This window comes from Lithobates pipiens, unplaced genomic scaffold, assembly GCF_037356315.1.
Source record: "Lithobates pipiens isolate NorthernLeopardFrog02 unplaced genomic scaffold, aLitPip1_a1.2 Scaffold_22, whole genome shotgun sequence".
NCBI classification, from domain to species: Eukaryota; Metazoa; Chordata; class Amphibia; order Anura; family Ranidae; genus Lithobates; species Lithobates pipiens.
In genome coordinates this window covers 39,496,516-39,640,694 of record NW_027507784.1, presented here as the reverse complement: position 1 = coordinate 39,640,694, position 144,179 = coordinate 39,496,516, and the positions used below count along the sequence as shown (strand labels likewise).

At 44.5% G+C, this 144,179-nt stretch overlaps 4 protein-coding genes across 8 annotated transcripts; all 4 read left to right on the top strand.

Moving 5' to 3' along the window:
* The first annotated feature begins 20,306 nt into the window (after nt 1-20,306).
* LOC143923615 (sulfotransferase 1 family member D1-like) lies at nt 20,307-42,365 on the top strand. Its single transcript, XM_077447410.1, has 8 exons — nt 20,307-20,415; nt 29,566-29,753; nt 31,320-31,445; nt 35,114-35,211; nt 36,146-36,272; nt 36,450-36,544; nt 36,638-36,812; nt 41,086-42,365. Exons 2-8 carry the CDS (start codon nt 29,585-29,587, stop codon nt 41,190-41,192), a joined length of 897 nt encoding a protein of 298 aa, XP_077303536.1. The 5' UTR covers nt 20,307-20,415; nt 29,566-29,584; the 3' UTR covers nt 41,193-42,365.
* A 5,578-nt stretch (nt 42,366-47,943) lies between these two features.
* Nucleotides 47,944-71,807, top strand: LOC143923616 (sulfotransferase 1 family member D1-like). Of its 4 annotated transcripts, none has more exons than XM_077447413.1 (8): nt 47,948-48,151; nt 52,572-52,703; nt 54,809-54,934; nt 56,650-56,747; nt 60,440-60,566; nt 63,155-63,249; nt 64,076-64,256; nt 71,662-71,807. In XM_077447413.1, the coding sequence occupies exons 2-8, from the start codon at nt 52,574-52,576 to the stop codon at nt 71,772-71,774; spliced, it is 870 nt and encodes a 289-aa protein (XP_077303539.1). In that variant the 5' UTR covers nt 47,948-48,151; nt 52,572-52,573; the 3' UTR covers nt 71,775-71,807. The 4 variants fall into 4 exon arrangements, with proteins under 4 accessions (XP_077303540.1, XP_077303539.1, XP_077303537.1 ...); XM_077447411.1 differs by having other exon boundaries at nt 47,955-48,151; nt 52,509-52,703; XM_077447412.1 differs by having other exon boundaries at nt 47,956-48,151; nt 52,560-52,703.
* Nucleotides 71,808-84,235: 12,428 nt separating this feature from the next.
* Nucleotides 84,236-110,037, top strand: LOC143923612 (sulfotransferase 1 family member D1-like). The gene is made up of 8 exons (XM_077447407.1): nt 84,236-84,397; nt 90,116-90,337; nt 93,680-93,805; nt 96,731-96,828; nt 97,757-97,883; nt 98,052-98,146; nt 99,241-99,415; nt 108,186-110,037. The coding sequence occupies exons 2-8, from the start codon at nt 90,154-90,156 to the stop codon at nt 108,290-108,292; spliced, it is 912 nt and encodes a 303-aa protein (XP_077303533.1). The 5' UTR covers nt 84,236-84,397; nt 90,116-90,153; the 3' UTR covers nt 108,293-110,037.
* Nucleotides 99,290-140,760, top strand: LOC143923613 (sulfotransferase 1A1-like). 2 transcript variants are annotated; one of them, XM_077447409.1, is made up of 8 exons: nt 99,290-99,415; nt 128,044-128,278; nt 131,389-131,514; nt 135,098-135,195; nt 137,497-137,623; nt 137,806-137,900; nt 137,995-138,169; nt 140,230-140,760. In XM_077447409.1, the coding sequence occupies exons 2-8, from the start codon at nt 128,110-128,112 to the stop codon at nt 140,334-140,336; spliced, it is 897 nt and encodes a 298-aa protein (XP_077303535.1). In that variant the 5' UTR covers nt 99,290-99,415; nt 128,044-128,109; the 3' UTR covers nt 140,337-140,760. The 2 variants fall into 2 exon arrangements, with proteins under 2 accessions (XP_077303535.1, XP_077303534.1); XM_077447408.1 differs by lacking the exon at nt 99,290-99,415 and adding an exon at nt 119,157-119,277.
* The last annotated feature ends 3,419 nt before the right edge of the window (nt 140,761-144,179 follow it).

The following is a 144,179-nucleotide window of genomic DNA, read 5'->3' as shown; positions in this document are numbered from 1 at the left end:
TAGATTTACTACTACATGTTCTGTTCAGAATCACGTATATATTTGATTCTGCAGTTCCAGGCGGGGGAGGGTTCCGGCAGGCCTAGTATGCATTAAGGTGAAAAAACACCTGTCAGTGACCGGCCCATCCCGTTTTACTTACCTGGACCCTCGAACTTGATCCACAGGGGATGCGCTGTCTCTCTGCCCGGGGTTCTCGGCTCTTGATTGGATAGATTGATAGCAGTGCAGCCATTGGCTCCCTCTGCTGTCAATCAAATCCAATAGCGTGAGCGCCGGTGGGGGGGGCCGAATCCTGCATTCAGCCTCTATGGACACCAGACTCGGGAGCGCACCCGCAAGGTAACCCCCTTGGGGAAATGCTTCTCCGAGGAGGTTATCAGATGTGGGGAGGAGCCACGAGAGCCACCGGGGGAACCCCAGAAGAGGAGGATCGGGGCCACTGTGTGCAAAACGAGCTGTACAGTGGAGGCAAGTATGATATGTTTGTTATTTTTTTATTTTTATTTTTTTTACCTTTACAATCACTTTAATTACCGGCTGACATGGTACTCTACCTGCAGATAACAAATTGTCCACAAGATGGCGGCAGGACTTAAAAAATCATTAGAAACACAGAGTCTGCTATAGAAGAATCCAGACCGCTGTCTTATGCGTGGCCAGCCTTTCTCATACTTTTTAATCTAGAGCAGGGATATGCAATTAGCGGACCTCCAGCAACTACAAGTCCCATGAGGCATAGCAAGACTCTGACAGCCACAAACATGACATCCAGAGGCAGAGGCATGATGGGACTTGCATGTCCCTGATCTAGAGGAACCCTTGAGATAATTTTCAGATTTTGGGGAAGCCCCACTAAGACTAATTTATTGGGGTCCATGTGAAATAATGTCCTCCTTACAGCAGTGGTCAGAATGCCATCCTTACAGACAGCTAAAAAGATCACTGGTGTCACGCCATTGGCTCTGCAGGCACAATCGACTGGGAGATCAATCAGCCACATCTCAAGGAACCTCTGGAGGAATCCTAGGGTAGCACAGAACCCTGGGCCGAGAATGGCTGATCTCCAAACTCTTGTCTAGAGTCACCCGATCACTTTTATGGGGGTATGAAAGTGTGCCCATCTTCCCCTGCCAGCGACATCCATAGTCATTCCTAGGCTTTTCCCCTTCCTCTTGCAAGCTCAGGACCACGGGAAACTGCTCCAACGCTTAGAGCAGGAGGTGATCAGGAAGCATGGTTGAATAAAGGCAAGAGATAAAAAAAAAGTGTAAAAAATAAAAAATAAAGGAATTATATAAAATAAATAAAAATAATTAAAACTTTTTTTAAAGCACCCCCAACACTTCCATACACACCCCACATCAATACGCAGCTGGGACTGTAAACATCAATTGCAGAACACATGTGAGGTATCGTTGCGAATGTCAAAGTCAGAACAATAATTCTAGGACCATAAATCATGGCTAACTCTAAACCTCTAATGACTTTTAACGTGTCGCCTATGGAGAATTTTAGGTACCGTAATTTATTTAATTTTTTCCAAGCAATTTCACAGCATGCACAATTTTAAAGCTTGACATGTTTGGTATCTATTGACTCTACGCAACCCCATGGTCCATATATTTTAACAAAAAAAAATAAAAACAGGTATAATATTGTGTATAAAACAAAATTGTATTTATTTTTATTACAGATATTTATATAGCACTGACAATTCAGGCAGAGCTTTACAAATGTAATAAAGAGATGGCCCCTGCACCCACCTATGACTGCACTTCACAGCAAGGAGCACATGGAAGGGCAAACGCATGACAGACAAAACCAACTAAAACAGGGGTTTAGTTAGCACACATAAGAGTGTTCAATGTGTCGCTGTGCATTTAAGGAGGATTGCGCTACCTCCTGGCCCATCTGCCCCTCATCTATTCGTGGGGGAAGCCCCGCTAAGACTAATTTATTATGTGCTTCCATTGTGGAGACTCTCATACATTTAGTAGTGTTAGGACTACGCATGCATTTGCAAATGTGTGCTAACTACATACCTCCCAACATTCTGAGATGGGAATGAAGGACACCTATTAGCATGGGCGTAGCATCAGGGGTCTCAGGGGTCGCAATTGTGACCCCGTCCCTAGCTCCATGGGGGGGGGGGGGTCACGGCTCTGCTCCCTGCTGTCATATTACATTTGATTTCCTCCACAAAATCATAGATCTGGAGTCCAGCTCCAATCTGCCTTATGTGCCCCAGTGCCCCAGCCAAGTTCTATAATCCAGTAATCAGCTTCCAGTTGTTTGCGATCTCCCCAGTGCACACCATTCCTCTGCTCTCATTGGCTGAGGACATGTCATTACTAGGATGGGAGGGAGGTCGTGTCATTACTAGGATGGTGGGAGAGACAAGGTCATGTCATTACTAGGATAGGGGAAAGGGGGCAGGGTCGTGTGATTAATAGGATGGTTTCTACAAAATATTTAGAATTACCCTCTCAATATGTACATACTGTAAATCTCTGAAATAACCCTTTAGCCACTTGGAGCATCTTGGTGCATAATCGGAGTATCTTGGTACGTATTTGGAGTATCTTGGTGCGTAATTGAAGTATCTTGGTACGTAATTGGAGTATCTTGGTGCGTAATTGAAGTATCTTGGTACGTAATTGGAGTATCTTGGTACGTAATTGTAGTATCTTGGTACGTAATTGGAGCATCTTGGTACGTAATTGGAGCATCTTGGTACGTAATTGGAGTATCTTGGTACGTAATTGGAGTATCTTGGTGCGTAATTCATAGCTGGTCCCTGCATGTGTTTGTATGAGTGGGGCCCTGTGGTTGGCCCCATATTGTGACAACGTTGTCATTTTTATCTGTATGTATTTTTACTATTGTGTGTACTGGGAGGGGGGGGGGGGTTCCACTGCTATGTTTATTTAACATTTTTAGTGGCCATATTTTACACTTGTAATCTCAATAAAGCTACTTTTCAATGTGATATTCCGTGGCTGATCGTCCTTATAGCTCCTCTTTGGGACATTCCGTTGTTCCATTGTTCTTTTCTTTATGGTTGGTGATTTGAGCTGCGAATTTCGTCTGGTTTTGTCTTTCAAGACTTTTCCATGCACTGCTTATTTTTCATTCACATCAGGCCCTGCCCTCAAGGAGCTCACTTACACATAGTAGGGCCAATTTAGACAGGAGCCAATTAACCTACCAGCATATCTCTAGAGTGTGGGAGGAAACCTTCACAGGAACAGGTAGAACACGCAAACTCCAGGTAGTGCCATGGTTGGGATTCAAACTGATGATCCTACTGTTGCCAGGCAGAAGTTCTAACCAACTTAGACATTTTAGGGTATTTTTCTTCTTCTACTTTCTGTAAGACTGAAAAAAATGTCATCAGTATTGAGCCATTGCTGGCTGAAGACACGAACTGCCCACCAGGCAATGAGCATTCAGTCTGATTGCTCCGTTGTGTCAGACATACATGATAGTACAATGAGCACTTAGTAGCATATAGCACCAAAGGAAGCCCCCCTCAGCCAAGCAGAGCCTCACCTGATCAGGACTAGTGATGGACGAACTTCCGACGGGACGTTTCGCGAACGCGAAATGCGAACGGACCCAAACGTTCGCGAAACCGACCGTTCGCCGCGGGCCCCATTGACTTCAATGGGAGGCGAACTTTGCAAACCTTCATGTCGAATTTGCGGCCACGTGGTAATTATTAGGGGGTAAAACGTAGTCCCACCATCTGGACAATGACATAATACATGTATGAGGTGAATTTGGGATCGATAACTACAAGCATTTTTATTTTATTTGGGAAATTGTTCTAACAATTCAGGACTATGGAGCTAATGAAGGCAATGGAGGAGAGGGAAGGTCAGGGACCAGGGTAGGCAAAGAAGAGGGTGCAGGAGATGATCACCAGCAGCGTGACATACCGGAATGACACATGCACCGTGATAGAGGCATCTGACAGCAGCACCGTAATACAGAGCACTGACAGCAGCACCGTGACATACAGCGCTGACAGCAGCACCGTGACATACAGCGCTGACAGCAGCACCGTGACATACAGCGCTGACAGCAGCACCGTGACATACAGCGCTGACAGCAGCACCGTGACATACAGCGCTGACAGCAGCACCGTGACATACAGCGCTGACAGCAGCACCGTGACATACAGCGCTGACAGCAGCACCGTGACATACAGCGCTGACAGCAGCACCGTGACATACAGCGCTGACAGCAGCACCGTGACATACAGCGCTGACAGCAGCACCGTGACATACAGCGCTGACAGCAGCACCGTGACATACAGCACTGACAGCAGCACCGTAAGCAGCCCCAGGAGGAAGTCAGCACAGCACAGGGATGGTGTGATCCCCTCATAATAAGAACCCCCAGGAGGAAGTCAGCACAGCACAGGGATAGTGTGATCCCTTCATAATAAGAACCCCCAGGAGGAAGTCAGCACAGCACAGGGATATCATAAGCAGCCCCAGTAGAAATATGACACCGCTCAACCTCTTCAAAGAGGAGGGTAGGGGCATATAGTACGGTGTGCTTTTTTGGGTCAAGGAAGTGAGCCAAATGAATTAAGAAGGTCTGTGTGCTTGATTAAAAAAATAGTTTATAGACATATACATGGTCTACTGGTCACATGTGTTGAATTCCTCCGAGATCCATGCCTCATTCATTTTTAGAAATGTGAGGTAGTTAACACTGTGGTGAGCTAGGCGAGTACGCTTATCGGTCACAATCCCCCCTGCTGCGCTGAACGTCCTTTCGGACAGGACACTGGATGAGGGGCAAGCCAACAGTTCGATTGCAAATTGGGCAAGCTCTGGCCAGAGGTCAAGCCTGCCCACCCAGTAGTCTAGGGGTTCATCACTCCTCAGAGCGTCCACATCGGCCGTTAACCCAATGTAGTCGGACACCTGACGGTCTAGGCGTTCCCTGATGCTGGATCCGGATGACACCTGTCGATGGGTCGGCTGAAAGAATGACCTCATATCCGAAGTCACCAACACATCTTCAAACCGGCCTCTTCTTGCAGGCGCTGTTGGATTGGTACCCGCAAATCCTTCTCTGGGAGTGGGAATTGCTCCTCTGCCAGCGCACGCAAAAGCAGAATGCAGCATTTCTCGAAGCAAGGCCTGGAAGTGCTGCATTCTGACAGCCCTCTGCGACGGCGGTAACATTTCCGCCATTTTGTGTTTGTACCGGGGGTCTAAGTACGTTGCCACCCAGTACTGGTCCTTGACCCTCATGCTTTTTATACGGGGGTCCCTATTAAAACACTGGAGCATGAAGGCCCCCATTTGCACTAAAGTGGAAGCGGTGTGGTGGCCTGGCTCCTGCTCATCATCCAGGATAATGTCGTCCTCTTCATTCTCCTCTCCCCATCCTCGCACAACAGGGATCCCAGAAAGGTTTAAAGCATGCTCTTCTTGCTCCTGCTCATCCGCCCCGGCACCATCCTCCTCTGACTCCTCATCAGACTCCTGTTGTTGACTTGTCTCAGATAGAGTAGCCCCCCCTGGGAATTCATCCAGCATTGCGACTTCCTCATCTTCCCGCTCCTGCTCCTCCACAGCCTGATCAATGACACGACGCAATGCACGCTCCAGAAAGAAGGCATAAGGTACCATGTCACTGATGGCGCCATGGCTGCGACTGACCAGTTTGGTGATCTCCTCAAATGGCCGCAGAAGTCTGCATGTGTCGCGCATGAGCAGCCACTGGCGCGGTGAAAAAAAACCCAGCTCCCCAGAACCGTTTCTTTCGCAGAGTTCATACAGGTAGACGTTAACTGCACGTTTCTGCTGGAGCAGCCTATCAAGCATATAGAAGGTTGAGTTCCATCGCGTCGGGCAATCGCAAATAAGACGTCTGACCGGCAGATGGTGTCGCCGCTGAATGTCAGCAAGGCGAGCCATGGCCGTGTAAGATCTTCTGAAATGGGCCGAGATTTTCCTTGCCTGCCGCAAGATGTCCTGGACCCCAGGGTATTTGACAAGGAATCGCTGCACGACCAAGTTTAAGACGTGTGCCATGCACGGCACGTGCGTGATTTTGCCCTGTTTCAATGCGCTAAGCAGATTGGCACCGTTGTCACACACCACTTTACCAACTGTCAAATTGAGCGGTGTTAGCCACTCATCTGCCTGTGAACGCAAAGCTGAAAGGAGTGCCGGGCCAGTGTGGCTCTTTGCTTCCAGGCACAACAGACGCAGCACGGCATGGCAACGTCTCACCTGGCATGTGGAATAGGTTCTGGGGAGCTTGGGCGGTGCAGTGGAAGAGACGCTAGCAGCGGAAAAGGAGGAGGCAGCTGAGGAGGAGAGGGAGGAGGATGGAGTAGGAGGAGGAGAAGAAGAGTCAGGCCTGCATGCAATCCGTGGCGGTAAAACCAAATCTACACGGGTGCCACGGGTTACATGCTTGACGGCCGTCAGAAGGTTCACCCAGTGGGCAGTAAAACTGATATACCTTCCCTGCCCGTGTTTGCTAGACCACGTGTCTGTGGTCAGATGTATCTTGGCACCGACACTGTGTGCCAGAGATACATTCACTTGCCGCTGAACATGGCCATATAGCTCTGGGATGCCCTTCTCTGAGAAATACTTCCTTCCTGGGACCTTCCATTGTGGTGTTCCAATGGCCACAAATTTGCGAAAGGCCTCCGAGTCCACCAGTTTATATGGCAGTAGTTGGCGGGCTATGAGTTCTGACAAGCCAGCCGCCAACCGTTGGGCAAGAGGGTTATCCGGCATCATCATTTTTTTACGCTCAAACATTAGGCCCACGGAAGCCTGCCTTTTTGCAGAAAAATGTGAGCTTGGCGTGATGGAAGGTGGAGTGGAGGACAATTGTGAGGAGAGAGGAGAAGGAGAAGTAGAAGACGAGGCTGGACGGTGAGAGCCTGCAGTGTGGCTTTGTGTGTTCCGTTGCTCCCACTGGGCTCGGTGATGGCTGCTCATGTGCCTTCTTAAGGCGGTCGTCCCTAGGTGAGTATTGGGCTTACCGCGACTAACGCGTTGACTGCAAAGATTGCAGATGGCAACGCTATTGTCAGCAGCGGACACGTTAAAAAAAGCCCACACTGCGGAGCCATGTGCCGGTGTCCTGGGAGCGCCAGATGTGACCGTACATGGTCGATGACTCGCTCCTGATACATTTGCAGTCTGCTTTGTCCCTGCTGTGCAATGTAAGTCATTGCTGCTTCTCCTCCCTATCTGCTGGTCCATATCTCCCTCTGAACTCCCCTCCTCTTCCTCTCTTGTGGGCACCCACGTGACATCACTAGACACGTCATCATCAACGTCACCTTCCCCACCGCTATAAGTAGAGATCTCGGAGTAGGCAGCAACACCGGGGACCAACCTCCTCCTTGGGCTGATCTGGGTACTGGCGTCAGACTGCTGAGTAGCGCTTGTTGCTACCTCCTCTTCCTGATCCAATACCAAGAGTGGCTGCGCATCAGAAATGTCCTCTTGATATGGATCGGAAAATAATTCCAGTGACTCAAGCGGAAGGTATGTGGTGGTGGTGGTGGTGGTCGTGTTGTTGGTGGTAGTGTCTTTGGGGGTGCACATAGCAGAGAGTGAAGAAGAGGGTGCAGATCGAGAGGATGAGGAGGGTGCAGAAGAGTAAGGCTGAGCGAGCCACTCAACCAAGTCTGGTGCATCCTTTAAAGTAATTGAACGCACCTTCTGCAACTTCCCACTTTGGCTCAAGCCTGTTGCTCCTGCCCTACCCCTACCACCCCTGCGGAAGGGCCTGCCTCTTCCTCTGCATGTCATTTTTTAAATGACCCTGTGACAAAACTCTTAGTCCCTATACCGCTGAAGGACTGCTGCAGTATAGGTGAGCGGTCAGCAGTGGTGCACGTCAACCCTATCTATTGTGGACCTATAGCGGTCCTTACAGAACAGCAGACTGTACCGCACTCAAGCCTATGTACCGTAGCACCCTATACCAAGTTACCAGTCCTTATAAGAACTTTTGTGGACCAAGCAGGTTGTGTATTAGTGTTTAGCAGACTGTACGTCAGTCCCTATACCGCTGAAGGACTGCTGCAGTATAGGGCAGCGGTCAGCAGTGGTGCACGTCAACCCTATCTATTGTGGACCGATAGCGGTCCTTACAGAACAGCAGACTGTACCGCACTCAAGCCTATGTACCGTAGCACCCTATACCAAGTTACCAGTCCTTATAAGAACTTTTGTGGACCAAGCAGGTTGTGTATTAGTGTTTAGCAGACTGTACGTCAGTCCCTATACCGCTGAAGGACTGCTGCAGTATAGGGCAGCGGTCAGCAGTGGTGCACGTCAACCCTATCTATTGTGGACCGATAGCGGTCCTTACAGAACAGCAGACTGTACCGCACTCAAGCCTATGTACCGTAGCACCCTATACCAAGTTACCAGTCCTTATAAGAACTTTTGTGGACCAAGCAGGTTGTGTATTAGTGTTTAGCAGACTGTACGTCAGTCCCTATACCGCTGAAGGACTGCTGCAGTATAGGGCAGCGGTCAGCAGTGGTGCACGTCAACCCTATCTATTGTGGACCGATAGCGGTCCTTACAGAACAGCAGACTGTACCGCACTCAAGCCTATGTACCGTAGCACCCTATACCAAGTTACCAGTCCTTATAAGAACTTTTGTGGAACAAGCAGGTTGTGTGTTAGTGATTAGCAGACTGTACGTCAGTCCCTATACCGCTGAAGGACTGCTGCAGTATAGGTGAGCGGTCAGCAGTGGTGCACGTCAACCCTATCTATTGTGGACCGATAGCGGTCCTTACAGAACAGCAGACTGTACCGCACTCAAGCCTATGTACCGTAGCACCCTATACCAAGTTACCAGTCCTTATAAGAACTTTTGTGGACCAAGCAGGTTGTGTATTAGTGTTTAGCAGACTGTACGTCAGTCCCTATACCGCTGAAGGACTGCTGCAGTATAGGGCAGCGGTCAGCAGTGGTGCACGTCAACCCTATCTATTGTGGACCGATAGCGGTCCTTACAGAACAGCAGACTGTACCGCACTCAAGCCTATGTACCGTAGCACCCTATACCAAGTTACCAGTCCTTATAAGAACTTTTGTGGAACAAGCAGGTTGTGTATTAGTGTTTAGCAGACTGTACGTCAGTCCCTATACCGCTGAAGGACTGCTGCAGTATAGGTGAGCGGTCAGCAGTGGTGCACGTCAACCCTATCTATTGTGGACCGATAGCGGTCCTTACAGAACAGCAGACTGTACCGCACTCAAGCCTATGTACCGTAGCACCCTATACCAAGTTACCAGTCCTTATAAGAACTTTTGTGGAACAAGCAGGTTGTGTGTTAGTGATTAGCAGACTGTACGTCAGTCCCTATACCGCTGAAGGACTGCTGCAGTATAGGTGAGCGGTCAGCAGTGGTGCACGTCAACCCTATCTATTGTGGACCGATAGCGGTCCTTACAGAACAGCAGACTGTACCGCACTCAAGCCTATGTACCGTAGCACCCTATACCAAGTTACCAGTCCTTATAAGAACTTTTGTGGAACAAGCAGGTTGTGTATTAGTGTTTAGCAGACTGTACGTCAGTCCCTATACCGCTGAAGGACTGCTGCAGTATAGGTGAGCGGTCAGCAGTGGTGCACGTCAACCCTATCTATTGTGGACCGATAGCGGTCCTTACAGAACAGCAGACTGTACCGCACTCAAGCCTATGTACCGTAGCACCCTATACCAAGTTACCAGTCCTTATAAGAACTTTTGTGGACCAAGCAGGTTGTGTATTAGTTTTTAGCAGACTGTACGTCAGTCCCTATACCGCTGAAGGACTGCTGCAGTATAGGGCAGCGGTCAGCAGTGGTGCACGTCAACCCTATCTATTGTGGACCGATAGCGGTCCTTACAGAACAGCAGACTGTACCGCACTCAAGCCTATGTACCGTAGCACCCTATACCAAGTTACCAGTCCTTATAAGAACTTTTGTGGAACAAGCAGGTTGTGTGTTAGTGATTAGCAGACTGTACGTCAGTCCCTATACCGCTGAAGGACTGCTGCAGTATAGGGCAGCGGTCAGCAGTGGTGCACGTCAACCCTATCTATTGTGGACCGATAGCGGTCCTTACAGAACAGCAGACTGTACCGCACTCAAGCCTATGTACCGTAGCACCCTATACCAAGTTACCAGTCCTTATAAGAACTTTTGTGGAACAAGTGAGTTGTGAATGTTTAGCAGACTGCAGCAGAAGGGCAGCAGTCAAGTATAATATCCTTTCTATATTTGGAAGAAAGAATATTATACATGTACAAGCCTATTACTGTACCACTGATACCAGTCCTGAAAAGAACCTTTGTGGAACTAATAATAACAGCAAGTCTTTAAAATTACCCTCACTGCCTGACAACACTGCTTCCTTCCTGTCCCTATACAAATTGGCAAAAAAAGAGAACGATTAGTGGTTACTGGAACAGCTCTTTTGTGGACCTTGATAGTAACAGCTAATGATGATGATGATGATGATGATGATGAAAGACTAATCTGGCTGTCCCTGTAGCATACACCGTCCTTTCCCTTTCTCTAAACTAACAAAAGACACTCAGGCTGCTGCAAGAATCAGCAGCACAGCAAACCTATCAACACCTAACACCTATACCAGTCCTGAAAAGAACTTTTGTGTACCAAATAGCTAGTGGTTTATCTCTCCCTACTCCACACAGGAACCTGTCCCTATCTTAACAGAAGAAAGAATGTAAAATGGCCACCGGATCGGGTGTATTTATAGGTTAGGGGGAATGTACAAGTGTCCATGTGCTGTCATGTCTCAATTGGCTGTCCTGTATCACATGATAAACGTGTCACCAAAGGTTAAAGTTCTTGTATACATTAAACACGTAAGTCCGCCGCGGCGAACGACGGAAAAAGGCGTTCGAACGTGCGGACCGCGAATGTCGGAAATTCGCCGCGAAACGACCGCCGGGCGAACCGTTCGGCCATCACTAATCAGGACCGTTTTTAAGGCAGGGAAAAAAGGGCAGATGCCCTGGGCTCCATCTTGTGGGGCCCAAAGCAGCTGCCTCATGCTTGCCAACTATTCCAGTTTAAATTCCCTTATCCCTTGCAGTTTTAGTCCCGTGCTGTGTCCCGATATCTCAGTGTAAAGTTCTGTTGCTGCTGCCCAGCTCTGCCCTTTTGCCATGTACAGATGGCTCACCTGCAGACCCTGTGTTTACATGCAAATAACCTGCATTAATATGTAAATAGTAGAGGACCACAGCATTGATATGTAAACAGAGGAGACATTCATATGTATATCGTGTCCCCCTGAGGTCATATCTACCATCACTTCTGTTGAATGCTGCCCACTGGGGAGGTAAAGGAGGATGCTTGAAAGTTCTGCCTACAACTATAGTCATTAAGCCGAACATCAGCCTGTTCTGCAAAGGTAAGCAAATTGGAGGTGGAGCCCTTCTTCAAAAAAGCATGGTGTCCCGGAACCTTGAATTTTGGTGCATGTCAACAGTCATTGCGCGGTAAGGATATGCAGTAACCTCTAGGAACCAATCAGTGAGTAGTAATAATGTGCAGTAACCTCTAGCAACCAAATAATGAGTGGTATAGATGTCCAGTAACCTCTAACAACCAAATAATGAGTGGTATAGATGTCCAGTAACCTCTAGCAACCAAATAATGAGTGGTATAGATGTTCAGTAACCTCTAGCAATCAATAAGTGAGCAGTAATAATGTGCAGTAACCTCTAGCAACCAAATAATGAGTGGTATAGATGTCCAGTAACCTCTAGCAACCAAATAATGAGTGGTATAGATGTCCAGTAACCTCTAGCAACCAAATAATGAGTGGTATAGATGTCCAGTATCCTCTAGCAATCAATAAGTGAGCAGTATTGATGTACAGTAATCTCTAGCAAACAATCAACAAGCAGAAGTCTATGTGCTGTAACCTCTAGAAAATAACAGTGAGCCATAATGTGTGTTGTAACCTCTAGCAGCCAGTCAGTGAGCAGTAATGATACACTGTAACCTCTGGCAACCAATCACAATCACTGCCTGATCTGATTCTGTAAACTGATTTTGATTCGAGCTGCTATTTATTGTATGTCTCAGAACATGTGGATAGCGAAATTGCATGGAAGAGGGTGGCCCAAGAAAATGTATGCCCAGGGTCCAATCAATAATAAAGAGGGCCCTGGCACCTGATACCTTGCTCACCACCATTATAGGTCTCCAGTCCTTTAGGCGTGAATCTGCCTGCGGCAGATGTGCAATGAACCATAGGAGGTCTATGCTAGTCACAGAAACCTGAGGGATATAATCATATTCCTAGGAAACAAACAGCTCTTATCTTTACTAACTCAATATAGTCTTACTTCTGACTGGAAAATTAGATAAAATATATAATTGCTGTTTATCTGTAGCTCCCAACTGTCCCAGATTTGGAGAAATGTCCCTCTGTCCCTCTTTCCTCCTCATTTGTCCCTCATTATATCTGCTCTATATAGTTCTATATAAAATGCACTTCTTGTCTTTCAAAAAGTGATTCTCAGCGCTAAACCTTTCATCTGATTTCTAAATTGCTGGATTTGTAAATTCTAAAAGCCAATATAAAGGAATAGTAGTGGTAAAAAAAAAACACTTGTGGGTTTCACCAATTTTTATTTTTTTTACAATTCTCCTTTAAGGGGGTGTGGCAGGGGTGTGTCCTATGCCTGCATACTTTTGCTGATAGGTGTCCCTCATTCCCATCTCAAAAAGTTGGGAGGTGTGGTTTATCTAGAAGCTACAAACACATTTTCATTAATTAATTTTTCATTAATGATCTTCCAAAATAAGACTTCCTTTGTTAACGTATATTAACATAAACTTTACTTTTCCTTTCATATAGGATAAGCATGCCACGGGTTAATATTTCTTTTAGGCCTAAGGCTTTTACTTTCCTTGCTTAAAGTAACCTCTGGTGTACAGAGATAAGACCAAGTTTATCTAAATGCTCTGATAAGGTCACTCCATCTAGTGGCCAAACACGGTATTTTCCATTTTGACTTACCTTCACAGCATAGCTTGTTAGTGCAAGTCACATAAACCTCTTACATGAATCCAAGAGATACAATAACCGAATTGATCAAAAATTTAAGTGCCCACAGTAAATATACATCATTTATAGTCAATTAAAAATGCCCTTTTAAAAGAAGAGTTTTAATACTTAAAGAAGTTGTAAAGGCAGAAGGATTTTTTTTTTATCTTAATGCACACCTTCTGTGTGTAGCAGCCACCCCAGCACCCCCTAATACTTACCTGAGCCCCATCTCTCTCCAGCTATCCAGGACACTCCTCCTGATTGGCTGAGACACAGCAGCAGGTGCCATTGACTCCCGCGGCTGTCAATCAAAGTCTGTCAGCCAATCAGGGGAGAGAGGGGATGGGGGCTGGGTCGGGGCTCTGTGTCTGAATGGACACACAGAGCTGTGACTCGGCTCCAGTGCCCCCATAGGAAGCTGCTGACTGTGGGGGCACTCGATAGGAGGGAGGGGCCAGGAGCAGCGAAGAGGGACCCCAGAAGAGGAGGACCTGGGCTGCTCTGTGCAAAACCAACTGCAATAGAAGGAGTAAGTATAACATGTTTGTTTTCTTCTTTTTTTTTTCTTTTTTTTAAACGAGACTTTACAATCACTTTAAACTGATTGTAAATGATTACTGTGTAAAACAGCCCATTCCATTTAAAATTGAAATGAAAGGCAAACATTTGTGTATAGGTATACAAAAAAAAAATTATAAATACAACTTTTCTCTTTTTTTTTATATGTGATCTCATTCCCACTGTTCTCAGCTGCATAAGAGCTGGGGGAGGAGGAGAAGCAGCACACTGATCTTCCCAGTAAAAGGCTGCGTGGGGAGGTGGCGGGGAGGGGAGGGGTGGTGCGTGCCAGGACAAGTATGATCATTGGAGAAGAGCAGGCTGAGTTTCCAGCACAGCTGGAGAATTGACCACGGTGAGCTCTCCTGCTTAGTGTGGTCAGTTTTTAACAGGAAAGCAGAGGGACTGGCAGGAACACCATGGATTTCACACAAAAAGGAACCAAAAAAAAAAAGAGAACAGAAGACTTTCTCATACAAGTACATGGTACAGCAGGCACATATCAGGAATATGAAATGATGGGGTAACAAACCTTTTTTTTTAGGGGAAGGGGACAGGACGGAATGTTAGTCAGTGCACCCACTAAGGACGATCAGCATACCACCCTGATATCAGCCGCTACAGCTTGTTTTTTATGCTATTTTTGAGTGGCGTCCTGACGCGCCATGCAAATGTGAGGACCCTGCAAGGGATTTTTTACTGTGTTGATATTAAAGGTTTTAATACACTACACTATGAAGTCCTCCTTTCTCTATTGGTATTACTGAGGCACAAAAGGGACTCCATTACCATATTGAAGCACAGAGTGAGGCCACCACAGGAATCCGGATTTACCACTGAACCATTTACAGTTTTCAATGCGTGTATTGACCAAGCCTAATCAGCAAGGTCACACGCTCTAAGGTGAGCGGCCAGGGCCGTCTTTCAAATTGATTGGACCCTGGGCAAAAAAAAAATATGCCCCCCCCCCCATGCAATTTCACTCTTCACCCCCTCTGAGACGTACAAGAAATAGCAGCTAGACTTAAAATCAGTTTACTGTATATGATCAGGCAGTGATTGCGATTGGTTGCAAGAGGTTACAGCATATCATTACCGCTTACTGACTGGTTGCTAGAGGTTACAGCACACATTAAGGCTCACTGACTAGTTGCTAGAGGTTACAGCACATGATTTCTGCTTATTGATTGGTTGCTAGAGATTACTGTACAGTAATACTGCTCACTGATTGGTTGCTATAGGTTACAGAACATCTTCACCACACTGCAGGGGAGCATGATATACATATGAATGCTGCCTTTAAGTAAATATCAATGCCGTCGTCCTCGGCTATTTACATATGAATGCTGCCATTATGTACATATGAATGCTGGTTATTTACATGTAAACACAGGGTCTGCAGGTGAGTCATCTGTACACAACAATAGGACAGAGCTGGGCAGCATTAGTAGCAGCACTTCACACTGAGATATCAGGACACAGCACAGGACTAAAACTTCAAGGGACGAGGGGATTTAAACCAGGGTAGTTGGCAAGTATGAGGCAGCTACTTTGGGCCCCACAACAATGACAGGGCCCAGGGGAGCTGCCCCTTTTGCCCTGCCTTAAAGACGGCCCTGTGGGAACACCTGAGTGCACACGCAGCACCTTAATATTGGATTGATATCACAGCAACCACTGAATCGCATGGATTACATTGGAGCACTTTTGAACTTTTTTTGATTGCACAGCACGTTGTAGCACTTTTTTCTCATATCTATATATATATATATATATATATATATATATATATATATATATATATATATATATATATATTTTTTTTTTTTATAAGGATTTTTATAGTTTGGTTCACCATTATATTGGTTTAAGGATTTTATTGATTGCTTTTTCTCACCATATGGACGTTTTATCATATCCTGCATGAAAACACTTTATTTGGAATATTGTATATATTTTAGCACGTTATCACTTTATTGCTGTTGTTATATAGCACATTTTTTTGTTTCACTATTTGGATTTTAAGTTTGAAATCGCAGCGTACTTTAGAATATTAAACACTTTACTGTGTTTCTCGGCTGTTAAAAATTAAACTGTTCCGCAACTGCCCATATATGACCAAACGGACGGGGAACAATTCATCTTTCAAAATTCAGTCATTACTTGATGGCGCTATCGTTTGCTCTCACGACCAAGCGTTCATTTTGCAAACATGAGTTTGAATGATTTTTCATATAGTTTATGGCTAGCATAAGTTGGGGCTGATTTATAAAGAATTTGCCCAGCCATTCACCTGCTGAAAGTGCAGGTACATTTGTTGTGCAAATGGGGGGTGGGGGGGGACTGAAAATAAAAAATGGGACTATATATCCTTGAGTCTTTTGGAATGTAAATCGCTGATTTAAACAGAAAATGCCACTCTTGACCATTAGATGGAGCTAAGTGTTATAGGAAATTCCTATGATACATAGCTCCATCTAGTGTCCAGACACGGTATTTTCCATTTTAACTTCAAGTAATTGTACAGACTTGTTTTTTTCCCCTATAAAAATAACAAACATGTTATACTTACCTGCTCTGTTGCAGTGGATTTGCACACCCTCCTCTTCTCTGGTCTCTCTTCTGTGCTCCTGGCCCCTCCCTCCTGTTCAGTGCCACCCACAGCACGCAGCTTGCTATGGGGGCCCCCGAGCTGAGACACAGCTCCCTGTGTCTATTCAGACCCAGAGCCCTCGACCTGGTCCCGCCCCCTCTTTCCCCTGATTGGCTAGCTGACTTTGATTGACAGCGGCAGGAGCCAACTGCACCACTGCTGCGTCTCAGCCAATCAGGAAGGAGAATCTCTGAGACATTCATGGCCATCGCCGGAGCTAGATGGACCTCAGGTAAATGTTAGGGGAGGCTGCTACACACAGAAGGCTTTTAATCTTAATGCATTAAGATAAGAAAAACTTTCTGCCTTTACAACCCCTTCAATGATTTACATTCACAGCATTCAGAGCAGCTAAAACCTCACATAAATATCTTACTGTGAGAGTTGGGCTCAGCCCTTCCTTCTCTGAGCTGACCGCTCAGCTGTCGGCTAATTGCCAGCTCCTATTTCTCCACAGTGACTCAGCTGTTGATGATATCCTGCTCGTCAGTCCTGCCTATTTAAACTGTCCAGTCCAGAGGTGTTCTGCCTGCACCTTGGTCAACATCACAGAGACTATCTCCTGCGATCCTGTTCAAGACTTGCTTTGCTGACATCCCTTCTGGCTCCAGATCCTGCTTGCTGTTCCACTACATTGATCTCTGACTTCTGGCTTGGCTGACTATCCGTTCCGGTTCCTGAACTTTGGCTATGTTTTGACTACGTCCGTTCTTTTTACTTTTATTATTACACAAGTGTGATTTAACTGTACTTCTGTCTCGGCCTGATTTCATTGTTTTTGACACTTACATGAAACCAAGACCTACAATAACAGAATCGATCAAAACTTTAAGTGTCCACAGTATATATACATCATTTATGGCCACTTTAACTGCTTGCCGACCAGCCGCCACAGTTTTACTGCAGCAGAATGGCTCGGCTGGGCGAAATGACATTACCTTACATCACTTCGCCTGTTTGGCCACTAGGGGCACGCATGTGCAGCCGCAGTGTGAGCCCGGAGCCAATGCGAGTGCCCGACGGGCACGATGACCGCCTGGCACCCGCGATCGCTCATGACAGTGCGAGAACTGGGATCTGGGTGTGTAAACACACAAATCACGGTTCTTTCAGGGGAGTAGAGACCGTCGTGTGTTCATACTAAGTAGACAGTCCTAGACAGTCCCCTCCCCCTACAGTTTAAACACAGAGAGGGAACACAGTTAACTCCTTGATCGCTCCCTAGTGTTAACCCGTTCCCTGCCAGTGACATTTATACAGTAATCAGTGCATTTTTATAGCTCTGGTCGCTGTATAATTGTCAATGGTCCCAAAAATGTGTCAAAAGTGTCCAATTTGTTCCGCCGCAATATTGCAGTCCCAATAAAAATTACAGTTTGCCGCCATTACTAGTAAAAAAAAAATAATAATAAAAATGGCATAAATATATCCCCTATTTTGTAGATGCTATAACTTTTTGCGCAAACCAATCAATATATGCTTATTGCGATTTTTTTTACCAAAAATATGTAGAAAAATACATATTGGCCTAAACTGATGAAGAAATTTGTTTTTTTTTTGTTTTGTTTTTTACAAAATTTGGGTTATTTATTATAGCAAAAAGTTAAAAATCTTGTTTGTTTTTTTCAAAATTGTTGCTCTTTTTTGTTTATAGCACAAAAATTAAAAACAGCAGAGGTGATCAAATACCACCAAAAGAAATCTCTATTTGGGGGGGGGGTGTTGATTATGTTTGGGTATAGCGTCGCAACGACCGAGCAATTGTCAGTTAAAGCCACACAGTGCCGTATGGCAAAAAATGGCCCGGCCATTAAGGGGGAAAATCTTCCGGTCCTTAAGTGGTTAAATCAATAAGAGACATTGAAACAGCACAGGAAATAGCCTAGTGACAACCGTTGTTTGTGCTCCATTCACACGGAAAATATACTTTCACTTGGCAAATTGCTACCTGAATTTTAACCACTTAATTACCGCCTCCTGCACATGTACGTCGGCAGACTGGCACGGCTGGGCACAAGCACGCACCTGTACTTTGCTTTTTAAGTGCCCAGCCGTGGGTCGGGAGCGCGCTGCCGACGGGGAGCTCCCAATCCGGTCCTGAGCTCCGTGGCCGCGGGACCAGCGAACCCGATCACCGATGGTGTCCCGCGATCGGGTCACAGAGCTGAAGAACGAGGAGAGGTCTGTGTAAACAAACCTCTCCCCGTGCTTCCTAGTGTGGCTGTCACCGATCGCCTGTTCCCTTTTATAGGGAAGGACGATCAGTGACATCAAAAGTCAGGCCACGCCCCCCAACAATAAAAAAAAACACATAACGTCATACATAACACCTACACTGCCGCCTAGTGGTTAACTCCTTCACTGCCAGTGTCATTTACACAGGAATCAGTGCATTAAAATAGCACTGATTGCTGTATAAATGACAGTGGTCCCAAAAATGTGTCAAAAATGTGTCCGCCATAATGTCGCAGTCACAATAAGAATCGCTGATCGCCGCCATTATTAGTAAAAAAATATATATATATTAATAAAAATGCTATAAAACGATCCCCTATTTTGTAAACGCTATAACTTTTGCGCAAACCAATCAATAATCGCAAATTTCGTTTTTTTTTTACCAAAAATATGTAGAAAAATACGTATCAGCCTAAACAAAGGAAAAATAAATATTTTTTATATATTTTTTGGGGATATTTATTATAGCAAAAAGTAAAAAAAAAATGAATTTTTTTCTAAATTGTCGCTCTATTTTTGTTTATAGCGCAAAAACTAAAAACCGCAGAGGTGATCAAATACCACCAAAAGAAAGCTCTATTTGTGGGGAAAAAAGGACGGCAATTTTGTTTGGGAGTCATGTCGCACAACCGCGCAATTGTCAGTTAAAGCGCTGCAAAAAATCGCAAAAAAGGGGCTTGGCCCTTTGGCTGCAAATTGGTCCGGGGCTTAAAGCGGGAGTCCGCCGGGACTCCGCGTTTTTTTTTTAAAAGCCAGCAGCTACAAATACTGCAGCTGCTGACTTTTAAAATAGTGACACTTACCTGTCCAGCGCGCCCGCGATGTGGGCACCCGAAGCCGATCTCTAGATCGTCTCTCGAGTGCTGCCGCCGCCATCTTGGGTATGGGAATCAGGAAATGGAGCCTTTCGGCTTCATTTCCCGGTTCCCTACTGCGCATGCGCAAGTCGCGTTGTGCAATAAGGACGGTCCCCGCTGTCTCTGGGATCCGTGTGTTTCCCAGCAGGCAGCGGGGCACTTGCGGAAAGAGGCGGGCACTTGCGGAAAGGGGCGTAATCTACGCCCCTTTCCGCAGAGAGTTATCCCGGAAGTGGGTGCAGATATCTGTACTGTACAGGTATCTGCACCCCCCTCCCCCCTGAAAGGTGCCAATTGTGGCGCCGGAGGGGGGGGGGGGGTTCCGATGAGCGGAAGGTCCACTTTAGGGTGGACCTCCGCTTTAAGTGGTTAAAATATGGAATATTGCTGATACCTGAATTAATAATAACAGAGCTGCAATGAGTTTTATATGGTATATGTGCCTGGAATTCAACTTTTAAAGTATTTTTTGGCATACTGTTATAACTTCTGTTTTGTGTTTGTGATCACTAAACCTCATCTGATAACCTGTACAATTAGATTATAAAATAACCTGTTCCAATTGTTCTTTGGATCTGTTCTTTTTTTTTTTTTTTTAACAACAATAATGGAAGGGCTCTTAACTAGATACAATTAAATGCTGCAGGCAGAATACACCGAATATTATTAGATGAGGCAAAGCATTTTCACTCTGCATCAAATGTGCACGTACAGCCAGTAATCCCATCATCCCAATATGCAGTTTAGTACATCCCATTAAATGTTAAGACGTCATTAGATTTTTACTAGGCATATAAAGTGTCTTGCGCTTTAGGCAGGGCTCGGCAGGGTGAATGGGTTGAGATATACGGTAACCTGTGTACACCCCCCCCCCCCCCCCCGCCCTCTGCGTGTCAGTCTCTGGTGCTACTGTTGGGTCAATAATCGCACATTGCCCGCAAACCTGAGCAAAGGTAAACCCGCCACTCCGAGTGTCTCTCTTCTGTCCCACAGATCCGACCCCTGGAAGGTAAGTCTATCATCATGGCTGGGACTGCTAATCTGCTGTGGTCTGCGGATTGTACCGTAATCCATTTCTATTTAGAGGATCATATTATGGGGACACGGGGAGGGTTAAAAAGTTATGAGACGTTAACCCTACATGGACCCAGCAAACTTCTACATGAGCCTCTTTGTATCCGGGCCAGTTCTAAAATCTTTGCTCCTACATTTAAAAATCAACTAGAGAATGACTTAAAACTCCCAAACCTTATATACAGTATTTATCGGCGTATAACACGCACTTTTTCCCCCCTGTAAAATCAGGGGGAAATTGTGGGTGCGTGTTATACGCCAATCCTCCGCCAATTGTGAGCCTCTTGGCCACTCTCGGAGCCGCCGAGAAGGGCCGAAAGCCGTCGAGAATGGCCGAGAGCTACTGAGTGCTGCCGAGATACACAGGACATCCGGCTCTGTATCTCGGCTGCGCCTTTTTTAAACGGCAAGGCTGCAAACGACACTGACAAGGCTGCAAATGACACTGACAAAGCTGCAGGACAAGGCTGCAAACGACACTGACAAGGCTGCAGGACAAGGCTGCAAACGACACTGACAAGGCTGCAGGACAAGGCTGCAAACGACACTGACAAGGCTGCAGGACAAGGCTGCAAACTACACTGACAAGGCTGCAGGACAAGGCTGCAAACGACACTGACAAGGCTGCAGGAAAAGGCTGCAAGCGACACTGACAAGGCTGCAAATTACACTGACAAGGCTGCAGGACAAGGCTGCAAACGACACTGACAAGGCTGCAAACGACACTGACAAGGCTGCAAGACAAGGCTGCAAACGACACTGACAAGGCTGCAGGACAAGGCTGCAAACGACACTGACAAGGCTGCAGAACAAGGCTGCAAACGACACTGACAAGGCTGCAGGACAAGGTTGCAAACGAAACTGACAAGGCTGCAGGACAAGGCTGCAAAATGACACTGACAAGGCTGCAGGACAAGGCTGCAAGCGACACTGACAAGGCTGCAAACTACACTGACAAGGCTGCAGGACAAGGCTGCAAACGACACTGACAAGGCTGCAAACGACACTGACAAGGCTGCAAGACAAGGCTGCAAACGACACTGACAAGGCTGCAAACGACACTGACAAGGCTGCAGGACAAGGCTGCAAATGACACTGACAAGGCTGCAGGACAAGGCTGCAAACGACACTGACAAGGCTGCAAACGACACTGACAAGGCTGCAAGACAAGGCTGCAAACGACACTGACAAGGCTGCAAACGACACTGACAAGGCTGCAAGACAAGGCTGCAAACGACACTGACAAGGCTGCAGGACAAGGCTGCAAACAACACTGACAAGGCTGCAGAACAAGGCTGCAAACGACACTGACAAGGCTGCAGGACAAGGTTGCAAACGACACTGACAAGGCTGCAGAACAAGGCTGCAAACGACACTGACAAGGCTGCAGAACAAGGCTGCAAACGACACTGACAAGGCTGCAGGACAAGGTTGCAAACGAAACTGACAAGGCTGCAGGACAAGGCTGCAAAATGACACTGACAAGGCTGCAGGACAAGGCTGCAAGCGACACTGACAAGGCTGCAAACTACACTGACAAGGCTGCAGGACAAGGCTGCAAACGACACTGACAAGGCTGCAAACGACACTGACAAGGCTGCAAGACAAGGCTGCAAACGACACTGACAAGGCTGCAAACGACACTGACAAGGCTGCAGGACAAGGCTGCAAACGACACTGACAAGGCTGCAGGACAAGGCTGCAAACGACACTGACAAGGCTGCATTGATGGGCATTTAAATAAAATAAAAGTTTTTTTCCTTAAAATTCCCTCCTAAAGTTGGGGTGCGTGTTATATGCCAATAAATACGGTATATATATATATATATATATATATATATATATATATATATATATGTATGTGTATATATATATATATATATATATATATACAAGAAAAGAAAAAAAATATTATTAATATATAATATAATATAAATTATTTTTTATTTTCTACTATAAAACATATCCAGTTAAAAAAAAAAAAATATATATATATATATATATATATATATATATATATATATATATATATATATATATATATATATATATATCTTTCATATACTGTAATATAATAAAATAAATCAAACTTCTTCATAAATTTAGACCAAAAATGTATTCTGCTAAATGTCTTTAGTAACAAACAAACAAAATCCCAATAAGTGTATATCGATTGGTTTGTGTGAAACTTATAGCATCTACAAGCATTGGGGGTTATTTACTAAAGGAAAATCCACTTTGCAGTGCCAGTGCACTTGGAAGTAAAGTCGCTGTAGATCTGAGGGGGATATGCAAGGAAAATAAAAAACAACATTTTAGCTTGCACATGATTGGATGACAAAATCAGCAGAGCTTCTACTCATTTCAGATCTACCCCTTACATTTAGAGCGACTGCACCTCCAAGTGCACTTTCAGTGCAAAGTGGATTTGCCTTTCGTAATTAACCCCTATTGGTACTCAGGATCTCACAAAAGTGAGTACACCCCTCACATTTTTGTAAATATTTTATTCTATCTTTTCATGTGACAACACTGAAGAAATGACACTTGTCTACAATGTAAAGTAGTGAGTGTACAGCTTGTATAACAGTGTAAATTTGCTGTCCCCTCAAAATAACTCAACACACAGCCATTAATGTCTAAACTGTCTGAGTGTACACCTGCTGTGCCCATTATGAGGGGTTCCCACCATCCCTGTTCTGAGTTCCCGGGGCTGAGTGTACACCTGCTGTGCCCATTATGAGGGGTTCCCACCATCCCTGTGCTGAGTTCCCGGGTCTGAGTGTACACCCGCTGTGCCCATTATGAGGGGTTCCCACCATCCCTGTGCTGGCTTCCTCTGATTGGTGAACAAAGCGCCAGTCAAATTTCTGTTAATTTGGATCCAAAATTCCAAAATTCGTTACCGAAATTTCATATTTCATATGAAATTCGTAAGCATAGAAATTCCCACAGGGTTTCCTGTGCTGACTTCCTGGGGTTTTAAATTTTAGGTTCATTAACTTTTCGGAGCAATTACGAATTTTCGTTATGATGAATTTATCATTATGAGGGGTTCCCACCATCCTGTGCTGTGCTGACTTCCCGGGGTTTTTAACTTTTAGGTTCGTTAACTTTTTAGTTAATTACGAATTTTCATTATGAATGTGGAATGCGAAATTTGTAAACAAAATTTCGTATTTCGCACGGAATTCGCATGTATAAAAATTTGTATTTCGGATTCGTACGAATTTCCGTTTCGTATGAAACTAATCGCACGTGTCTATTGGTTACAAAAGTGACAGCCAGTCATGGCATAATGCCAGGAGCTGGGTGTGGGCTGGGCACTATAATCAAAATGATGATTACATTAACAAAGTCCAGAAATATACATAGCCCCCAACTGTCCCTGATTTGGAGGGACTGTCCCTGATTTGGAGCAATGTCCCTCTGTCCCTTTATCCTCCTCATTTGTCCCTCATTTTGGTCTGATCTATATAGTTGTATATAAAATGCACTTTTTATCTTTCAAAAAGTGTTTCCCAGCGCTAAACCTTTCATCTGATTTCTAAATTGCTGAATTGTACATTTTAAAAGCCAATATAAAGGAATAGTAGTGGTAAAAAAAGTCCTTGTGGATTTAATTAACCTTTTTTTTTTTTTGGTCAATTCTCTTTTGAGAGGGTGTGGCAGGGGGCGTGTCCTATGCCTACATACATTTGTTAGTAGGTATCCTTCATTGTAGGGCTGGGGAAAAAATCAATTTAAATCTTGAATCGAGTTGAGAGGTCAAATCGATTCAAAATTTAAGAAAATTGTTTTTTTTTTATTTATTTTTTTCACCACCTCGCCGGTCCTGAGGTGTTTATAGGCAAGGCCGTGGCTGGACGCCGCGGACTAGGCCGAAGCCGTGGCCTCGCCTAAAAACACCTGCCCGCAGCTTCTCAAGACCGGCACGGTGTCCATCAAAAAAAAAAAAACTCGATTCGAATTGCGAATCAAGTTTTTTTTTTTTTTTTAAATCGCAGATTTTTTTTTTTTTAAGAAAATCGCCCAGCTCTACCTCATTGCCATCTCAAAATGTTGGGAGGTGTGTATATAATAGATCACTATAATCCTAAATCTTGTCTGTTCAGAAAATACAGATTTTTTGCTATTTGTGAGTATTCACTTTTACACGCCTTTCAAGTTTCCAGCGGTGCATTGATTATTTTATTTCTGTACACACCCGTCTGTACTGGTCGTACACGAGGGAAGGTGGTTAGCATCTCTCTTTAACCACTTGCCTACTGGGCACTTAAACCCCCGTCCTGCCCAGACCAATTTTGAGCTTTCGGTGCTCTCACACTTTGAATGACAATTACTCAGTCATGCAACACTGTACCCATATGAATTTTTTGTCCTTTTTTTCCCACAAATTTTTCTTTTGGTGGTATTTGATCACCTCTGGGTTTTTTATTTTTTGCGCTATAAATGAAAAAAGACCAAAAATTTTGAAAAAAAAATAAAAAAATTTCTTTGTTTCTGTGATAAAATTATGCAAATTATACATTTTTTCTTCATATATTTTGGCCACAATTTATACTGCTACATATCTTTGGTAAAAAGAACACAAATTAGTGGATATTATTTGGTCTTTGTGAAAGTTAGAGAGTCTACAAGCTGTGGTGCGAATCATACAAAATTGATCACATCTGATGTACTGGTGGCCGATCTTATTTCTTGTGACCCGAACAAGTCAGGAAAGTACAAATACCCCCCAAATGACCCCTTTTTTGAAAGTAGACATTCCAAGGTATTTAGTAAGAGGCATGGTGAGGCGTTTGATGTTGTCATTTTTTCCCACAATTCTTTGCAAAATTAAGATTTTTTTTTCTCCCCACAAAATTGTCACTGTAATAGGTTATTTCTCTAACAGGGCATGTGTATACCACAGATGATGCCCCAAAATAAATTCTGCTACTCCTCCTGAGTATTACAATACCACATGTGTGGGACTTTTTCACAGCCTGGACACTTAGAGAAGCTCAACATGCAGGGAGCGCCGTCACATGTTCTAGGAGCATAAATTACACATCTAACTTGTTGACTACCTATTACACTTTTGAAGGCCCTGGAGCACCAGGACAGTGACACGTGGCACTGATGTGGCACTGATGACAGATGGCACTGATACGTGGCACTGATGACGCATGACACTGATGTGGCACTGATGACAGATGCCACTAATACGGGGCACTGATGACACGTGACACTGATGACAGATGGCACTTATACGTGGCACTGATGACATGTGGCACTAATATGTGGCACTGATGACAGATGGCACTAATACGTGACACTGATGACACGTGACACTGATGACAGATGGCACTAATACGTGGCACTGATGACACGTGACACTGATGACAGATGGCACTGATACGTGGCATTGATGACACGTGACACTGATAACAGATGGCACGTGACACTGACAGGTGGCAATGATGACAAATGGCACTGATACGTGCCACTGATGACAGATGACACTAATATGTGGCACTGATGACACGTGACACTGATATGGCACTGATGACAGATGGCACTATGTGGCACTGATGACACGTGGCACTGATGTGGCACTGATGACAGATGCACTTATACGTGGCACTGATGACAGATGGCACTTATACATGGCACTGGGGACAGATGGCACTGGGGACAGGTGGCACTGGGGGCAGGTGGCACTGGGGACAGATGGCAGTTTATTTTACTTTTTTTTTGTAACTTACGGCCGCTGCATCCGTTCATCTCTCCCTCCTCACACGCTGTCTCTGTGTGAGGAGGGAGAGCGGCGCTGAAAGATGATCTCATCTCTCATTGGACACGCAGATCGCGCTGTAAACGGCCGCTGATTGCCCATTTACAGTGATCTGTGACTGGCTGTGTCCAGGGGACACACCCAGCAAAGAACTTCCCCGATGCGTGCTCTCAGGAGCGAGCATTGCGGAAGTAAATAGGAGGACGTCCAGGGACGCCCGCCCGGAAGGTAGCGTCCGCGCTGTAGCCGTCTTTTGGCTATAGCGCGGGCGCGAAGTGGTTGACATCTATCATGGTGCCATTGCATCCTTCTTCTGAAAATGCTAGCTGCCTGGTTGCCTATGGCGTCCATACACCACCGACTCAGAATTTCGATGCAGTAATTGAAGGACAGCAAAAAGCTAGAATTTTTATCCTAGCTAGAATAGAAAGCCTGGCAGCTAGGCTTTTTCAGAGCAGGAGGACATTATGTTGAAGGCCTAAAGAGGTAGGAACCATGGCACCAACAGGGGGACATGATATCCGACACAACAGGAAGTGTCGTATACCAGCAGCACCTGAAGCGCTTCAAGTGCAAAGGCTTAAAGCGGACCTTCAGGCATTTTTTTCAACTTTCCATCCATTAAATCTTCTGCCCTTGTTGTTTTATCTTTGGATAATACAGTGGAACCTTGGATTACGAGTGTAATCCATTCCAGGAGAATGCTTGTGATCCAAAGCACTTGCATATGAAAGCGAATTTCCCCATAGAAGCCAATGGAAACTAAGATAATTCGTTCCACATTGACTTCTATTGCATGCAATACTACATGTGGCCAGAGGTGGGGGGTGCCAGAGAGCTTTTGGAAATACTTGGTGACGGCTCAGCTAAACTCGCAAAGCCTCGGAAACACTCGGGAACTGAGTATTTCAGAACGGCTCCGAACCGTTCCGAGTGTCACCAGCGCCCCCGCACCTCTGGTCAAATGCAGTACTGCACACCCCATTAGCTTGAAATCTGCTAGTTTTGTGAGCAGACTGCAGTTCCTCTTTAAATCTGATCTCCAACCTTTTACATCAGTCTTGCACAGTTGCAGCGGCTCCTCTCCTGGACTGAAATGGCTTCCTCTGATCTCACTGCACACTGTGAGCTTCTCACAATGTGTATTAGAAGCTGCAGAAAGTTAAAGCCTGCCCTATTTCCTGGCAGGAGGATATTCAACATCTCTTATTGCTTTCCTTCTCAGCATGGCTGTCTCTTTCCTGCTCCTTTCATTTGTTGGATTTCAGTTCTTTCAATCATTGAGGCTCACCCTCACATTGTGTTATATGCATAACCCCTCCCTCCAAGAGCCAACCCACTGCTTGCATCAGGACTGGGGGCTCCTGATAGGAGTACTAAGGCTGGGTGATGTGATGTTTTCAGGACCTTGCTGGCCCCTCCCATCAGCCATGATCTGCCTGCATTGCATAGAAAAGCACAGAGACCCAGTGATATAGAAGAACCGATGCCCTCCATGTTTCTCCTGCAGCTGCTGCTGAATGCCTACTTCTCCTCCTCTGCCTTCAGCGGCTGCAGGAGGGACATAGAGGGCATCAGCACACCTCCCAACTGTCCCTGATTTTGAGGGACTGTCTCTGATTTGGAGCAATGTCCAATTCTCCAGTCCCTGTACTCTCTCCCACCTTCTCTTCTCCAGTCCCTCTACTCTCTCCCCCCTCTCTTCTCCAGTCCCTGTACTCTCCCCCTTCTCTTCTCCAGTCGCTGTACTCCCCCCTCTCTCTCTCTCTCTTCTCCAGTCCCTGTACTCTCCTCCTTCTCTTCTCCAGTCCCTGTACTCTCTCCCCCCCTCTCTTCTCCAGTCCCTGTACTCTCTCCCCCCCTCTTCTCCAGTCCCTCTACTCTCCCCCCTTCTCTTCTCCAGTCCCTCTACTCTCTCCCCCCTCTCTTCTCCAGTTCCTGTACTCTCCCCCTTCTCTTCTCCAGTCGCTGTACCCCCCCTCTCTCTCTTCTCCAGTCCCTGTACTCTCCCCCCTTCTCTTCTCCAGTCCCTGTACTCTCTCCCCCCCCTCTCTTCTCCAGTCCCTGTACTCTCCCCCCTTCTCTTCTCCAGTCCCTGTACTCTCTCCCCCCCCTCTTCTCCAGTCCCTGTACTCTACCACCTTCTCTTCTCCAGTCCCTGTACTCTCTCCTCCCTCTCTTCTCCAGTCCCCGTACTCCCCCTTCTCTTCTCCAGTCCCTGTACTCTCTCCCCCCTCTCTTCTCCAGTCCCTGCACTCTCTCCCCCCCTCTCTTCTCCAGTCTCTACACTCTCTCTTCTCCAGTCCCTGTACTCTCCCCCCCTTCTACAGCCCATGTACTCTCTCCCCCCTCTCTTCTCCAGTCCCTGTACTCCCCCCCCCCCCCGCTCTTCTCCAATCCTCATGCTCTACTCCAGTCCCTCCTGTACTGTCTCCTGCCCCCCTCCCCCCCCCCACAGTGCTTCCCTCTCCCCTCTTCTGTCAGGATGGAGAGTGGGGAAGGGACAGCGGCTTCTTAAAAATTGTAAATAAAATATTAAACAATATTGTAAAAAAAAAAATACTGACACCAGTGGCAGAACTACCAGAGTCACAAAGGTAACGGCCCCAGGGCTTGGAGGTAAGGGCCCGGGCTTGGAGGGAAGGGCCCCAGGCCTCGGAGGTAAGGGCCCCAGGCTTGGAGGTAAGGGCCCGGGCTCGGAGGTAAGGGCCCCCGGCTTGGAGGGAAGGGCCCCAGGACTCGGAGGGAAGGGCCCCAGGGCTCGGAGGTAAGGGCCCCAGGCTCAGAAGTAAGGGCCCTGGCTTGAAGGTAAGGGCCCTGGGCTCAGAGGTAAGGGCCCCAGGACTCGGCGGTAAGGGCCCCAGGGCTTGGAGGTAAGGGCCCCAGGGTTTGGAAGTAAGGGCCCCTGGGCTCGAAGGGAAGGGCCCTGGGCTTGGAGGTAAGGGCCTTGGGCTTGCAGGTAAGGGCCTTGGGCTTGGAGGTAAGGGCCCGAGCTCAGAGGGAAGGGCCTTGGGCTCGGAGGGAAGGGCCCCTGGCCAAGGGTCAGACAGCCCTTAATAGTTTCTTGCACCTAGGCCCTGAAGGCTGTAGTCACGCCTGTCGGCTGGCCCCATATACATATAGAATTATATATCAAAACAAGCAATTTAGAAAATGAACATACATGAACAAAATTGTTTGCATTAAGCCTATATCATTCTCTTATATCTCAATAAATAATTTTTTTTTTAAATTATCGTTCCCCTTTTAAACTTTCTAGGCATTGGCGACATCTGACAGCGACTTTCACTGTGTTTTATTGGACAGGTAAACGGTGCAGCACACAATGCTTCTTCCCGACGTTCCCCCAGAAGAAGTTGAGTCCCTTAAGCGCCCCCCACTCGTATGGGTGGATGGGATGCCCATCATCGGTCCTTTTGCAGCCAACTGGGACAACGTTGTGAAGTTCCAGGCCCGAGAAGATGATCTGCTGATAGCCACCTATCCGAAATCCGGTGAGGACAGAAATCAATAGTGCGTCCGTACCAGGCCACCTTTGAAAAATAAATTAAAATGTAAAACATTTAAGAGACAAAAGATGAAAACATGAATTTATACTTTAAATAATATTCCAGCTCTGGACTACCAGCATTGTGGTAAATGTATACACATATGGGGTCTATTTATTTAAAAAAAATGTCATAGCCATTCATCCAGTGAATCTGTAGGTACATTCATCCTGTGCAAACTGGGCAAAAAATAAAATAAAAAAATCAATGTTCTTTATGCAATTTATTTTTATTTTTATGAACAAATGTTCTTTTATTCTGGGCAGTAAGAGATGGCCACTAGATGGTGCTGAGGAGCATAGGAAATACATACCTCTGTGTAACAAGATGCAATGGGGTTGATTTACTAAAACTGGAGAGTACCCAATCTGGTGTAGCTGTGCATGGTAGCCAATCAGCTTCTGACTGCAGCTTGTTCAGTTAAGTTTTGACAAACAAACCTGGAAGCTGATTGGTTTCTTTGCAAAGCTGCACCAGATTTTGCACTTGCCAGTTTTAGTAAATCATGTAACAATTCTGTTGGTCACATTCATTTGCTAACTCCCTTTAGTGATCTAGTGACCATCGGGATCTAGATCCATCATTTGGCCATAATTCAGTATTTTACTTTTAGTGCAAACTGGGCAAAATGGAACGATTGTTAGTCTACTTTCATTTCAGAACAACGGTTCTATTATTATTGGCAGTAGTAAAATGGCACATTATGGCCAACAGCTGGATCTAGATCGAGATGGCCACTAGATCGCTAGAAAGTAAATGTACAAACAGAATTGTTACATTGTATCTCTTGTTACAATGATGTATGTATTTCCTATGCTTCTCAGCTCCATCTAGTGGCCATAATGTGGTATTTTACTAATGCCCAAAATAGAAGTACTAAGCCCAATGAACTTTTTTGCCCAGTTTGCACAGAATGAGTATACAGTAGAGCTGCATGATCGCGATCTCGATTCAACCCCCCCTCACGATCTTAATCCAGTATTTCCACAATTTAAGTGCAGAGCCATTCTCTGCTCACAGCCGCAAAGTTTATCATGACATTGCTCAGTGCTGAGAGAAAAAAAGAAACAATGTGTCATTTGGTTCTTTTAGATTAAAGGGATGAACTTCGGTTTGAAAATGAGGTCAGCTTAACCACTTAAAGACCAAGCCTTTTTCTGACACTTGCTGCTTACAATTTAACCGGTTCCTGACCAGAACACACAGATGTATGTCAGCAGAATGGCACGGCTGGGCGTACCTGTATGTCCCTTTAAATTTGGCGCGCCGGCCGGGACCTCCATGATTCAGGTCGCAATCGCCTCACGGAGAGGAAGAATGGGGAGATGCGAATGTAAACAAGCATCTCCCTGTTCTGTCTAGTGACGGTGTTACTGATCACAGCTCCCTGTGATCGGAGCAGAGATCAGTGATGAGTCACAACGTAGCCACGCCCATGCAGCTTTGACAGAGGGATGGCCATGCAAATTTTGTTTTTAGAAGTGGACCCCTTGATATGTTTAATATTTTCAGGGACCACATGGGTGAGCAAGATCGTAGATCTCATCATGAATGGGGGAGACACGGAGAAGAGTCAGAAAGGAGCCATATTTGAGCGCGTGCCTTTCCTGGAGAGCGGTGGACCTGGATTTCCTTCAGGTATATTTCCATACCAAGTTAACACAACAAAGTGTAAAATCTCTTCATATGCTGTAGAATTAGGAGTTATCTTTCTTTTTTAACCACATGACATCCGTGCTACAGCCGAATGACGGCCACAGCGTGGATCTGAATTCCCGGGAGGCCATCATATGACGGCCTCCCCTGTGCACGATCCCTGCGTGTGCACAGAGCGCTCTGTGATTACCGAGTCACTGAGACTCAGGTGAGCACCGATCCGAGTAAGGGGCTGGTCCTGGCCCCTTACCATGTGATCAGCTGTCAGCCAATGACAGCTGATCACATGATCAAAACAAAAGCCCAGTGATCGTTTTTTTTTTTTTTCTCCCCACGCTGTGAGCGGAGGAGAAAAAAAAAGCCGCTTACCGGCTCATCTTAAAGGCAATTATCGGTCCCGAAAAGGAAGAGGCAATTATGCCTCATTATGCCACCTATCAATGCCCACACAATGACCATTGTCATTTATACAGCAATCAGTGCTATACAAATGCACTAATTCCTGTGTAAATGACACTGGCAGTGAAGGGGTTAACCACTAGGGGCAGTGTATGGGTTAAGTATGTCCTGGGAAGTGATTCTAACTGTGGGGGGGCATGGCTACGCCCACAAGTGTCACCTATCAACGCCCACAAGTGTCACCTATCAATGCCCACCAGTGGTCCCAATCAGTGCCACCTAGTGCTGCCCATCAGAGTAACCAATCAGTGCCCATCACTGCCACCCATCAGTGCCCATCAGTGCCACCTCAACACCATACATCGATGGACAAAAATTACCCGTTTTTAAATTTTATAACAAAAGAAAAATTTTTTTTTTTTAAATTCGGTCTTTTTTTAAACAAAAAATAAAAATCGCACAGTTGATCAAATACCACCAAAAGAAAGCTCTATTTGTGGGAAAAAAAATTATAAAAATTTCAATTGGGTGCAGTGTTGTATGACCGCGCAATTGTCATTCAAAGTGCATCAGCGCTGAAAGCTGAAAATTGGTCTGGATAGGAGGGGGGTTTAAGTGCTCAGTAAGCAAGTGGTTAAACTTACATTGGTCCAGTTTGCTTACATTTGATTCAAATCCAGTGAGCTGCTGGACTGGTCTCTTCCAGGTGTTGCCCAGTGACTTGTCTTCTGCATCCTCCGGCTGACCATCAGCGGCACATTTACAGCTGGCAGGTGACAGCCCCAACGGATTTTGTGCCAAACTTGTCTTGCCTACACACGGTCGGACAAAGTTGTCGGAAAATCCGATCATTCTTAACGAGGTGACGTACGACACGTACGTCGGGACTGTAAACGGGCCAGTAGCCAATAGCTGTGGTCTCTTAATTTATTCTGAGCATGCGTGGGACTGTCCTGATTGATTTGAGTCCCTCTGCCCCTTTATCCTCCTTGTTTTGGTCTGACCTATATAGTTGTATATAAAATGCATTATTTATCTTTCAAAAAAGTGTTTTCCTAGTACTAAAACTTTAATCCAACTTATAAATGGCTGCATTTGTAAATTTCAAAAGCCAATATAAAGAAATAGTAATGGTTAAATAAAAAGCCCTTGTGGGTTTAACTACCCTGTTTCCCCCGAAAATAAGACCTAGCGTGATTGTCGGTGATGGCTGCAATATAAGCCCTACCCCCCAAAAAGTCCTTGTAGGTCTTATTTTCAGGGTAGGGCTTATTTTTGGGGAAACAGAGTAGGGCTTATTTGGGGGTAGGGCTTATATTGCAGCCATCACCGACAATCACGCTAGGTCTTATTTTCTGGGAAACAGGTTAATCTTTTTCTTGTATAATTCTTCTTTAAGGGGGTGTGGCAGGGGGTGTGTCCTACGCCTACATACTTTTGCTGATAGGTGTCCCTGGTTCCCATCTCAAGGGAGGTTCAGGGTACAGTATTATCACTGATCACTGTATTGGGTGTCACCAGCCTATGTCAGTTAGTGCCAGACTGTCCACCACACTATCACAGTCACACTATAAATGCCATTACTAGTATAGTGTCTGTAGGGATCAGTATCTTGATTGTGATCACAACTATACCACAACTATCACAACTATACCAGTGTCCCCAATCACTGCCAGCACTTGCCAGCACTTGCGACATGTAGCAGAATACATTTTGGTCTAAATTAATGAAGACATTTGAATGCATCGGATATGTTTTATAACAGAACATAGAAAATATATATATTTTTTTTGTTTTTTGTTTTTTGTTTTTTTAAAATTTTCAGTAATTTTTTATTTATAAATAAATGTAAATAATAGATAAAAAATTTAGTAATGATCAAATACCACCAAAAAAAACCTCTACTTGCAAGAAAAAAATTATATAAATCTAATTTGGGTAGAGTGTTGCATGACTGAGTAATTACCAGTTAAATTGGAACTGTGGTCTGCTCACATAATTTGTAATAAAAATATATTTTGCCATTCTGAAGCTTCCCTCCAACCACTTTACATATTATTTTATATATACTGTGATTCTGTACTTGTGTGTATATATGTATATATATATATATATATATATATATATATATATATATATATACACACACAGTATATATACTGCAATTCTGTACATATATATATATATATATATATATATATACTGTGATTCTGTACATATATATATATATATATATATTGCGGTATATATATATATATATATATATATATATATATATATATATACAGTATATATACTGCGATTCTGTAAATATATATATTTATATATATATATATATATATATATATATATATACTGCAATTCTGTACTTGCCAAATATGTTGCTGAGATCTCCCTCCACCGAGTCTGGCTGCATCCATTTTAACTGTGGGCAGCTGAAGCTGCTGCCTGTTCCCTTCCTGGATTTACACAGAAGTGCACCTCCAGCTCTGCAGCCCTGCAGCTCTCATTGGCCCTCTTATGACTCACGCCCCCCCCCCCCCTCTTCCTGACAAACTTTCACTAGAGTGAGAGAGAGAGCTGTGTATGCTGTCATAGGCCTAGGCTAATGACCAGCCAAGAAACAGGAAGTGGGCTGTGTAAGGGATTTAATGGCAGAAAAAAAAAATGTCTGAAGTTAAAACAACAACAAGGGCAGAAGATTTAATAGATGAAAAGTTGAAAAATGACTGAAGGTCCGCTTAGCAAAAAAAAATGCCCTGGTCGTGAAGGGGGTAAAACATTTCCGGAGCTCAAGTGAGCTTATTGAACACCTGGGGGAATACAAAGCCTTCTCCGATTGAAAGAGGTGAAAAGGAGGGGTGGATGACGTCGCCGTCTCCACCTCGTCCAATCAGAGAATGCACAAGGGAAGCCCCAGCAAAATCAAGAATAGAATTGAAAAATAGTTTGCATATTTCTTTTTTTTTTTTTTTTTTACAAGCGTCTCCACCATTGTAATTACTAATAAAATGAAGTAAAGTAATATTTTTATGTGACTGCCCTGTAGGGTCAGAGAGGAAAGTTGTTCTCTTTGGGTGGTTGAGTCAGCCATAGTCACCCAGAGCTATTATTATGTTTTGTCCTCCCTTAGATAAACCTTTCTGGAGCTGGTGAGAGTTGGAACTTCATGGAATAAATTTGCAATCACGAGATTCTTTTGCTTTTCCTATTACTACTTATTTTCCCTCTAATCTTTTTTGTTCCTCCAGCAACTGACATACTGAACAAATTGGACTCCCCACGTGTGATTAAGACGCACCTTCAGGCAGACGTTCTTCCGAAGAGCTTCTGGGAAAAGAACTGCAAGGTGTCCTTGTTTTATTTCAGTATCTGTTGTATTTTGTATTTTGAATTTGTTTGAATTTGAGTTAGTTAATAGTCAATATGTAGAGTTCACCCCTATAGGGGCCGCTGGATTTTGGCCAAGGTTTTTTTTTTTTCTGTTCAGTGCGGAGGCAGCCAGGCACACAAGAGCAGTCACTCTTTCAGGCTAAATGAGCATTCTAGGGCAGTGATCTCCAAACTGCGGCCCAGGGGGCCGAATGTGGCCCTTTGCTTGCCTTCGTCCTTCATAGTCAGTAGGGCAACCCTAAATTGCATTTTGACAATATGGTAACCATAGGTTCCCCCATTGCAAGATCTGAATTCCAAAACACCAGACTGGCTCTGATGGGTAGTCATAGGCTTCAAGAAAGCTCTCCAGATTAGCATTTAAAGTGCAATACTAAGCAAAGCAATGCAATACTAAGCAAGTGTGGGGCTTTACCAAGTTATTTGTCTTCCTAAGCCCTTGTACACACGGTCGGAGATTCCGACGGAATGTGTCCGATCGGACCGTTTTTGTCGGATATTCTGACTGTGTGTGGTCTCCATCAGACTGTTTCCATCGGAGTATCCGACGGACCAAGTTTTCCAACTTGTTGGTAATGCTCCGATCGGATATACTCCGATCATGTGTAGAGAATTCCGATCGGACAAAGTGCCACGCATGCTCAGATTAAATTCCTACACCAAAGCTATTGGCTACTAGCGTGAACGTAGTCCCGTCGTAACGAAATAAGGTAATCACGTCGGATTTTCCCACAACTTTGTCCGACCGTGTGTCGGACAAAATCCGTCGGACAAAATCCGATGGATTTGGTTGTCGGAATCTCCGACCGTGTGTGCAAGGGCTTAGTCTCAAGAGTGACATTTCTTGCATTGAAAACAAAGGTATAAAAGGTTTCACCATCTTTTTCTAGATGATCTACGTGGCTAGAAATGCAAAGGACGTAGCGGTATCGTACTATCACTTCTACAGAATGGCCTATCCACATCCAGAACCTGGGACGTGGGATGAATATCTAAATACCTACATGGAGGGTAATGGTACGTGAGTCAGTAGCTGGGCTCTTAGAAAACTGATAGTTCCAATGAAATGTCCATGTTGTGTATTGTGGAATGGACAGACTGGAAAACGTGCTTAGGCATTTTGAAGACTTTTTTAATGTTCTCTTACTTTTCTTTCATGGTCAATTCTCTCAAACATTTTGCTTTGTCCGGCAGTTGCTTCTGGATCATGGGCCAAACATGTGAAGGGCTGGTGGGAGATGAGGAAAAAACACAAGATCTTGTACTTGTTCTATGAGGACATGTTGGAGGTAACTTGACTTTGTCTTGCCATCATCTGGAGAACTCTTGACCTATAACAAAAAATTGAATCTTATTGACTCTCCCCGAATCTCTTTGGTTAGGACCCAAAACGTGAAATCAGAAAGGTGATGAAGTTCATTAATCAGGAACTTCCTGAAGAAATTGTAGAAAAAATACACAAGAACACTTCCTTCCAGGCTATGAAGGACAACCCCATGGCCAACTATAGTACCTTCCCATTGATGGATCACTCAATATCCCCATTTATGAGGAAAGGTAAGACTTAGCAATCTTCCTTACGTGTTTTTTTCCTTAAAGCGGGATTCTACCCTAAAGTGGAACCTCCGCTGATCGGATCCCTCCCCCCCTCCGGTGTCACAATTGACACCTTTCAGGGGGGAGGGGGGTGGAGATACCTGTCAAAGACAGGTATTTTCACCCACTTCCGGGCATAGACTCCCGTGGGAGTCTACGCCATTTCCTGCCCTGCCGCGCTGTCTGCTGGGACACACACGGGTCCCAGTGACAGCGCGGAGATTTCCTATTGCGCGGCGCGGCTCGCGCATGCGCAGTAGGGAACCGGGAAGTGAAGCCGATTCGCTTCACTTCCTGATTCCCTCACCTAGAATGGTGACTGCAGCAGCCGAGAGCCGAGCGATCGATCGGCCTCGGCTGCCGGCATCGCTGGAACCCGGGACAGGTGAGTGTCCATTTATTAAAAGTCAGCAGCTGCAGTATTTATAGCTGCTGGCTTTTAATATTTTTTTTTTTGGTGGAATCCCTCTTTAATTCTTAATTAACCCTTTAACGTTCTGCTCCACCATTTTGGTGGAGCACATTTTGAGCCACGCTAACTCATTGAAAAATGTGGACTTCAAAGGGTAAAACAAGTATTGGCAAAATCAATAAAAAATTATGTTAATTAATTTCAGAGACATACATGGCCAATTATATTCAAAAGAAAGTCAATCAAATAATCAGCATGCAAGTTTGGCTGGAGTAGAAAATCTAAGCACAAGATTATTACAATTATTATTATTATTATACCTCCTAGATCGTAAGCTCTAACAAGCAGAGCCCTCTGATTTCTCCTGTATTGAATTGTACTGTCTGTCTTCATGTTGTAAAGCGCTGCGCACACTGTTGGCGCTATATAAATCCTGTATAATAATAATAAAAATAATGTGGTCATTGTGCTACTTCTTTGCTCCCCACACTTTCTTGATTGGTTAATACATTGTGTATATGGATAGTTATGTTCAATTTAAAATAATTGGCCTCAATTAAAAAATTAAAGCAGAAAATACAAAGATAACAACAAACAAAATCAATAAATAAATAGCCCTTCTTTTTATTAAAAGGTAACTTCCTCCCATAACAACATTAACCCCACCTGTGCAGAGATTTTCCTGTTCTGGGAGAACAACCTAAGCACCAGCAGACTGTTACATAGTTAGTAAGGTTGAATAAAGACACCAGTCCATCCAGTTCAACCTGAGTGAGTGTCTACAATTATCCCTGTACATTGCACCCTACCCTCAAGGAGCCCACAATCCAAGGTCACCATTCATATACTAGGGTCAATTTTGGACAGAAGCCAATTAACCTACCTGCATGTCTTTGGAGTGTGGGAGGAAACCGGAGTACCTGGAGGAAACCCACGCAAGCACAGGGAGAACATACAAACTCCAGGCAGGCAGTGTTGTGGTTGGGATTTGAACCAGCAACCCTTCTAACTGCTAGGTGAGAGTGCTAACCACTACACCACTGTGCTGCCTGTAAGTGGTTGTCACTGGAGCAGATTAACTGAGTCTATATTATTGCACACGGTAGCCTCCTTCTCATGTTTTAATGGAAACATGTACTGCATCTGCTGTCGTAATGCTGACTTTTAAAGAAAATGTCTGTATCACTCGCTGCCACATCCAGACAGGGATGTAACTGAGCTTAAACTATGATAGCTCATTACAGGGGCGACATTCTGTAAGTTCTTTAAATAATTAGAGCCTCCAGAAATTCATTTTCACCATTTTGAAAATATAGTTTTAATTAAAAAAAAGAAAAATGGTGCAGGAAAAATTTACAAGAAAAACATCACAAGATAGACATAAGGAACAGCAAAAATAAAAGGGATTTAAAGTGAAAAAATAATAAGAAAATTTTGTCTGGTCTTTGGTTATGTGCAGAATCCCATCTGCTTGCCGGGTAAAGCCCCATACACACTATTAGATTTTCTACAGATTTTTGTCTTCAGATTTAGCAAAACCCTATAATATGGAGTCAAACCTTAATGCCCCATACACACGGTCGGAATTCTGATGGAAAAAGTCCGATCGGATTATGTTGTCGGAAAATCCGATCGTGTGTGGGCTCTATCGGACTTTTTCTGTCGGGATTTCCGACGGAAAAAGTTTGAGAGCTGGATCCAAAATTTTCCGACAACAAAATCCTTTCGGACTTTTTCCGATCGCGCATAGAGAATTCCGACGCATAAAGTGCCATGCATGCTCAGAAAATTTTTGGAGATGAAACCTATTGGCTACTGGCCTCTACGTAGTCCTGTCGTACGTTTTGTACGCCACCTCGTTCCAAACGATCGGATTTTCCGACAACTGTATGCAAGACAAGTTTCGGACAAAATCCGTCTGAAAAAATCAGGCGGATTTTGTGGTCGGAATGTCCGACCGTGTGTATGGGGCATAAGAGTTTCAATTTGTATGGAATCAGGCAGGCCCTTGAGCTACATGGTTTTGGTAAATCTGAAGACGAAAATCAAATAGTGTGTTTGGGTCAAAGTCTAGCCTGATGTTTGCAAGAGTCAATGGGCGTTAGAAAAGGTGACTCCTAATACCCTTGGAAGTTTTGATGTAAAAAGAGAGCCAAATACAATCATCTTCTCTTGTCCATGGAGAGGTTGTCGCAAAGCCAGCTCTACCCAATCAAAGGGTCCAAGGGGGTGTTGTAGTGGCCTGGAGAGTATTACATTATATTCGAGGGAGCAAAGACCCTTAATGTCAACTATCCAAAATAGATTTATATTTCCATCTGACAAGGTTTCAGAATCAATATGCTGTTTAGCAGAATAAAATGAACATATTGTTTAGCAGAATAAAATTACAATTTGTTAGATACCAAATATGATGTAGATATTATATAGGATTCTGTTAGGAGGTCTAATATTCCCCATTTGTCTTTTGATTCTTGGAACATATGTGTGCATGTTGTCTACCTAATTGACATTTTACTATACGTTAGTGTAACTACTTTTTATGAAGAGAACTCCATTGTAGCATGATTTATGGATTATGTATAGAGTTTTGGCTTTGGAAGTTCAGTTTAGTATAAATTAGAAACATACTCAAAGATGAGTAATGCAGTAGAGATTTATGACACGTCTGCTTTTTTGTCTAAAGTGTCTAAAGATGGATTGTGTGTCCTCAAAATTTTGTTACCAACTTGTAAATTCTGTGGAAAATTAGGGTGGCACTAGGTTCAGTATGACACCCCCATTCTCTCCACACAGTTTGGGGTTCGTCAGATCTCTCTATCGTAACACCCATTCTTTTTGTTAATAGATATCCTTATCCTAAAACAACATCAAACTTAAAATGTATGTAACCCTCCAATAATGCACTTCACCTATGTGCTCCCTTTTGGTCTGTTTAATATACAACAAAAAGAGCTTTGATAAGTAGAAAAATACCTGTTTATCCTGCTAGAAACCCAGTGCCATTCTATGCACACTGCAGTTTTATCTCAAGCAGTGAACAGGAGAAGGTGTGCTGTAATTGTAACACACTTCCTGTTCTAGAGTGACAACCTCTCCTCCATGAATACAGTACAGTGACTGAGCGTTGTCACCCTAGGACAGGAAGTGTGTTACTGAGAGGATCACCAGGTGGATAGAAGGGGGGGAAAAAAATAGACAACAAATGCAGCTACCACATCTAAGGACTGGTAAATTGCATTATATTCCACTTTTGTTCTTGAGTTTAGATACGCTTTACATTATTAAAGTTTTTCCTCACAGTTCTTTTTATCACAGTTTGTGTAAGGAAAAAAGAACTGCGATACACTGAAACATTTTCTTGAGTGTCCACACAAAGAAAAAACATCAAAAATATTTTGAAACCAACTATTATTTGCATCAAAACCTAAACAAATGATAATATCGGTGTAGAGATGCCAACTGTCCTGGATTTGCTGGGACAGTCCTGCATCTTGGTTCTTTGTCACGCCAATGTTGTGTCTCGGCTCATGTCTCTGGATCATAGCATCAACCTTATTTAAGTTGCTATACATGTGCAGTAACTCAAAAAGAGAATAACTGCGGGGCTTGGGGACACCAGTAGGATGGATCTATGTGGGACCAACCAACCATCAAAGTGGGCATGGTCAGTAATCTCCCACACCCACCCAGAAAGTCGGTGGGCAAACTGCATACTGTGTGTGGGGGTGAGTTTTCTGGAATTGCAAGACCACAATGTCTGTAAGTATGAGTGTGCTGTCCTCCATGATACCTCATGTGACATCTCTCTCCTTCCTCTAGGAATTTGGGGTGACTGGAAGAACCAATTCACCGTAGCCCAGAACGAGAGATTTGATGAATATTACCAGAAGGAAATGTCTGACACAGATCTCACCTTCCGTATGTAACAAGGACCCAGTTGAAGCTACAACCCAGGACCAAAACCACCATCTACACACTCAGGACCAGAACCACCATCTACAAACTCAGGACCAGAACCACCATCTACAAACTCAGGACCAGAACCACCATCTACACCATCTACAAACTGAGGACCATAACCACCATCTACAAACTGAGGACCATAACCACCATCTACAAACTGAGGACCATAACCACCATCTACAAACTGAGGACCATAACCACCATCTACAAACGCAGGACCAGAACCACCATCTACACCATCTACAAACTGAGGACCAGAACCACCATCTACAAACTCAGGACCAGAACCACCATCTACACCATCTACAAACTGAGGACCATAACCACCATCTACAAACGCAGGACCAGAACCACCATCTACACCATCTACAAACTGAGGACCATAACCACCATCTACAAACTGAGGACCATAACCACCATCTACAAACTGAGGACCATAACCACCATCTACAAACGCAGGACCAGAACCACCATCTACACCATCTACAAACTGAGGACCATAACCACTATCTACAAACTGAGGACCATAACCACCATCTACACCATCTACAAACTGAGGACCAGAACCACCATCTACAAACGCAGGACCAGAACCACCATCTACAAACTGAGGACCAGAACCACCATCTACAAACGCAGGACCAGAACCACCATCTACAAACGCAGGACCAGAACCACCATCTACAAACGCAGGACCAGAACCACCATCTACAAACGCAGGACCAGAACCACCATCTACAAACTCAGGACCAGAACCACCATCTACAAACCCAGGAATAAATTTGCACGGAGCTTCCCATTCATTCACAAATTGAAGCATTGTAAACACAGTTACTATGCTTCAGTTATGAATGGACACAGTGAGTGCAGTACCGAACACTCACTGTGTCCATTCAGACAAGGAAGGGGTTGGAAGGGAGGGAGCACAGTTGAAAGTCAAATGGCTTTGTGTGCTATTGAGAAAGTGATTCACTACACCTGATTGAGTTTACAAGTCATTTTTAGGAAGGGATGATGCTTTTTCCAACTCAGTCATCCTGTTTTGTTTTTTTGTTTTTTATTGTTTTCTGACATGTTGGTGTTATATCCTTCACTTGGATGTTGTAAGTTGCAAATAAAGCTGGATTAAACAAAAACTGTGTCTGTCTTTATTTCAGGCTGCAAAGCGACACAATGCTATTATTTTAACCACTTAAGGACCAGGCCTCTTTTTCGGACTTGGTGTTTCCATGTTTAAAACAGTTTTTTTTGCTAGAAAATTACTTAGAACCCCCAAACATTTTATATTGTTTTTTTTCTAACACCCTAGAGAATAAAATGGCGGTCATTGAAATACTTTTTTTCACACCGTATTTGCGCAGCGGTCTTAGAAGCGCACTTTTTTTTGAAAAAAATTCACTTTTTTGAATAAAAAAATAAGACAACAGTAAAATTAGCCCAATTTTTTTTATACTGTGAAAGATAATGGTATGCCGAGTAAATTGATACCCAACATGTCACGCTTCAAAATTGCGCCCGCTCGTGGAATGGCGTCAAACTTTTAGCCTCAAAAATCTCCATAAGCGACATTTAAAAAATTCTACAGGTTGCATTTTTTGCGTTACAGAGGAGGTCTAGGGCTAGAATTATTGCTCTCGCTCTACCGATCGCGGCGATACCTCACATATGTGGTTTGACCACCGTTTTCATATGCGGGCGCTACTCACGTATGCGCTCGCTTCTGTGCGCAAGCTCGTCGTAACGGGGTGTTTTTAAAAAAATTTTTTTTCTTCTTATTTATTTTAATTTATTTTATTTATTTTTACACTTTAAAAAAAAAAAAAAAAAATTGATCACTTTTATTCCTATTACAAGGAATGTAAACATCCCTTGTAATAGAAAAAAGCATGACAGGTCCTCTTAAATATGAGATCTGGGGTCAAAAGGTCCTCAGATCTCATATTTGGGCTAAAATGCAACAAAAAAAAAAAAGAAAATCTGACATTTAAAAAAAAAATATACCTTTAAGAGGTATGGGCGGAAGTGACGTTTTGACGTCGCTTCCGCCCTCCTATAGTATAGAGACGAGTGGGGGCCATCTTAGCCTCACTTGTCTCTATGCCCAGCCGACAGAAGGACCCGATCGCCTCCGCCGCTACCGACGGCTCCGGTAAGCGGCGGAAGGTGCGGGAGGGCGGCGGGAGGGGGGGTGGCACCTCTCCCGCCGCCGATAGCGGTGATCTCGCGGCGAATCCGCCACGGAGACCACCGTTATTGTACAGCCGACCGCCGCCTGAAGAGATGGATATCTCGGTTGTGGCAGCAGCTGCTGCCGTTACCGAGATATCCCTCTTCAAAAAATGGACGTACATCGTCGTGCGGCGGTCGGCAAGTGGTTAAAGGAGGTGATTCTTTTCTATACCCACTGTATGAATGCTTTTTATTTCACTGCTTTTCATGGCTTGTAATATTGTTTTCCTATGAAGTGACAGATTCTGTATTTTTCCTATTGTGAAGAGGATTGGAGTAGGAGACACGGTTCACAATAGCTTTAAAAGTAAGTATACAATACAACAGGTTTCTAACTCACATTCATATACTAGGGCCAATTTAGACAAAAGCCACTTAGCCTACTGGCATGTCTTTGGAGTGTGGGAGGAAACCCACACAGGCACAGGGACAACATGCAAACTCCAGGCAGGTAATGTCGTGGTTGGGATTTGGACCAGTGACCCTTTTTACTGCTAGGTGAGAGTGCTAACCACTACACCACTGTGCCACATATTTATACAAACTTCATTAAAATTGTAATAAAACCAATGACCATATCGTTCTCATGTCCCATTCTCCGGTAGTGAGTTGAATGAACATTATCCAAGCTACATTGAAGTTACATTCTCATCAATGCTACACTGATGTTACATTCTCAACATGTTTCACTAAATATGTGGCTTCTTCAGGAGTTATTGTAGCATAAAACACTGTGCATGAAACAATGACAATCCAATATGAATATACAGTATCTCACAAAAGTGAGTACACCCCTCACATTTTTGTAAATATTTATTCTATCTTTTCATGTGACAACACTGAAGAAATGACACTTGTCTATAATGTAAAGTAGTGAGTGTACAGCTTGTAAATTTGCTGTCCCCTCAAAACAACTCAACACACAGCCATTAATGTCTAAACCGCTGGCAACAAAATTGAGTACACCCCTAACTGAAAACGTCCAAATTGGGCCTTATTAGACATTTTCCCTCCCCGATGTCATGTGACTCGTTAGTCTTACTGGGGAGCAGGTGTGTTAAATTTGGTGTTATCGCTCTCACTCTCTCATACTGGTCACTGGAAGTTCAACATGGCAACTCATGGCAAAGAACTCTCTGAGGATCTGAAAAAAAAGAATTGTTGTTCTACATAAAGATGGCCTAGGCCAGTGATGGCGAACCTTGGCACCCCTGATGTTTTGGAACTACATTTCCCATGATGCTCATTCACGCTGCAGTGCAGTTGAGCATCATGGGAAATGTAGTTCTAAAACATCTGGAGTGCCAAGGTTCGCCATCACTGGCCTAGGCTATAAGAAGATTGCCAAGACCCTGAAACTGAGCTGCAGCATGGTGGCCAAGACCATACAGCGGTTTAACAGGACAGGTTCCACTCAGAACAGGCCTCGCCATGGTCGACCAAAGAAGTTGAGGTCACGTGCTCAGCGTCATATCCAGAGATTGTCTTTGGGAAATAGACATATGACTGCTGCCAGCATTGCTGCAGAGGTAGAACATATGGGGGTCAGCCTGTCAGTGCTCAGACCATACGCCGCACACTGCATCAAATTGGTCTGCATGGCTGTGGTCCCAGAAGGAAGTCTCTTCTAAAGATGATGCACAAGAAAGCCCGCAAACAGTTTGCTGAAGACAAGCAGACTAAGGACATGGATTACTGGAACCATGTCCTGTGGTCTGATGAGACCAAGATAAACTTATTTGGTTCAGATGGTGTCAAGCGTCCAAGCCAGTTTCTTGCCACTCATAATCAGGGCCACAGATAGGGAGGACAACCAGTCCTCCTGTAGGGGGCCCGGGCACATAGGGGGGCCCAAACAGCAGAGGGAATTGGTGCAGTCAGGCAGTGGGGCAATTACAGAAGGCTCTCTGCACCAGCTGAAAGACGGTTTCACCCTCCGCTGACTTTCAACTGCTACAGGGAGAGACACAGACACAGGGCATCATTCCTGTAATTACTTCCCCAGCCCCCTCCCTGTTCTGCCTGCTTCTGATGCCCCCGTGTGACTCTGCCGCCCCCGTGGAGCTGCCGGCTTCCCTGTCCTCTAAAAAGATAACAAATTGTAAAGAAAAGATTTGTTAAACATCGCAATAAATAATAAAAAAAAATCGTAAAATAAACTAATTTTAAAAATGTAAAAAGCAATTAAAAGAAACAGGTTCTCTGTTATGTTTGTGTCCCCTAATAATGATTATACTGTATTTTAAATGAAAATATAATTTTTAAACATTTGGGGGGCTTGCCAGGTAGGATGTACAGAGACCCGAGATTTCTATCAGCAGCCCTGCTCATAATTAAAGGAATAGTTTCAAAGATAACATTCCTTCCACACTTGAAACAAGTAATTGAAAATGCACTTTACCTGACTGAGTGCCAAACCATAATGACAAGAGTTTCTGCTATATCTTCACGTATGGTAATGTGTTAGTAATTAGGGACAAACTTTCCACTTTCACACTTTCCCTCGTAAGTGTGTCCAACTTACCACTGACGCAAACACCAATTTACACATTCATACGCATAGGTGGATAAACACTGATTACCAAAAGTATTGGGACACCTGCCTTTACACGCACATGAACTTTAATGGCATCCCAGTCTTAGTCTGTGTGGTCCAATATAACAACTTCATCTCTTCTGAGAAGACCGTCCTTATGTTTGTAAACTTAGCCGAAAGAGGACGATAGCACAGACCAATAGGTGCACTTAGATATCATACAAGAAGGCTGCAGACATCCTTCAATATGTGGTGGGTTGTGAGGCATAGTGGGTGCAAAGATGGTGCGCCAGACACTTCTTTGATGCAAAAAGGTTTTATTTCTTTTAACAGTGCTTTTTATATTTTGAAGGGTAAGAGGGTTAGGGCCAGGATACCTTTAAGTGGTTGCAATTTCAATAGGCAGACTCTGAAGCCCCGTACACACGAGCGGACTTTTCAACATCCAAAGTCCGACGGACTGAGTCCGTCAGACTATTCGATCGTGTGTGGGCTGCAACGGACTTTTGACTCGCCAAAGTCCGAAGGACTTTAGAATATGGAACATGCTTCAAATTTTTCCGAAGGAACTCCGCCGGACCCGGTCCCTTCGAAAAATTCGCTCGTGTGTATGCTATTCCGACGGACTAAAACCGACGCTAGGGCAGCTATTGGCTACTGGCTATGAACTTCCTTATTCGAATCCAGTCGTACGTCCTCACGTTCGAATCCGTCGGGGGTTTAGTGTGATTGTGTGTGGCCAAGTCCGCTCAGCCGAAAAGTCTGTCAGAACTCCGTCGGAATTCCAGCAGAACTCCGACGGAACTCCTTCGGAAGTCTGTCGGACATAAGTCCTCTCGTGTGTACGGGGCTTGAGACTTCAATAGGAGGACAGCCATACAGGGAATGGCCCCAGCAAGGTGCCACTTCTGCACATGCAGGATTGCTGTCTCCTATGGCAACAGTGTTCAACACTTCCTAACACAAAGTTCAACAGTTCTCTCAGCTTCACTACAGCGTCTACTTGTAGTTCTTCAGCCCCTTGAGCTCCCAGTCTCTTACTGGACCCTACGATTCACTGACTATGAGTCCCTTGAGTGCCTTAAGACTTTGCGGTAGTATCTCCCTCAAGTGTCACCCACGCTTCCCTGCTGGGTCCCTAGCTTGGGACTCCAGATACTTCTCAAGCTTCACCCCTGATAACCGACTCGGTCCTTGGTTTGACACACAAGGCTGCTCTGCAAGCGTCACCTCCGCTGGCTGGGTCCCTGACTTGGTCACCGCCTGTAGTCTCCTGATTCTCCACCGTACCCGTTCAGTGAGAATGTTGCTCCGGTACTTGCTTCAGCTATTCACTGCGGTCCCTGGGAAAGGTGGTCGGCGCCTTAGTGGCTTCCTTTCTACCTCCGACCATGACAGGTTCTCTGGCCGAAGTGACGGCAGAACCGTCACTTCTGGTTGGACTGCAAGTCGAAGTCCCAACCCTACGCTGCCCTCTTACTTCTGGATAGGCCCTCACACAGCCTGGCAGCCAGATGCCCCCGGGATAGGCCCAATCTCCGGCCTAGCAGCCTGGAGCATACGACACACGTCCACCCAGACAGCCGTCCAGGTGTCACAGAACATCGATCACCTGACTCCACCTGAATATATAGGCTCTCCCAGCAGGCCAAGGGATTTAAGAAAACCCCTGCCCATTCGCTGAGATACCCCATATACTCATAACTTGACCTTGAAATGTCCTTCTCACATCTAATGTCACTAAGTGCCCGGCCACCTAGAGGCAGAAGAGAAAAGTACAACAAGGCCCAACTTAGGGAGAAATCAGCAGATCTCTAACAAATATCTACAGTAGCTACTCCTGACAGGGAATTGGGTGAGGAGCTCCCTGACTAAACCCCACAATTGTGTCCCGATTGCGTCACTATTTATGATCCTTTGGTAATTTTCGGCTTATGTATAATTGCAAGCTTAGGGAGCCTGTATTTGGCACAGAGCCATCTGGCGTAGTAGGCACATTTCTTTTTTCTTTTGGCAGCAATACAGTGACCGCCCTTTCACTCTCAGTCTGGGCCTCTCTTCCTCCCTCCTGGTCTCAGAACTGATTCTGCATCTCCCGTCCGCACACAGAAACTGCTCGGCAACCCCTCCCGGCTCTGTCCAGTTCATCAAGATCAGGTAATAGACACTTTTCTGACTTGTACGCGGCACAAATGCTGGAGATCTGCCCAGTCTTACAGTGTATGTACAGCCAAAGCATTTTATTTTTAACTAATCTTCAGGCCTCAAATGATTTTTTAAAAACAAAAAAATAGTTCTGGCAGAGAAAGGGTTAAGATTAGTTTCCGTCGCATTGGTGTCTTCAGGGAGCACATGGCTGTTAATGTGTAGCAGTCTTTTGGGACACGTTTGCACTTTCGCAGAACGAGGACTGCTGTGCAAAATGTAAGCACGTTGATTCCCTGAAAGCCCAGGTTCTGAATCTAGGGAAGCAACTGTCAACACGGAAAAGAATCTCCATACTAAAGGAGAGCCAGGAACGCACCCGGCAGGTGCCGGCACAGAGGCAGGTGGAGACAAAGGTGTGCAGGCACCAAAGCAGAGTAAATGGGTGACAGTTAGGAAGGGTAGAGTGGAAAGAGTCAGGGAGGCCGGTCCTGGGCTGGAACATCCCAATAAGCACGCCCATTGCTTGACATTGGTGAAACCAGTCAGGGACCAGCACTGCTGGAGCAGAGTGACGCCCCTAGCTGCCAGGGGAAGAACTCCTCAAGTGAGGTTGGGAGTAAAACCAAGGGAAAGGATAGACAGATTCTGGTGGTTGGGGACTCAATTCTCAGAAGGACAGAGAGGGCAATCTGTCACAAAGACCTGAAGCTCCAAACTGTATGTTGTCTACCGGGCGCTCGTATTCGGCACATCACGGATCTGGTGGACAGATTACTGGGAGGGGCTGGGGAAGACCTGGCTGTCTTGGTGCACGTTGGCACGAAAGACAAAGCCAGAAGAAGATGGAGTGTCCTAAAAAACTATTTTAGAGACCTAGGAGCTAAATTAAGGAATAGAACCGCCAAGGTAGTATTATCAGAAATGCTACCGGTACCTCGATCCACACCTGATAGGCAGTGGGAGATTAGGGAAGTAAACAAGTGGCTGAGGATCTGGTGTAGAAAGGAGGGGTTCAGGTTCCCTTCTCAGTCAGTTACCAGCTCTTTAGCTGGGACAGACTGCACCTAAATGGGGAGGGTGCAGCTCGGCTGGGAGAGAAAATGGCCGATAAGTTAGAGGGGCTTTTAAACTAGGCTATGGGGGGAATGGTCCAGATGTAGAGATAAACAGCGTGGAATTTTTTTTTCAAGAGGATAGTATTGGGGGCATTAGTAGTAGGTTCACTAAAGCACCTAAACCCGAGGTAAGTATAGTAACAAATCCTATTTGCAACCTCAGAACACCCAATAATGAGATAGTATGTGACCAAAAAAACTATGTGGCTTGTTCACCAATGCCAGGAGTTTTGCAGAGAAGATGGGAGAACTAGAGATACTGTTGTACAAGGAGGATTTAGATTTTGTGGGAATTTTCAGAGACTTGGTTCAACAGCTCTCATGATTGGCTGGCAACCATTCAAGGGTGTTCCCTATATCACAGAGATAGGGAGGGTAAAAAAAAAAAAGAAAAAAAAGGGGGGGAGGGGTATTCCTGTATATCAGAAATGATGTAAAAATGAATGTGAGGGACGACATCACTAATGGAGGTATTGGGAATAGACGTAAGAAAGTAATACGTTTGTAATGAGATAATAAGACATGGGCATTGCGAGCGCGTACTCTCGATCTGAGTCGACACAGCTGGACCGCACGGCGTCAGTTGTGGGCAGGTTCTATACTGCCCTAGCTGGGGCTCCGCCCCATGCACTGCTTGGCCAGCGTGACGCTGGTGGTAGTTGTCCAGATGTGCAGGACTCCTATAAGGCGTCTCCCCAGACACACAGCTCGTTGCCATACACCTGCAGATGCCATAGCTCTGTGAAGCTCTGGCTTTTAAACATACCACCAAGGTAATGTCTTATTATCTCATTACAAAGTTGTTAATTTTTTAATGCTATTCCCAATACCTTGGGTTTATCTTGCTGGACTTACCTATCCATTACAGATGTCCATATATAATCATTATCAACTACCTGGTTCCATGATTGAAATGGTAACTTGCTTTCTGGGGTTAATGCCTGTGCTGCCTGTCTTCTGTCGGATTCTCTGCCATCTCAGTTTCCAGGACAGACATCCTTTGGGCCTAGCTCTCACATATACTGCAGCTCGGTATATCCTGTAAGTACCCAGAATGCACATTTTGTCTCTTCTGGTTGCACTGAGTCAATTATCTGATTTGACTATACTCTGTTGTTACAATTACCCTATAGCATCCGCCCCTGAGGAAGTGTTTTTACACGAAACACGTCGGACATCAAGGATGTAGCTACACACTGCAATAGGACTATATTTAGATATACCCAATCACTTTATGACTTATACAATTGTATACCCATGTTACATCATGTCGTTGTGCTGCTCAGTTCATTGTGTTTTTACACATTTTATGCCGTTTTTGATCACATTAATTTATTGCTATGTTTTATTATGTTGACATTATTTATATGGACCGATATTGGTTATGCTATGTGTTTTTGCACATGTTACCTGTATATATGTGCTTCATTATTACAATACACTTTTGCAATACCAATCTGTTCGGTTTTTCCTAACCCCAACCAGTCAGCTGCTTCATTCAAAGTCCCAAATGCCCCCCTTTTTGATACATGAATTCGGGATAGAGGCACGTCTTTTGGTGTGCTTCATTTAAAGTCCCAAAATGCCCCCCTTTTTTCTTCATCTTATATATCAATGACTTATGCCTCGTACACACGATACGATTGTTGGCAGGGTATTGTCTGTTGACAGACTGTTGTCCTAAAATCTTACCGTTAGTACGCTCCTATTGACAATTGTTGTCCAATTTTCCACCAACAAATGTTGGATTGCAGGCTAGTAAATTTTCGGTGGACGACGGTTTGATGTCACACAAAAGTACAAAAGCGCATGCTTGGAATCATGCTCACCAAACACAAAGTTAGCAGAAGGGGCCCAAAGGGTGGTGCTCAAGAGATGAAATTCCTCGTAGTATGTCACCACGTTCGTGTTTGTGGCATGACAATTGTGTACCCTTTCATTTGCAAGACAAGATCCTGGCACACGCCCTTTTGACAAAAATCAGAAGCTCGGTTGGCCAACAATCATACCGTGTGCACGAGGCTTAACCACTTGCCGATCGGCTCCTGTAGATATACGTCGGCACTTTGAAGATGGATATCTTGGTTGTGGCAGCAGCTGCTGCCTCAACTGAGATATCCATCTTTTCAGGAGCCAGTCATGTTTATGATAATGGTGGTCTCTGCGGCAGATTCGCCGTTATCGGCGGCGGGAGAGGGCCCCCCGCTGATCTCCCATGCCCTCCGCAGCTTACCGGAGCCGTCGGTAGCGGCGGAGGCGATCGGGTCCTCTCAGTGCCTGGGTATGGAGGCGAGTGAGGCTAAGATGGCTCCCACCCGTCTCCATACCATAGCAGGGCGGAAGCGACGTCAAAACATCACTTCCGCCCATACCTCTTAAAGGCACATTTTTTCAAAATAATTTTTTCAAATGTCAACAAGAGAACCTGCCATGCTTTTTTCTATTAGAAGGGATGTTTACATTCCTTGTAATAGGAATAAAAGTGACCCAATTTAAAAAAAAATTTAAAACGGTGAAAAAATTTATAAAATTAAGTAAAATAAATAAGAAAACCATTTTTTTTTTTTAAAGCGATCCATCACAACGAGCTCGCGTGCAGAAGTGAACGCATACGTGAGTAGTGCCCGCATATGAAAACGGTGGTCGAACCACACATGTGAGGCTTCGCCGCGATCGGTAGAGTGAGAGAAATAATTCTAGCCCTAGACCTCTTCTGTAACTCAAAACATGCAACCTGTAGAATTTTTTAAACGTCGCCTATGGAGATTTTTAAAGGTAAAAGTTTGACTTCATTCCACAAGTGCGCGCAATTTTAAAGCCTGACATGTTGGGCATCAATCTACTTGGCGTAACATTATCTTTCACAATATAAAAAAAAATTGGCTAACTTTACTGATGTCTTATTTTTTTATTCAAAAAAGTGAATTTTTTTCCAAAAAAATTGCGCTTGTAAGACCGCTGCGCAAATACGGTGTGAAAAAAAAGTATTGCAATGACCGCCATTTTATTCTCTGGGGGGGTTAGAAAAAAAAAACAATATGTAATGTTTGGGGGTTCTAAGTAATTTTCCAGCAAAAAAAAAATGGTTTAAACTTGTAAACACCAAAATCTCAAAACGAGGCTGGTCTTTACGTGGTTAAGAGAAAACAAAATCCTTGTTGTGCTATTGTGCATCGTGATCTCCTTGTTGTGCTATTGTGCATCGTGATCTTTAAATTTCATCACATATTGTTCTGTGTTTTATGGTGTAGGTTATTGCATCTAAATTGTCAAGAAGTTTTCTACAATAACTTTTGCATCAGACCGTTCTGCAGACATGAGCCGCCCTCCGATAAAAATTGTCAGCGGGATGCCGATCCTGGGACCCTTTGCTGAAAACTGGGCGAATGTTCAGGTCTTCCAGGCCAGAGAAGATGATATCATGATTAATACGTACCCAAAGTCAGGTGAGAGAAATTCCTCTAGGTGAAATCTCCCACATTAAGGCTTAATGTATGTTTTACAACCTCTCCTGAACGATTTAACATGACAGATAGTTAATTGACGTTTAAAAAATGTCAGTTTTGCCGCCATAACATGCAGCGTTTGTGTTTATAAGCGTTTTTTTCAAATAGGAAAAAATAAAACTGTTTCTGTAAATGGAACGTAGCTGAATGCGAGCTACTGCGTTTACACGCGTTTACAAGTTGTTACAGGCAAACTGCTCCTAAATGTCCGTGTAGCGGATGACGTTTTGGATGAAATGTCACACGCATGTAAATTTAGTTTTTGCCTCAAACCAATAGGGGTTCTGAGGGTTAGTTGTGTAGGTTGGCCTTAACACCAGTCTGGCCGGGCTGTGTTTGGAAGTTCTGCCTGGTCATGTGAACGGTGAGGTGCACATGACAGGCCAGAACCGGGTCTGGTTGGATGTTTGGGTATTGGCCTTCTCGGAGCCAATCAGTGGGAGTGCCGGGGCCCGCTGAGGAGTCTGGGAAGGGGTACTTAATGGGTGTGGATCACGTGAGGAGGTGAGGTGTTCGTGAGACCCGTGTGGTCTGTTCTGGTTCCAGCAACGGGGTAGCCCCGTGAGGGGTCCCGGTCATGGGGTGTTCGACATCCCGCAACATGTTCCTGTCGGTGGTCCCTGATAGACCTGCCTAGTCTGGGGTGGGGATCTGTCTGTTCCCGAGTCTCAGAACTGGCTGATCCGAGGCGCAGTAACTGAGGGAGGATTCAAGGTGTCCGGGTGTGCTCTCAGCTTGGAGGGACACCGCAGCTCGTGGAAGTGACCGGAGGAGGACTCTTCAGAGGAGGGCCGATAAGCTGGCATCCTGAGAAGTGCCTGGTTACTGAGTTGGGAAGGACATTGACGAATTCACACTTTTCTGGTACCATTGAGGAGACGGTAAATGTTCCAGGTACGGAGGAAAAAGGTTCCTGGCCACCCTCAGTTGATTAATCAAGTTTTGAGTCAACGTGCTGACTGCCATGATCTCTGGCTAGAGATCTGCTCAGCCTTGAAGTACCCAGCTGCGAGTGGCTACTCTCTGCGTGGAAATAGAGACTTTGCTAGACTTGCAGTTCAAGGTGCCTGAGTTCTTCACCCATGCCCTCTGTTCCCTAAGAGTCAGTTCACACAGGGGCGACCCGTCAGGCGACTTAGCCGCCTGACAAGTCGCGTCCCACTCTATGCAATGGAACCGTTCTCCGACTTAGAAAAAGGTTCCTGTACGACTTTTGGGGCGACTTGCATTGACTTCTATACAGAAGTAATTTCGCAAGCCGCCGCTAAAGTCGGGTTCCCGGTCGCTGAGGCAGTCGCGCTGCAAGTCGTGCTGCCTCAGTGTGAACGGGCTCTAAGAGACTGTGTTATTGAAAGTTGTTGCTGCAAAATAAACCCTTTTAAAAAGGACTTCATCTGTGTCAGTGTACAAGTTGTTGGGTATCAACCCTGGGAACCCCTAGACATGGAAGAGCAGGCCGAGAGAAGGTAACTGGTAAGCCCAGTAAGTCAAGGCCGCCCTGCAACGGGTTATGGCCGCTACATGCGTTTACCAGCAGCAGTGAACATGAGGCCTAATAAATGTGAAACTTCTTAGCGGAACCATGCACCCCAAAAAAACTTACAGGGATTGTTATTCTAACCCTTCCACACTCTGTCCAAAATGTAAAAAATGTTGGCTTTAGATTTACATTAAAGCGGTTGTATATCCGCAGAACAAAAAAAAAATGTAAAAAAAAGCCTGTAAGACAAAGGCATAATGAGCTAGTATGCACCACATACTAGCTCATTATAAAATACTTACTTTAGAACGAGGCGTCGGTATCTAATCCCGGTCCGCACTGAGGGAGCGGACATTGTGCCCTCTGCGTGTCTTCCAGGTATGACGACACGCGCTCGGGAGTCTTCTCAGGGTTTGCTTCCTCTTTACGTTGGTAACTGATATGACCACTGTATAGTAAACTTTTGACTGGGGGCTCTGGATTTTTGCATGTAGTTCAAGTAAGCGGAAACAAGTAGTTCCCCATGAATGGAATAAGGGTTTACGGTCACTTTGTTCTTTCCCAGGAACCACTTGGATGAGTGAGATCTTGGATCTGATCCTCAATAATGGAGACACAAAAAAGACGGCCAGAGGTGCAATATATGATCGGGTGCCCTTCCTAGAGTTTGCAGTACCCAATGTGGCCAAAGGTAAGTCAGAACAAAGGACAATTTTTTATTTTCCTGAGCCAAGAGTAAAACAAGCTTTGCAAAGGTCTGGGGGAAACAATTGAAAGGCTGGTGAAACAGCAAAGCATAGCACATCATTGCATTCTATCTGTCATGCCCACCCCTAGCGTAGTTATAGCTGGCTTCTGTGTTCTTCACCTATAGCAGCCCCCTTTCCTATAAAGCAAGTAAACCTACCGCTACTCGGTTGCCATCCAGGACTCATACACAATGTAGAGCTGCACGATTCTGGCCAAAATGAGAATCATGATTTTTTTTTTTTTGCTTATAATAAAGATCGTGATTCTCGTGGCATAACATCAACCCTCACATTATAAAAAAAAAAATTGGGCTAACTTTACGGTTTCGTTTTTTATTAATATATTAAAGTGTATTTTTTCCCGAAAAATTGCGTTTAAAAAAACGCTGCGCAAATACAGTGTGACATAAAACATTGCAACAACCGCCATTTTATTCTCTAGGGTCTCTGCTAAAAAGAAATATATATATATATATATATATATATATATATATATATATATAATGTTTGGGGGGCTCAAAGTAATTTTCTAGCAAAAAATACTGATTTTAACTTGTAAGAAACAAGTGTCAGAAAAAGGTTTAGTCTTTAAAGCGGAACTTCAGTCATTTGTTCTTCTTTCCAAAGAGCTGCAGAGCTGGAGATGTGCCTCTGTGTAAATCCAGGAAGTGAACAGGCAGCAGCAAGCCCTCCTCAGATCATCATTAGTACAGCTGAGCCTGGAGACCCTAAAGCTGATAACTCCCACAGAAACAGGAAGAGGACAGGGCAATCCTGCAGTGAAGAGTTCTACATAATCTAGATAATCCAGCTATTTTCACATCATGGGACATACTCAGGGGCGGACTGACAACTCATGGGGCCCCCGGGCAATAGGAGATTATGGGACCCCCAGGCAATCAGAAATTATGGGGCCACACAGTATACAATCACACAGTATACACAGACATGTTTCTATTGGCTGAGAAGGTACTGGAGAGGTGGGGCAGCTATAATCTTAGGATTTTTAGACCAAAAGGATGTCGGTAAGGAACATTTCAGAGACAGATATAAAAAAAAAAAACATACTGTCCCTGGTTTTACTGAGGCTGGCAACCCTGATGGGGCCCCTGGGCAGTGCCCGAGTGGCCGAATGATCAGTCCGCCCCTGGACATACTTTATTACAGGTAAGCAATGTAAATAAAACTGTAGAGAAACGAAATGTGTTTTTAGTTAAACTTCAGCTATAAAGAAGAATTTCAGGTATGGATATTTTATGTTAGTACTAGCTTGGACCAATGTAACTATGTATATACCACGTGTGGCCGATCCACCAGTTTTCAGAATACCCTAGGCCAGCAGTTCACCATGGGACCTAGAATGGAGATGTCTAGAGTAGGATCACTGTTTACTTCAGTGATTTCCAGGGACATCGGCCAGGAATAGTATATACATAGTTACATTGGTTCAAGCAGTAACTATATAAAAATATACAATGCCTGCAATTCTTCTTTAATGGTAAATAGCGATAGTATACAGTATTTGGATAGTGAATTGAAACACCAAGAAACAGCAGATGATTGAAAGGTAGGAAGTGAAGGGGGGGTGGGAAAGAAGTGTACACCAATATGGAATTCTAAAGAAAAAACTTACATTTGGTTGCTTCTTCACCCCCAGGAACGGAAATCCTGGATTCAATGGAGACTCAGCGCGTGATCAAATCTCACCTACCTATGGAACTTGTCCCACAGAGCTTTTGGGAAAAGAACTGCAAGGTGCAAGGCTTTGGTGTGATCTACATTGTATTGGAGAGCTGGCCAAGCCCTGTTTCTGGAGATACTGATCTATAAAACTTAAAAAAGTAAAAAAAAAAAGGTGTCTCTTATTCCGACTCCTACATACTGAATAGAAATGTGGAGGGGTGGAGCTCCCGGTGTAAAGAGTACCAACATAATAAAAGCAACACACACCCGATTTTGGGCTCAACGGACCTCCCAGACCTTCTTACCCCTGTTTTATGAACATCCAGGTCTATCCCTCATTCTGGATAATCACTTCTATCCCTCTTTCCGGAGATCCTGTTTATACTTTGTTTCTTGAGAGCCCAGTCTAGCCTTCACTCTGCAGAGCTTGTCCTATCTATGTTTCTGGAGAATCTGGTCTACCCCTCATTCTGGGGAGCCTGCTCGATCTATGTTTCTAGAAAGCCTGGTCTATGCCTTATTCTGGAGATCCCAAATTATATCTCATTCTGGAGAACCTGCTCTGTCTCTCTTTCTACTATATATTTCCTCTGTACATTTTGGTCTTCCTCTCACATCCTTGAGCCTGCCCTGTCTATGCTTCCTGAGAGTTTGGTCTATCGACTATTGGACTATTGGAAAGTCATCTCTACCGCTTCTTCTTAAAAGACCAATACACTATTCTATAAAGTAGGGATATGCAATTAGTGGACCTCCAGCTGTTGCAAAACTACAAGTGCCATCATGCCTCTGCCTCTGGGTGTCATGCTTGTGGCTGTGAGAGTCTTGCTATGCCTCATGGGACTTGTAGTTATGCAACAGCTGGAGGTCCGCTAATTGCATATCCCTGCTCTAGAGGAACCCTTGGCATTCATGGAACCCTGGTTGAGAAACCCTGTTCTACACGATTTTGGACCTGTGAGTGTTCCCGGTTGGGCTGACTGCAACAGCTGGAAGTCCGCAAATGACATATCCCTGCTTTTAAGCCTAACGCATATTAATACAGAAATCCTGAAATATCTTTCTGGAGAATTAAAGTGGAGTTCCAGCCATATAAAAGTCAGCAGCTACAAAAAGTGTAGCTGCTGACTTTTAATAATCGGACACTCACCTGTCCCACGGTCCAGTGATGCGGGCGAACGAAGCCCCGCTCCTCTCCTCCTCTTCTGCACGGCGCCGGCATTCTGACTGTGGGCATCTGGATGTGGCTTCACAGCCGGGCATTCACTGTGCATGTGCGAGTCGCGCTGCATGGTTTGATTGGCCGGGCAATCTTCTGGGACCTGTGACATGTCCCAGAAGATTGCACGGAGGGAGGGGAGAGGTGAACTTCCTTCCGGTTCTACAGAGCCACAAGAGGAAGTGGGAGCTGGGTACCTCTAAAAACAGGGTATTCGCTTAGGGGGATCACCTTCACTTAAATCTGCCTGAAGAGCCTGGTGTAGCCCTCTGTTTTGCTTTTCATCTATTAAGGTCACTTTGCATTAGAAGCAAGAAAGCTTAGACCTCTGTAGCTTAACCACTACAATACAGGGCACTTTCGCCCCCTTCCTTCCCAGCCCAATTTTCAGCTTTCATCGCTCTAGCGCTTTCAGTGACAATTGCGCGGTCATGCTACACTGTACCCAAATTAAATTTTTATCATTTTGTTCGCACAAATAGAGATTTATTTTGGTGGTATTTATTCACGACTCCGTTTTTTATTTTTTGCGATATAAGCGCAAAAAAGCGGAAATTTGGAAAAAAAACAATATTTTCTTTTTTCTATTTTAAAAGAAATCCAATAAAATCAAATTTTGTCATAAATTTAAGCCAAAATGTATTCTGCTACATGTTTTTGGTAAAAAAAATTCTGTTAAGTGTATAATAATTGGTTTGTGTGATCACGGACATATGTACGCAAATGATCATGTACATATGTGTGCAGGTGATCACGTACATATGTGTGCACATAATCATTGGGACAAGTGATTTTAGTGGGACATATGTGGGGGACATGTTTTTATTATTAGGGACATGTGTTTTTATTTTTTGGGGACATGTATGTTTTGGGGACATGTGTGTTATGGGGACATATGTGGGGACTGTGTTTACACTGTGTGGTGTGTTGTGTGTTTACACTAGACTGAAGATCAGTGAGTAAAAAGCTGTAAAAAACAGCTCATACTCACTGATCATCAGCCGGCTGCAGCAATCTGCTCTCCTCTCCTCAGCGATGACTTCTGTGTGAGGAGAGGAGGAGCCGATTGCCTAGCAACCGGCTGTTTGTTTACATCACATGACGGCCGTGATTGGACACGGCCGTCATGTGATCAGGAGGGCCAAACACAGAGCCCTCCTGCCGATCTGAGATGCGCCATGTCCCGGTGACACGGGCACATCGGGATCGCGCCGCTGCGCGGGATCCCGCTCCTCCTGATGGACGTTCCTGAACGTCCTATCAGGAGTAGACGGCTCCCACCCGGCCGTATATGTGCATTGGCCGGGTGGGAAGTGGTTAATAATGTGCTTTTACTAAACAAAAATGCTGCACATACAAAATATTACAATTATAGGAAAACAATACAAGACTGACAGATATACATACAACAAGCAAAATGCCACCTACTTCCTAGCAAATAAATATGAACTATAGTCTGTATACAATAGGGCTACACAAAAAGGTTACTTAGCTCAGGTTATAGCGGCTTCGCGATTGTCAGATGAAGTTTCTTCTGACATAGACCTTCTTTGGTGTCATTATAGGGTCCTCCTGTCAGCTTAGGCTGTCGACCTTTTATTTGGAAAGTTTAGTTAGACAATCCCCCATGGGTGTACTTTTATATGGGAGAACATTTCCCAACCTCTAGATGACACTATTGTATCATACATGCCATAGGTCATATATGTCAAAAGGTCAAGCTAGGTTGACCTTTGGTTACCTAACTTCTTGAGTTCAGTTACATAATTAATGTAAAACACTAGAAACATTTAACTGCCAACTGACTTTAGCCCAACATACAACAATAGTTCCTTTTTTTAGAGGACAGCTTGTGTAAATGTTTCCACTCAAACACTCAAATAAACCTAATGTCTCCTTCTTCCTTCTAAGGTAAACAAACAAACAAACACATTCTTCTGGTACACACGGTATTGGCTGGTTCAACAGAAACCGGTTGACATTCGGCCCCTGTATACAACAGCCTGTTTGGCTTTTGTCAAAAGGGGCATAAAAGGGGTCCCCAGAAAAACATCTGCCGAACGGCATCCGATGGCTGAGAATGCTGACTGGAGTGTTATGGCGGGGGGCATCCCCCTGTCAGAACACCATAGCTCAGATCGCTGTACTAACATCAGATTTTTGTTAAAGCGGCTCCCTATCGCCTCTTTTTTTTATTCAAAGAATATATGTATATCTATCTATCTATCTATCTATCTATCTATATATATATATATATATATATATATATGCTAGTTGTTTCCTTTTTTCTAAGAATTTCAAATTTTTTTAGTCTGCATTTACACATGTACATACCAATATCCTATGACAAGAAAGAGGCCAGTGATGGTGGATCCATTTGGTCTGCTCAGCTCATCTACTGCAAAGAGTGTTCAAGCTCTCAGAGTACACTGTGTGGAGCCTCTTATTATAGAATTCAGGTGCTTGCTGCCACTAAACAGCTGGAATATCTCACAGGTTTCACAGATCTGTTGTAATTTACAGATTCTTTTCCATCTCTGTGCAGGTGATCTATGTGGCACGCAATCCTAAAGATGTGTTGGTATCATATTATCATTTCTATCAAATGGCCATTGTCCACCCGGATCCTGGGACATTCGAGGAATTTTTTCAAGGTTTTATGGATGGGACAAGTATGTATTCCTTTTTTATACCTATCTTGGTCTTATGAAGTGCTTAAAATGGTGTTCATTGTTCATGAAATCCTCCTGAGGAAGACACATGACCCTGTGTCGACACACGTAGGGGAGGGGCAAGGATGAGCACAATATCAGGAACTAGCGTGCAGCTGGTTTAATTTAGATGTGTCAGCGGGGCTTGTGTGGAACGGGAGAGGTAGATTCCAAACATGGATTGTTTTTTGGCTGTTTATAGACTGGTGCACTTGTAGCACCAGAAAAATGTGAGTAACCTGTTATCGCCTTTTATGCAATAAACACCTATTTTAAAATGATATAAGAACTATTAGCCGTTCTCTACATTTTTTCACTGGCCACTACTGAGTACCTGGGAGCAAGGTGTGGAGAGGAGTTCTGGAGTTGCCATGGTGTAGCCCTAGAGAGGCTAAAAAAGCTGTTTCTGACCCTACTTAGCTGTAGTGGTCCCACCGTTTCAGGTGAGATTACTCCTGGAGAGGGGAGAGCACCTGTGTTGATACACATCTTGAATTTTTTTATCTGATATATGTATTCATTGTTCGTTGTTTGGTGGATTCTGGAGATCTAGAGTCTAAAGCACCTACTGCGCCCTTTGTGTTCATTGTTCGGTGGATTCTGGAGATCTAGAGTCTAAAGCACCTGCTGTGCCCATTATGAGGGGTTTCCACCATCCTTGTGCTGAGTTCCCAGTCTGTACACCTGCCGTGTCCATTATGAGGGGTTCCCACCATCCCTGTGCTATATTCCTGGGTCTGTACATCTGCTGTGCCCAATATAGTTCTCACCATCCCTATTATGTGTTCCTGGGTCTGTACACCTGCTGTGCCCATTATGAGCTGTTCTCACTATCCCTGTGCTGAGTTCCCGGGTCTGTACACCTGCTGTGCCCATTATGAGCTGTTCTCACTATCCATGTGCTGAGTTCCCGGGTCTGTACACCTGCTGTGACCATTATGAGGGGTTTCCATCCTCCTTGTGCTGAATTCCCAGGTCTGTATACCTGCTGTGCCCATTATAGAGAGTTCTCACCATCCCCATGCTGAGTTCCTGGGTCTATACACCTGCTGTGTCCATTATGAGGTGTTCCCACCATCCCTGTGCTAAGTTCTCAGGTCTGTTTACCTTCTGTGGCCATTATGAGATGTTCCCACCATCCCTGTGCTGGGTTCCTGGTCTGTACACTTGCTGTGCCAGCTCTGAGTTCCCAGATCTGCACACCTTCCACCATCCCTGTTTTTGTTTATTTTATTTTATGTAGAATGTAACAGGGGGAGAAGAAATACCAAATGTGAGTGAGAACACCCAAAGCACCTAAGTGGACATGAGCAGAGTCAGGAATTATGGTGGTATGCTCTTGCTGTCGAAGCATTCAAAATCCATAAGAACACAGGGGCTGGCTAAGCTTACTAAACCCTATTTACTGTATATCTACAAAAATTACTTTTGGGGCGAGCTGGTCCTTTAATTAAAAAATGTAAGTACTGTGTATTTTTAGATAGTACTAGAGGCCCCTTTCTCAGGCAAATGCCTAAGAAAGGGGCCCTGTGTGGCTCTGAAACATTGCTGTTTGTGTACCATGTGACCATGTGAATAAAGCTTTGGATCCTTCTGAGGAATCCCTGGTGTGCTGATGACATTTCTCACCTTATAATTTGGACCCCTGTAAGGATACAGGTCTACTGCATATAAACCTTTTTTATGGGGGGAGATGATGGGCTTGGAGACACTTCCACAGATCAAGGGTTGGGTTCCATCAAATCAGCAATAAATGTTTTCCCTTTAGGAGGCTGGGCATTCCTTCTGTCCACTAATTCAGTTTTCAGCTAGAATGTACTCAAAAAGAATAAAGAGCCACCATAGTGTAGTACTTTAAATCAGAAGAGTAATTTATTAAAACACTCACATATGTCAGTGCACATCTACTGGTGCACTGCAGGAGAATCATCACAGTTATCCAGCATGCACAAGCAAATTGCAAGCGCTGCTCAGAACCGCACTTCTGGTTTCCTGGTGTGAAGCCACCCAGCTCTGCCCAATATGTTGTGTCATCAATCACATGACTTCATCATGGAATCCCCACATGGAAGTAATTTATTTTACATAATAATTGTTGTATATATGTGGTTTGATGTATTGTTAGGGGCACTGGGGCACTGTAACGGTGATGGATTTGTTTTGAAGGTTTATGGATTTATGAATTAATGTGAGCATCTTGGCATTAATATTGATTTTATATTAAGTATAGACGTGGGTACACATATAAGGTATCTGTAGCAAGTTATCGGTTGGTAATTGATTATTTTGTTTGATTCATAATATCTAGGTGGCAGCGCAGGATTATTTTATATAAATAAAACATGGCACCCAACAAAAAAAAAAAAGTGAAGATGCACACCATGTTTAAAAAACAATACAACATTTGAATAAATTGGGGTCACCTCAAAACTCGATTCCCTAAGGGATATAAGAAGCAAGTATAGGATTCAGCTTTCCAGCATCCACATAAATCTGAAACACGGATTCTAGCTGTAAGCAATCTGAAATTGTCCTATTCTTTCTTGCAGTTGCCTTTGGCTCCTGGAGCCAGCATGTGAAGGGCTGGTGGAAGATCAGACAGCAGAAAAATGTGCTTTATATATTCTACGAGGATATGCTGGAGGTGAGGCAGTCTCCTAAACTGCTAGAAGAGGATAGGTGAAATGGTTATTTCACTTGGTCCTTTTAAAGGACAGGTAAACGTTCATATACCTGTCACCAAAATGCCCCCTGGTCCTCCAATGGAGCCCTGTGTATAACAACCCTTACCTCCAATCAGTTGGTCCAAGGTCTTGGTACTATAGCTGGGGGTGTGTTAGAGACCTGGTCACACCTGGTCCCACCCACTGCTTTCTGGATTAACACCACTGCCTCTACTGCTGAATCTCTTCCACTGGAAGCTGCAGTGTCCAGGAGGGGGAGCGTGTGAGGCACAAGTCAAGGAGTACTTGGCTCAGTCAGGAGAGGTAAAGGAAGTTTTTCTTTTACTTTATGAGGATTGTGCATTACATAGTACCTGGATTTGGTACATGTTTAGACTGTCATCCAGGAGTATTTAGTTGTACTCTCAAATAACCTTTATTGGTACTTTGAGAAATGAATCTCCCTATTGTAAGACACAAAGTCCATAACTTTAAAAAACAATAATGAATAGGACAAACGTACATTTTTCAAGTGATAGCCATGGGCCCCTACTGAGCACTGGATCAGATAGCTCAATAAAAGCAGTATAAATACCATTGGTTGAAAAGTTTAATATTGAATTTTGAAAACCTGATAGCTTCAAATTTCGTTTTTGCGGCCACAACTGATCCTTGTGATGTCTTCTCAGTCGCAGATTTTAGGTCTTTTAGGTCTAGTTCAGGGATCAGAGAAGTGCTTTATGAATGTATCTGTCCTTTCCGCTAAGACCAGGCTCATTGTCTTCATCTTCTTCTCTCTGGGTGAAGGATCCAAAGCGTGAAATCAAGAAGGTTTTGAAGTTCATAGAGAAAGACCTTCCTGACGATGTTCTGGAGAAGATCCACCAGCACACCACGTTCAAGGCTATGAAGGAAAACAAAATGTCCAATTATTCTACCATACCCTCATTTGTCATGGACCACAACATCTCCCCTTTTATGCGGAAAGGTAAAGACCCTCAACCCCACTCCATTCCAAATTATAAAATACACAGATCTATACCTGCTAGTAGAAAGTCATTTTTGTTTTAAGAGTTTACAGGAACTAAATATGTATTTTTAGGTAAACAGAACAATTCATCTTGATGAGTTTCAATACATAGTTTGTAATTGTGTACATACATGGGGTACAGTTATACCACTATATTACCTGTCCTACTGTATGTAACACTATTACAGGTTTATGTGGACCACTAGGTGTACACTCTGAAAGTCCTAGAGCGGTTAATTGCGTAACTGGATCCTTGGTGTGCAGTCGGTAAGACACCAAAGGTGTGATGGTCACTTTAGTTGGGTTTGTACTGACCATTTAAGAAGTAGAGGGTGAGGGAAGAGTATACCCAAAAACACAATAGCAGTACTTCAGCAGCCCCTTGGCTTTTTACCCATGCAACAACTTCAGAAAGCTTTAGAAAGCTTTTGTATCACCCAATGCACCAAGGAAGAATCGAAGCCAAGGTTATTGTGTCTGCTTGGTTACTCCATAAGTAACTGCAGGTCAGCCAGAAGGTTCTTGTGCTTGCCTCCCCATCTAACTGGTTCAGTTCTGCTTACTCTTTGCAGTCAGTCACAAGTGATTCCTCAGGTTGCAGTACATCTCCTTCAATATTTTAGTCACATCTTCCTCTGGACAGAATTCCAGAAAGTTAATTTATTTCGGGAAGCTGCTAAACAGGGCCAAGAGTAGCACAAAACTCTTAGCACAGGCTCTCTCCGTGTGGAACGCAGAGGAACAATTAACTTCCTCTAGCATAGCTCCATCTGGGGCAGAGCCCAGAAAAGGACAGAGCACTCTGGAACGATATGCCAAGGATTAATTTCCTATCCTAAGCTTACTATATTATGAAAAACAGATTTTCTCCTCTAGGGAAAGGACTTTATCATGGGCAGGTGGCCACACAAAATGTACAAAAGTAAGTCAAAATAAAAAGATTTTTATCCCCTTCCCGCCGAGCGTACGCAGATGTGCGTACTCGGCTTCCGGGGGGTATACCGGGATGATGCCCGCACCTGCAGGCATCATCCCGGTACCGTTTTTTTCAACGGGCGATTGGCTTTCCAGCCATAACAAGCGAAGCGGCTAAAAGCCGCTCGGCTGTTATGCCGGAGGAGCGGGAGGGGACGCCCCCCCTCCCGTCGCCTCCCACCGCTGTTACCGGTGCTCCCGCTCGATCGGGAGCACCGATTCACGCTGCCTTCGGCTGCTGGGGAGGAACTGGAACGAAGCTGTAAGCAGCTTCGTTCCAGTCTCCTCATAGTAAACACGGAAGCGACGTCATGACGTCACTTCCCGTTTACTCGGCTGCCAATGGCACCGGTTTTAAAAAGATATATGGTATTCTGAATCGCCGTTTTCAGCGATCTGAATACATTGAAGTGTAAAGGAGGGATGGGGGGTCTTTTAGACCTCCGATCCCTCCATAAAGAGTACCTGTCACCACCTATTACTGTCACAAGGGATGTTTACATTCCTTGTGACAGCAATAAAAGTGATCAAATTTTATTTATTTTTTTTAAAACAATTTATTCATTTTCAAATAAATAAAAAAATAAAAAAAATAAAAAAAATTTTTAAAGCGCCCACCGTCCCCGTGAGCTCGCGAAGCAAAGAAAACGCATACGGAAGTCGCGCCCGCATATGTAAACGGTGTTCTAATCACACATGTGAGGTATCGCCGCGATCGTCAGAGCGAGAGCAATAATTCTAGCACTAGACCTCCTCTGTAACGCTAACCTGGTAACCGTAAAAAAATATTAAAGCGCCACCTATTGAGATTTTTTAGGTACCGTACTTTGTCGTCAATCCACGAGTGCATGCAATTATAAAGTGTGACATGTTTGGTATCTATTTACTCGGCGTAACATTATCTTTCACATTACGCAAAAAAATTGGGCTAATTTTACTGTTTCGTTTTTTTTTAATTCATGAAAGTGTCCCTTTTCCCAAAAAGTTGCGTTTAAAACACCGCTGCGCAAATACCGTGTGACATAAAATATTGCAACAATCGCTGTTTTATTCTCTAGAGTCTCTGCTAAATATATATATATATATATATATATATATATATATATATATATATATATATATATAAAATGTTTGGGGGTTCCAAGTAATTTTCTAGCAAAAAATATGGATTTTAACTTGTAAACACCAAATGCCAAAAATAGGCTTAGTCGTGAAAGGGTTAATAATAATAATTAAAATTGATGATACCAAATACAATGCACATTTCATATATTTACAAGCAATAGAAAACATACAAACATGATAAACATGACTTATCCTGTTTTACTGTATTTTTCCTAAGTCCAACTGTATTACAATATACTACAGTGGACGAAGGCAGCAAACCCAACGCGTTTTGAGATCTTAAATAAATTCTCTTCATCAGGGGTATGTATAATTCACATAAGACAGAAAACAGGAAATCTAAAATTAAAGCAAAATCACATTAAACTTAATTATTTATGTCATCAAAAAACAAGCTTACTATATTGGACCAACTCTGTGATTGGCTAAGAAGGACACTTGAGGTGATTGTAGCCGTATTAGTGCAATAGAACAATTGAGTAGTGTCTACGATACTTTTTTATTACTAACATGCACATTTTCAGGACAAGCTTTCAGGGTATACCTCCTTCTTCAAGGTTCAAGCAATACTTAGAGTAAAACTAAAGGCAACAGTTTTTTGTTTTTTTTGATAGAGTGCTGAGGTATTAGAACCCCTGTCAGTTTTTATTGCTGTCTGTGCCCCCCATTATGGAGATTCACCCTCTCTAGTTGCCCTGATTACCATTATCATTGAAAGGAAAAGCAAAAGAAAATCACAAGTTTTGGGTTGTCCCCAGAAAAGTAATAGAGAGGAAATTTTCCAATGGGGACACTAAGTGCTGGTGACAAGGGGGTCCCCAAGGAATTACCCTAATATGCAGGGATTTCTTCTTACTTCCTGTTTGGCTATGGGACAGGAAGTGAAATCTCCCCAATGGGACATAGATGGCGGAAAAGGGGTTATAACCCTCCCTTGCTCTATCCAAAATGAAAAAAAAAATGAAAAAAAAGTTGTGGCTATAGTTCTTTTAAAACCTTGTGTATTAGTACTGCTTGGACCCTGAAGAAGGAGGTACACAAAAGCTTGTCCTGAAATTAGACATGTGCAATTCATTTTGTTTCATATTCTATTTTTAATGAATTTTGACCAATTAGTTAATTCGGAAATTTCACAATTTCAGAATTTTCGAATATTCGAATTTGGAATTGAAAATTTCGCTAAAATTGAAAGTCTGAAAATAAGAATAAAAATCTGAAAATTCAAAAGAATGAAAATGCGAAAATTCGAAAACCCCAAAATGTGAAATAATAACTAACTAATAATAACTTAACTATAACTAACTATTAAATTATAGTTATTGGAATTTCCTTGCAAATTTGGCTGTTAATGAACATAACAAATACGAATTCATCCAAAGTTACCAATTATCTGATATAACGAATGCCGTACGAATGGAACGTAACGATCTATTAACAATAATAATAATACATTTTTTTATTATTATTTATTATAAATTTGTTCCATTCCATTTGTTTAAATACGGCATTCATTATTTCGGATAATTCGTAACTTCAGATAAATTTGTATTCGTTATGTTCACAAACAGCCAAATTTGAAAGGAAATTCCAATACCTATAATTTAAAGCGGAGGTCCGGCCGTTTAAAAAAAAAAAGTCAGCAACTACAAACACTGCTGACTTTTAATAAGGACATTTACCTGTCCATGGAGCCCATGATGTCGGCCCCCCCCCGAAGACGATCCATCCATCGGATCAGTTGCCGGTGCTGCCATCTTAATGAAGGGAGCCTTGCGGCTTCACTGTCCGTTTCCTACTGCGCATGCGCGAGTCGCACGGCACTTTGTGAATGGCTCTCTTGTTTTCTGGGACACACACATGCCCCAGAAGACAACGGGGCAGCTCGCCAAAGAGGAGGAACTGAAGGAACAGCGCCGCGGAAAAGGAAGTGGCAGATTAGGAAGACTGCCTAGCAACAGAGTTTAAAACAGGTTATAACAGAGGTCATAGTACCTGTGTAGTGTGAGTACCTGAGTGTTGTCTGAGTAGTGTGTGTGTGGATTGTTAGTACTTGTGTATTGTGTACTGTATACTTGTGTGTTGTGAGTGCACATAGGTCTGTGAGTGCACGTAGTTCTGCGAGTGCATGTAGGTCTGCGAGTGGTCTGCGAGTGAGCATAGTTCTGCAAGTGCATGTAGGTCTGTGAGTGGTCTGCGAGTGCACGTAGGTCTGCGAGTGGTCTGCGAGTGCACGTAGGTCTGCGAGTGGTCTGCGAGTGCACGTAGGTCTGCGAGTGCACGTAGTTCTGCGAGTGCACGTAGTTCTGCGAGTGGTCTGCAAGTGGTCTGCAAGTGCAGGTAGGTCTGCAAGTGGTCTGCGAGTGCACGTAGGTCTGCGAGTGGTCTGCGAGTGCACGTAGGTCTGCGAGTGGTCTGCGAGTGCACGTAGGTCTGCGAGTGGTCTGCGAGTTCACGTAGGTCTGCGAGTGCACGTAGTTCTGCGAGTGGTCTGCAAGTGGTCTGCAAGTGCAGGTAGGTCTGCAAGTGGTCTGCGAGTGCACGTAGGTCTGCGAGTGGTCTGCGAGTGCACGTAGGTCTGCGAGTGGTCTGCGAGTGCACGTAGGTCTGCGAGTGGTCTGCGAGTGCACGTAGGTCTGCGAGTGGTCTGCGAGTGCACGTAGGTCTGCGAGTGGTCTGCAAGTGGTCTGCAAGTGCAGGTAGGTCTGCAAGTGGTCTGCGAGTGCACGTAGTTCTGTGAGTGCAGGTAGGTCTGCAAGTGGTCTGCGAGTGCACGTAGTTCTGTGAGTGCAGGTAGGTCTGCGAGTGGTCTGCAAGTGCACATCGGTCTGTGAGTGCACGTAGGTCTGCTAGTGGTCTGTGAATGCACGTAGTTCTGCGCGTGCACGTAGTTCTGCGAGTGGTCTGCGAGTACCTGTGTATTGTTTTGTTGAGTAGCTGTGTATTGTTTTGTTGAGTAGCTGTGTATTGTCTTGTTGATTAGTGTCAGGAATCTAGTTGTTAGGTAATTTGGACGGTATAATCCCCAATCCTCATTAAATGAATAGGTACGATGCCCGGCGGGTGTGGAGAGGTGACTTGTTGTACATCTTGCGGCATGTATGTGTTCCTTGATCATCCGATCGAGGGTGAATACTGCTGTACAAAATGTAAGCGCATTGTTTCCTTGGAAGCCCAGGTTCTGAATCTGGGGAAACAACTGTCAACACTGAGAAGTCCCTCCATACTAAAGGAGAGCCAGGAACGTACACGGCAGGTGCCGGCACAGAGGCAGGTGGAGACAAAGAGGTGCAGGCACTAGGAAATAGTAGATGGGTGACAGTCAGGAAGGGTAGAGGGGGAAGTGCCAGGGAGGCCGATCCAGGGCTGGAGCATCCCAATAAGTACGCTCCATTGAGTGACATTGGTGAAACCAGTCAGGGACCAGCACTGCTGGAGCTGAGGGACTCTCCTAGCTGCCGGGGGAAGAACTCCTCCAGTGAGAGTGGGAAGTGAAGGGAAAGGAAAGACAGATTCTGGTGGTAGGGAACTCAATTCTTAGAAGGACAGAGAGGCCAATCTGTAACAAAGACCTGAAGCGCCGAACAGTATGTTGTCTACCGGGCGCTCGGGTTCGGCAAATCGCGGATCTTGTGGACAGATTACTGGGAGGGGCTGGGGAAGACCCGGCTGTCCTGGTGAACGTTGGCATCAATGATAAAGTCAGAGGCAGATGGAGTGTCCTAAAGAATGATTTTAGGGACTTAAGAGTTAAATTGAGGAAAGGGACCTTCAAGGTAGCATTCTCTGTAGATCGAGACACACCAGAAAGGCAGAGGGAGATTAGGGAAGTAAACAAGTGGCTGAAGAGCGGGTTTAGTAAGGAGGGGTTTGGGTTCCTGGAGGACTGGGTCGACTTCTCAGTCGATAACCGGTACTATAGAAGGGACGGACTGCACCTAAATGAGGAGGGTGCAGATCAGCTGGGAATGGTATCGCCTGATAGGCGTCCAATCACAGTGCCTGTCGTTTCAGCCAGGTGACAGGTAACCCAGACCTGATTGGCTGAGATGGGGTTCAGTGTTGGCAAAGCGAATTCCTTCGCTTTGGTAACACACAGCTGAGTGAATAGCAAACGCATAGCGTTGCGCCCGCTATTCACATTTTTGGGCGTCTATTAGAGCCTATGGCTCTAATCAGGTGCTTCAAAAACACCCCCGCTGCTGTAATTTAGGCACCCGGCACTCAAAAAGGGGCCGGACACCTGAATAGGGGGTTCAGCAGCGACCATAGAGAGGGGGCAGCGCTCCTGCGCCCTTTATGAACACACCGCCAGGGGTCAATGGAAAGTTATCAGAGAGGCAGAAATGACTCATTGCTCAAGGAACCCCTAACAACCTCTAGAGCAGGGATATGCAATTAGCACATGCAAAACTACAAGTCCCATCATGCCTCTGCCTCTGGGTGTCATGCTTGTGGCTGTCAGAGTCTTGCTATGCCTCATGGGACTTTTAGTTATGCAACAGCTGGAGGTCCGCTAATTGCATATCCCAGCTCTAGAGGAACCCTTGGCATTCATGGAACCCTGGTTGAGAAACCCTGCTCTACACGATTTTGAACCTGTGAGTGTTCCCGGTTGGGCTGACTTCCCACAGGGTTATTTGTGAACTAATATTTCAATAAAGGGTTCTTTCATTGCACTCAGACTGTATGTGTTATTGCCACCACACTGCACTGCACCCACCCACAAGAACAGGGTTGCCACCTCATCCCTTTAAACCCGGACACAGATGAATTCTGTGGCTGATTAAGGTGATAATTAAACTCTCTTGATGCCTTATCTGCATCAAATTAGAACCCGTGTAATTCATATGTGTTCTGGTTTAATGGGATGAGGTGGCAACTCTACACAAGAACCCTCTACTGCCTGCATGCCTGAGCTAAGGGCAGATGGATTTCAGGAAGTAAATGGTACATGCATGCCAGCATAGTTAAGATGAACGAGCTGTCTTAATGAATGAGCTGTCCTAATGCATGATCTGTCCTAATGCATGAGCTGTCATCTTGAGTAAGGGCAGATTGCCTTTACTCTAGATGGCCACAGTTAGAAGTGGTAGAGGGTATTTTTCAAATTGATTTCTCGACAAAATAAATCATGAAGACGTGGATGGGTGGGTGAGTTTGCTTTCAATATCAATACTTAATTAAATAGTGTTTTGATCTGTGGTGCTCAGATACCATTTTGTTCCGCTTTAATGGATCAGCCTCTGCATGTCTCTGTCTCCAGGTGTCTGCGGGGACTGGAAGAATCATCTCACAGTGGCACAGAATGAAATCCTTGATGCATATTTGGAGCGGGAGATGACCGACAAAGATCTAACTTTCCGATTCCAAGACTGATGCTGCATTGGAATAAATCTCCTATTTCCCTTATCCCTTTTATTACAGGGACATTTTATGACTAAAGTCATTTTGGTCAGAAGACTTGTATTGCTATCCATTTACAAAAAAAAAAATATAGGTATAAAATGTTCTGGTACAGTCTAGAGCAGTGATGGTGAACCTTGGCACCCCAGATGTTTTAGAACTACATTTCCCATGATGCTCATCCCCTCCGCAGTGTCGTTGAGCACCATGGAAAATGTAGTTCCAAAACATCTGGGGTGCCAAGGTTCCCCATCACTGGTCTAGCGGCTCATCTCATTCGGCTTCTTAACTGCAAGGGGCTGAGCGAAACATAAAGCTAAAGCTGGTTAAAACTAAAGCTGGCCCCGTACCTGATTATACAATTTCCTCTAGCTTTACCTACAACCATGTAGTGTGTTGGTCTACTTATGTAGACCCCCAAAAGGGTTGCTGATGACTGATTTCCCCATTCCTGCACAGCCAAGCAGCAAGCATTTTCCAATCTCATCCGGACACAAGGAACAGTCTTTGAGGTTGGTATTTGTTGTTTTATTAGGGGTAATAACATGAACGGGAATAGGAATTATAGGATGTTCAGCTTAGCTGAAATAATAACCAGGGACAACTTCCTCTCTATGTACAAGATCTTGAACTGTCCACCTTCCCGGACAGTCTCTGAAGATGGAATGCAAAAACCCCTTGAGGACTAGAACTGAGTCCATTAGAAAGTAGCACATTGTGTTTTAAGCAGCATATAGGAGTATCTCCCACTCCAATGTAGACACTGATCCCATCTTTACTGCCTGCAGGAACTACCAGCCCTCCTGGTTTCTTCTTCACCAGCCCTCCTGGCTGCTCCGAAGATCTCCCAGGGCAAGCGATGGAAAGGGTTAAGCACAACACTGTCCTCCAGAAAAGCTGACTACATATGGCAGTCTCTTCCCTTGCGAATCCCTGGGGTGAGCTGATGTACTCACACTGTCCTCCTTGCTCCCGCTGCCTCTTAGGCAAGATTTATTTCAAACTTCACTGCTCTCAGGATTTTCCCAAGCCAGCCCGAGCACCACCTAGAGGCAAAGCCCCTCCTAGGCCACCGGCAGTCTCCTCAGCACTCCATCTCCGCCTGACTCTTCTGCTGTCATGACTCATCCAAATCTGACCAACTCAATCACCTTGCCAGGATCTCTGGCTGGGGAATGGCTAAGCTCCCCCAAGTATGCAGATCAATCCTCCTGGCCTCTACCCACTAACTTCGAGAAGTTTCTCCAAACTTCCAGAACCAGGGAGAGGCACTAGAGACCAGCCTCTGTGAGTAAACCCTGACCCAGATTCCTAACCATGAGTCATGCAAATAAATTTGCCTGCACTAACCCAGTAGCACACTAGAGGGTGCCACACCTAGTTAGATGTAAATTAAATAGTTTATCCAAGTAATAGCAGGTCAGTACTCGAGTGGTTCAATACACATACAATCTTCTTTATTACATACCTATAGAGGGATTTAATACACAAACCGATGCTGACGTGTTTCTGCACTTAGTCATGGCTACAAGCCTATGTGGCTACGACTAAGGCCCGTAAGGATGGAAATACGTTAGCATCAATTTGTGTATTGAATCCCTAAGGGTATGTAATAAGGAAGATTTTTTTTGTGTATCACACACAGCTGAGTGCCGACCTTCTATTCCTTGGATGTTCGTATTGACAGATTGCCCAGCTGGGGTTTTGACACAGTGGAGTTTGCTACATTCAGTGTGGAATATAGAGCTTGTAGCACCACACCTTCATGTTATAAATTAAATAGATTGTTTAGGTCATACAACATAGCTGGTAATTAATTTACAAAAAATTGCTAAGGGGGAGTACAAATCACATTTTAGTGTATGTGACCAGGTTTAGGCCCTTTTCACATTACGCGTTCCATTACCATGTGTTATTGTACCGGATAGCTCATTTATTAGGACAGCTCATTTATTAGGCCAGCCCATTTATTAAGGATGAATTCACATATATGTGAATCAGATGCAGGTTTCCCCACATTCAATTTGCATGACAGACAAGTGTGACTGACTCTCTATGGAGCCGGTTCACACTAGACATGTGCATTCGTTATCATCCGAATGCATTTTCGTCCAAATTTCGGGGATTTTCGTGTTCGTTTTAACAAAACTATAATGAACATGCAAGAACCTGAAATACGAAAGAGCCGGAAAAAAAATGCTTTATTTAATGCTTCGTATCCATTAAATTTTCGTATCGTTGCGACAATAGTTCGATATAGATAGATAGAAGATTCAATATTACAGTTACAATAGTGATCTGTGTCTATCTAACCTGCGGTCAAATGTGCCTAACTCTATTAGTCCAAGATTATTCAACACAGAGAGAAAAGATTTATCATTGTAGAGACAATGGAAAGATTTGTATTTGAGGCTAATGGACTTTAATGGTACCGTAAGCTTTATTGAATTAACATCAACATATTTAAAACATACAGATTCAAGAAAACAGCTCTTGGGGCATGACCAAGATGGCGACCAGGCCAATCGCATAGGCACAGAGTTCTGCTGCAAAACGGGGCTAAATCCTGTTTAATATACTTTTGCAAGGGGCAGACTCGGTGGCCCTTATTGTCCTAGGCCAGGAGAATCCACGCATCCTCTGTTTCCTGTCCCATTGGCAGCATCTCTAATATGTGCCTGAAGAACTTAGTGCCTGGATAAGTTCTCGTCCTCTTGACATGAGGACCAATGCCTTGCTCTGTTTGGGGATACAAGTACATCTTAGTTTGCAGGGATGTACAGGGTGGGGGTTGGGGAGGGGGATTGTTTTTGGTCTCTTCCGTAAAAACTACCGCCCAGATGTCTGTATTAACCAGGAAACCCACTTGGTGGGGAGTAGGGTGCTTGGCCTTAGGAAGCCTTGGGTGGGTCATTACTACCACACCACGTATTCTACCCATGCCAGGGGGATTAGTATCCTTGTTAGGAAGTCCCTGCCATTCGATCTCCTGGACCTGCATCTGGACCCAGAGGGTAAATTTGAAATTGTACATACTATAATTGATGCTTTGCCCATGGTATTGGTGAGATTGTATATACCTCCCCCGGCCACTGTTGCTCTCCTCTCCAGGGTGGTGAAGCTGATCATCCTGGCTGGGGATTTCAACATGGTCCCCTGTCCCAGGGTGGATAAATTGACCCCAGGTGTGGTTATAGATTCGCCACTGTCGAAGTGGGCCTCCTCCTTTGGCTTTACAGAAGTCTGGAGATTGAAACACCCCCAGACCCACGGATATACATGCAATTCTGCTACTTACTCGACTGTGTCACGTATTGATCTAATTTATGTCAGCAGCCCTGTTCTGGCTAGAGTACGGGAGATATCAATCCTTCCTAGGGGTATTTCAGATCATGCCCCTGTGCTTTTTTTACGCTTGCAGACAAAAGTGGCCCCACATGCATCCCTGTGGCGTCTCTCGAGGTGCTGGGTCTCTGACGAATGAGTGGAGCCGGTGGTGGAGTCTGCCATACAATCGTATTGGTCCCCCCCCTCCAGAGCCCTCGGCACACACATGGGAAGGGTTTAAACCTCATATTAGGGGACAATACCAAACTGCCATAGGCTCCGCCCGTGACTCCTCCAGACTTGCGCTGACTCAGGCGGAGACGAATGCCCAATTACTGGCGGCTCAGTACACACTACATGGGGATGAGAGTAGGCGACAGGATTTATTGATGGCGCTGAGGAAGGTTCAGCTTCTCAGGGTCTCGGAGGCTAAAAAGCAGCTACTATATCAGTCACAGAGGGTGTTTAAACAGGGTGAGCGAATGGGTCGGTTGTTTGCCTGGCTCTCTAGGAAGCAGACCTTGTCGACACACGTGGCAAATATCAGGAGACTGCGTTCGGATCCTGGAGAAATCAGTTCTGGTTTTGCTTCCTACTATGCAGACTTATATTCCTCCAGGGTCCGATACTCCCTGGCTGGAGGTGGTGTGGGAGGGACTGAAAGAGATCCAGACTGCTATAGCCTCCGTGTAGATGGGCAAAACCCCTGGTGAGTATGGTCTACTGGCCGAATTCTTCAAAACACACTGCGTCCCTGGCTGCTAAATTACACAAGATACTTACGAGATCCTTTATAGGGGCTCTTCTCTGCCCCCCTCGATGTCCCGGGCGGTGGTTGTGGTCATACCTAAGCCGGGAAAGGACCCGGAGCTTTGCTCCTCCTACAGGCCTGTATCCCTTTTAAACGTTGATGCTAAGATTCTCACAAAAGTATTAGCAATCAGACTGAATAAAGTGATACTCTCATTAGTACATGGAGACCAGACAGGCTTCATGCCTGGTAATGAACCATTCTTTTTTCTCACTACCACTATTGGGGAGGCATATGGACTCCGAGACTCTCGGATAACTCCTGTTCTCTTCAGCTCGGCCAGCTGTTCTCGCAGGTCTTCTAAGTTCCCCAGAGTAATCCGTCTGACTCTTTCTCGGAAAGGCTTGTCTTCCTCCAGGCGGATCCGGTGTTGGGCACTTTTTGCGCGCCCAACATCAAACTCACTCTTCGAGAAAGCAGCTCACCATCTTAGGAGCTGAGTCTTGACCCTTTCCATCTAGGCAGGTGTGAGAGGAGTGTTCTTTGGGTAAAACTCCTCTACAGGTATTTCATCACTTCTATCACACCCCAAATCCCGTGGGGACACTGGGGTGGCTGAGTTTACTTGCCCCAGTAACATCCTAGCTGGCATCTTCACAGGTGAGGCTGTTGTGTTGTGAACACTACCTGAGACCTTTCCGTGACTAGTTTGTAGTGCCCGGGTCGAGATTGATTACCTCTGGCACCCTCCGTATTCCTTTTGACTGTCCTCTTCTAGGACAATGAAAGTGCCTGGCTGTTTCCAATTCAGCTTGATGGATGCTCTCAAACAAACTACCTCACCGGATTGTAGTGTCTTCTCACTCTGGTCCAACTGCCATATTTTCCCACTCCTTCTGCTGGGGCCTTTTCTTCTTGCACCAGGCGCTGATAGACTTGTCTCAGCATAGGGTACACATTGGGTTTGAAGTGCTCTGCACTTGAATAAGCGGTACCAGCAGCCTTCTCACGAGATCAGTATTAGTCCCTATGATGATGGAGCTTTTCTCAGCTCCTGGATGACGAGGACAGACCACCGCCAATGTGTCAAAGGTCTCTGCCTTTCCTGCTACGGAGGGGTCAAAAGCCAGCTTGATTGGTAGGTAACCATCATAGGGGAGGTTCTGAGTCCCTAGGCCCCAAATCTCCAGTTTTTCTAACTTCTGTAGAGGCAAGTGTTTGAGGTGCTTGTCGTAGAAGTCCCTGTAGAGAAGAGTGGGAATACCTCTGGACAAAGTTGCGCAAATGTGGTTTGGGGCCGGGTTTTATTTCATGGCCACAACTGTTATACCAGAATCCAACGGCTCGGGTCCGGCCTGCTTTCTGTGTCTTTCCCGCTCCACCGAGGCACCAGACAGGGTTGCTCGCGCTCCCCTTTCATGTTTGCCCTGGCCATCGAGCCCCTGGCAGTGATGCTCAGGGCCTCATCTGAGGTCATTGGCATATCTGTGCCCCCTCTGATGGAGAGGGTCTTTATGTATGCTGATGACACCCTTCTGTATCTGGGAGATGCCCACCAGTCCTTAACAGCTGCCCTGGAAATTATCAATACATTTGGTAGATTCTCAGGCATTAAAATTAATTGGGATAAATTGGTGCTATTCTCCCTGACTAAGATGCCTCCCCCTGCCGCCTTGCCTGCCCCTCTACAGTGGGTAGATAAATTAAAGTATCTTGGCATCCTCACTCAGAAAGACCTGTCTAAATATATATCGGACAATGTCAGCCCGGTTCTTCAGAGCCTCTTACAGAGGTGCGCAATCTGAAAAAACCTGCCGCTCACGCCAGTGGGCAGAGTCAATTTCGTTAAAATGTCCTACTTGTCTAAATTTTTATACATGTTTAGACATACTCTGATTTGTATCCCTAATTCTTTTTTTACCAAGTTAGATCAGGCTATTGGCTCATTTGTCTGGAGGGGTTCGGTGCCCAGGAAAGCAAGAGCCACGTTGCAACTCCCTCTGTCGGGGGTTGACTGGCATTGCCTCACTTTAGGACCAGTCCAACCCTGCGGTTAACTTGGAAGCCACACTCCTGGGTTCCTACTCCGAGCTCAGCAACTTAGTTTATAGAGGCCCCAAATCTCACCCTTACGTTACCACTCCTATGAGGACCACGGCTGTGGTTTGGAGGAAGGTCTCCATGTCAGGGCCTGGAGTGCTCTCTCTTTATACCCCCTTATGGGGTAACCCGTGCTTGCCTCACCTGCGCACTATCCTCGACCCACAGTTATGGGCCATACATGGGGTCAGGATGCTGCGGGATGTTTTGCCTGATGGTCAGCTTCTCACCTTTGTGAAGATGAAGGTGAGATTTTCCCACCTGGATGTACTTCAGGTACCTACAACTCAGGCATTCTATCCAAGCGCAGTCTCCTTGCCCTGTTGCTCTTGAGCTCCACTTGGTGGAACGTCTCCTCATTGCCAGCATTATAGATAGAACACTCTCCTCCATTTACTTCCGACTCACCTGTATGGGGGATGGCAGGGTGGATAGGGCTATCCGGGCCTGGCGGCGTGACATACCCACCCTTACTGACGAAGACTGGACTGAAGCCCTTCAACAGTTTAACCCCTTATGATCTCTGCCAGAGACAAGTTTGTCCAGTTAAAATTCATCCACAGGGCATATTACACACCCCAGAGGCTGTCAGTTATCTACCCCACGGTTGATGCTACCTGCCCCGAGATGTCGGGGGGAGGTGGGCAATTTTGTGTACGTGGTATGGTTGGTTGTGCCCGTCAATCCAGGGCTTCTAGCAGGCAGGGGTTGCTGACATTCAGAGGATCAGCGAGGTTCCCCTTATTATGGATCCCCTGATCTTTCTCTTAAGTATCACAGACAATCTGCCCACAAAGACGCACCGGAAGTTGTTTATCTTTTATGCAGCATACTATGCCCGGAAGACAATCTTACTTGGATGGAAGACGCCTGAGCCCCGCCCCCATGATTTCCACCTGGAAAAAAAATCATAAATGAGACTTTGCCATTGTATAAACTGACATATATGGGCCGCAATTGCCCAAAAAAGTTCCAGAAAATATGGTTAGCATGGGTGTAAACTAGAAACCTTACACTTTAGTCCCTTTATATGATCTCCTCCCCCCTCCCTCCCCCTTCCTTCTTTTTCCCCTCTCCACTGGGGTCATCTTCTGTCCCAGGGGAGGGGGATGTCCCCCCCCCAGGGAAAACCCTTCAGGTAGGGCACTACATCGCAGGATACTCTACTGTACACAGATGGTTACACAAATGTTTGATCGTTTAAATTTTTTTTTTTTTGGGTATTCATGTTTATTTCTCATTGTCTCTTGGGATGATGTACAATATGATTGCATCGTATAAATTTTGCTTATATTCCACGTGTACAATGTTGTTTCATTACCTTAATAAACATTCCTTCTGTTAAAAAAAAAAAAGAATAAAACAGCTCTGTCTATCTAAACATAAAAGGTGCAACTAAAAAAAAGGTGGTAATGCCAGTTCACAAAGTCTCAGTTATGCTGGCATGCTCGACATGATTTGCGCAAATTCACTGCTTCTTCAGGAGCTTTTGTTTGCATAATAATGTATTAAAGGAACAGAGACAGTATATAATACCAGAGCAGCGACGTACAGTATGTCGCGGTCCAAAAGTGTAGACCCACAGGGAGAGGACTCGGGTGAACACTTCGGGACTGAACTGACACAAAAGAAGTTCTTAAGGTCAGTGAGTACTGGACTGAGAAGTGATTACATCAAGTTTCAATTAAGGCAGTACTTGGACGTTTCCTCCATTTCGGATGAAGTACTCATAGAGGAAACGAATGAAGCAGCCAACATGGAGATGGAAAGGGAGAAAAAGAGGAATAAAGTTCTGCCCACAGAACGGGAATGAATGTCAGTCCAATATCTCCCAGTGTCTTCAAGAACCCAGTGTCCTGACGGTGACCACCGACCCAATGGTGTGGTCCCCATGCACCCAACATTCTTCAAGGAGCGTTTCCGAATTGGAGAACCTAATGCTTCAAATACAAAGGGAGATGTTAGAGATGATGGCCCTGGTGACTGCTAAACTAACTATTGCACAGAGTGATGAAATTTCAGTACCCAAGAAACCGTTAAACCCAACAGTTGCTTGGGTTAAAAAGCCAGATAACCAAGGGATCCGTTTCAAGTGTGGAGAAGTTGGACATTATCGCAAAGTGTGCCCAAGCCCAGTGAAATCTGAAGCACAATGCCAAAGGTCGGCAGTAAACTCCAGAGGGCCTCAGTGAAGGAGTCAACTGGGTGCCCTGTTACATCACCAAGCTCCAAAAAACCCAACGATACTCATAAACTGCAGTGAGAATCCAAACACTCACAGGAATCTCTCGTTGTTGCCTCTGATCGACTGAGTAACTCATTGCCTACTAATTAAGGACGCCCGGCATCAGGAAGTCAGTGCATACCAGACTCCAAAAGCTCAAACTAGGCCCAAACCGGACCAGAATCTTCACAAGAGAGGAGCCAAGATACGACTCACCAAACAGGTCCAACCTGCAACTTCCCACAAGTTCCCTCACAAGCTACTGGGACATTCTCCAGTTGTCTCCATCCAGGTAGAGGGAATCTATGCCAAGGCCCTCTTTGATACCAGAGCTCAAGTGACTCTTCTCTACAGGAACTTCTATCGACAAGCACCTCAAATACTTGCCGCTACAGAAGTTAGAAGAACTGGAGATTTGGGGCCTCGAGCCTCCCCTATGATGGTTCAAAGCAGGGGGAGTATGTATCGCAGGGATTTTTGCCTCCTAATTTACCATAGGAATAATGTGATATTCTTTGAACAGAGTTTGGCTCCCTTTAGTGTCCTTTCTGTTAGTATTTGTGCTGTAAAGACTTTTGTTTGGCTATAGCAATAGCCACGCTCCAATGCATTGTGAGTGATATAGTGAATGAGGAAGTGACTCATATGTCCGATCCAAGCAAGGAACTACCTACCCACAATGCCCCTATTACCTACCCACAAGGCAAAGTTACAGAATTGCCTGCTGGGTAGAGATATAAAAGGCACGGCGCGGCCATGCTTCGCTCTATCCTTCCTGGGACACCATTAAAGACCTAAAAAAATAAAAATAAAACAATATCGCGCTAGGACAAGGAAGAAGCTGCAACAAAATCACCATCAAATATCATTATGGAAAAAAGTCAAAAAATATATAATGTTGCGCTAAGTATACGTAAAAAAAGTGATGCAATCAAAGATTATGAAAATTAATTCAAATACAAAGCTATACATAAATCATATAAACAAAATTAAAACTATCCCATATAAAGGTCACCCTAAATTTTAAAACTCATATTCGGTTCAAAAGTCCTCAAAGGTGAAAAGGCACAAGAAACTACAATTATGGATCTAGTCCCAAAAAAAACAAAGAAATCGATCTTTCTCTCAAAGTTTGGTAGAGCTTCCAAATCTTGCAATTGTCTCTTCCTGGTATTGAAAAGAAAAGTTGGACTCTTACCACAACAGATGGACTCCAAACAAAGGGAGTCGTTGGCGCTAGCAGAAAAGACACTCTGCAGGAATTGCGGATACACGCTCCGCTACGATCTTGCAAGCCGGCGGAGCGTCAACACGTATGAACCTCCCGAAGATTTCCGACAGGTACTCCGGTTTCCTCCCACACTCCAAAGACATGCAGGTAGGTTAATTGGCTTCTGTCCCAAATTGGCCCTAGTATATGAATGGGTACCTTGGATTGTGGGCTCCTTGAGGGTAGGGACCGATGTGAGCGTGCAATGTACAGGGATAGGGACAATTGTAGACACTCACTCAGGTTGAACTGGATGGACTGGTGTCTTTATTCAACCTTACTAACTATGTAACTATATATTAATTCTTCCATTATCCTAGTTCTATCTATTTCTCTAAAACAATCCTTTATCATTGGTATTTCCTTTTCTTTCCATTGTTTCAGGATTAATGCTTTCGCTGCATTCAACAGAAATGGAGTGAGTGCTGCTCTGTACTTCTTCCTAGAACTCCCGGTCGCGTGAAACAGGCTTGTCCAGGTGTGTAATTCTATTTCCGTCCCGTCGATCTTTTAAATTAAATCCAATACTTCCACCCAATATGGCTGGATCGAGCTACATTGCCACCATATGTGTGCATGGGTTCCTTCCTCCCCACATTCCCTCCAACATAGATGATAGATCATGATTCATTTTATGCATTTTACATGGAACAGATGGTACCACTTAGTTAACAATTTATAATTCATTTCTTTTATCCTTGTGTCCATTGAGGTGGAGTTAACATAGTTCAGAACCTTTCCTTTAAGCGTCTCCAGTACTGATTGGTTCAGTTCTATTTCCCAACTCCCCAAGGGACACCACGACCCATCGTCCATAGAGGTTATCAACATCCTGTATATTCTAGAAATCCCCTGTTTGTACCCCCTTGGTCAATTAATCTTTCCCATGGATTTATCCTACCGGCCGAACGAAGGGGTTTTGGTAGGGATTCTATAAAATCTATAAGGAGGACATCTTTTAATCTCAATCGGTCCAAGTGGGTCCATTTTAGATACAATTTATTATCTTTCCCTGGAGGAAAATAATTATTATCCATCAAGTGCATCAAAGGGCTATTGTACTGCCCTGATATACCCTTGAGTACCATATCCCATATTTTTAATGTTTCTGTTGTAAGTGGGGCCGTTTCTCTAGGGAGACCTCTGTATTCCCTTGGGATCCAGATAATCTGGCCTAGGGCGACTTTACTCATATTTTCCTTCAATGCTACCCATTTTTTATGTGGAACATTATGAACCCAGTCTATAATTCTCCTCACTACTGCTGCTGAATGGTATTTCTCAATATCTGGGAGGAACACCCCCCCCCCCCCCCACCCCATTATCTTTAGATCTACTCATTCTTTTATAAGAAATGCAGCTTCCTCTTCTATTCCATACAAATTTCTGCAGTAAGGATCTAATGGTTTTAAAATAGGCCTCTGGAATATTAATCGGGAGGTTTTGAAAGATGTACAGGGCTTTCGGGAGAATCATCATTTTAATTACACTTGTCCTACCAAACCAAGACAAACTATGTGCAGGGTATCCTTTTAGGTCTTGTTTAATTTTATTCAAAAGAGGTAAATAATTATCCTGGTATAAATCTTCTATTGATACTGATAAAAATACTCCCAAATATTTTAGTCCTTTTTCCTTCCACACAAAAGGAAAAAGAGCTCTAAGTTCTCTTCTCTCCCTTGGGGGGACACAGATATTTAGTGTAGGGATCAAATGTCAAACGCATTGTAAATTAAATTTTTGCCACAGGACCCTACGGTACTGAGGGTTAATTGTGTAGGTAGGCCTTAACACCAGTCTGGCCAGGCCATGTTTGAAGTTCTGCCTGGTTATGTGAACGGTGAGGTGCACATGACAGGCTAGAACCAGGCCTGGTTGGATGTTTGGCTATGGCCCTCTTGGAGCCAATCAGCGGGAGTGCCAGGCCCGCTGAGGAGTCTGGGAGGGGGTACTTAAACAGGTGTGGGTCACATGTTCGGGGGTTCCGGAGTTGTTTGTGAGACCTGTGTGGTCTGGTCTGGTTCTAGGAGCTCCATGAGGGGTCCTGGTCATGGGGTGCTCGACATCCCGCAGCATGTTCCTGTCAGAGGCCCCTGACAGACCCGTCTGGTCTGGGGTAGGGATTCGTCTGTTCCCGAGTCTCGAAAACCTGCTGGTCCGAGGCGCTGTAACTGAGGGAGGATTCAAAGTGTCCGGGTGTGCTCTCGGCTTGGAGGGACACCACAGCTCGTGGAAGTGACTGGGGGAGGACTCTTCGGAGGAGGGCCGGCAAGTGGAATCCTGAGAAGTGTCTGGTTACTGAGTTGGGAAGGACATTGACGAGTCCACACTTTTTCCGTACCTCAAAGGATGTGGGAAACGTTCCAGGTACGGTTGGAAAAAGGTTCCTGTTCATCTTCAGTTGATTGTTCAAGTTTTGAGTCAACGTGCTGACTGCCATGATCTCTGGCTAGAGGTCTGTTCAGCTTTGAAGTACCCAGCTGCGAGTGGCTACTCTCTGGGTGGAAGTAGAGACTTTGTTAAACCTGAAGTTATAAAATAACCTGTTTCCAATTGTTCTTTGGATGTGTTTTTTTTTTTTTTTCTAACAACAGTCATGGAAGGGCTCTTATATACAATTAAATGCTGGAGGCGGAATATACAGAATTTTATTAGATGAGGCAAAACATTTTAATTTTGCATCGAATATTAAGACTTCATTAGATTTTTACCAGGCATATAAAGTGTCTTATGTTCTAGGCAGGGCTTGGCAGAGTGAATGGGTTGAGATATAATCTGTGTACGCCCCCAACCCCCGCCCTCTGCGTGTCAGTCTCTGGTGCTACTGTTGGCTCACCAATCGCACATTACCTGCAAACCTGAGCAAAGGTAAACCTGCCACTCCGAGTGTCTCTCTTCTGTCCCACAGATCAGACCCCTGGAAGGTAAGTCTATCATCATGGCTGGGACTGCTAATCTGCTGTGGTCTGCGGATTGTACCGTAATCCATTTATAATTAGAAGATCGTGATATGGTGACACGGGGCGGGCTGAGAAGTTATGAGAAGTTAACCCTACATGAGGCTAGTAATCATTCACATTAATCACAAAGTCATAAGTAAAAGTTGCTATGCCTGTTTATTACTTCAGATGTCTAGAGCAGACTTTCTCAACCTTTTCGACACGGAGGAACCCTTGAAATAACCTTTCAGTCTCAGGGATCACCTGTTAAAAATGGCTATATCTACAACTCATGATACATTGGTGTGATGGTCAGTGGAAGAGTGTTCCTTACATCTATTGTCTTGGTAAAGAATTTCCCCCTTAGGCCGCGTACACACGCGGGGACTGTTCGCCCAACTTTGTCCGTGAAACAGTTTCGGCAAACAGTCCGCTCAAAATTAGCATGGACGGACATGGCCACACACGACGGACGAACAGTTTGCTGAAACCGTGCGCGATGACGTGAACGGCACGTACGACGGGACGAAAAATACGACGTCCTATACACTGCATTATAACTTTCGGCGTGTAAATCCTTTCTGAGCATGCGCGGAACTTAGTTTGACGAACAAGCCTACACACGAGGGGACTGTTCGCTGAAACAAGGTTTCAGCGGACAGTTTTTCGGAATTTCCGAAAAACCTTGTTCAGCGGACTGTTCGCTGAAACTGTCCGCTGAAGCCCACACACGAGCGGACTGTTTGCCGAAACACTGTTCAGCGGACAAAGTTGGACGAACAGTCCCCGCGTGTGTACGCGGCCTTACAGATAAAAAGATCATTGGTGTCAGTGGGTACTTAATTTAGAGGCAAAAATTGGTCATTGCTCAAGGAACTCTTAGCAACAATTGGAGGAACCCTAGTTGAGAAACCCTGGTCTAGAGTTTACAAGCTGAAGACCCTTTTAGTATCCTTTGTATCTCTTTCCTCTCCATGTGTTTTATATCGGTCCTTTACTGCTCTTCTATTTCTTACTTCCTACTTCTTATTCCTATACTGTGCCATCCTTCACCAAAAATATTATTCCTGCATAGTGCTTTTTTCAGCAAATAAGCTGCACAATATGCCCCTCGACCTGTTTCACCACTTATGTAACTTTATCAGGGGACAAGGGGCTGTGGGGAAGTGTCATTGTGACATAATCGATTGATAGAACACCTAACAGATCCTTTGCTAGAATTTATCCCAGGTATAGTCATTTTTAGTCATTGTTGTCAGCCAGCATCTCAAACCCCTTAATTTACATTTAACTGCCAGCCAGGGAGCTGTCAGTTGTGGCGAGAGTCCTGGTGTTTGAGTCATCAGGATCACCATTCATCTAGATCAGGGGTCTTCAAACTACGGCCCTCCAGTTGTTCAGGAACTACAATTCCCATCATGACCAGTCATATCTGTGAATGTCACAGTTTTACAATGCCTCATGGGATGTGTAGTTCTACAACAGCTGGAGGGCCGTAGTTTGAAGATGCCTGATCTAGATTGATGCTGGACCTGCATTGCTGGACGATGTGACTGATGATGGATTTACATTGTGAGTCTTTTTTTATACTGTTTTTTTTTTATACTATTACTGCTATAGTGCTGTTATTTTTTTATACTATTTAAATTTACATTTCTTTTTTGGTGAATGAGTGACCAGGGGTACACTTTATCTCCTACTCATTCATGTAGGGAAGCTGGATAGCTATTCTAGAGGGGGCTTTTAGATCACTCCCCCAGTGACGGATCCTATCCCACACTCCGATTGAGTGCTTCCATCAGTAATACCGCTTCCTCCAGTCAGACCAGCACAGGTATATATTATTATAGCTGCACTGAATACAAGTCTAGCCTAAAATAGCTTGTAGAATCTTGAATCCTTTATTGGATAGAATACAGACTTTGTATACACTTTTAACACAAGGGGTTAGATAATGAAGTAGGGCTCCTCATGGATACCCCCCCCCCCCCATAGCAACAATTACATAATTAACATGTTAATTAAGACAGAACTCAAGGCAGCCTGGGTGACCAGACAGTCGGTCTCCGGAGGTCAATGTGATCAGTTCTGTCAATGACCATCTACTGTTCATAATTAACAACCAAGAAGAGTCTCTGGGCAAATCCAAGAAAACCTTCTCACAAAGAGCACCGTTCCCCCAAATGCCAGGGCCCATGATCAGTGGGAAAGAGGCTAACATTTAGTCCTCTCCAAAAGCCTCTGTCCTGGCTAGGTCTGTCACACACCCCCTCCCCCAAGACCCCCACCAGACCAGCATTGTGGGGATGAGGCCCTTATTCCAATTAACACGGTTCTGTTTCGGCAGTCCTCCCGGGGAAAGGAGGTCTCCCGGTTTTGTCTGGGAGACCACTTGTTGAGTCTGGTACCTCAGTCCCTGTCTGGAGCCTAACGCCCCGGGGGATCAGGGTATGGTCCTTCTTTTGGAGGACATCAGGCACCCGTCTGCACTTTTTAGTGTTTCACTCTTTATGTGTGTGCACTTTTTTTATGCACCGGGTGGAAGTTTTTTGGGTGTGTTTTGCACGCCATGGGCTTTTTCAATAGAAAAAAAAACACATTACTATTATGAAATGGTGCCTTCAAGACACCGTCCTGATGTTGAGGTCATTTGGCCTTGTATGACTCAAGGTAAAGGGGAAGGGTTTGAATGCTCACTTACCCTCCCTTTTTTGGCCCGGCACTTGGATTTGTGTCTGGTATGCATTTTAGGGGGAACCTAAGCTGTTTTTTGGTTTTGTTAACTTTTTTGTTTTTTTAGGACATTATTGAGCATAATAGGTCTATAGCCATATGTGATAACCATATGTGGTCAACCAGTAAGCTTTCCATAAAAATTAGGAAAAACAGACTATAACCACGCCAAGTTCTTTGAGGACTCTTGGGTGTAAGCCATCTGGTCCTGGAGATTGATTTGCGTTTATTTGGACACTGGCTTCTGGGTCCAGCTCCCCATGCCATTTGTTTGACTATCTCTTGCCTATTAACTTTGAAAATGGCTAGAATTGATTTTCAACATTCACCTCCCATTGCCTTCAATGGTGTTTGCAATAAAGTTTGCACTTTGCCACATTTAATGATGAGTTCACCAAATCACCAGTGAATCAAATCCAAGCACATTTGGTCATTGGTTACAAAGGTCACAGACAGTCATGGCATAATGCCAGAAGCTGGGTGTGGGCTGGGCACTCTGATCAAAATGATAATTACATGAGCAAAGTCTAGAAATTTGAATATAATAGATCACTATAATCCTACATTTTGTCTGTTTGGTAAATTAAGATTTTGAGCTATTTTTTAGCATTGACCTGTAGTACACCTTTATACACCTTTCAAATTTCCAGAGGTTTGTATTGATTATTTTATTTCTGTACACACCCATCTCTACTGGTTGTGCATGAGGGCATGTGATTTTCACCTCTTTTTAATAGACATCTATCATGGAGTCAGTGCATCCTTCTTGCCGGTAAATCCCTTATACAGCCCACTTCCTGTTTCTTGTCTGGTCATTAGCCTAGGCTTATGACATCATGTACAGCTCTCTCTTGTGAGAGTTTGCCAGGAAGGGGGGGGGGGGGGGTGGGTGAGTCATAAGAGGGCCAATGAGAGCTGCAGAGTGTCTGTCTGTGTCTATGTGAATCCAGGAAGTGAACAGACAGCAGATTCAGTTGCCCACAGTTAAAATGGCTGCAGCCAGTCTCAGTGGTTACTCTGATTTCACTGCACACTTTGAGCTTCTCACGATGTGCATTAGAAGTTGCAGAAAGTTAAAGCCTGCCCTATTTCCTGACAGGAGGACATTCAACATCACTTATTGCTTTTCTTCCCAGCATGGCTGTCTCTTTCCTGCTCCTTTCATTTGTTGGATGTCAGTTCTTTCAATCAGTGAGGCTCAGCCTCACACTTGGGCATTACCTAGGGTGGCCCGTGTGCAAATGTAGCCTGCCCAGGAACACCCACTCAGATTGACATCCACCCAGCAAGGCATTTTAATATATGCATAACCCCTCCCAAGAGCTAACCCATTGCTTGCATCAGGACTGGGGGCTCCTGGGAGGAGTACTGAGACAGGGTGATGGGATGTTTTCAGGGGTCTGTGTACAGCACCTTGCTGGCCCCTCCCACCAGCCATGATCTGCCTGCATTGCATAGAAAAGCACAGAGACCCAGTCATATAGAAGAACCAATGCCCTCCATGTTTCTCCTGCAGACGCTGAATGCCTACTTCTCCTCCTCTGCCTCTTGCAGGAATTCAGCAGCTGCAGGAGGAACATAGAGGGCATCAGCATTCCTATATTCTGCCCCTCCTGTCCAGCTTCCTTCTGTTGCCCGCGTCCCCTCTGCTCTCTCCTGGTTCCCCTGTAATTTTCCACTGCAAATTCTGTGCCCTCTCCATGCCCCCCTTCCCCAGTCTTTGTGCTCTTCCCTGGTCCCCTCGTAACTGTTCTCTGGTCCCCATGCTCTCCACCCTGCCCCCTCCCCAGCACCTATCCAGTCCCAGGCCCTCTCCCGCCCCCTGCTCTTCTCCAGTTCCTGTGCTATCTCCCTACCCCTTTCCACTCTTTTCCAGCCCCCGTGCTCATTCCTGGTCCCCTGTTAACTGTTCTCCGGTCCCCATGCTCTCCACCCCCCCCCCCTCCAGCACCTATCCAGTCCCTGGCCCTCTCCCACCCCCCTCTCTTTTCCAGTCCCTGTGATATCTCCCCCCCCCACTCTTCTCCAGTCCCCGTGCTCCTCCCTGGTCCCCTGTTAACTGTTCTCAGGTCCCCATGCTCTCCACAACCCCCCAAAGCCCCCCCCCCCCCAGGCAACTCTGCAGTCCCTGTGCTCTCTTCCGCCCTCCCCCCCCCCACTCTTCTCCAATATTCATGCTCTACTCAGGTCCCTCCTGTACCTTTTCCTGCCCCCCCCCCCCCTTCTGTCAGGATGCAGAGTGGGGAATGGCCCAGTACATATCTCATTTACCGGCATCTTCCTTGTCTAAAATGTCCAATTGGTACCAATCACTGATTTTGTTCATTCATAACCGAAGTGTAGTAAACTGTGTTTACTATGCTTCAGTTTATGAATTGACAGGAAGCTCTGTACAGAGCTATTCCTGTCCATTCATTATGTACAGCTGAGCCTACAGAGATGGAGATTGGGGGCTGTGTCCTCAATCTCCTGTCTCTGTTTCAAAGGAGAAATATCAGAGGTCTGTTTAGACCCCAGATATCTCACCAAAGCTACCCAACGGGGCTTCTTAGAAATTGTAAATAAAATAGTAAAGAATAATATTGTAAAAAAAAAATCAAATAATAATAAAATGATAAAAAATAAAAAACTACTGACACTAGAGTGGCGGAACTACCAGGGTCGCAAAGGTCGCACTTACGACTGGGCCCTGGTGTTCTGCCACTGGGTTCGGAGGTAAGGGCCCTGGACTCAAAGAGAAGGGCCCCCTGCTGAGGGTCAGGAGGCCCTTAATGGTTTCTTGCACTCAGGCCTTGAAGGCTCTTGTCACACCTCTGGCTGGCCCCATATACATATAGAGTTTTATATCAAAACAAGCAATTTAGAAAATTAACATATATTGATAACATTTTTGCATTAAGCCTATATTATTCTCATATATCTCAATAATAATTTTTTTTTTAATTATCATTACCCGTTTCAAATTTCTAGGCATTGACGACTTTCAAGGTGTTTTATTGGACAAGTAAATGGCACAGCACACAATGACTCTTTCCAACATTTCCCCAGAAGACTTGGAGTCACTTATGCGCCCCCCACTCATATGGGTGGATGGGATGCCCACCCTCGGTCCTTTTGCAGCCAACTGGGACAACGTTGTGAAGTTCCAGGCCCGAGAAGATGATCTGCTGATAGCCACCTATCCAAAATCCGGTCAGGCCAATTTTTATAAATAAATAAAAAATGTAATACATTTAAGAGACAAAAAGGTGCAAACATTAACTTACACTTTATATAATATTCCAGCTCTGGTCTACCAGCATTGTGGTAAATGTATACACATATGGGTTCTATTTATTTCAAAAAATTGCATAGCCATTCCTCCAGTGAATCTGTAGGTATATTCATCCTGTGCAAATTGGACAAAAAAATAAAAAAATCAATGTTCTTTAGACTATTTTTTTTTATGAACAAATGTTCTTTTATTTTGGGCAGTAGTAAAATATTGTATCATGGCCACTAGGTGGTGCTGAGGAATATAGGAAATACATACGTCTTTGTTACTAAAACTGGAGAGTACAAAATCTGGTGTAGCTGCGCATGGTGGCCAATCAGCTTCTAACTTCATCTTGTTCAATTATTATTGTAGAGCTGCACCATCGCGATCTCGATTTAATCCCACTCACGATCCTAATCCAGCATTTCCACGATTCATGTAACAAGTGCAGAGCCATTCTCTACTCACTCACAGCTGTCAAAAAAAAAAAAAAAGAGCAGCCGGCAAAGTTTATCACAACATTGCTCAGTGCTGAGAGATAAAAAGAAACAATGTATCATTTTGTACTTTAAGATCAAAAGGATGAACTTCAGTCTGCAAATGAGGTCAGTTTAACGGTAACTACTTATGGACCACCTGCTGTCGTTATACGTTGGCTGTTTGAAGAGGAATACCGTTGTTATGGCAGCAGCTGGCTGCCATAACCCCGGTATCCTCTTCTTCAGTGGGCGATCCGCTTTCAGATAAAAGCAGTCTCTGTGGCGGATTCGCTGCGAGATCACTTTTTTCGGGGGCTCCGGTGGTCGCCGCCGCTTATCGGAGCCGTCGGTAGCGGCAGAGGCAATCGCGTCTTCTCCCCTATTTGGCTGGCTGCCGAGGGGAAGATGGACCCCACTCGGCTCCATAGGATTGACTGGTGGAAGCCATGTCAAACGTGACTTCCGCCCAATGTTCTTATATGAGAATTTATTTTATTTTTATTTTTTTATTACAGTTTTTTTTCTTTATTGCATTTTAGTATAAATATGAGATGTGAGGTCTTTTTGACCCAAGATCTCATATTTAAGAGGTCCTGTCATGCTTTTTTTCTATTAAAATGGATGTTTACACTCCTTGTAATAGAAATAAAAGTGACATTAATTTATGTAAAAAAATTATGTAAAAAAAAAAAAAAAACTTAAATAAATAAGAAAAGTTAGACGTCCTGTCCCCCCGAGTTCGCGTTCAGAAGTGAACGCATACGCTAGTAGCTCCCGCACATGAAAACGGTGTTCAAACCACACATGTAAGGTATCACCGTGATCTTTAATGCGAGAGCAATAATTCCAGTCCTGGAACTCCTCTGTAACTCAAAACTGGTAACCTGTAGGCATTTTTAAATGTTGACTATGGAGATTTTTAAGGGTAAAAGTGTGTCGCCATTCCACGAGCGGGCACAATTTTGAAGCGTGACATGTTGGGTATCAATTTACTCGGCCTCACATTATCTTTAACAATATAAAATAAAATTGGGCTAACTTTACTATTATCTTATTTTTTAATTAAAAAAGGTGTATTTTTTTTTTTAAAGTGTGCTTGTAAGACTGCTGAGCAAATTATTAAAAGTATTGTAACGACCACCATTTTATTCTCTAGGGTGTTAGAAAAAAAAAAATATATATATATAATGTTTGGGGGTTCCAAGTAGTTTTCTAGCAAAAAAAATATGATTTTAGCTTGCAAACATCGAGACCTAAAAATAAACCCGGTCCTTACATGGTTAAAGACTATGGACCCTTTCACACGACAAGCCCAGATCTGTCTGAAAAATGGACAGGTGGACCTGAGCAGGCCACCCACTGACTTCTATGGGCAGGCAGATGTCAGCTGACACCCACCTTCCATCCGATCCGCTCAAACAGGCGTATGGCGAGACGTTCACCATCCGTCTGGGGGATCGGATGGGATCTAATAAAAACGGACATGCTGTCTGTTCTCGTCCGATCTCCCCATAGAAATCAGCAGGGGGCTCTGACAGGTTATGACTAAGGCCTTAAAGGCCGAAACGCGTCAACCTTTTGTATTTGCGTTTGGTCACTGTGGCTTGTTAATAAATACTGTATTTATCGGCGTATAACACACACTTTTTCCCTTTTTAAAAGCAGGGGAAAATCGTGGGTGCGTGTTATACGCCAATCCCCCGCAGTTCTGAGCCTCTGTGTGGCTTTCGGCCGCCTTCGGCTCTTCTCTACGGCTTTCGGCTGCCTTCGGCCATTCTCGACGGCTTTCGGCTACCTTCGGCCATTCTCGACGGCTTTCGGCTACCTTCGTCCATTCTCGGCGGCTTTCGGCGGCCGAAAGCTGCCAAGAACGGCTGAAAGCTGCCAAGAAGAGCCGAAGGTGGCCGGAGGCTGCCGAGAAGAGCCAAAGGCGGCCGGAGTCCGCCGAGAACTACCGCGCACCGCCGAGATACACAGGACATCCAGCTCTGTATCTCGTCGGCGGCATTTAAAAAAAAAAAAGAGGCAAATAAAACTGACAAGGCTGCAATGGTGGACAAGGCTGCATGACAAAGCTGCAAATGACACTGACAAGGCTGCAATGGTGGTCAAGGCTGCAGATGGACAATGATAAGGCTGCATTGATGGGCATTTAAACGTAAGTTTTTTTTTTCCTTAAACTTCCCTCCAAAAATATTTTTTTCCTTAAAATTCCCTCCTAAACTTGGGGTGCGTGTTATAAGCCGATGCGTGTTATACACTGATAAATACAGTACAACATTTTTTAAGAGCAATCACCGGAGTGCGGATCATCTTTTCTTCAGCTCTGACAGGCTCCTCCCCGCTCAGTGAGCAGAGACGGGCCTGTCATCTGCCGGCTCAGCGGAGATCAATGGAGTGATCTCCCACTGAACTAGCACAGTCCGCTGAGTGGATCCGCCCCGTGTGAAAGGGGCCTAAGTCTTTTTTGTTAAAATCAGTATTTTTTGCTAGAAAATTACTTAGAACCCCCAAACATTAAATATATATATTTTTTTTAATCAGAGACCCTATTAAATAAAATGGTGGTCGTCAATATTTTATGTCACACTGTATTTGCGCAGCGGTCTTGGAATCGCATTTTTGGGGGGGAAAAATGCACTTTATAAAAAAAAAAAGTAAAGTTAGCCCAATTTTTTGGTATAATGTGAAAGATGATGTTACGCCAGGAATTGCGAGGGAATCGCAGATTTGACAGATGGATGGCCATGCAAATTTTGCTTTTAGAAGTGGACCCCTTAATATGTTTAATATTTGCAGGGACCACATGGGTGAGCAAGATCGTAGATCTCATCATGAATGGGGGAGACATGGAGAAGAGTCAGAAAGGAGCCATATTTGAGCGCGTGCCTTTCATGGAGAGCGGTGGCCCTGGAATTCCCCCAGGTATTTGTCCACACCAGGTTAACACAACAAATTGTAAAATCTCTTTATATTCTATAGCATTAAATGTGAACTTCAAGAGTTATCTTTCTTTTTTAAACTTGCATTGGTTTCGTTTGCTTACATTTGATTCTTCATATCTCACATCCAGTGAGCTGCTGGACTGGTCTATTCCAGGTGTTGCTCAGTGACTTGTCTTCTGTATCCTCTTGCTGACCACCAGCAACACATTTACTGCTGGCAGCTGACAGCCCCAGAAGCTTCCTAGTTTAGTGATACGCATGCCATAACCTGTGCTGTAATTTGATACAGCACGAGTTTGTCAGCAGGTTACAGCCAATCATTTTGGCTGTATACCTGCTGATTGGCTGTGGCCAATCACAGCACAGAGATCTGCGTGTTGGTAAATACAATATTCAGATCTGGCTGGATTCTCCCAAAAAAAATTCTCCCAAAAAAATAAAAAATAGAATTTTTTTTTTTAACTTACCAAAAATGGCTGTTGCTAGGCAGATCGTCCTAATCTGCCACTTCCTACACCGCGGTGATCTTCAGTCTTCTCCTCCTCGCGTTGTCTTCAGGGGAATGGAGCGCGGTGTGTTCTGAGAACTGTGTGTGTCCCAGAACGCAGAGCGCCCCATGCACAAAGCGCCGCGTGACTCGCGTAGTAGGAAACGGGTAGTGAAGCCGCAAAGCTCCACTCCCTGTTTCCCTTCGTTAAGATGGTGGTGCCAGCACCCGATTCAGTGGACGGATCTGCCGTGGGCGGTTAACATCGCGGGCTCCCTGGACAGGTAAGTTTCCTTATTAAAAGTCAGCAGTTACAGTGTTTGTAGCTGCTGACTTTAAATTTTTTTTTTTTACCGGACCTTCCCTTTAAATACACTTATTGGGCACGCAATTAACCCCTTGATTGTCTTCTGATCACTCCTTTCACCCAGCCAGTGCCATTAGTACAGAACAGCTCCCAACTGTCCCTGATTTCGAGGGACTGTCCCTGGTTTTGGACAAAATCCCTCTGTCCCTCATTCCTCCTCATTTTGGTCTGATCTATATAGTTGTGTATAAAATGTACTATTTATCTTACAAAAAGTGTTTCCCAGTGCTAAACTTTTCATCCAACTTTTAAATTGCTGCATTTGTAAATTTCAAAAGCCAATAGTAGTAGCAAAATAAAAATCACTTGTGGGTTTAACTAATCCTTTATTTGTACAATTCTCCTTTAAGGGGACGTGACAGGGTGTGTGACCTATGCCTACATACTTTTACTAATAGGTGTCCCTCATTCCCATCGCAAGGGAGGTATGCTACAGGGTACAGTATTATCACTTATCACTGTTTAGTGTCACCAGCATGTGTCAGTTAGTGCCAGACTTCCCACCACATTATCACAGTCACACTATAACTGCCATTACTAGTACAGTGGAACCTCGGATTACGAGCATAATCCATTCCAGGATAATGCTCGTAATCCAAAGTACTCGCATATCAAAGCGAGTTTCCCCATTGAAGTCAATGGAAACTAAAATCATTTTTTCTGCATTGAATTCAATGGCATGCAATACCACATGCGGCCAAAGGTGGGGCGGGGGGGGGCGGAGAGCCTTGGAAACGGCCAGAAAGGCTGAGGACACTTTGGCTGACCTCGGAAAGGTTCAGAAACTGAGTAGTTCCATGTCTTATAATATATTGGATATGTTTTCTAACAGAACATTCGTTTATAAATAAATATAAATAATAATATAAATAACAGATAAAAAAAAATAGTGGTGATCAAATACCACCAAAAGAAAGCTCTATTTGTGTGAAAAAAAAAAGGATATAATTTTCATGTGGGTACAGTGTTGCATGACAATTACCAGTAAAAAGGAACTGCAGTCTGCTCACATAATTTGTAATAAAAAGATCTTTGCCATTCTGAAGCTTCCCTCCAACCACTTTGCATATTATTTTATATATACTGTGATTCTGTATTTGCTAAATATGCTGCAGAATTCTCCCTCCACTAAGTCCGGCTGCAACCATTTTAACTGTGGGCAGCTGAAGCCGCTGCCTGTTCACTTCCTGGATTTACACAGAGGCACGCCTCCAGCTCTGCAGCTCTCATCGGGCCTCTTATGACTCATCCCCCCTCCCTTCCTGGCAAACTCTCACTAGAGTGAAAGAGAGAAAGCTGTGTATGATGTCATAAGCCTAGACTAATGACCAGACAAGAGACAGGAAGAGGGCTGTATAAGGTATTGAATGGCAGATTTTTTTTTTTTTTTTTTACTATACAAAGTTAAAACAACAAGGGCAGAAGATTTAATAGATGGAAAGATGAAAAAACGACCGAAGGTCTGCTTTAAAGTAGCGTAGTGCTGAATAGCAAAAAAATGCTCTGGTCGTGAAAGGAGTAAAACCTTTCCGGAGCTCAAGTGACCTTACTGAACACGTGGGGGTACTTGAACCTCCTGTATATTTTCCACTGAATACAAGGCTTTCTCTGATTGAACGAGGTGAAAAGTAGGGGTGGATGACGTCGCCGTCTCCGCCTCGTCCAATCAAAGAATGCACAAGGAAAGCCCTAGCAAAATCAAGAATAGAATTGAAAAATTGTTTGCATGTTTTTTTTTTTGTTTTTTTTTACAAGAGTCTCCACCATTGTAAATACTAATAATATTTCAAATAATTGTACTGAAAGTAATATTTTTACGTGACTGCCCTGTGGGGTCAGAGAGGAAAGTTTTTCTCTTTGGGTGGTTGAGTCGGCCATAGTCACCGAGAGCTATTATTATGTTTTGTCCTCCCTTCTGGAGCTGGTGAGAGCTGGAACTTCATGGAATAAAATTTGCAATCACAAGATTCTTTCTCCCAATTTTTTTTTTACTTCTAACCTTCTTTTCCTATTACTACTTATTTTCCTTCTAATCTTTTTTTTCCTTCCAGCAACTGAGATACTGAACAAATTGGACTCCCCACGTGTGATTAAGACGCACCTTCAGGCAGACGTTCTTCCGAAGAGCTTCTGGGAAAAGAACTGCAAGGTTTGCTTGTTTTTTTTTTGAGTATCTGTCGTATTTTGTATTTAGAATTTGTTAGAATTTGAGTTAGTTATTAGTCAACATGTAGAGCTCACCTCTGTAGGGGCAGGCCAAGGTTTTTTTCTCTATTCAATGCAGAGGCCGCCAGGCACACAGTAGCAGTCACTCTTTTAGGCTAAATGAACAGTCTAGGGCAGTGATCTCCAAAATGTGGCCCTTTGCTTGCCGTTGTCTGGCATAGTCAGTAGGGCAACCCTAAATTTAATTTTGGCAATATGGTAAGGATAGGTTTTCCCCATTGCAAGATCTGAATTCCAAAATACCAGACTGCTTCGCATGGGTGGTTTAAAGGCTTCAAGAAAGCTCTCCAGATTAGCATTTAAAGTGCAATACTAAGCAAGGCTCAAGTGTGGGGCTTTACCAAATTATTTGTCTTCCTTATGCCGTGTACACACGACCGGACTTTCCAGCAGACTAGGTCCAACGGTCTTCCCGGCGGACTTTCAACGGACTTTCCGAACGAACGGACTTGGCCAAGGACAATCGCATCAAAGTCAGACGGATTTGAACGTGATGACGTACGATCGGACCAGAATAAGGAAGTTCATAGCCTGTAGCAAATAGCTGCCCTAGCGTCGGTTTTCGTCCGTCGGACTAGCATACAGACAAACTGATTTCTCGATAGGAATTGGTTCAGGCGGAGAGATTTGAAACATGTTCTATTTCTAAAGTCCGTCTGATTTTTAGACAGCAAAGGTCCGATGAAGCCCACACATGATCGAATTGTCCGACGGATTCGTTCCGTCTGACCTTTGCTGTCGAAAAGTCCGGTCGTGTGTATTAGTGTGCATTAGTCTCGAGAGTGACATTTCTACGTGACATTTCTTACATTGAAAACAAAGATATAAAAGGCATCACCACCTTTTTCTAGATGATCTACGTGGCTAGGAATGCAAAGGATGTGGCGGTATCGTACTATCACTTCTACAGAATGGCCTATGGACATCCAGAACCTGGGACGTGGGATGAATATCTAAATACCTACATGGAGGGTAATGGTACGTGAGTCAGTAGTTGGGCTCTTAGAAACTGATAGTTCCCATGAAATGACCATGTTCTGCAACCGTGGAATAGACAGACATGCTTAGGCATTTTGAAGACGTTTCTAATGTTCTCTTACTTTTCTTTCATGGCCATTCTCTCCAACATTTTGCTTTGTCCGGCAGTTGCTTTTGGGTCATGGGCCAAACATGTGAAGGGCTGGTGGGAAATGAGGAAAAAACACAAGATCTTGTACTTGTTCTACGAGGACATGTTGGAGGTAACTTGACTTTGTCTTGCCATCATCTGGAGAACTCTTAACTAGGGCTGAAACAACTAATCGATTAATCGACAACTAATCGATTATGAAATTAATCGATTACTATTTTCATAATCGATTAATCGACCAGTAACATAATGGGGTTAAAAAAATAAATAAAAAATGAGTCCTTTCTAGTACAAAAAGAGCAAATAATCACTACTGTAAATATTACTTTCACAGTTCTACAGTAAAAAAATGAACCCCTTCCAGTAGTGATTATCTGCTTTTTTATTTTTTATTTTTTTTTACTATAAAGGGCTAATTTTAGTATTTTTAACCCCATTATGTTACTAAATGTCTTAGGCCTGGTTCACATCTATGTGTTTATTGGTGTTTTTTGCAGAAACGCACTACAGTTCATTTACATGGTTTCCTATGGGACACGTTCATAGCTGTGCTTTTTTTCAACCGCTGCGTATTTGGAAAGGGTCAGGGACTTTTAAAAGAAAAACGGTGTTTCTTTGGTTCAATATACTTCAATGGAGAAGCTGTAGAAAAGCATGTAATGCATTTTTGAAGCAATTTGTATTTTTTAATCTGCCCAAAAAAAACGCAAAAACTCAAATTGCAGTAAAATCACGTGCGCAGAAATCAAAAACGCACAGCAAAAAGCACGGCAGAAACAGATCAAAAGCAAACTGCATAGGTGTGTACCGAGCCTTATGCTGGCCACACCGATCAATTTTCAGATGAGAATATTCAGACGAAAAATCTTTGTACATTCGCTGAATGAAAGAATTTTGTTTGAAATTTTCACTTGTTTTTAACATTCCGTTTTTAAAACTAATGTAATTTCTGAATGAAAACCACATACACTGTCTGAAAATTCCTTTGACTAAGCAGTTTTCTATTTCCAAATTTTCCTGTCACTGCGATTGAAAATGAACGTCAATTTCACACACTTTTTTTTTTTTTAAAGGTTATTAACCGATTAATCGAAACAATAATCGGCCAACTAATCGATTATGAAAATAATCGTTAGTTGCAGCCCTACTCTTAACCTATAACAAAAAATTTAATCTTATTGACTCTCCCCGAATCTCTTTGGTTAGGACCCAAAACGTGAAATCAGAAAGGTGATGAAGTTCATTAATCAGGAACTTCCTGAAGAAATTGTGGAAAGAATACACAAGAACACTTCCTTCCAGGCTATGAAGGACAACCCCATGGCCAACTATAGTACCTTCCCATTCATGGATCACTCAATATCCCCATTTATGAGGAAAGGTAAGCTTTAGCAATCTTTCTTATGTTGTTTTTTTGTTTCCTTAATTAAACAAGTATTGGCAAAATCAACAAAAAATTATGTTAATTCATTGCAGAGACATACATGAATGGCCAATTATATGCAAAAGAAAGTCAATCTAATAATCAGCATGCAAATTTGACTGGAGTAGAAAATCTAAGCATAAGATTATTATTATTATACCTCCTAGATCATAAGCTCTAACGAGCAGGGCCCTCTGATTCCTCCTGTATTGAATTGTATTGTTACTGTACTGTCTGCCCATATGTTGTAAAGCACTGCGCAAACTGTTGCCCCAATATAAATCATGTATAATAATAATAATAACATAACCACGTCTGCCCTTTATGTAGTCATTGTGCTACTTCTTTGCTCCCCACACTTTCTTGATTGGTTAGTGCATTGTGTATATGAATAGTTATGTTCAATTTAAAATAGTTGGCTTAAATTAAAGAATAAAAGCAAAAAATACAAAGATAACAACAAACAAAATCAATAAATAAATAGCCCTGTCAGGTCACCTTGAGGCAAGGTGACAGATGCACACCGTAGGGATCAGGAGTGCACCGCAAGGTTGTAGACCCTACGGCTGACTGCTGCAGACGGGGGACAGACCCCACTGGGGTTAGAGCGTAAGATTCCCTAGGGTGCGGAGTCTAAGAGCCAGCAGGTGTTCACCAGTGCCTCTAGTGGTGAGGATGGACTTGGCTGCAACTGGCTCCAGGTCGAAACCCCCAGGGTCCCCCAGCTCACACCCACAGTAGGCAACAGGAGGATAGGGATAGTGAAGGACAAAGCCAAGGTCGGGGCCACAAGCAGACGGGAATAGTGAGGGACACGCCAAAAGGTCAGGATCACAGGCAAACAGGGATAGTCAAGGACACGCCAAAGTCGGTAACGGAACAACAGAAGAGCACACGGCAGGTAACAGGAAGCTAACACACAAAGGTTGATCAGCAAGGCTGGCCTGCAGTGCACAGGTTAATATAGAGCTCTCTGATATGAGCTAGGGTGGAGCCATGCCAGAGGATGGATTACAAAAGCAGACAGCTGAGGGTCGGCTGGTCTCTAGATGAACACATGGGAACAGGTAAGCAGACAAACTATTGCATAACCATGACAGGCCCTTTTTTTTATTAAAGGATAACTTCATCTCATAACAACAGTAACCCCACCTGTGCAGAGATTTTCCTGCTCTGGGAGAACAACCTAAGCACCAGCAGACTGTAAGTGATTGTCACTGGAGCAGATTAACTGAGCCTATATAATTGCACACGGTAGCCTCCATCACATGTTTTAATGGAAACATGCACTGTTCGTTGCATCTGCTGTTGCAATGCAGATACAGAAAATGTCTGTATCATTCGCTGCCACATCCAGACGGGAATGTAACGTAGCTTAAACTATGGTAGCTCATTACAGGGGCAACATTCTGTAATCTCTTTAATTAGAGCATCCAGAAATAAATTTTCATCTTTTTGAAAATATAGTTTTAATAAAATAATGAAAAGAACAATGGTGCAGGAAAAATTTACAAGAAAAATATCACAAGATAGACATGAGCAACCGCAAAAATAAAAGGGATTTAAAGTGAAAAAATAGTTAAAGCGTCCAGCCGCGATTTTTTTTTTAAACCAACACTGTAGCTGCTGACTTTTAGTAAGGACACTTACCTGTCCAGGGAGCCCGCAATGTCACCCCCCCCACCCCCCAGGCCGATCTGTCTATTGGCTCGTTTGCCGCCACCTCCATCTTAACAAAGGAAAACAGGCAGTGGAGCCTTGCGGCTTCACTGCCTGTTTCCTACTGCACATGTGCGAGTTGCGCAGCGCTTCGTAAATGGGCTGGTGTTTTCTGGGAAACACACATGTCCCAGAAGACAACGGGGCAGCTCGCCGAGGAGGAGGAAGTGCCGCAGAATAGCAAGAGGTGGATAAGGAGGACTGCCTAGCAACAGGGGTTTCTGTTAAGTAAAAAAAAAAATTTTTTTTTCAAATTGTTTTTAGATATTTTTTTTAGAATATTAATGTAATTTTTTATTTTAGGGTGGACCTCCGCTTTAAGAAAATTTTGTCTGGTCTTTGGTTATGTGCAGAATCCCATTCACTTGCAGAGTAAAGCCCAATACACGCTATTAGATTTTCTGCATATTTTTGTTTTCAGATTTACCAAAACCATATAATATGAGGTCAGACCTTAAGAGTTTAAAGTTTAAATCAGGCAGGCCTTTGCACTACATGGATTTGGTAAATCTGAAGACAAAAATCTGCATAAAATCTAATAGTGTGTATGGTGTTAAAGTCTAGCCTGATGTTTGCAAGAGTCAATGGCCATTAGAAAAAGTGACTCCTAATACCCTTGGAAGTTTTCATGTAAAAAGAAAGCCAAATACAATCATCTTCTCTTGCCCATGGAGAGGTTGTCGCAAAGCCAGCTCTACAAATTCAAAGGGTCCAAGGGGGTGCTGTAGTGGTCTGGAGAGTATTACATTATATTTGAGGGGGCAAAGATCCCTATAGCCAACTATCCAAAATAGATTTATATTGCCATCTGACAAGATTTTAGAATCAACATATTGTTTAGCAGAACACAATTAAGATATTGTTTAGCAGAATAAACTTACAATTTGTTAGATACCAAATATGATGTAGATATTCTATATGTTTCTGTTAGGAGATCTAATATGCCTCATTAGCCTTCTGATTCTTGTAACATATATGTGTTTGGTGTCTAACTAATTGGCATTTTAATATACTTTAGTGTAACAAATTTTTATGAAGATAACTCTACTGTAGCAGGAGTTTTGGCTTTGGAAGTTCAGTTAAGTATAAATTAGAAACATACTCAAAGATGAGTATTGCAGTGGAGATTTATGACACGTCTGCTTTTTGTCTAAAGCTGGATTGTGTTTCCTCAAAATTTTGGTACCAACTTGTGAATTCTGTGGAAAATGAGGGTGGCACTAGGTTCAGTATGACTCCCCCATTCTCTCCACACAGTTTTGGGTTTGTCAGATCTTTCTATCCTAACTAGTGATGGACGAACTTCCGACGGGACGTTTCGCGAACGTGGACCGCGAACGCGGCCGATAGTTCGCGAACCGGAACGTTCGCGGCGGGCCCCATTGACTCCAATGGGAGGCGAACTTCGCAAACCTATAGGTCAAATTTTCAGCCACAAAATAACTATTAGCTGTGCACAAATAGTCCCACCACATGGCCAATGACATAACACATGTATGAGGTGAATCTGGGATCGACAACTACAAGCATTCTTTTTTTATATGGGAAATTGTTGTGACAATTCAGGACTGTGGAGCGCATGAAGGCAATGGAGGAGAGGGAAGGTCAGGGACCAGGGTAGGCAAAGAAGAGGGTGCAGGAGATGATCATCAGCAGCGTGACATACAGCAATGACACCTGCACCGTGATAGAGTCATCTGACAACAGCACCGTGATAGAGAGCACTGACATCAGCAGCGTGACATAAAGCACTCACACCAGCACCGTGATATACAGCACTGACAGCAGCACCATGATAGAGAGCACTGACATCAGCAGCGTGACATAAAGCACTGACAGCAGCACCGTGATATACAGCACTGACAGCAGCACCGTGATAGAGAGCACTGACATCAGCACCGTGACATAAAGCACTCACACCAGCACCCGTGATATACAGCACTGACAGCAGCACTGTGACAGAGAGCACTGACATCAGCACCGTGATATACAGCACTGACACCTGCACCGTAAGCAGCCCCAGGAGGAAGTCAGCATAGCACAGGGATGGTGGGAGCCCCTCATAATGAGCATAGCACAGGGATGGTGGGAGCCCCTCATAATAAGCAGCCCCAGGAGGATGAAGCAGAGAGTGAAGAAGAGGGTGCAGATCGAGAGGATGAGGAGGGTGCAGAAGAGTAAAGCTGAGTGAGCCATTCAACCAAGTCTGGTGCGTCCTTTAAAGTAATTGAACGCACCTTCTGCAACTTCCCACTTTGGCTCAAGCCTGTTGCTCCTGCCCTACCCCTACCACCCCTGCGGAAGGGCCTGCCCCTTCCTCTGCATGTCATTTTTTAAATGACCCTGTGACAAAGCTCTCAGTCCCTATACCAATGAAGGACTGCTGCAGTATAGGGCAGCGGTCAGCAGTAGTGCACCTCAACCCTAGGTATTGTGGACCGATACCAGTCCTTATAGAATAGCAGACTGTACCTCACTCAACCCTATGTACTGTAGCACCCTATATACCTTACCAGTCCTTATAAGGACTTTTGTGGACCAAGTAGGTTGTGTGTGAGTGATTAGCAGACTGTACGTCAGTCCCTATACCGATGAAGGACTGCTGCAGTATAGGGCAGCGGTCAGCAGTAGTGCACCTCAACCCTATGTATTGTGGACCGATACCAGTCCTTATAGAATAGCAGACTGTACCTCACTCAACCCTATGTACTGTAGCACCCTAGACCAAGTTACCAGTCCTTATAAGGACCTTTGTGGAACAAGTAGGTTGTGTGTGAGTGATTAGCAGACTGTACGTCAGTCCCTATACTGATGAAGGACTGCTGCAGTATAGGGCAGCGGTCAGCAGTAGTGCACCTCAACACTATGTATTGTGGACCGATACCAGTCCTTATAGAATAGCAGACTGTACCTCACTCAACCCTATGTACTGTAGCACCCTAGACAGACCATGTTACCAGTCCTGATAAAGAGCTTTGTGGACCAGGTAGGTTGTGTGTGAGTGATTAGCAGACTGTACATCAGTCCCTATACCGATGAAGGACTGCTGCAGTATAGGGCAGCGGTCAGCAGTAGTGCACCTCAACCCTATGTATTGTGGACCGATACCAGTCCTTATAGAATAGCAGACTGTACCTCACTCAACCCTATGTACTGTAGCACCCTAGACAGACCAAGTTACCAGTCCTGATAAAGAGCTTTGTGGAACAAGTGAGTTGTGAATGATTAGCAGACTGCAGCAGAAGGGCAGCAGTCAAGTATAATATGCTTTCTATATTTGGAAGAAAGAATATTATACGTGTACAAGCCTATTACCATACCACTGATACCAGTCCTGAAAAGAACCTTTGTGGAACTAATAGTTAGAGCTACTGATTAAACTGACCCTCACTGCCTGATACACTGCTTCCTGCCTGTCCCTATATAAACTGGCAAAACAGAGGCTGCTGGAACAATAACTGGTTACTGGAATAGCACTTTTGTGGACCTGATAGTAACAGCTAATGATTAAACTCACTCTCCCTGCAGCACACACCGTCCTGTCCCTTTCTCTAAACTGACAAAAGACACTCAGACTGCTGCAACAATCACTAGCACAGCAAAAAATAGATAAGATTGCGCTATGGACAAATTCCACCCGTTCGCCACACAGGCAAGGGAAAAAAATATATATATAGTGAAATAAAGATAAATTAAAAAAAAAAAAAAAAAAAAAAAAAATGAACTTAAGGGGTTAAAGCTGCCTGTGCTTGAGACCTGTCCCTAAGAATAGGAATAGGTTGGAAATCTAAAATATAAATTAAGCTTTGGCGCTAAAACCTTTTTGTGCACTGTGAATACTAAAATCATATATGAGTGTGAGATGATCTATTATCTCTGCTGGTGCTCTGGAGAATTTAAAACAAATTGCGGTGGAAACCTCTTAAAACCACTATATACGTGATGTTAAAATGCGTGAAAAAAGAAGAAAAGAGGATGTGTGTCTGTTGATTTACACCTCAAAAATGCACATATGTATTAGAAAAGTAGTGGATCAATCACATAAAAACAATTAAGAATATTACTGTGCTCGGTAAAAAAAACATACATAAACCAATATCTGAAAAATCATATGCAATATGTTCAAAGTGATAATCAAAAAGCGTTTGTGAAAGTACCCAGAAAAAATAATAATAATAGTGACAAAAAATCTTATAATGTCCAACGGAAATTTTCAAAGTCGCATCAACTGGTTGCTGGAAAAACGCATGGAACTTTCATCAAATGAGGAAGGTAGAGTAAAGTGACTAGTGCAGAAGGGTTAAATGCATTCCTCTCCGGTGCGCCACTCTGTGTTAGGAAAAAGGGATCTATATGTGCTCACCAGACAAAAAACCCTCAATGGGTTAATCGAGCAGCCACAGTATGAGCCACTGTGCAGCTTTCTTTGGGCTCTGCTTCTGCTATGCTGGGGAGATGCTTTACACTTTTCCTTCCACAGGTAGTCCGTTTAGCAATTATGCATGAAGGGAAACAGAAGTACAAACATAGTGCAATACTGTTGTTTGAACGTTTTTTTGTTTATTAAGAAGTCAGGTTACTCACAATATCCAAAGAGACAAGATCGCTTTAAAATTAGCCGCGCCGGCGTTGCTGCTTGTATACCAGTGTAAGGTGCACGTTCTAGGCCACGCGTGGCCTAGAACGTGTACCTTACACTGGTATACAAGCAGCAACGCCGGCGCGGCTAATTTTAAAGCGATCTTGTCTCTTTGGATATTGTGAGTAACCTGACTTCTTAATAAACAAAAAAACGTTCAAACAACAGTATTGCACTATGTTTGTACTTCTGTTTCCCTTCATGCATAATTGCTAAACGGACTACCTGTGGAAGGAAAAGTGTAAAGCATCTCCCCAGCATAGCAGAAGCAGAGCCCAAAGAAAGCTGCACAGTGGCTCATACTGTGGCTGCTCGATTAACCCATTGAGGGTTTTTTGTCTGGTGAGCACATATAGATCCCTTTTTCCTAACACAGAGTGGCGCACCGGAGAGGAATGCATTTAACCCTTCTGCACTAGTCACTTTACTCTACCTTCCTCATTTGATGAAAGTTCCATGCGTTTTTCCAGCAACCAGTTGATGCGACTTTGAAAATTTCCGTTGGACATTATAAGATTTTTTGTCACTATTATTATTATTTTTTCTGGGTACTTTCACAAACGCTTTTTGATTATCACTTTGAACATATTGCATATGATTTTTCAGATATTGGTTTATGTATGTTTTTTTTACCGAGCACAGTAATATTCTTAATTGTTTTTATGTGATTGATCCACTACTTTTCTAATACATATGTGCATTTTTGAGGTGTAAATCAACAGACACACATCCTCTTTTCTTCTTTTTTCACGCATTTTAACATCACGTATATAGTGGTTTTAAGAGGTTTCCACCGCAATTTGTTTTAAATTCTCCAGAGCACCAGCAGAGATAATAGATCATCTCACACTCATATATGATTTTAGTATTCACAGTGCACAAAAAGGTTTTAGCGCCAAAGCTTAATTTATATTTTAAATCACTAGCACAGCACTGCCTATCCTGAACTACACCTAACACCTATACCAGTCCTGAAAAGAACTTTTGTGTACCAAATAGCTAGCGATTTGGGTCACTGGAATCTCTCCCTGCTCCACACAGCAACCTCTCCCTATAGTGACAGAAGAAAGAATGTAAAATGGCCGCCGGATCGGGTGTATTTATAAGTTAGGGGGAATGTCCAAGTGTCCATGTGCTGTAATGTCTCAATTGGCTGTCCTGTACCCCATGATGGATGTGTCATCAGGTCAAAGTTCTTTTACACAGTAAAAACACGGAAGTCCGCCAGGCGAACGGCGCCAATAGTCCGCCGAACGGGCGGACCGCGAACAGCCGAAATTCGCCGCAAAACGACCGCCGGGCGAACTGTTCGGCCATCACTAATCCTAACAGCCATTCTTTTTGTTAATAGATATCCTTATCCTAAAACAACATCAAACCTAAAATGTATGTAACCCTCCAATAATGCACTTCACCTATGTGCTCCCTTTTAGTCTGTTTAATATACAACAAAAAGAGCTTTGATAAAACTGTTTGATAAGTAGACCTGCTAGAAAGCCAGTGCCGTCCTGTGCACACTGCAGTTTTATCTCAAGCAGTGAACAGGAGAAGGTGTCTTGTGACTGTTCCTGTTCTAGAGTGACAACCTCTCCTCCATGAATACAGTACAGTGACTGAGCGTTGTCACCCTAGGACAGGAAGTGTGTTACTGATCGCCAGGTGCTTATAAGGGGGGAAAAATTTAAAACAAATGCAGCTACTACATCTTAGGACTGGTAAACTGCATTATATGCCTCTTTTGTTCATGAGTTTAGATACGCTTTACATTATTAAAGATTTTCCTCACAGTTCTTTTTATCACAGTTTGTGTAAGGAAAAAAGAACTGCGATACACTAAAACATTTTCATGAGTGTCCACACAAAGAAAAAACATCAAAAATATTTTTAAAATCAACTGTTATTTGCATCAAAATCTAAACAAAGGACAATGTCAGTGTAGAGATGCCAACTGTCCTGGATTTGCCGGGACAGTCCTGCATCTTGGTTCTTTGTCACGCCAATGTTGTGTCTCGGCTCATGTTTCTGGATCACAGCATCAACTTTATTTAAGTTGCTATACATGTGCACTAACTCAAAAAGAGATTAAATGCAAGGCTTGAGGACACGAGTAGGATGGATTGATGTGGGACCAAACAACCATCAAAGTGGGTAGGATCGGTAATCTCCGCATTTTTAGAGGTGGGGTCTGGGTGGGACCAGACAGCAAACTGACCGGACCATGATTTGTGCACACCCACCCAGAAAGTCGGTAGGGAAACTGCATACTGTGTGTGGGGGTGAGTTTTCTGGAATTGCAGGACCACAATGTTTGTAATTATGAGTGTGCTGTCCTCCATGGTACCTCATGTGACATCTCTCTCCTCCCTCTAGGAATTTGGGGCGACTGGAAGAACCAATTCACCGTAGCCCAGAACGAGAGATTTGGTGAATATTACCAGAAGGAAATGTCCGACACAGACCTCACCTTCCGTATGTAACAAGGACCCAGTTGGAGCTACAACCCAGGACCGAAACCACCATCTACAAACTCAGGACCAGAACCACCATCTACACACTGAGGGCCAGAGCCACCATCTACACAATGAGGACCAGAACCACCATCTACACAATGCGGACCAGAACCACCATCTACACAATGCGGACCAGAACCACCATCTACACACTGAGGACCAGAACCACCATCTACAAACTCAGGATCAGAACCACCATCTACAAACCCAGGACCAGAACCACCATCTACAAACCCAGGACCAGAACCACCATCTACAAACCCAGGACCAGAACCACCTTGTGCAAACCCAGGACCAGGCCCACCATCTGCAAACCCTGGAGCAGAACCACTATCTGCGAATCAAAGGCCTAAACCACTATCTGCAATCCAAGGACCAGACCCACCATCTGCAAACCCTAGACCAGATCCACCATCCATAAACCCTGGGCCAGAACCACTACCAGCAAACCCAGAACCACCATCTGCAAAACCCCAGACTAGAACCACCATCTGCAAACATTGGGCTCCCGGAAACCAAACTTTCAACTTCGATAGACAGATCTTCATGACAAGTTATCTTTACAAGAAATTTCAGACTCGTTCTGGAGGTTGTACATTGTTTGTTGTTGTTTAATGAAAAAGTACAGTTGTTTTTTAAGAAAAACTTTCCAAATAGCTAAAACTGTTTGTTTTGCTTGTTTTTTCTCTTTACTGTGAATGAGAGAACAGTTGAGCTAATGAACAGATACCGTATTTAATGCCGCGTACACATGAGCGAATTGTCCGGCGTACTTAGTCCGCCGAAACGCATTCGATCGTGTGTGGGCTTCAGCTGACTTTTCCAGCGTAAAGTCCGGCGGACTTAGAAAGTAGTTTTGCACTCCAATCTTTCCGCCGGACTTGGGTTTCAGCGGACAATACGTTCGTCAGTATGCTAGTCCGGCGGACTAAGAATGACGCATGCTCAGAAGCAAGTACGAAAAAGGAAGCTATTGGCTACTGGCTATTGAACTTCCTTTTTCTAGTCCCGTCGTACGTGCTGTACGTCATCGCGCTAGCAAACGCCGGACTTTCTGTGTGTCCGTGTGTGGCCAAGTCCGTTCGGTAGAAAGTCTGCCAGACTATCCGCCGGATTGTTTGCCGGACTAAGTACACCGGACAATTCGCTCGTGTGTACGCGGCATTACACGTGTCCATTCTTCTACCACACCTTTTTGATTGGCAGTATAGACAATGCAAGAGCAAGCATCAAGAGAGCTTATTTATTTCTGGTTCTGAGTCCTCAGGTATGTCATACTGACAAGGACTCGCCACACAAAGATATTTTAATTCAAATATCCAAACATGTTTTTTAAAGATGTAACAATAGTGGAGTCTGACAAACCCCAAATTCTGTGGAGAAAATAGGGGAGTAGTCAGAGGTAACTAAAACCTTCAGGGCCCTGGTTCAAGAAATCATGAAGGACCACCGACTCTGGCACCCTGGCAGGGGTACTTTCCTCCGAGCCTGGGGCCCTCAATCTCCATCTCTGCAGCCTGTGTGCCATTGAGAAAGTGATTCACTACACCTGATTGAGTTTACAAGTCATTTTTAGGAAGGCATAATCCTTTTTCCAACTCAGTCATTCTGTTTTTTGAATTTTTTTTATTGTTTTCTGACATGTTGGTGTTATATCCTTCACTTGGATGTTATAAGTTGCACTGAGTAAATACAGCTGGATAAAACAAAAAGTGTCTGTCTTTATTTCAGGCTGCAAAGCAACACAATGGGGGTAATTTACAAAGATGAATGCGCTGCGCCGGTTCACACCTTAATTGGTGCGCCAAAAACGACATTGATTGAACGCGCGAACCGCCGCAAACTGCAACTGGTGCTGGTTTAACTGCAGTTTTCTCATTGATAATAGCGCGCGCCCAATTCAATTGGTTAATTAATTAATCTCATTGGATGTGTCTTGTTAGGCAATTAGTAGGTGTTCTCAGTGAATTAACCCTTTTGATGCTAATCTCATTCCTATTACTTCTAATATATTTTTGAAATGTGTTTTTTTCTATTTGTACCCAAATCTTTCAATACATTACAAAGAACAGAGAAGTGTTTCTAAACCCAATATATTAATATTTTCCGATCTTGATCTTTAACCACTTAACAACCGGCCCATAGCCGAATGACGGCTACAGGGCGGTTGCTTAACTCTGGAAGGACGTACACTGACGTCCTCCCAGAATCCTGCTCTCGCACATCCCCTGGAGCGCGCACCCGAGAACATCCATGGCGGCTCATCGCGGCCGTTTACCACGTGATTGCTCTGTCAAATGACGGAGCGATCACTTGTAAACAAACCAACGTCATGACCATGTCCCTCCCCTCTCTGTACCAATCAGTTCAGTGTGAGATGGGAGAGATCGGCGGCAGAAGCGCTGTGGGCTAGATCTGTAGTGCCCACAGCGCTACTCTGCAATACCCAGCAATACCCTGACAATACTCTGCAATACCCAGCAACACCCTGCCAATACTCTGCAATACCCTGCCAATATTCTGCAATACCCAGCCATAACCTGCCAACACTCTGCAATACCCGGCCAATACTCTGCAGTACCCTGCCAATACTCTGCAATACCCAGCAATACCCTGCCAATACTCTGCCATAAACTGCCATACCCAGCAATACCCTGCCAATACTCTGCAATACCCTGCCAATACTCTGCCATACCCTGCCAATACACTGCAATACTCTGCAATACCATGCCAATACTCTGCAATACCCTGCCAATACTCTGCCATACCTAGCCATACCCTGCCATACCCAGCAATATCCTGCTATACCCAGCAATACCCAGCCATACTATGCAATACCGAGCCATACTCTGCAATACCCAGCCATACTTGGTGATATCCTGCAATACCCAGCCATACTCAGTGATACCCTGCAATACCCAGCCATACTCTGCAATACCCAGCCATACTCTACAATACTCGGTGATACCCAGGCATACTCTGCAAAACCCAGCTATACTCGGTGAGACCCTGCAATACCCAGCCATACTCTGCAATACTCTGTGATACCCAGCCATACTCTGCAATACCCAACCATACCCGGCCATGCTCAGCCATGCTCGGCTGTACTTGACCTCTGTATGTGACCAGGCTGTGGAAGTCTCACACATGTGGTATCGCTGTACTCAGGAGTAGGAGAATCTATTTTGGGGTGTCATTTTTGGTATGTACATGCTATGTGTTAGAAATATTGTATAAATGGACAACTTCGTGTTAAAAAAAAAAAAGCATTTTAACCACTTCCCGCCCGCCGGCCATCATATGACGTCCTTGACTTTGTGCGGGGATATCTGAATGATGCCTGCAGCTATCAGCTTTTTCAGCTGGCGATTCCCTACACCATAAGAATGATCATAGCGTCTGTTCCGCTGCTTGATCGTTCTTATGGGAGGCGAGAGGGGACATTCCCCCCCTCTTGCCGCCCTCGGGTGCTTCTACTGACTCACCGCTACAATCTAAGCCATAATCGTTTTTTTTTTCAAGGCTTCCCAGCCTAGAAGTGAGATGCGGGGTCTTATTGACCCCATATCTCACTGTAAAGACAACCTGTCATGCCATATTCCTATTACAAGGGATGTTTACATTCCTTGTAATAGGTATAAAAGTGATCAAAAAAAATATTTTTGGAGAAAAAAAATGTCAAACTAAAATAAATAAAGTAAAATGAACAATAATAAAAAAAAATAATAATTTTAAAGTGCCCCTGTCCCCGTGTGCTCGCATTCAGAAGCGAACGCATACCTAAGTCCCGCCCACATATGCAAAACGGTGTTCAAAGCACACACGTGAGGTTTCGCTGCGAATGTTAGAGCGAGAGAAATAATAATTTTGGCCCTAGACCTCCTCTGTAACTCAAAACATGTAACCAGTAAAAAAATGTAAAGTGTTGCCTAAGGGGATTTTTAACCACTTCAGCTCCGGACCAATAAACACCTTAAGGACCAGAGGTCTTTTTCCAATTTCGCACTGCGCTGCTTTAACTGGTATTTGCGCGGTCATGCAATATTGCACCCAAACGAAATTTGTGTCCTTTTCTTCCCACAAATAGAGCTTTCTTTTGATGGTATTTGATTGCCTCTGCGTTTTTTTTTTTTTGCGATATAAATGGAAAAAAAGCGAAAATTTTGAAAAAAAAAGATATTTTCTTCTTTTTGTTATAAGAAAAATCGAATAAACTACATTTTAGTCATACATTGAGGGCAAAATTTATTCAGCCACATGTCTTTAGTAAAAAAAAATGTCAATAAGCGTATATTTTTTGGTTTGCGCAAAAGTTATAGCGTCTACAAACTAGAGTAGATTTTCTGGAATTTACACAGCTTTTAATTTATGACTGCCTATCAGTACAAACCCCCCCCCAAATGACCCCATTTTGGAAAGTAGACACCCCAAGGAAATTGCTGATGGGTATGTTGAGCCCATTGAATATTTATTTTTTTTGTCCTAAGGGATTGAATAATGACAAAAAAAAAAAAAAAAAAATTTTACAAAAAGTTGTCACTAAATGATATATTGCTCACACATGCTATGGTTATATGTGGAATTGCACCCCAAAATATATTCCGCTACTTCTCCCGAGTATGGGGATACCACATGTATGGGACTTTTTGGGAGTCTAGTCTCGCACGGCACCCCGAAAACCAATCACCACCTTCAGGATTTCTAAGGGTGCAAATTTTTGATTTAACTCCTCACTACCTATCACAGTTTCGGAAGGCCATAAAATGCCAAAATAGCACAAAACCCCCCAAAATGACCCCATTTTGGAAAGTAGACACCCCAAGCTATTTACTGAGAGGCATGTTGAGTCCATGGAATATTTTATATTTTGCCACAAGTTGCGGGAATATTACAAACTTTTTTTTTTTTGCACAAAGTTGTCACTAAATGATATATTGCTCACACATGCCATGGGCATATGTGAAATGACACCCCAAAATACATTCTGCTGCTTCTCCTGAGTACGGGGATACCACATGTGTGGGACTTTTTGGGAGCCTAGCCGCGTACGGGACCCTGAAAACCAAGCACTGCCTTCCTGATTTAAATATAAAATGCTACCAAAAAAACTGTTAGCGATCGCAGGGATCAGGCCTGACTCTGCGATCGCTGCAGTTATGTGTTTAGTGTTTTGTAAGTGACAGTGATCGATCGATACTGCACTTGGGTGGGCTGGGCAGAGGGGCAAAACGCAGGTGCTAGCAGGTATCTGGGCTGATCCCGCTAACAATGCGTTTTTTTGGAACCCTGAACTGCTGGGGACGCTAGTATAGATCTGATCAGATCAGATATTGATCTGTTCAGATTCTATACCACTACGGGAGGCGTATGCTTTGCGCGTGGGTGTTAGCGGTACTGGCACTAACCTAGCGCTGCCTGGGGCGACGCAGACCCTGACCCTAAAACCTAATTGATATCACCCGCCGGGTGATCAGGGGGTTAAACCTTTATTGGGTAATAAATGGTGGGTGCCCTGATGCTATAAAAAGCAAACTAACCAGAGTCACCCGTAACACTTATACAGTGATCAGTGGTGAAAGGGTTAACTAGGGGCAATCAGGGGGTTCAAATTTTTATTAGGTAGTATATGGGGGTCCCTGGCGCTATATAAAAACCTAAATAACTAACTGGCTAACCAGCGTCACCAGTGACACTTATACTGTGATCGCTGGTGAAAGGGTTAACTAGGGGCAATCAGGGGGTTAAAACCATTATTGGGTAGTATATCGGGGTACCTAGCGCTATAAAAACCTGGCGGTGAACCTAAAAAAATAACTAGCTACCTAGCGACAGTAGCGACACTGATGCAGCGATCAGAAAAATTATCGCTTAGTGACACTGGCAAAAGGGGTGAAAGGGTTAACTAGGGGCAATCAGGATGTTAAAACCATTATTGGGTAGTATATCGGGGTACCTAGCGCTATAAAAACCTGGCGGTGAACCTAAAAAAATAACTAGCTACCTAGCGACAGTAGCGACACTGATGCAGCGATCAGAAAAATGATCGCTTAGTGACAGTGGCAAAAGGGGGTGAAAGGGTTAACTAGGGGCAATCAGGATGTTAAAACCATTATTGGGTAGTATATCGGGGTACCTAGCGCTATAAAAACCTGGCGGTGAACCTAAAAAAATAACTAGCTACCTAGCGACAGTAGCGACACTGATGCAGCGATCAGAAAAATGATCGCTTAGTGACAGTGGCAAAAGGGGGTGAAAGGGTTAACTAGGGGCAATCAGGATGTTAAAACCATTATTGGGTAGTATATCGGGGTACCTAGCGCTATAAAAACCTGGCGGTGAACCTAAAAAAATAACTAGCTACCTAGCGACAGTAGCGACACTGATGCAGCGATCAGAAAAATGATCGCTTAGTGACAGTGGCAAAAGGGGGTGAAAGGGTTAACTAGGGGCAATCAGGATGTTAAAACCATTATTGGGTAGTATATCGGGGTACCTAGCGATATAAAAACCTGGCGGTGAACCTAAAAAAATAACTAGCTACCTAGCGACATTAGCGACACTACTGCAGCGATCAGAAAAATGATCGCTTAGTGACACTGGCAAAAGGGGGTGAAAGGGTTAACTCTAGGGGCAATCAGGGGGTTAAATCTTTATTGGGGGGTGATAGGGGGCTACCCTGGACCTTACACTAACTGCCCTGACAGTTTTTACTTTTACAACTGACATTGAATGCATTGATCAGTAAAGAAATGATCAATGCAATCAGTGACACTGTGACTGGGGGGGGGAGGGAGGGCAGGGGGGGGATCGGGGGGCGATCGGGGGGGGGTTTGTGTACCTGTGTGTACCTACATGTCAGTGTAGTGTTGGTGCACACTTACTATTAGTCTTCTCCTCGTAGTCCGGTCAAAAAGACCGCCCCGAGGAGAATGACATCACTTCCTCCTTCCTGTGTAAACAATACACAGTGGGAGGAAGTTCGTCATTGGCCAGGAGCGATCCAGAGGGGGTGGCCGAAAACCAACGGCCATCCCCTCATCACGGATCGCTGCTGGAGGGAAACGGACCGCCGTACCCAGCGGGAGGGGGTCCGATCGGACCCCCCACCCGCTGGAAGGCAGGCACGTAGATCTACGTGATTGTGCCTGCCTGTGCCATTCTGATGACGTATAATGGCAATACGGCGGTCCTTAAGTGGTTAAATAGCGAAGTTTGGCACCATTACACTCTAAAAACATGCTGGTAGGTAAAGCGGATCCTGTCTAAATTGGCCCTAATATGTCTGAATGTGTGTTAGGGACCCACACAAACATCACCCCATTTAAAAAAAAAAAAAAAAAAATTATTTTCTTAATTTGCAAATAAGGATCATCTCTTTCTCAGAAAACAGTGAGCCGGGCATGGTGGTGGGAAGAAATTAGCAGCAGTACAAGCAACTTCCTGTTGGGGCGTGATGCAATTCCTGTGTGCTGTGCACTGCTTCCGGGAAACATATATGCACCTCAGACACATACCTATGCGCACAAAGCGTACACAGCACTCGCGCATGCGCACACAGCATTCGTGCATCTAGATGCATTTGGTGCATTAAGCTGCAGGAATCCATATTTGGATGTAAATTGATAGTAAAGCAGATGTAGATTTCCAGGACTGGACTAACAAATGTTTATAGTGAAAGGCAACTGGTGTTTTCTATTAAACAAGGTCTAAATGGGCCATTGACATAATCAGGAATGCGTCTTAGCAAAGTTCAACTAAATGAAATCCTCTTATTTTTGCTGGGGGATAGAGTGCAGAAGCATTAGAAGTCTTGTCAGTTTTTAGGGAGGTCTGCACCCCTGATAGGGTGATGACACCTCCCAAATTTTTACACTTTCTCCTTCAAATTTTTTCACTTCCTGTCACATAGCCAAACAGGAAGTGAGGGTCAATCTAAATAGTTTCCCTATTAGGTAAAATGACCTCTAACACCCAAATTATTAGGTATCTTGGACTTTGGTGTTTACTTACTAAAGGCAAATCCACTTTGCACTACAAGTGCATCTTAGCTTCTACATGATTGCATGTTAAAATCACCAGTGCTTCCCCTCAGATTTTCACCGACTACACTTGTATTGCAGAGTGGATAAATCCAAAAATACCTAAGAATTTGGAGTGTACACAACAAAGTGCTAGAGTGCAATTTGCCTAATGGGGACACTAGTTAGATTGACCTGTGTGTCCCCAAGGAAAGACATTGGTAGGGTTTTACCCTCACTTCCTGTTTGGCTATGTGACAGGAAGTGAAGACAATTTTAAGAAAAGGGACACAAAGCTCAACCTAAAAAAGACAAGCAGGGGTTCTAACACTCACGTGGTTTCTCTCAAATGCCCACAATTAGAATAGGATTGTCATGAGCTAGATTTTAGTGCAGTGCTCTAAATCAGTGTTTCTCAACTCCAGTCCTCAAGGTGCACCAACAGGTCATGTTTTCAGGTTTTCCATTATTTTGCACAGTTGATTTAATCAGTTTCACTGCCTTAGCAATTACCACAGCCATTTAATCTGTGGGAAATCCTGAAAACATGACCTGTTGTGGCGACTTGAGGACTGGAGTTGAGAAACACTGCTCTAAATCAGTGTTTTTCAACTCTGTCCTCAAGTAGCCCCAACAGGCCATGTTTGCAGGTTTTCCTTCATCTTGCACAGGTGCTTTAAATCAGTCAATGGATTGGTATTTTGGACAGCTATTTTAGCCAAGATAAATTCCAAAAACATGTCCTGTCGGCAGTACTTGAGGACTGAGGCTGAGAACCACTGCGCTAAAATGGAAAATTGAATACTTGCCTCTCTGTAATTTCTTTCCTGGTGCCTATCCATGGCAGCATACACACAATCCATGCATGTGCTACCATGAAGGCACCAGGAAAGTAGCCTGGCCAAATCACACCTTTTTTTGATTTGCCATGCCAATCAGCCTAGTTAAAGGGGTTGTGGGGGACTGCAGACATGGGACTTTACAGAATGTGGAAAGCCCCTTTAATCTAGTGGGCACAAGGTGCTTTGTGGTTGTTATTGGGCAGAGCCCAACATGCCCCAAAAGCAGCCACCTATGTTGAGCGGATGTGACCTTGCATGGTTCAGGAGGAGGTTGGGCGATCGCTCTTCTCGCACCTTTCCTAGCTGGCCGCGTTCTATGCCCTGAAAAAAGGATTTGGTTTGTATTGGTGAAGGCAGCTCACAGCCTTTTGAGCATGGAATGGAGCGTGGAGTTCCCCTTTAAAAGCAAAAGTTAGCCCATGGAAATCTAAGAGGTTAGCTCCCGTACACACGGTCGGACATTCCGAAAACAAAATCCGTTGGATTTTTTCCAACGGGTTTTGTCCGAAACTTGTGTTGCATACACACGGTCGGACAAAGTTGTCGGAAAATCCGATCGTTCAGAACGTGATGACGTTCGTTCGTTACGACGGGACTACGTTGCAGCCAGTAGCCAATAGCTTTGGTCTCATAATTTGATCTGAGCATGCGTGGCGCTTTGTCCGATCGGAATTCTCTACCAATGATCGGACAAAGTCCGATCGGATCATGTTGTCAGAAAATTTTATATCCAGCTCTCAAACTTTGTTGGTCGGACATTCCGACTGAAAAAGTCAGATGGAGCCCACACACGGTCGGATTATCCGGTCCGATCGGACATTTTCCATCGGAATTTCCGACCGTGTGTACAAGGGCTTAGAAGGGGAAGACAAGAGCACTGGAGAATGGAGTGTAGAGTTCCCCTTTAAAAGCTAAAGCTAGCCCAATTAAATCATATGCATTAGAGGGGAAGGTTAAATGCCCTTTTAGGAGGAGCTAGAGGAGCGAGAGTCTTTTTACATCATTTTAACAAGGTGCATGTCACATGTTGGCAACGTAACATGCTAACATGACCTGTGTGCAAATATCCTTAAAAAAAATACATAAAGGCGAACCAGCGTAAACAGAAAATTTAGAGTTGCGCCCGTTCAAGCCACGGAATTTAATTTGTGTTGCTTGACATTTACTAAGATTTTGGCCGCGCAGTGAACCAATGCATTTGAACGAGCGCAAGTGCCGCATGCGCATGCGCAGTGCATAAATTGACCTCAAGCAGTTCTAAATGTACTTGCAGGCTTGTTCTGAAAAAGTTACTTTCTGATTCTATTTGGGGCATATTTGTTACTTGGGCAGTCGTTACTAAACTTCCTCACATCTCCCCCATAATATTGGCACTTCCAGCTTCTTTTAATATTGAATTGAAGATGAGCCCACCCAGTTGTGTGACAATAGCAAATTATAATCTGCTATTGTCTTCCTGCTTCTCCTCCTAGCCAATCAGGAAGCGGGTCCTGAGACCTGATTGGCCCAGAGGTGAAGCGACTGTATTGGTCGGGGAGGGGGGGGGGGGGGCACCAAGGAGGAGATGCAGGGGGAAGGTGCCGAAGCTGCCTGCGATCCTGGATAGGGTAAGTGTGGGGTTGATGGGCAGACGGACTGGTGAGCAAGGGGTGGGTTTGTTCGTCAAGCGAGTGATGGGGTGGTGGGGGGTTTGACTGATCGAATGAACAGAGGGGGAGTTTGTCAGGTGGCTTGTTTGCCACAAATGGAGAAAATAGAGCACCAGCCCCCACTGTCAGATTGTAAAATAACCTGTTCCAATTGTTCTTTGGATTCAGTCATGGAAAGGTTTTTACCAATACAAAATTAAATCCTGCAGACAGACTTAATAGAATATTATTAGATGAGGGGAAACATTTTCACTTTGTATCAAATTTTCAGATGTCAGTAGATTTCTATATGTTCTAGGCAGGGCTTGGCAGTGAATGGGTTCAATTCTAATCTGCGTACAACCTTTGTATGTCAGTCTCTGGTTCCATCCTTTTCACACCTTTGTACACCTGAGCAAAGGTAACCCGGCACTGTCCTGTGTCACAGATCAGACCCCTGGAAGGTAAGACTATCATTATGGCTGAGACCGCTATTCTGCGATAATCTGCAAACTGTACCGTAGTCCATTTATAATAAGAATTATGGTGACATGGGGCTTGTAATCATCTACATTGATCACAAAGTCCTATATAAAAGTTGCTATACCTGTGCAATACTTCAGATATGTAGAATTTACTTCTCCTTTTTATTATCCTTTGTATCTCTCTCCATACATTTTATACCGGCTCTTTCCTGCTCATATATTTATTACTTTTCACTTCTCTCTCATTCCTATACTGTACCATCCTTTACCAAAATATTATTGCTGCATAGTGCACTGCTCAACAAATGCATTGTGCAATGTGTTCCTGACGTGTTTCACCACCTACATAACTTCATCAGGGCACGGGGTGCTTTGGGGTAGTGTCAGTGTGACATATTCACGAGGTAAGGGGTCAATGACAGCTGATCATGATGTCAACATTATCGGCTTTCCTTTCTTTACACTAACAGTGCAAGGAGAGGAGAAGAGAACCGATAACCGGCTTGTGTTAAAAGGACATCTACAACAATAATCAGGGAACTGATTATCACTGTCCTGATTACTAGTGCAGTCCCAACAGTGCCCACCAGTGCTGCCTATCAGTGCCCACTAGTGCTGGCAATCAGTGCTGGCAATCAGTGCCCATCAGTGACCATAGGAGGGGTAGCCTTTGGCATGCTCCAAGGAGAAGTGAATGTATATACTGATAAATGTACAATATGAAAAGCAAATGAATTTTCATTATTTGCTTGTTTCATGCTACAATTACTCCTGAAAAAGCCTCTATTCTGTGAAACATGTTGAGAATGTTACATCAGTGTAGTATGGATGAGAATGTATCATCAATGTAGCATGGATAATGTTCATTTAGTTCACTACTGGAGAATGAGACCAAGATATTGTAGCGGTCAGAGGTATAGGAGACCGCAATGCAGGTTTCAAGTACGGGACAGCAGACAAGGAGGCTGAAACAAAAACCGGCTTTATTAAACAGTAAGATATAATGGCCGGAGGAGGAGGATAACAGTATTAACAATTCACAGTAGTTTACAGTAAGGCTAACTGGGATGTGGTACACAAAATGGCTTTCCCGCCAACACATGCACAGTGATACAGGCTACCCTCTTCTAATATGTCCTGCCTGATTCCCGCTTATCGGGACACGTTTCTACAACGTACTATCTCAGTAGGGACTGTACTATTCCCTATCACAATCCAGCACCGGTGCTCACTCACAGTTTGTTAGACAGCTGGAGGGTCCCTTGTCTTGGCCTCCTTCATGAGGCAGGTGAAGTCCAGTTCCTAGTGCTGCAGCTTGCCCGTCTGGGACGGATGGATGAACACAGATGCGGCCCAAAATCACCACAGCTCTCTCTCTCTGCCCGAGGTGCCCGATCTTTAGCTGGATACTGCGACTCTTTATCCACACAAAGTCTCCCTCTCCTCAGGGCAGACTTGACTTTTCCTCAGCTCCGCACAGGAATTCCTCAGCTGCCCACACACTCCTCACAGTTCTCTCTCACTGCCACTTCCTGTTTCCTCTCCTCTGAAGGGTCGGCAGCAACAGTGACATCTTGTGGCTAAACTGGAAATAGCAGGCTGTATATATTATAGATGGAACACAGTGCAATATAGTTCAGTAATCCTAGGGGCTGACCCCTACATGCCTCCCCGCTTAAAGGTGGCCGTCCTCGGCCTTGCTATATAGTCCATGGGGAAGAAAAGGGTTAAATCAATCTTTAACGGCAGCACAACATTGTTCATAATACATACAGTTAGACCAAATAAACTGATCAGCATTGTACCTGTTTGGTGGAACCCCTGCAGTAGACCTACTAGATCTCCGAAGGTCTTGTCTTTCTGTTAGGACTTGTCCTTCCTCCCTTGGAGCTGGTACTGGTTCTATAACAGGGGCTTCATCACGTGCAGAGTCAGGAACAATCCACCAGTCTTCAATATTATTCCCATCGGAAATGACAAATTCTGAGGAAGGGGCAGGGAGTGGTGTCCTCTGTGCAGGTATCCGATCTTCTGACCGACATGGCCGTAGCATATTCCTATGTAGAACCCTTGAAGCCGACTCCCCATTCTCAACACGAACTTCGTAAACTGGACCATTGGGATACACTCTCTTGATCACTTTGTACGGCTGTACCTCCCAACGCTCACTCAACTTGCCTCTGGGCCGTTTCTCTCGAACCAGCACCCGGTCTCCAGGTTGCAACGGAATCTCTTGGATGGGAGGACGGTCAGTATAAGTCTTTTCTTGCAATCTCTGGCCTACTAACCGGCAGATGGTCTGGAGTCGCTTGCGGTGTTCTTTCACCCATGAGGTGGTTGATCGCTCTATCACATCTTCTGGCTGTTCCAAATTCAATTCGACAATTTCTCGTCCGGCTCTACCGAACAGTAGCATGTATGGGGTATAGCCGGTGGTAGTGTGGACACGATTATTGTAGGCCCAGACTAATTCAGGCAGATAGTCTGGCCAGTGTGTCTTTTTGTCCTCCTCTAAGGTCCTCAGCATCTGAAGCAGAGTCCGATTAAAGCGCTCACAGGCCCCATTCCCTTGGGGATGATATGGAGTTGTCCTGGATTTTCCAATGCCATACAGTCGGTGTAACTCCTCCATCACTTTCCCTTGAAAGCATGCTCCTTGATCTGAGTGAATCCGTTTCGGGCATCCATAGACCCGGATGAAATCTTGACAGATGGCCCGAGCTGCAGACTCAGCCGTCTGGTCCGGAGTTGGAGTGACCACTGCAAACTTGGAGAAGTGGTCAATCATGACCAGGCAGTATTGTGGGCCTCTGGCTGACTGTCCCACGAGGAGATAATCTATCAGCAATACCTCCAGCGGTTCCTTGGTCTGTATGGGCTGTATGGGTGCCCTCTGCTCTGTGCTTTTAGTAAGCTCACACACTCTACACTGTCGGCAGACTTCTTCAACTACGACCTCCAGTCGTGGACAATACACATAACGCTGCAGCCACTGGTAAGTTTTGACTGGCCCGAAATGAGCTCCAAATTCATGAGCTTCCCTGGCTATCTCTAGTGCCAGACTCCTTGGTATGACAACCTGCCATCTTGCCTCCAGATCGGCAGGCTGCTGCCACTTGCGGTATAGAACAGCTCCATGAACCTCTAGTCTGTCCCATTGATGTAGAATTGACTTCATCTCAGCATCAAGATCAGCCCTTTCCTCTCTGTCTGGTTTTCTTTGTCGAGCCACCCAACCTTTTATCTGTCGCAGTCCAATGTCTTCATCTTGTATTCGCCCCCATTCCTCATTAGTTCTTGCTAATGCCTTAGGCAGGGACCGGGCCTCCCCGCTTGTCTGTGCTGCGACTGCTGGAGGTGTAAACTTGCGGAAGTCTGGAATTTCATCCTCTTCCTTTTGTTCATCAAGCTCTCCCAATGGAGTTTCAAAAGTAACCCTCGACAGACCATCAGCATTGGTATTCTCTGTAGCAGAGCGATAGCGAATTGAGAAGTCATACTTTGCAAGGCGAGCTGCCCAACGTTGCTCCAGGGCTCCCAGTCTAGCAGTATCCAGATGGGCCAGGGGATTGTTATCAGTCCGTACAAAGATTTTAGCCCCTGTAAGGTAACCGGCAAACTTCTCTGTCATGGCCCACACCAGGGCAAGGAGCTCTAGCCGGAAGGAACTATAGTTATGAGGGTTTCGCTCCGTATCCCGCAGGGACCTACTGGCATAGGCAATCACTCTTTCGTGTCCGTCCTGCATCTGTGACAACACTGCCCCGAGTCCGTAGAGACTACCGTCAGTAGATAAGAAGAATGGTTTGTCAAAATCAGCATAAGCCAAGATGGGGGCCGATGTCAGAGCCTCTTTCAAGGTCAGGAAGGCCTCCTCTTGCTTCTGTCCCCAGGGAACACTTTGACTCTTGGATTGCCCAGCAGTTCCTCTCAAAATCTCATTCAGAGGGCCCGCTATCTTTGCATAGTCTTTGATGAACCGCCGGTAGTAACCAGTCAGACCAAGGAAGGCCTTCAACTCACGCAGCGTTCTAGGCTCCGGCCATTGTTGAATGGCAGCCACTTTATTTTGGGATGGCAGCACCCCGTCTTTGGACACCGTATGGCCTAAGTACTCGATCTCCTTCTTGAAGAGATGACACTTCTTTGGCTTTATCTTCAGGCCATGGGCCCGCAGTCGCTCAAGTACCTGTCCTAATCGGGCCAAGTGTTCTTCAAAAGTAGCAGAGTACACTATAATATCATCCAAGTATATCAGGGTAGCTTCAAAATTTAGATCTCCCAGACATTTTTCCATCAGCCTCTGAAAGGTTCCTGGGGCATTAGACAGCCCAAATGGCATCCTATTAAATTCAAACAGACCCATGGGAAGTATGAATGCTGTCTTTTCCTTGTCTTGTTCAGCCACCGGTACCTGCCAGTATCCACTTGCTAAATCCAAGGTGGAGAAGTATTTAGCCCGCCCTAGGGCTGTTAGGGACTCTTCGATGCGAGGCAGAGGATATGAGTCCCGCACTGTGCACGCATTCAATCTCCGGTAATCCACACAAAATCGAATGGTGCCATCCTTCTTCTTGACAAGCACCACTGGGGCTGCCCAGGGACTTTGACTACCCCGAACCACTCCTGAATCGATCATCTGTTTCAGCAATGTCTTCACCTCTTGATACAACTTGGGTGGAATCTGTCGATATCTCTCTCGGCTTGGGGGAGTGTCCCCCGTCGGTATCTCATGTGTGATAGCATCTGTGCAACCAAAGTCATTGGCATTGCGGGCAAACGCAGCTTGATTCTCCCACAGCATGGTTTCAACTGCTCGTAAATGATCCGGACTTAGAGCTTTCACATCTATCTCCATTTGTTCCAAGATGACTGTCCCATTCCATTCTGGGGTCGGTGCCTCTGCAGGCTTTGCAGTAACTGCCAAGGTCCAAGCAGAATTGCCTATCGGAGCTAGAGTCACTTCTCCCTGACTCAGCACTTCTCCCCGATGTAGGTACACGCGAGCCAGTTCCACTCCTGGCACCAGAGAGACTTCCCGTTGTCCAACGTTTACAGCTCTTATGGGTACTCGTCCATTTTGGACTACTGCCAGTGTCCGGGCCACTAGGACATCCTGACCTAACTCTCCCAGGCCTGCAGGCTCAATGATCACCTCCATACCTTCAAGGTTGCGGGAGGTTCCCACGGGCAAAGTCAGTATAGTCTCCCGATCAGGAGGGAGGGTAAGGGTAGCCCTTCCCGGCACTCGAATATTTCCTACAGACTGATGTACTGGGACACTCTTCTGTGTCCCACAAAACCGGATTAACCGTTGAAATGCCTTTTGCGTTGGTTTGTGTGGAGTGGCATTCTTCCAATAGCCCGGCCCCCTTTTAGTGAACATAATTTGATCCAACTCTCGCAGGATATTCATGCCCATTATCACCGGTACATCTTCTTTGAAGGTTTCAGGGACCAGCAGGATACCTTTTTTTCCAACTTCCTGTCCACACAGACGTACATTCATCCATACGACACCTGTGACAGGGATTTGTTGCTGGTTAGCTGCTGTGACCCGGATCAATGTCCCCTGTTCTGGCTTGGCCAGTGCTTGAAAGTAACGGTTGAAATATGACTCAGGCATGGTCGTTACCTGTGATCCGGTGTCCACTAAACAGTTGACTGGAATGCCTTCAAACTCGGCTCTTATGGTGGGACATCCTGCAACCAGGTGTTCGGAGCTGTGCTGAGTGGCCTGACACTCTACTTCCCCCGCAGTGTGCCTCATTACTGCGGGGGCCTGAAGTTTAACGCCGGCTCTGGGCGTCTAGGCAGGTCCCTCCGGCATTCTCTAGCGAAGTGTCCTTTTTCTCCACACCGCCAGCACTGAGCCTCTCTGCGTTGTTCTCTCTGTCTGTGTGCGGGAGGCGCCCGTAGGCCTGGACTGGCCGAGCTCACTGGAGGATATTGAGGGACTCGGTAGGTGGGAATACGTGGGTAAGGATGCTCTGGTGCAGGAACCATCGAGGCAGTCTGATAAGGTTGTTGTTGCCCCAGATATGCAACCTCAGGGGGGTAGCTCAAATCCATCCGTCTCTCTATTTGCGTCAACTTCTCATGCATGAGACCCAGGGAGCTTTGTAGGTCCTGCACCACTCTAACCAGGACCTCTTCATTCTTCGCAACCCCGAGGGAGGCGGTCTGGGTCCGTATCACTCCAGAGGCATAAATTTCTTCTTTACTTCGCTCCACGGCCTCAGCCAATATTTGCCGAAAATTCAGTGTAGGGTCCACTCTGACTCGTTCCCGTAGGGCTTGTCTCAGGTGAGAGCTGTAGAGTCCCAGGATCAATTGTTCCCTCAGTATCCGGTCTGCGGATCCCATGGCGGTTATCCCGTCTGCCTCTTTTTTCTGTATCTCAGCCAGTACTTCCTGTAGAGCCGTTGCATATTGTGAGACCCCTTCATTTTCCTGCTGTACCCGGTAGAAGAACTTTGCCCGGAGGTGGCCCGCACTAGCTGTTTCACCGTATATTTCTTCTAGAAAGCGCACAATCTCTTTCAAGGTACTGCGCGTAGCTTCCGGTTGTAAGCAAACAGTTTTCCGCGCTTCACCCTCCAGGGCAGCCAAAGCAATTTCCACCTGTAGCTCTGGGCTGACATTGTAAATTCTAGCAACGCTCTGTAATCTCGTCACCCAGTCTGACAGTGACATGTTCTGGCCATCAAATTTTGGCAACAAGTTAAAAAGCATGCCCATAGGGAGGGTCCTTGTAGGGGTTCCACCATTACCTAAGGCATTCACATCAACATCAGGTACGTTGCCTTCAGCCGCCTCCATCTCTGTAACCGTACCCTGCTCGCAGCGCCACTTGTAGCGGTCAGAGGTATAGGAGACCGCAATGCAGGTTTCAAGTACGGGACAGCAGACAAGGAGGCTGAAACAAAAACCGGCTTTATTAAACAGTAAGATATAATGGCCGGAGGAGGAGGATAACAGTATTAACAATTCACAGTAGTTTACAGTAAGGCTAACTGGGATGTGGTACACAAAATGGCTTTCCCGCCAACACATGCACAGTGATACAGGCTACCCTCTTCTAATATGTCCTGCCTGATTCCCGCTTATCGGGACACGTTTCTACAACGTACTATCTCAGTAGGGACTGTACTATTCCCTATCACAATCCAGCACCGGTGCTCACTCACAGTTTGTTAGACAGCTGGAGGGTCCCTTGTCTTGGCCTCCTTCATGAGGCAGGTGAAGTCCAGTTCCTAGTGCTGCAGCTTGCCCGTCTGGGACGGATGGATGAACACAGATGCGGCCCAAAATCACCACAGCTCTCTCTCTCTGCCCGAGGTGCCCGATCTTTAGCTGGATACTGCGACTCTTTATCCACACAAAGTCTCCCTCTCCTCAGGGCAGACTTGACTTTTCCTCAGCTCCGCACAGGAATTCCTCAGCTGCCCACACACTCCTCACAGTTCTCTCTCACTGCCACTTCCTGTTTCCTCTCCTCTGAAGGGTCGGCAGCAACAGTGACATCTTGTGGCTAAACTGGAAATAGCAGGCTGTATATATTATAGATGGAACACAGTGCAATATAGTTCAGTAATCCTAGGGGCTGACCCCTACAATATGGTCATTGATTTTATTATAATTTTAAAGGAAAAGTACAGCCAAAGCTCGTTCAGCTGTACTTCTCCTGTGGATCACATAAGTGCAGTCCCTTCTGCGCCCCTGTGACCCATTTTCAGCAGACAATGGGCTGCAGCCCTCTGTCAGCTGACACCGGAGAGCCGGTCCAGGCTCGGGAAGGATCGTCACCATATGGTCAGGATCCGCCCACATGCCTGGACCGGCACCCATCTCTTAACGAGCCGCTGAGAGTCTGAGCTGGCCGCTCGCACCCCCAGCGCTCCAGCGAATGTGTGGGGGGGGGGGAACGGGACAGGGCAGATTGCTGCTGACTGACAGCCAGCAACTCTCTGCTCGGGGAGCTATGAGAACCGAGCGATCAGCGGTGTTAGATCGCTCAGTTCTCAGTGTAAGAGCTGCAGGTGGACAGATGCAGCATCCACCTAGGTAAGTATGATTCTTAAATAAAAAGAAAACCCCATCCATCTCTTTTAATGAAGTTTGTATAAATAAATGAATTGTTGTTTGTAATGAATATTTGGATATTGTAGTGTTATTCATGCACCTCTACCGTCCCGTATTGCTCATATTTCATCTTGTTGGTTAACACGCAGTACGCAAAAGGTAAAGGAGGAGAATGCTACACAGGATCCAGAGAAGTCCAGCAGGTCTTTAGTAATATGATCAGAAATCACAAAAAAAAAAAAACACTTTCAGGGGCTCCCCTTTCATCAGGGCTTATAACAGTGAAGAAGCTGTCTTATACGGTCTTATATAATGTACCGGGTTCAGTCTGTCTGGTAGGAGGATATGGGAAATATGGACTGAAGGATTTTATTGGTCACCAACCTAGAAGCTATTTATTTTTTTAGCCTCAGAAACAGGGTCACTTTAATGGCTGCAGAGATAAGCTCAGTCACAGAGTCGATCGTTTTCAGTTAGGTCACAGTATGCCAGAAGGAGAGACTACAGTGAACAATTATGGCTGCCCCCATCTATGCTTATAATTAAAAACTACATATGGAATTGGGCATTTTAGAAAAGGAACATTGACAAAATCGCGTGCATTAAGCTTGTACAATTCTCAATAAATTTTAAAAAATTGTTCCCGTTTAAACTTTCCAGTCTGTGACAACATCTGGCGAAGACTTTCAAGGCGTTTTATTGGACAAGCAAACGGCGCAGCACATAATGTCTTATCGGAACATTTCCCCGGAAGACTTGGAGTCCCTTAAGCGCCCCCCACTCAAATGGGTGGATGGGATGCCCATCATCGGTCCTTTTGCAGCCAATTGGGACAACGTTGTGAAATTCCAGGCCCGAGAAGATGATCTGCTGATAGCCACCTATCCAAAATCCGGTAAGAACAGACATTAATACTGCATTTGTAATGTCCCACCTTTAAAAAAAAAAAAATAAATCTAAAATGTAATACATTTAAGAGACAAAAAGGTGCAAACATGAAGTCACGCTTTAAATAATTCTCCAGCTCTGGTCTACCAGCATTGTGGAAAATGTAGGGCTGGTCTATTTATTAACCACTTCAGCCCCGGAAGATTTTACCCCCTTCCTGAGCAGAGCACTTTTTACAATTCGGCACTGCGTCGATTTAACTGACAATTGCACGGTCGTGCGACGTTATACCCAAACAGATTTTGCATCCTTTTCCCCCCACAAATAGAGCTTTCTTTTGGTGGTAGTTGATCACCTCTGCGGTTTTTATTTTTTGCGCTATAAACAAAACAAAAAGCGTAAATTTTGAAAAAAAGTTCAGTTTTGCTATATAATAAATATCCCCAAAAATGTTTTTAAAAAACGAATTTCTTCATCAGTTTAGGCCAATATATATTCTTCTACATATTGTTGGTGAAAAAAAAAAAAAATCACAATAAGCGTATATTGATTATTTTTCGCAAAAGTTATAGCGTCTGAAAACTATGGGAAAGATTTATGGCATTTTATTTTATGGCCTTTTTAGTCTTTTTTTGTACTAGTAATGGTGGTGATCTGTGATTTTTAGCGGTACTGCAACATTATGGCGGTCAGATCGGACACTTTTGACACATTTTTGGGACTATTGACAATTATACAGCGATCAGTGCTATAAAAATGCACTGATTACTGTGCAAATGTCACTGGTGGAGAAGGGGTAAACACTAGGGGGCGATCAAGGGGTTAAATGTGTGTTCCCTCAGTGTGATCTTTTTTTTTTTTTTTTAGTTACATAGTTAGTCAGGTTGAAAAAAGACACAAGTCCATCCAGTTCAACCTTAAAAACAATAAATAAAATAAAAAATATCGTACAATCCAATATACCCAATTTTATGCCCACAATTGATCCAGAGGAAGGCAACAAAAACCCCAGCAGAGCATGCTCCAATTTGCTACAGCAGGGGAAAAAAAATTCCTTCCTGATCCCCCAAAGAGGCAATCAGATTTTCCCTGGATCAACTTTACCCATAAATGTTAGTACCCAGTTATATTATGTACATTCAGGAAAGTATCCAGGCCTTTCTTAAAGCAATCTACTGAGTAGGCCATAACCACCTCTGGCGGGAGTCTATTCCACATTTTCACAACTCTTACTGTGAAGAAACCTTTCCGTATTCAACTGTGTTCTAACTGTATGGGAATAGGACTAACTGGGGGAGGAGACCTATCGTTATTCCTACTTAGTAGGAACAAACGATAGGTCTCCTCTCCCCTGTCAGAACAGGGATTTGTGTGTTTACACACACAAATCCCCGTACTGGCTCATGTGTACGCGATTGCGTGTAGCCGGCGGTGATCGTGCCTGCCGGCCACACGCATCGGGTAACCCGCTGTGCAGCGGGTGCGTGCGCGTGCCTCCAGCATCTCTTAAAGGGGACCACGTAGGAGGTTTTGCGCAGCTGTGCCATTCTGCCGCAGTATATCTGCGTGAGGTGGTCGGCAAGCAGTTAATCAAATTGCATAGCCATTCATCCAGTGAATCTGTAGGTACATTCAGCCTGTGCAAAAAAATTAATGTTCTTCAGGCCATTTTCTTTTATGAACGAATGTTCTTTAAAGTGTTACTAAACCCAGGAGCATGAATTCACTATATCTGGTCTCCCACAGCACACAAAACATGGAAATGCATTTTAGTAAATAAAAACTGCTAAAATACCTTTTCTCATCAGCAGTATATATAGCAGTCTTGTGACTTCTATCAGTGCCTGGTTAAAGCTTGTAGGAGGATTTTTCATTCTCGTCCGACTATCCTGTGAGGCTACATGATTCCTGATCACCTATCTGGACAGTGTTAATCGGTCCTGTGCTGATCACATGCACTCCCCCCCCCCCCCCAATAAAAAAGCTCTCTAGCAATACATACCAAACTGAGCATGTGCAAAATGCCCACAAGGCTCTGTACCATCAGGAGATAGATTAGGGACAGTAAAAGATGGGGAGGATCAGAGAAGACAGGATGAAACAGCCTTTTTGCAAAATGCGGAGGATTAACCCCCTTAGGTTCCAACAAGCATGCTTTACTGCGTATACAGACTGATTTTACTGTTGTGGGTTTAGTAACACTGATTCTGGGCAGTAGTAAAATAGTGGCCATAATGCAGTATTTTTCTTTCTGTGCAATTTGGGGAAAAGCAAATGTTCTTTAGGCTATTTTCTCTTCTGAACGAATGTACTTTTTATTCTGGGCAGCAGTAAAATATCACATCATGGACACTAGATGGAGCTGAAGAGCACATGAAATAAATATATTATTATTATTATTATTATTAACGATTTATATAGCGCCAACAGTTTACGCAGCGCTTTACAATGTATAGGGGGGACAACACAATTACTGTACAATACAAAAGGTACAGGAGGGTCCTGCTTGTAGAGCTTACATTCTACAGGGAGGGGGTGGTGGTACAAAAGGTAATAGCTGCAGAGAATGATTTGATGGGGGCGGCTATTTACATAGACAAGAGATACAATGTAACAATTACTTTGGTACATTTATTTGCTAATTCCATCTAGTGATCTTCAGAGTTGTTACATTGTATCTCTTGTTACAAAAACGTATGTATGTTCCTCAGCTTCATCTAGTGGCCAAAATGTAATATTTTCCTTTCTGTGTAATTTGGGCAAAAGCAAATGCTCATAAGGCTACTTTAATTTTTGAACAAACATTCTTTTATTATTGGCACAGCACTAGTAAAATACCACATTAGATCTAAATGGGCATTATGTTGCTGGAGGGAATTAGGAAAAGAGAATTGTTACATTCTATCTCTTGTTACAAAGATGTATGTATTTCCTCAGCTCCTCAGCTCCATCTGGTGGCCATAATGTGTTATTTTACTACTGCCCAGAATAAAAGAACATTCATTCAGAAGAGCTTTTGCCCAATTTGCACAGAATGACCGGACATGGAGAACTGATAGATGGATGGCCATGCAAAGGTTTTATAAATGGACCTCTTAATATGTCAAATATTTTCAGGGACCACATGGGTGAGCAAGATCGTAGATCTCATCCTGAATGGGGGAGACATGGAGAAGAGCCAGAAAAGAGTGATATTTGAACGAGTAACTTTCCTGGACAGCGCAGCACCTGGAATTCCCTCAGGTATCTGTCCATACTTAGTTATTACAACAAAGTGTAAAAGAATGCAAGTGTGTAAAATCATTTTATGCTACAGCATTAAAGCTGAACATTGTCTTTTTTTTCAACCTTAAAGTAGTCCTGTTTGATTGCATCTAATTCTTCACATTTCATATCCAGAGAGCTGATGGGGATGCTGACATTCACTGTAGTTGCCTGTGCAATATACAGTAGCTGCTGGTGTCTTCCAGGTGTTGCTCAAGTGACTTTCCATCCATATACTGCACACAGGGGGTGGAAAGTCAGGTGGATGACGTCGCCATCTCTGCCTCGTCCAATCAGAGAATGCACAAGGGAAGCCCCTCACAAAATGTGAGGGAGGGACGGTTACCCATGTGAACTCCCGATTTCCTAGGAGCTTCACCTGTAAAGCCTATTAGTGTTTCCCCGTCCCAGCAGGCAAGGTACCAACCGTAACCAGCTTAGTGGAGTCCCGTGCTTAGCACTGTGCAGAATTATAGGCTCCTCAGACCATCCAGAGCACTGTGTGCATTACAGGCCTCCTCAGACCATCAACCAGAGCACTGTGGGCATTGCAGGCCTCCTCAGACCATCATCCAGAGCACTGTGCGCATTGCAGGCCTCCTCAGACCATCATCCAGAGCACTGTGTGCATTACAGGCCTCCTCAGACCATCATCCAGAGCACTGTGTGCATTACAGGCCTCCTCAGACCATCACCCAGAGCACTGTGCGCATTGCAGGCCTCCTCAGACCATCATCCAGAGCACTGTGCGCATTGCAGGCCTCCTCAGACCATCACCCAGAGCACTGTGCGCATTGCAGGCCTCCTCAGACCATCATCCAGAGCACTGTGCGCATTGCAGGCCTCCTCAGACCGTCCAGAGCACTGTGTGCATTACAGGCCTCCTCAGACCATCATCCAGAGCACTGTGTGCATTGCAGGCCTCCTCAGACCACCATCCAGAGCACTGTGTGCAGTGCATTACAAGCCTCCTAATGTCGCGTACACACGATCGAATTGTCCGGTGTACTTAGTCCGGCAAACAATCCGGTGGATAGTCCGGCGGACTTTCTGCCGAACGGACTTGGCCACACACGGACACACAGAAAGTCCGGCGTTTGCTAGCACGATGACGTACAGCACGTACGACGGGACTAGAAAAGAAGTTCAATAGCCAGTAGCCAATAGCTTCCTTTTCGTACTTGCTTCTGAGCATGCGTCATTCTTAGTACACCTGACTAGCATACTGACCAACGTATTGTCCGCTGAAACCCAAGTCCGGCGGAAAGATTGGACTGCAAAAATACTTTCTAAGTCCGCCGGACTTTACGCTGAGAAAGTCCGCTAAAGCCCACACACGATCGGATTGTCCGGTGAAATGCGTTTCGGCAGACTAAGTACGCCGGACAATTTGATTGTGTGTACATGGCATTAGACATCCAGAGTACTCTGTACATTAAAGGCCTCCTCAGACTACCATTTAGAGCACTCTGTGCATTACAGGCCTTCTCAGACCACCTTCCAGAGCACTTTGGGCATTATAGGCCTCCTCAGACTACCATTCAGAGCACTCTGTGCATTACAGGCTTTCTCAGACCACCTTCCAGAGCACTGTGTGTATTACAGGCCTCCTCAGATCACCGTCTAGAGCGGTGGTTCTGAGGAGTCCTGTAATGCATGCATCACTCTGGATGATGATCTGAGGAGGCCGGAAATGCACATAGTGCTCTGGATTGTGGTCTGAGGAGGCCTGTAATGCACACAGTGTTCTAGACCAGTGGTCATCAACCCTGTCCTCAGGGCCCACTAACAGGCCAGGTTTTATGTATTACCTTGGGGAGATGCAGACTAGAATACTGCAATCGCTGAGCAGCAAATGATCTCACCTGTGATATATTTCAGTTATCTTGCAAACCTGGCCTGTTAGTGGGCCCTGAGGACAGGGTTGATGATCACTGGTCTAGAACAATGTGTGTATTACAGGCCTCCTCAGACCACCATCTAGAGCACTATGTGCATTACAGGCCTCCTCAGATCATCATCCAGAGCACTGTGTACATTACAAACCTCACACCGTCCAGAGCACTGTATGGTATTTACAGGCCTTTTCAGACCACTGTTCAGAGTGCTGTGTGCATTACTGGCCTCATCAGACTGTCCAGAGCACTGTGTGCATTACTCAGACCATACAGAGCACTGTGTGAATTACTGGCTTCCTCAGACCGTCTAGAGCACTGTGTGCATTAATGGCCTCATCAGACCATCCAGAGCACTGTGTGCATCACTTGCCTTCTCAGATTGTCCAGAGCACTGTGTGCATTACAGGCCTCCTTGGACCATCTAGAGAACTGTGTGCATTACAGGCCTCCTCAGACGTCTAGAAAACTGTGTGCATTACAGGCCTCCTCAGACAGATTAACATCCAGAGAACTGTGCAGTATTTACAGGCCTCCACCATCCAGAGCACTGTGTGCATTACAGGCCTCCTCAGACCACCATCCAAAACATTGTGTGCATTACAGGCCTCCTCAGACAGACCACTGTCCAGAGCACTGTGTTCATTACAGGCCTCCTCAGACAGATAGCCGTCCAGAGAACTGTGCAGCATTTACAGACCTCCCGACTGTAGAGAGCACTGTGTGCATTACAGGCCTCCTCAAAACACCCAGAGCACTGTGTGCAGTGCATTACAAGCCCCTCAGACTGCCCAGAGCACTGTGCATTACAGGCCTCCTCAGACCACCATCCAGAGCACTGTGCATTACAGGCCTCCTCAGACCACCATCCAGAGCACTGTGCATTACAGGCCTCCTCAGACCACCATCCAGAGCACTGTGCATTACAGGCCTCCTCAGACCACCATCCAGAGCACTGTGCAGCATTACAGGCCTCCTCAGACCGTCCAGAGCACTGTGTGCAATACAAACCTCCTCAGATCATCCAGAGCACTGTACAGCATTTGCAGGCCTTCTCAGTCCACTGTTCCGAGCACTGTGTGCATTACAGGCCTTCTCAGACCATCCAGAGCACTGTGTGCATTACAGGCCTTCTCAGACCGTCCCGAGCACTGTGTGCATTGCAAGCCTCCTCAGACCACTGTCCAGGAGTTTGAAATCCTAGAGAAATGTTAAATAATGCACTACAATTTAAATAAACCCATTAGATTTTAGTCTACTAAAATGTACTGACGATTTTAGTCGACTAAATACAACTAAAACAATTGTAGATGACTAAAATGCGACTAAAACTAAAATTGCATTTTAGCCAAATGACTATGACTAAAACGAAATTTGATGCCATAATTAACACTGCTTACAACAGTCTCCACCATTGTAATTACTAATAAAATTACTAATAGTTTTACTAAAAGTAATATTATTATATTTATATGACTGCCCTGTGGGGTGAGAGAGGATTTTTTTTTCTTCTGGGGGTTGAGTCGGCTATAGTCACCCAGACGAGTTATGTTTTGTCCTCCCTTAAAACAAAATGTCTGAAGCTGGTGACAGTTAAAACTTCATGGAATAAATTTGCTATCACATTTGCTATCAGTATTCCTTTTAATCTTTTTTTAACCCTCCAGGAACTGAAAAATTGGACAAATTGGACTCACCAAGGGTGATTAAGACCCATCTTCAGGCAGATGTTTTTCCCAAGAGCTTCTGGGATAAGAACTCCAAGGTTTTCTTGTATTATTTGCTTATCTGATATATTTTGTATTTGGAATTTGTTTAAATCTCAGTTAGTTATAACTCAACTTAAATAATGATTGGACCCTGGGCAAAATTTTCTTGTCCCCCCTTCCTACATTCATGCAATTTCGCTCTTCATCTGCTCTGAGACATACAATAAATAGCAGCTAGGCTCAAAATCTGTTTACTGAATCAGATTAGGCAGCGGTTGCTATTGGTTGCCAGAGATTACAGTGTATCATTACCGCTTGCTGACTGGCTACTAGAAGTTACAGTACACATTATGGCTCACAGATTATTTGCTATAGGATACAGCACATGACTTCTGCTTATTGATTGGTTCCTGGTGATTACTGTGCATCGATACTGCTCACTGATTGGTTGTTAGAAGTTACTGGACATACTTACCACTCACTAATTGGTTGATTGAGGTTAGTGCACATTATTACTGCTCACTGATTGGTTGCTAAAGGCTACAGCACATCATCTCTTCACTGCCTGCATACCATGAATTGGGGAGGTGAGGGGACCCATCAAAAGACAGAAGACTCCTAGGCATCCTAGGACTCCTGGAATCAGTGGTGATGCTGGGGGAGGTTGATCAGTGGCAATGCTGGGGGGTTGATGGGATCAGTGGCAGTGGTGGGAGGATGGGATGAGTTAGGAGGCAGTACACTGTGGCAAATTCTGAATCATGTAGAACAAAGCTGGAAATTGTTGGCAAGTATATAGTGAGGGTTTCCACACTGACCACCAATGTAATGGGGAATTTAAACTGACCACTAATGTGAGGGGGGGATTTACACTGACCAACATGTAACAAGGGACTTTACGCCCTTCAGTTCCAATCATCAGTGCCCCCCCATCAGTGCCACTTCTCAGTGCCACCTCATCAGTGCTCATCAGTGCCACCTTATCAATGCCGCCTCATCAGTGCCCATCAGTGCTGCCTTATCAGTACCTATCAGTGCAGCCTATCAGTGCCCATCAGTGCAGCTGCATCAGCGCACATCAATGAAGGAGAAAAAACGATTGTGTTTTTTTTGGGGGGGTTTTTTGGTCTTTTTTAGAAAAAAATAAACAAACAAACAATCCAGCAGTTATTAAATACCTCTAAAAGAAACCTCTATTTGTGTGGAAAAAATTATGAAAATTAAATTTTGGGTACAGTTTAGCATGACCGCGCAATTGTCAAAGTGCGACCGCTTTGAAAGCTGAAAATTGGCCTGGGCAGGAAGGAGGTTTAAGTGACCAGTAGGCAAGTGGTTAATGACCGCAGTTGTAGGCGGGACTTTCAAGCATGCCCCTTTACCTCCCCAGTGGGCAGCATTCAGCAGAAGTGATGGTGGATATGACCTCAGGGTGGCACGATATAGACATGAATGGCGCATCTATTTACATATCAGTGCCGTCACTATTTACATATTAATGCTGATGCTATTTACATATCAATGCCAGTTATTTCCAAGAAAACACATGGTCTACAGATGAGTGAGGGCAAAGCTGGGCAGCATTAGTAACAGAACTTCACACTGAGATATCGGGACACAGCACGGGACTAAATCTTCAAGGGAATTTGAATTTGGATAGTTGGCAAGTATAAGGCAGCTGCTTTGGGGCCCCACAACAATGAGGCCCAGGAAAGCTGCCCCTTTTGCCCTGCCTTAAAGACAGCCCCGCAAACAACCACAGTGTGAGTACAGGTCTTGATGAATGTGGCTTAATCTAAACTTTTACTAAGCTTTAGTACGTTTTTAGCAAGCTCCAAGCTTCCCTAAAATGGGATACATGCCTGTTAAAAGCATATTTCAGGTTACAGTTATGGGGAGGAACTGCAGATCTGGATGGAGAGCAGGAGCTGCCCAGTTTATCATGATAACAAGTGGAAGATTACTTGCTTATTAATATGAAAGGCTCCTGCTCTCTGTGCAGATCTCCAGCTCCTCCCACTCCCTGCCCTGCTGATAGAATGCCATCATTGGTGGGGCAGGAGAACCAGCAAAGGAGACATAGGCATGGCCGCACAGCGGAAGGTCTGGACAGGGCTGTCACAGACCGCATGCACTCACAGCTAATCAGCCACTGTGTGGCCTGGTCATCAACAGGCCCTGGACCGGTACCGGTCCGTAGCCCGGGGGTTGGGGACCCCCGACTTAAAAAGGTAATACTAAGCAAGGTCTAAGTGGGAGGCTTTAACAAGTTATTAGTCTTGAAAGTCTAATAATTGCATTACTATTTGACATTTCTTAGATTGAAATCAGCTGTAACAGCCAATACTGTCTTTTTCTAGATTATATACGTGGCTAGAAATGCAAAGGATGTGGCGGTATCGTACTATCACTTCTACCGTATGGCCTATGGACATCCAGAACCTGGGACATGGGATGAATATCTAAATACCTACATGGAGGGAAATGGTACGTGAGTCAGTAGCTGGGCTTGTAGAAAATGATAGTTCCCATGAAAATGTCCGTGTTCTGTATTGTGGAATGGATAGACTGGTAAACATACTTAGACATTTCAGAAACTTTTAAAATGTTCTGTTACTTTTCTTTCATGGTCATTCTCCCAAACTTGTTGGTTTTGCTTTGTACGGCAGTTGCTTATGGATCGTGGACCAAACATGTGAAGGGCTGGTGGGAGATGAGGAAAAAACACAAGATCTTGTACTTGTTCTATGAAGACATGTTGGAGGTAACTTGACTTTGTCTTGCTGTCATGTGGAGAACTCTTGGCCTATAACAGAAATTGAATCGTATATTGACTCTATCTGAATCTCTTTGGTTAGGACCCAAAGCGTGAGATCCGAAAGGTGATGAAGTTCATGGATCAGGAACTTCCTGAAGAGATTATTGAAAAAATACAAAAAAACACTTCCTTCCAGGCCATGAAGGACAATCCAATGGCTAACTTTAGTACCTTCCCATTTATGGATCACTCAATATCCCCATTTATGAGGAAAGGTAAGACTTCATTTTAATTTCATAGGTTTTAATTTTTCCACTTCTTTATTATCCACTTGCTGACCAAGCCATTATGCCACGTACACATGACCGAACTTTCCGGCAGACTAGGTCCGATGGTCTTCCTGACTGACTTTTCAACAGATGGTCTTCCCACGGACTTACGAACGAATGGACTTGGCCACACTCGAAAGTCCGTTCATTTTGAATGTGATGACGTACGACGGGACTAAAAAAATAAGTTCAATAGCAAGTAGCCAATAGCTTCCCTTGCTTCGTAGTATTCGGTCTGTCGGACCAGCATACAGACGAACGGTTTTCCCGGCAGGAATTGAGTCCGTCTGACAGATTTGAAACATGTTCTATTTCTAGGTCCGACGGATTTTTATAACGAAAAACGATCGGATTAGCCCACACACGATTGGATTGTCCGACGGACTGATTCCGTCAGAATTAGTCTGTCGCGTTTACGCAGGATTACAGGCACTTTTTGTTTACAAATTTTAAATCAGTATTTTTTGTTAAAAAAATTACTTAGAACCCCAAACATTATATATATTTTTTTTAGCAGAGACCCTAGAGAATAAAATAGCGATTGTTGCAATATTTTATGTCACACTGTATTCGTGCAACATTTTTTCAAATGCAATTTTTTGGGGAAAAAAATACTATAATGATTTTAATCCCAAAAAAATACAATATACATAACCCAATATTTTGGTAAAATATAAAAGCTGTTGTTATGCCAAGTAAATAGATACCTAACATGTCACGCTTTAAAATTGCGCACACTCGTGGAATGGCGACAAAATACGATACTTAAAAATCTCCATAGGCGACGCTTTAAATTTTTTTTACAGGTTACCTGTTTAGAGTTACAGACGAGGTCTAGCGCTAGAATTATTGCTCTTGCCCTAACGTTCGCGGTGATACCTCACATGCGTGGTGCAAACACCGTTTACATGTGTGTGCACGACTTACGTATGCGTTCGCTTCTGCGCGTGAGCACAGAGGGATGGGGCGCTTTCATTTTTTTTATTATTTATTTTATTTTGACACTGTCCCTTTAAACTTTCCTTTACCACTTTTATTCCTATTTCAAGAAATGTAAACATCCCTTGTAATAGAAATAAGCACGACAGGTCTTCTTTATGGAGAGATCTGGGGTTAATAAGACCCCAAATCTCTCCGCTACCTTTAAAAGAAAAAGATTTAAAAAAAGAAATTGTTTGCTTCTGCCCTAGACCGGAAGTGATGTCGCTCCGGTCCACCAAGACCATAGAGACGATCAAAGATGATCTGGTCTCTGGTAACCTCTATGGCCAGCCGCGCAACCTGTCGGAAGATTTCTCGGGCTTACCTAAAAACAGTAAGCCCGAGAAATACTAGCGTTGGGCGGGAAGGGGGAGGGGCATCTATTCTGAAAGCGATCCAGTGGCTTATTAGCCGCTCAGACTTCTTGCATGAGAACATGCAACATATATAGTGGTCATAGAAATATTGGCACAATCAACAAAAAAAAAAAATATATATAAATTAAGTTTGTGCATTACAAAGACTGGAATGTTCTGAAACTTTTTCTCGAGTGTCCACAAACATATAAAACATTTAAAATATTTTTAAAACAATTGTTATTTGCATCAAAACTTATACAAGGATGCTGCAAGTGTAGGAATGCCAACGTCCCTGGATTTCCTGGGATGGTCCTGCATCCTGGTCCTCGGTACCAGTGATGTTGTATCCCGGGCCATGTCCCAGGATCAAAGCATCAACCTTGTGCAGTAATTCAATAAGGGATCAGTTGCGGGGGTTTGGGAACACGAGTGGGAAGGATCTAGGTGGGACCAGCAAAGTGAGTGTGATGGGCATTAACCGCATATTTAGAGGTGGGGTCTGGGTGGGGCCAACCAACAAAGTGGGCATGATTTGTGCAGCACGCCCACCCAGAATGTTGGCGGGCAAACTTTAGACTGTCCCAGGATCCAGCACCATGATATTTCTAAGTAGGAGAGTGCAGCCCCCCCATTACACCTCACATGACATCTCCCTCCTCCCTCCAGGAATTCGAGGTGACTGGAAGAACCAATTCACCGTAGCCCAGAACGAGAGATTTGACGAATATTATCAGAAGGAAATGTCCGACACGGATCTCACCTTCCGTATGTAAGAACCAGCTGGAGCCACCATCTGCAAACTCAGAACCACCTTCTGCAAACCCAGGTCCAGAACCACCATCTGCAAACCCAGAACCACCTTCTGCAAAACAAGGTCCATAACCACCATCTGAAAACCTAGAACCATCATCTGCAAATCCAGGTCCAAGACCACCTTCTGGAAACCAAGGTCCAGAGCCGCCTTCTGCAAACCCAGGTCCAGAACCAGAACCACAATATGAAAACCCAGAACCAACATCTGCCAACCCAGGACTAGAATCGTCATTTGGAAACCCAGGTCCGGAACCACCATCTGGAAACCCGAGACCAAAACCACCATCTGAAAATAGTGGGCTCTTTGGAGCCAGACTTCAATAGAGAGACCTTCTTGACATTTTAAGACAAAATAATAATAAAGCAAGAAATTTTTACAGGAAATTTTGGGACTATTTCTGGAGCTTATAAATTGTATAATGGTAAGAAAGAGCTGTGATCTGAAAAAAAAAAAAAAAAAACTTGACAAAAAACGTTTTTTTTTTTTTCCCCCTTACTTACCGTTTCTTTCTCTACTAGTTGAGCTAGTGAGCAAATTCAGTAGGAAACCCAAGTGATGTTTCCATGTCTTCACCACACCATGCTGATTGACAGCATAGACAATGCAAGAGCAGAGCATCTCTCCCGCTTGTCCAATCAGAGAATGCTTTTCACACAAAAATGCAAAGCATTCTCTGAAGGGTGCTCATGCTGAGTGAGCGCCCCGTGTGGCTACTTTGCAGCAGGGCAGCTGCTCGGCACAGGATCCAGAATTCAACATTGATCACTGTATTAGAAGTGGCAGCTACAGTGATTCTCCACTTTCATAGGGATCCCACAGGTATGACACATCCAAGCTGGACCAATGTGACTGTAAAAATATCCCTATCTAGAAATGAGCTTTAAATCAATGAAAAACATTTGACCCAGGAGTGTATATGCTTTTTTTTTCCTGGGGGGTTAGCCTTGGGCACACAGAGGAAAGCAATGAGGTGGACGTGTAGCACACTATGGTGAACTGTTGGTGTGCCTGCCTTGGGTAAACCTTGCCATTTCCCAGCGGTGCTGTCCCACATCTGGCCTGGGGGCCGTTCTCACCAACTGCAATATCACTGTACACCAGTCTTGTTGCACACTTATGAGGGGTTCCTGCCTACCCTGTGCTGAATTCCCTAGTCTTTATACCCGCTGTGCCCATTATGAGGGGTTCCCACCATCCCTGTGCTGAGTTCCTGAATTCTGTACACCCGCAGTGCCCATTATGAGGGGTTGCCACCATCCCTGTGCTGAGTTCCTGAAGTCTGTACACCCGCTGTGCCCATTATGAGGGGTTCTCACTATCACTGTGCTGAGTTCCCAGGTCTGTACAACTGCTGTGCCCATTATGAGGGGTTCCCACCATCCCTGTGCTGAGTTCCCAGGTCTGTATACCTGCTGTGCCCATTATGAGGGGGTCCCACCATCCCTGTGCTGAGTTCCCAGGTCTGTACACATGCTGTGCCCATTATGAGGGGTTACATTTTGTTTATTGAAAATCTTACAAACAACAACTTATATACAATAAAACCATAAATAAATAAAACATTTGTACAAAATAATTGAATATGACTATACAAAACAAGAACATAATAAATGGTGCAAACCAAAATGCGCACAACATAATCCCTACGGGAGAGCCAGACTGAGGAACATCACCGTCACCATGCATGGAGCCTTTTATAAAAACGGAGTGGGAACAGCCATTAGGGTAGTTGAGGCAGCCGTTTGTTAGCCTGACTACTCCCTCCGCCTGGGGAAGCAGCCGCTTCATTGCACCCTGGCACTCATCATCCATAGAGGACGCTGAACTGAACGAGTCCCACTCATCATCATCTGACAGGACCTCAAACTTATTTTCTAAATGCAAAACCTCAGGACTTAAGGTAACTGTACCTCTTTTTTTCCTTTCCTTTTGCCCCTCTTCCTTTTATCCTCCAACCACTCCATATCATCCTTGGACAAAACAGAGTCAACAGCCTTCCCCCCACTCTCCCTTCCCTTATCTACCACCAGGCCAGCCTCTTCACCATCCACCCCACTCATCTGCCCCCCATGACCCGTAACAGAGACCCTGCAGCGTGGAGGGAGGGGGACTGGCACCACACTTGATGCACCTGCCTCAGCACCTCTTGCTGCCTCTGAAATTTTAGAAGACACAGAAGGATGGGACAAATTCTCGGCAACTGAAACCTTACCTACACACTGGTAAGACACAGATACATTGGGTATTGGCACAGACTTGGGAGACACAGACACATTGGGTATTGGCACAGACTGGAGCACCACAGACTGGGTAGACACAGACACATTGGGTATTGGCACAGACTGAGGAGACACAGACACATTGGGTATTGGCACAGATTGGAGCACCACAGACTGGGGAGACATAGACACATTGGGTATTGGCACAGACTGAGGAGACACAGACACATTGGGTATTGGCACAGATTGGAGCACCACAGACTGGGGAGACAGAGACACATTGGGTATTGGCACAGACTGGGGCACCACAGACTGGCGAGACATAGACACACTGGGTATTGGCACAGACTCAGATGGACTTACAGGTCCTCCAGCTGCTGAGCTCTGAGCATCCTCCATGTCCAGGCGGAAGAACTCTCTCATAAGCACTTCATCACTGGACAGGAGGATGCAAGATGCCCTTTACCTCCACACTTATTGCAGAGCTTTGGCTGGTCCAGATAAAAGATGGTCAGCCTGTCCTTCTCCAGGAAAGCTGAGGATGGCAGATGCTGGACAACATTGTCAATGGCCTTTAATTTTAGCTGCACAGTCCATATTCCCCTTAACGTCCAAAATCTTTTTTAGGGGGCTCAGGATGTTCCCATACCTCCTCAACCATACAGTTATATCCCCTTGGGGTATAGACTCATTACGGACAATAGGGATGAGCTTCGAGTTCGAGTCAAACTCATGTTCGACTCGAACATTGCCTGTTCGCCTGTTCAGCGAACAGTGAACAATTTGGGCTGTTCGCAGCAAATTCGAAAAGCCGGAACACCCTGTACAAGTCTATGGGAGAAATCTAAAGTGCTCATTTTAAAGGGTAATATGCAGGTTACTGTCCTAAAAAGTGTTTGGGGACCCGGGTCCTGCCCCAGGGGACATGGATCAATGCAAAAAAAAGTTTTAAAAACGTCAGTTTTTTCAGAAGCAGTGATTTTAATAATGATTAAAGTGAAGCAATAAAAGTGTAATATTCCTTTAAATTTCGTAGCTGGGGGGTGTCTATAGTATGCCTGTGAAGGGGCGCATGTTTCCCGTGCTTAGAACTGTCCCTGCACAAAGTGTCATTTGTGCAGGAAAAAAAGTCTTTTAAAATCACTTGCGGCTAAATTGTCGGCTCCCCGTAATACAGAGAACACTCAATGAGTGTTCTCTGTATTAGCCGACAATTCATTCATTCATTGATAAAAAAAAAAAAAAAAAAAAGCGTGGGGGTTCCCCTAAATTCAATTACCAGGCCCTTCAGGTCTGACATGGATATTAAGGGGAACCCCGTGTCAAATTAAAAAAAAATTGACGTGGGGGTCCCCCTAAATATCCATACCAGGCCCTTCAGGTCTGATATGGATATTAAGGGGAACCCCGCATCAAATTAAAAAAAAAATTGACGTGGGGGTCCCCCTAAAAATCCATACCAGACCCTTTATTCCGAGCACGCAACCTGGCAGGCCGCAGGAAAAGAGGGGGGGACGAGAGAGCGGCCCCCTCCCTCCTGAACCGTACCAGGCCACATACCCTCAACATTGGGAGGATGCTTT

Excerpts from the sequence above, each read along its gene's own strand:
- LOC143923616 (XM_077447413.1), top strand. The coding sequence starts at position 52,574 with ATGAGCCGCCCTCCGATAAAAATTGTCAGCGGGATGCCGATCCTGGGA. Across the intron at positions 54,935-56,649 it reads AGTACCCAATGTGGCCAAAG|GAACGGAAATCCTGGATTCA; the intron begins GTAAGTCAGAAC and ends CTTCACCCCCAG. Across the intron at positions 64,257-71,661 it reads CTCCCCTTTTATGCGGAAAG|GTGTCTGCGGGGACTGGAAG; the intron begins GTAAAGACCCTC and ends CTCTGTCTCCAG.
- LOC143923615 (XM_077447410.1), top strand. The coding sequence starts at position 29,585 with ATGCTTCTTCCCGACGTTCCCCCAGAAGAAGTTGAGTCCCTTAAGCGC. Across the intron at positions 35,212-36,145 it reads TCTGGGAAAAGAACTGCAAG|ATGATCTACGTGGCTAGAAA; the intron begins GTGTCCTTGTTT and ends ATCTTTTTCTAG. Across the intron at positions 36,813-41,085 it reads ATCCCCATTTATGAGGAAAG|GAATTTGGGGTGACTGGAAG; the intron begins GTAAGACTTAGC and ends TCCTTCCTCTAG.
- LOC143923612 (XM_077447407.1), top strand. The coding sequence starts at position 90,154 with ATGGCACAGCACACAATGACTCTTTCCAACATTTCCCCAGAAGACTTG. Across the intron at positions 90,338-93,679 it reads AGCCACCTATCCAAAATCCG|GGACCACATGGGTGAGCAAG; the intron begins GTCAGGCCAATT and ends TAATATTTGCAG. Across the intron at positions 96,829-97,756 it reads TCTGGGAAAAGAACTGCAAG|ATGATCTACGTGGCTAGGAA; the intron begins GTTTGCTTGTTT and ends ACCTTTTTCTAG.
- LOC143923613 (XM_077447409.1), top strand. The coding sequence starts at position 128,110 with ATGTCTTATCGGAACATTTCCCCGGAAGACTTGGAGTCCCTTAAGCGC. Across the intron at positions 128,279-131,388 it reads AGCCACCTATCCAAAATCCG|GGACCACATGGGTGAGCAAG; the intron begins GTAAGAACAGAC and ends AAATATTTTCAG. Across the intron at positions 137,901-137,994 it reads TCTATGAAGACATGTTGGAG|GACCCAAAGCGTGAGATCCG; the intron begins GTAACTTGACTT and ends CTCTTTGGTTAG.